At 41.1% G+C, this 114,309-nt stretch overlaps 4 protein-coding genes and 1 pseudogene across 5 annotated transcripts in view; 2 read left to right on the top strand and 3 right to left on the bottom strand.

Moving 5' to 3' along the window:
• Positions 1-3,262: 3,262 nt before the first annotated feature.
• On the bottom strand, positions 3,263-82,936 carry RECK (reversion inducing cysteine rich protein with kazal motifs). 2 transcript variants are annotated; one of them, XM_042913544.1, is made up of 21 exons: positions 82,816-82,936; positions 70,095-70,153; positions 67,220-67,294; positions 66,273-66,309; positions 63,656-63,741; positions 62,196-62,243; positions 49,156-49,189; positions 46,556-46,753; positions 44,390-44,657; positions 42,000-42,179; positions 36,047-36,259; positions 34,255-34,391; positions 32,167-32,307; positions 30,560-30,748; positions 27,458-27,580; positions 24,999-25,170; positions 9,760-9,952; positions 8,361-8,571; positions 6,723-6,796; positions 5,752-5,907; positions 3,263-4,863 (listed from the first exon to the last, which is right to left on the bottom strand). In XM_042913544.1, exons 1-21 carry the CDS (start codon positions 82,913-82,915, stop codon positions 4,642-4,644), a joined length of 2,916 nt encoding a protein of 971 aa, XP_042769478.1. In that variant the 5' UTR covers positions 82,916-82,936; the 3' UTR covers positions 3,263-4,641. The 2 variants fall into 2 exon arrangements, with proteins under 2 accessions (XP_042769478.1, XP_042769479.1); XM_042913545.1 differs by lacking the exons at positions 62,196-62,243; positions 63,656-63,741; positions 66,273-66,309; ... (1 more) ...; positions 70,095-70,153; positions 82,816-82,936 and adding an exon at positions 60,869-60,966.
• LOC122205752 lies at positions 66,084-66,219 on the bottom strand (annotated as a pseudogene).
• Positions 82,937-96,276: 13,340 nt separating the features above from the next.
• LOC122204930 (olfactory receptor 13C7-like) lies at positions 96,277-97,221 on the bottom strand. The gene has a single exon (XM_042912784.1). It carries the CDS (start codon positions 97,219-97,221, stop codon positions 96,277-96,279), a length of 945 nt encoding a protein of 314 aa, XP_042768718.1.
• A 10,758-nt stretch (positions 97,222-107,979) lies between these two features.
• Positions 107,980-108,936, top strand: LOC122204903 (olfactory receptor 13C7-like). The gene has a single exon (XM_042912724.1). It carries the CDS (start codon positions 107,980-107,982, stop codon positions 108,934-108,936), a length of 957 nt encoding a protein of 318 aa, XP_042768658.1.
• A 5,352-nt stretch (positions 108,937-114,288) lies between these two features.
• LOC122204907 (olfactory receptor 13C7-like) overlaps positions 114,289-114,309 on the top strand; it is a 954-nt gene continuing 933 nt past the window's right edge. Inside the window, exon 1 of the mRNA XM_042912740.1 lies at positions 114,289-114,309. This exon is cut by the window's right edge and continues 933 nt beyond it. Coding sequence (XP_042768674.1) covers positions 114,289-114,309 — 21 coding nt within the window.

Here is a 114,309-nt window from a genome sequence, read left to right as displayed (position 1 = left end):
TTATTTATTTATTTTGAGAGAGAGAGAGATGCAGGAGGGGCAGAGAGAGAGAGAGAGAGAGAGAGAGAATCTCAAGCAGGCTCTGCACTGTCAGCACACAGCCTGATGCAGGGCTCAGACTCATGAACCATGAGATCATGACCTGAGCTGAAAGCAAGAGTCAGACGCTTCACCGACTGAGCCACCCAGGCGTCTTGAGAAGGCACTTGTGACTCTTGTCTTTCTTCTTGCTCAGAACGCTGTGCTTGAAGCTTAGCTTGGAGCTGAGACAAGCACCAGGAGACCATAACGGGGCTGCGATCTCTTCACCATGGACCTAAAACAAGGATGTGGTGCCATGAGTGACATATTTATCTGCTGTCCATGCTCTGTAGAAAAACGGTAACTTTGGAGAGATCAACCATTTAGAGTCATCCAGTGACTGGCCTTACGCCCGGCTCGTCTGTCCTAGAACCGTTGGAAGCTCCCTGATAGAGCTGGTTCGGAAGCGAGGCATCCAGGAAGCAAGCAGGATCTTCCCCTGGTTGGCCTGCTTCTATTTGCTTCTGTTGGATTTAAATTTTCTGCACTCGTCACAGGGTCTCCTCTTTGTTCCCATTTTTGCTCTTGGTATAACAACTATTTTATTATTAGTCGCTTTGGATAACTCCCTCTTCCAATAGGTCAGCCTCCAAAGCACTCCCCTGTTACTGGGCTCTGCTGGTTGACGGTACAAAACCGGTGGGCGTGTGCCTGGCCGGAGCGCCAGGCCCTGCCGAGTGCTCACGGGTTGAACGGGTGTCGGGGTTAACGGCCTGCTAGAGAGATGCACACTCCACAGAGGACACATCCAGCAGAAGGCTTCTTCTAGGAAAAGAGTCATTTCCTGAGAGAAATCCATTCCATCAGGTTTAGGTGGGGCTGAACTCCCCTACCTTCCCTCCTCTGCCACAGTGGTGGGCATGTGACCCAGGCTGGGCCTATGACTCTCTTGGGATCCATTCCTGTTCAATCACTTTCTGTAGACTGGGTGGGAAGCGATTTAATTTGCTTTTCTAGCATCTCAGTTTCATTACCTATGGCCATAGGAGCTTCTGAATCTTTCTCTGGAAGCTACTTTTCATGTGGGTATCTCACCTTTTAAATTGTCCTCCTCCTGCAGAACTGCTTCCTCCTGAACTTCCAGGTCCTCCCTGCTGATATTGTTGGGGCACAAGAACCTCGTCTCTCTCCCCCCCACAGCCCAGCTGTCTCCTACAGAATCTTGATTCAAGGCCTCTACCAGCCCGACACACTTGACCTTGGGCAGAACGCTGGAGAGCCAACAGCAGGGCTACAGCCCGCACTGGTGTTGGAAAGTCACCGACGATCAGTCCGCGTGGCCGTCTGGAAGTGTCCGGCATAGCAGCTTTCAGGGGAGAAGCGTTATCTCCCCAGAATGACCTGACGTGGGCTCGTTTTGCCCCTGTCTTCGGGGTTCTCATGACTGTGTCCTCAGAGCAGGACCAACCTTTCTCTCCCTTAATACTCCCCTTCCCCCAAACCCAAGCACCTCTCTCATTTCTCTACTTCCTTCCCTGACCACAAAACATCTACTGATTTTCTAATAAAAATTTTTAGTCAGCCCTGGCTAGCCTGATGAGAAATGACCTGTGTGGTGGACCATATTGTCATTCCAAATGCTTCTGGTTCCTGCCCCAGCTCCTTCCCTGCAGCCCCTCCCCACCCAACACACACACACACACACACCCCAGAAGATTATACTATCCCTACCTTTTGAAGTTAGGAGTGGCCACGTGACTTGCTTGGGCCAGTAAGGTATAAGCAGAAATGACAGTGTCACTTCTAAGCAGAGACCTAAGGGATAGTTGTGGTTCTCTCTACCTCTTCACACACCGCCCCCCGCTCTCCTTTTTGTTGTTGTTGTTGTTGTTGTTGTATTTTTTGACTTAAACAACAGATATTTATTTTCTCAAAGATCTGAAGGCTGGAAGTCCAAGATCAAGATGTCAGCAAGGCTGGTTTCTTCTGAGGCCTCTCGTTAACTTGCAGATGGCTGCCATCTTGCTTTGTCCTCACATGGTCTCTCCTCTGTGCAGGCACATATCTTGGGCACCATGTTCCTGGTGCCACCAAGCCAGGCTCAGGGCATGCCCTTCACCTGATTTTGTATACACGGCTGACCGAAGATGACCATTTCAACTAAATCTCTGGAGTTAACTATGTCCACTGTCAGCAGGACCTGGCTCATCCACTCCATTTCCAGAATTATGACTTGATCTGGGCTGAAGATCGACTCAGCCAGCCATGCCTCCAGGTAAAACACCAATGGGTCTTCCAGTTCCTGCAGAAGAGACCACCACGGCCGGGTGTAAATCCATGGTGGCAGAAGCGGTGACCTCAGCAGCCGGTCCAGGGACTGGGCGGGTGTCCATCTTCCCCCTGGGCCTCAGCAGCACCTCTGCCGTTGACTATGCTAGGACCAGCAGCCCACGGGCAAGGTCTGAGTAGCTCCCACAGAACTCCAGCCTCTTTCCTCCCCCTTTGTGAGAACGCTGGAAGGGTCCCGGAGCAAAGACGGTGTAGAGCAAAGTGCAGCTGACCCGCGGTGAACACGTGATGGAAGTAAGGGGGTGAGCCTCTGTTGTCAGCCATGGAGGTTTGGGGGCCTTAGCGTCAGTGATTGATAGAAGCTCTCCGGCTCTAATCAAGGATAGGCCCTCTGTCTCCACAGCTCAGGGTTCTCTCTGCCTCACACTGAACCCTAGAGCAGCAACATCGGGCCCGAGGCAGTGGGAGGAGGACGGCCTACTCTGTTCCTGGGTCTTGGAGGGCCTAAAGCTGGGGTCTTTGTTTTTGTTTTTTACGTTTATTTGTTTATTCTGAAAGGGGGGGGGAGGGGCAGAGAGAGAGAGAGAGAAGGAGGGAGAGAGAGGATCCCAACCAGTCTTCATGCTGTCAGCACAGAGCCCGACTTGGGGCTCGATCTCACCAACTGTGAGATCATGAGTCAAAATCAAGAGTCAAACGCTTAACCGACTGCACCACCCAGGAGCTCCTAAAGCTGGGGTTTTTGTACTTGACTTCCTGCCACAGTATGCCCTCTGGTCCTGCCTGGGTCTGATCTGACCAGCTCTGTTCCAGCTGCCTCGTTTTCCCAGGGCCCTTGGCTTGGAGTAATAAAACTCCTATAACTTCTTCTTTCAGAGCAAAGGGCATAGCTCACCCAAGAGTGATCGGCGGTTTCGCTTTAAATGTTCACACTGCTTGGAAGCACACATAATCATATAAAATTATTTTTATTAAAATAGAAAAGCTTTCCAGTATATTGCATTGAAGACATTTATATAGAAAAAGCAATTGCAACAAACACGCTACATCAGCACTGAGATATTCTGAAAGCTTTAAGTGCCCACTTTTAAACAATATTTTGGTATAATGAGCATAGCCCTATATATTTCAAAGGGTACATATAACACTGAAAAAAATACTTCATGTAAAATCTAAGTTTAGGTGCATACAAACAAGAAGTATTACACTGAATAGCTTATTTCAAACTGTGAAACACATTCAAAGTATTCAACTTCTCAGACAACATGCAGACATTTTAATACTTAGATTGACATTTTTAAATATTTAAACCACAACTCTTTATAATTCTATATCAAAAAAAGAAAGTCAGACAGAACACTTATCCACACTGTGCATATCACAAAAAGCAATGTGTCTTCATGAACGGAAAGTACTGGGTTAACACACATGATTGTCACTTTACAAATATGGCTATTTACCTTCTTCATAATAAAATAAAAATATCACGTATTATTTACACGAACTACTAATTATTTCACTTTTTGGCAAGTATATAAGTAGCAGCAATCGGTTTAAAGATTGATGTTTAAAAACTCTAAGTTTAACTCGGATGAATACCGAAGAATATACATCTGGTTAATATAAAAATGCATAATGCAATATGCTTTGATGTGATATCACTTCTCCCTTTCACAAAAGTCACACGCACGTTAGTAACCACTGAGCCTATTGCTTACAATGTGCCACGTGAATGCCATTTCCATAGCTTGCTCTGCTTAACACAATAGATGGGTTCCTGAAGTAAACTTCTGTAAATTAAATTTGCCTGATGATGTATATGATAATTCCAAAGATGCTTTCTCTTTGTTTCATACTCTAATAGTCTCTTCACTGCGACCCCTGGCTTCTAGACAGAGCAGGTAATTATCTGTAAACAAGCACACATACCCTAGGGGCACCTTAATACTTAAAGGACCTCTGAAATGAAGTTTCCAGACACGAAGCTTATAGTAAAGTGAGTTACCTTTCTAAAAAGTGATCACGTCACTTACCAGTGATATCAGATTTGTTCGAGAGTGGGGGGGACCCATCTAAGGAGCAAACTGTAAGGCAGGAATCCACCAAAAGAAGACATCCTCTTCTCATTAGTATTTGGAAGGACATATTTTAACATTTGTAAGAACAAAACAAAAACCCTAATATTGGCAGATTCAAAAAAATACTGTGTGGTGAATAGAGGTGAGAAGTGCTTTTACTTGGCCACTATTCAACTAGAAACCAGCAGTCCTGCATGTCCCTCACAATGTAGAAAAACTCGAGGGAGGAACATTTTGCACTTTTCACGGGCAGTCAGTTACGTGTCCAGACCATGTGCAAGGCAGGGCCCAGGCTGAGGAGGAGGAGGAAGGGGGGACAGGGGGCTCTGGCCTCGATGCCAGCTGATGGCACACTGTTCGAGACCTGTACCTGGGAAATGATGAGGGCAGAGAGAGGGACGTGGGATGCCAGAGTGGGGCTGTCGGAGTTGATGAGGGATTCGATCTTCTCTGCTTCTTTATTGCAGGCCTCAATCTGGGAGAGGATAATCAGATTTTTAAAAATCTAAAACCACAGAACCTAGGAAAAGGTCAAGTCAGACAAAATCCAAATAGATCCCAACATAGAGAATATGTTCTTTCTCTGTCCTTCTTTTCTTGGCCAAAGTCACATTTTAATATAGTCTTACTTTATTACACAAATAGTAACAGCGTCAATGGAAATTAGCAGAAATGATCCACAATGCCACTGCCCTTACTCTTCCCACAATCCTGTTCACCACTTGTCCACATTTAGATACCATCTTTACATGGTTAGACACCGTCATAGGGAAGGGACGTTCAGTGCTTCCTTACCCAGCCCGGAGGAAAGCAATCAGGCTTTACTAAACTTCCTGACTGTGGCAGTTTACAAACTGCTTGTATTCACCCCCTTCACTTGAGCTCCCACTGTTCTGATGCCAACACTTGGCCCCAGTGGGTGAGGCTCACCTCTAGAGTCTGAGGAAGAAAAATGGGGTCCATTAGACTAGTCCTGGTGGGTCCTCCTCCCCAGTAGGAGCACAGCCCTGAGGAGACAGGTGTCTACTCTGGCGGTGTCACTGCGTGACCCGTGTCAGCCCCTTCCCTCCCTGGGCCTCGGCTGCCTGCTCTGTGTGTAAGCAGACGCCTTCCACGTCTGCACGCTCTGGGCCACGGCCTCTCGGCCTCTCCACTCTCCCACTCCTTCACGTTCAGCCGTCGAATGTGTGCTCGGCCTCAGCCACCGGGAAAACGCTCACCGGTACGGTTCTGTCCTTCAGAGGCTGCCTTGCTTTTCTCCTTCCTGCCCTGCCTAACTTTCCAAATGCCTCCATTCCCTACCCCACAAAGCCCTCCAAATGTGAAAGTGACAAGGAGGCTGCACAAAGCATGCTGAACACACCTGCAAAGCTTTCGGATAATGATCAACAGGAATGATCAGGATCACAATTTCTGATTCAATGCTGAAGTATCCAAATACGTCACACTGTGGGACAGACACGTGCATACGGATTTTCTGTAGTATTTCCAGAACCGTTATTGGCTTTTTGTTTGTTACCTGCAAAGAGAAAAAATTTCTATTACCTGAATAAAAGAGGAATTCCTTATTGCTGCCTAGGTTACCTTGCTACCTTGCCTACTGGAACCCCTAAGTGTGGGGCCTCAACTCAGTAGGGGCCCTGCTGGCTGAATTCTAAATCTCCAGGGTCCATTCCAAAGGGCTTCTGTCTGACTGCTGAGCTTTGTAGCTAAGATTAACACTCTCACCAGAAGCCCCCCACCACCCCCTTTTAAGCGACTGTTCTGAATTAGGGGCCACAGGAAAATGATTAAAGTCTTCCTGTAAAAACACAAGTGTTTGAATCCAAGTGGGGATTAATTTCCAGGGAGTGGCAGGTGGGAGCCCTGTGTCCACAAAAGTGGATCAGCAGCAATGGTGCAGGAAAGGGAAAAGGGCAAAACCACCACGGGAAGGTGGCACACTCCGGAAGCACCCTCAGGAGGAATGGGGACTGAGCGGGCAGGCGGCCTTCAAACCACCGGGCCTCTGCCAGTCTCTGGCTGCTTGGTTCTGCCTCCAGCCCTATCTCTGCATACGGTGCAAGCAGGGGAAGGCTTTTCTAAGGAAGGCTCAGGCCAACTGTGACATGTAGAGCAAGGTCACCAAACAGCCAGGGTGCAGATGAAAGGAGCACGGGATCGGGTGCCAGACAGCCTAGTTCTACTGGTGATGAGCTGCACAGCCCTGAGCAAGTTGCTTTTCCGTGAATCACTTTCTTTTTCTATAAACGGGACGACACATTCTCCTCTATGGCATTACTGAGAGGCTTATCAATACGGTTTCAACAGTATCTGGCACAGAAAGCAATTTACCTTAGCAATAGTATCCAGTTTTTCTTTGTCAAATAAAACTCTTAACATTCCAGCACATAATGGGCAACAAGCACCTGTATAACAAAAACCATTTTATGTGTGTTCAGAATTAGAAAATGAGAATTCAAAGTAGTTGGTGAAATTACCCACCCTTCATTTTGTGCTAGGAGAGCTGTAGCTGTCCTTCCTGGTGACTGTACGTTTAGATATGTTCCCTGACCAACCCGGTCTTACTATCTATACGTTTACCCGAATCCTTCCTCCACCCTGCTTTCATCCTTTACCACTTCTCAGGGTGAGGCAGTTATGATACAAGACAGCAGAGAGAGCTGGCCCTTCAAGAGATGTGGGGCCTGGACCCTGCTCTGCCTCAAAACTCAGTGTGATCCTGGGAAAGGGCTCTCCTGGGCCTTTGATTTCCTGTCTACAAAACAAGGGAGCAGGTGTTTTAGGGATTCCATGAGTTTTTGATTCAAATTTAATTTTAAAAATTATTTGAAGCAGTTAAAAATTATAACAAGATATCAGAACATGGTTTCCAAGAGGGAAGAGGCTTTGTTTTGCTCACGGCTGTGTCCCAGTGCCTAGACGAGTCTCTGGCACACAGTGGAAGCTCAAGAAATATTTGATGAATCCAAGGATGGAGGAATGAACTTGTTAGACTCCAGATTAACCTGTTCCATGCAGACATGGTATAAAGTCTTTCCTGCTACCTCTGTTTAAGTGGAAAGTATGACACTGTAAGGTAAGTAGTTTAAGAAAACTGTTACCACTTGTAACGGTCTGTATGAAACAGACTTTCTCGATTATATGCAACTAAAACAATTAAATTATGATGCCAAGGCCAATCTAAGACCACAATCTTATATTTCTCCCAGTTTCAAATGTTTGTGTTCATTGAAACTACTTCAATTACTCATTCATTCATTATTTATTCTATATTCATTAATTACTAATTCTTTATTAACTTTATGAGTAAATTTATGCATTTGAATACATAATCATAATTTTAGTAATTAAATATTGCCTTTTCTATTTATATATTGGTGTTTGGTAGGATTTTGCCTGAAAAAGTTTGCCATATTGCTTTATTTATTTATTTATAAAAGTTTACTTATTAAAAAAAATTTTAATGCTTATCTATTTTTAAGAGAGAAAGAGAGACAGAGTGTGAGCGGGAGAGGGACAGAGAGAGGGAAACACAGAATCCGAAGCAGGCTCCAGGCTCTGAGCTGTCAGCACAGAGCCCAACATGGGGCCTGAACTCACAGACCATGAGATCATGACCTGAGCCAAAATTGGAGGCTTAAGTGAATGAGCCACCCCGATGCCCCAAGTTTATTTACTTTTTATTTAAGTAATCTCTGAGATCAAGAGTCACATGTTCTGACTGAGCCAGCCAGGCACTCCTACCATGTTGTTTTCAATCCAATGGACAAGACGACATCTAAGGTAATCTACAGCTTTTTATTAAGGTGGACTCAGAGTAATGCATCTATTCAGCATCAGGTAGAGCCAAGACTTTTTGAAAAATTTAAATAAACGAGTCAACTCTCTTCTGAGTGACTCACTCTCTAGAGGTGCTAAGTAAGCCTTCCCAATCCCACCCCTGCCCCACCCCAAGCACTGCCAGCCTACCGGGTGGGATGATGGGTTTGCACTCAGTTGCAGAGAGTGAGGGACACTTCACAGCAGCACACTCAGCGACAGAACTGTACTCTGAGAGGACCCCGACGGCCTGGCAGGGCCCATAGTAATCAACAGCCACACGGTCCGAGTAGGCAGCACACACGCTACTATAGGTCTCGCCATTGTGCCCGCAGACGGGCTCTGTGGCTCTGCAGAAGGGCTGACGACAAACAAAGCGCATTTAGCCTAGAAACCTGTATGGTGCATTTTTTCTAACCAAGAGCACAGAATAGGAAGGGGAAGAGACACAGGTATAAATTCCTGGACCCTCTTAATTAAGCTCCTAAAGTTGGCTAAACTTTGGGTTGGGGGAGGGGTCAATAGGGCTGTCCCAAGATCAACTGAAATGATTACTTTTCTCAGCCTTTCTGGGACTTGGGTGCTCATTCCATGTGACCTGATATAAGATGCCGCCCCCCTCCATTCCAGACTTCTGTGATTCCAGAAGTGCCTGTTTGAAGAAAACAAGATCAATCTTCATGCACATTCAGAAGCCTTATCATTTCCTGCCGGGTATGGGATAAGTAGAGGGAAGAGTGGAGAGATCAGTGGGGCAGAGGCCCAGGATCCATCAGGTAGGTTAGGAATAAGTAAGACAAAACTTGTAGCCAGGAAGAGGGAACAAGTAGGAAGAGAAGACTGGGAATTCAGAATAGAAGGCATCAGTGCCCTTGGAACACAAGCTCTGAGGGAAAACGGGCCTAGGGGGACAAGGCAAAGGCATTTTCCTGCCAGCGAAGACCAGGAAATGAGAAGCAAGAGAAGCAACCCTGTCGTCAGGTGCCAGCCAGCTGTGGGTGGGGGATGTGGGGCGTGTGGGATGCTTCAGTGGAGTTGTCCTTGGGGGTGTTTTTTTTTTACATGAACCCTACAAGGCTGAAAGATAAACCGATGTAAAAAGACATTAAGTTCTTCAAGAAATTTTCACTCACTCTTCAGTAGTGCGAGTGGGACTCTGGCGGAAAGAGTGGGAAAGGACTCTATTCTTGGAGGTCTTAACTCACAAACTTCCCGGCCGTCCTCTAACGAGGGCCCGCGGAACTGTGGGAAGTGACAGTGGTGCTACCGCTCGCCAGGGGTGTGTAACGTCACATTCTTTTCCTAATGGCGGTGGCAGGAAGCCGCTCTATCCTTGCCTGGGCACTAGATGCACAAAGGTCGGTACACTAGCAAGGGAGACGCCAGAGTTAGCAGAAACAACCCAACTTGGGATGGTTCATCTTAATTCTCTGGATTTGACAGGATTCACAGTAGACCCCCAAGTGATCTTACTGCTGCTTCATCTGTAAAAGATCATAAACCGGTTTTAAGCTCAGTGTACTTGGGTTTGTCAGCCAAACAACTGTACCTGGCACGGGCCTTTGTATAAGAGGCTTTGCCCCCTCTGGTACAAGGCGCAGAGACTGCTGTGTTCCATGTGGTGTGTGTCACAAACAGGATCGCGAACCTGGTCACAGGTAAGCTGTCTCGGCAAACACTCGTGTTGGCTACATCCAAATTTATCAAACGTTGTCAGGCAGACTTGTGGTTTGGGTATGCATCTGAAAAACACCAGTGCGGCACCGTGGGCCAAGGCTGGTAGGGGAGATGGTGAGGCCACTACGGCATTGACAAGGCACAAGAGGGTGGGGAGAAAGCAGGAGAGGAATCAGAAACAGCCTCTGCCCCCAAGAGCGTATGTAGAGCGGGAGGGTCAAGCAGGCATATGAAGTAAGCTAGTAAATGACACACAAAATGCTCGTGGGAATGAGTCATTCTGATTCAGGAGCCAAGAGAAAGCACGGGGAGGAGGGGGTGTCCTGGCCGCCACGTGGAGGATAAGGAGGGTCACACAGGCGTGCCAGGCCAAGGGGGCCATACAAGCAAAGGTGTGGTGCTAGAGATTACAGTGCTGGGGGACAGGGGAGGTGACTCTGAGGGCGAGAGTCAAGGTCGCAGGCGTTGAAGTGTCACGATAGGAGGCCATCAGGTGGGGTGGCATCCGATGCTAGAGGCCTTTTAGTCAATACTAAATGAAGCATTTTCTGGGGTTTAATCTTCAGCTCGCTAATACATAGGAGTCTGTCTTAAGAGAAGGCTTCACAGTGTGTATTGAAAAAGTCAGGCTTCTGTGCTTACAGGCTGAGGACCTGCCGCTCGCTGGTTGCAGATCACAGACAGATTGCTACCCCACGAAGCTGGGTTTTCCTGGTAACCTCAGGACCCTGCTTCATTCTCAATTCCTGAACTTCTTCAGAGGGGTTGGGGATGGTGGCTCTTCTTTAGACTTTTCTGCTATTTCGTTTCTACACAGGTCATTTATAGCTTTCTATAAGAAGGCCTATTAAAATGTTCACCTTTCACTGGGCATTTGAAATAACAGGATATACAAATGTTAGTCTGCAAAATAAAAGGAGAAGAGAATAGCGGCTAGCATCATTTTATTTCCAAGGAAACTGCCTCTGCTCTTTTCAACGAGAAGCCTACTGCTCTGAAATGACCACCACCATCATCACTACTACTGCCTGTGGTCACCTTTTCCGATGGGATTTAAAGTCGGAAGGCACAGCATGATATGGCTCTTTGGAAATTTAAGACATTTGAAAAGAAATAATGGAAAAGCATACTTAGAACTTCATTATCTATTAACATGGAAGGGATGAGAACCAAGACTATGAGGAGACATTTGGTAGTTTTGGAAGGAAGGATTTTGAGTACTGAAAAATAGGATCAGCGGAAAAGCTGAAAATCCAGGGGCTAAATTACACATGACCAGGGCAGGTACTTTGTCTTGCTTAGTGTTGTGCCCTAGTGTTTAGAAAGATGCCTGGTACATCAGTAGACATTTGATGAATGAATACAACTTTGTGTTCTTTAACAATTATTTTTTGAATAGATAATTCGAGCCCATGGTGAAACTGAAAAGATACAAAATTGTACGCAGTGAAAAAATTAGTCTGCCTCCTACTCTTATATCCCAGCCACCTGAACCCTTCCCCAGAGACAAATGATATTATCAATTTCTTGTTTATTAATTGCAGAGATCCTTTAGGTAAGTAGAAGCATTTATATATGCTGATTCAAGAGTATCTGCATTTAAGATTTTGATAGGCTTGGTCAAATTGCCCTCCACAGAGGATGTACCAACCCTCCCTTCAACCCCCTTCTTGTATGGGAGTGCCTGTTTCCTTATATTATGTTATCAAACTTTTTATCTTTGCCAATCTGATAGATGGAAAATGGTGCATAATTGTACCTTTAATTTACATTTCCCTTAATATGAGAAAGGTTAAGCATCATGGTAGATTGATTGGATGCTCATCAAATTCATTTAATTTTCTTCTTGGGCACACATCTAGATTATATTTCCCAGTCTCCCTGGCAGTAATTGTGGCCAAGTGATTGAGTTCTAGACAGTGGAACGTGTCTGGAAGTAGAGATGAATGTTCCTTCTAAACCTGGTCTAGAAAAGCTTCTCAAGAGCAACCTTCACCATCTTCCTTCTCTTAATTGCTGGCCAGATAGAGAAGATATGGAGGAGGACTATGAGTCTGCAGGAGCTGGGCATCACTAGATGGAAGGAACTTAAATTTCTGAATCACTATGTGGAAAGGCACCTGTTGAACATCCAAATGGATTGTATTTGAATTTCTACTATGTTAAAGTACTGATATTTTTGGGTTTGTATACACTAGCTAGAATTACTCCAATAAAAGCCTCTTTTCAAGTGTTTAATAACTATTTGTATTTTTCTGTTTATATCCTTGGTCCATTTTTCTATTAGGTTTTTGATTTTTGCCCATTTTTATATTAGGTTGTTGTTCTTTTACATGATGATTTGTAGGAACTCTTTATATAATAAGGAAATCAGCCCTTTTCTCTGTGATATTCTGTGGGTTCGGCTTATCACATTGGGGTCACCAATTGTGGGTTTGGCTTTTGGCTTTGTCCAGCAAAGCTGAGGACAGCAGAAAGGATTATTCAAGACTCCACCAGTCAAGAGAGGTGAGAGGGAGGCTAAGGGAAGTTGCCCCCAGCTGCTCTCAAGTTCCTGTATTTATTAGGCATACATTATAGGGAAAACATTGCACAATGTGTCAGTGGCTACGTGCCAGTAAGAAAGTATAGAAAGCATGCAAAAAAGCAAAACAAGGCATTCCCAAGACTACAAAAGAGCAGATGGGAAAAAAAAAAAAGCAGAGCGGAAAACAAGATAAGATATTCAATAGATAACATGGTCTAAGGAATTCATGAGAATAGGCAGGGCCCAATCCCTATATACACATTAACTGGATACTGGTCCACTGTTTTCAGCAGGGCCAGAAAGCATGTAATGTGTTCCCTATAGTCTCCTTAACCAGGACAGAGCTATTTGATTTCCCACAATATTCCTTCCAATTTGTAATTTGTTACTATGCAGAAAATTTTCATTTTCATGTAGCTGCATTTTTCAATCTATTCTTTTTACATTGGTTTTGTATTATACCCAGCAAGACCTTTCCATTTTGAGATTTTGTTTCATTATAAAAGCAAAACAGCCCTATTCAAAGGGGTTAACAAATAGAGGAAAATGAACAAACACCAAAACAACCCTCAAGTCACCTCCCAATACAACTATCTTATCCTATCTGCTTATTTCTTATTCCTTACGCCCAGTACCCTGTCTTCTTTCCGTAGGAACTTTTTGGGCTTAGTTTTCATGGTATAAACTTTGCCAGATGGGTGACCAATTCTCTTTGCCATTTCTTTTAACATATGTGAGAATTTTCCCCTCCCTCTATACTGCATCAGGGTTTTTAGGATGGAGAAGAAATTGCTTATCCTCCATAAAATCCTTCACAAGGAAAATGTGTGTTCTGTTCTGGTCTCCAAGGCAGCCAGTGAAAACTCCTTTTCTAGAGGCTTAAACCTAAGAGAGTCAGCAGGACCCTTGCCCTATGGCCACCACATACAGAAATCCATCATCAAGGCTAGGTCAACTATACTCTGAGCTCATGAGGAACCTGCACAGAAAGGAGCCCCTACAAAAATAACTTCACACAATACTGAAGTTGCATTTCCAGAGATTTCTCATGTCCAATCCCTAAAATGGAGGTAGATAAGTGGGAGGAAATTTCCATTACTATCAGGCACAAACAGCTAATAATAAAAATACATTCATTTCTCTCGTCTTGTCTGCTACCATTCCGTGCCTCGCACTTTCCATTTTAGTCTTACAGAACTGCTATAGCTCCCAGGAGATACCACGCTATTTCCTCATTTCTAGCAGCCAAGATCTTTGCTCCTGTTGTTCTCTCTGCCTTCACCAACACCACCTTTCTTCCACTGTCAACCCTGCTGGCAATCTCCCCATCTTTATGTATGTATGTATGTATGTATGTATGTATGTATGTATGTATGTATATATGTATGTATGTATCTTTAAATTTACATTCAAGTTAGTTAGCATAGAGTGCAATAATGATTTCAGGAGTAGAATCCAGTGATTCATCCCCTACATATAACATCCAGTGCTCATCCCAAGTGTCTTTCTTAACACCCCTTGCCCATTTAGCACATCTTCCCACCCATAACCCCTTCAGCAACCCTCAGTTTGTTCTCCATATTTAAGAGTCTCTTAGGTTTTGTCCCCCTCCCTGTTTTCATACTATTTTTGATTCTCTTCCCTTAGATTCATCTGTTTTGTATCTTAAATTCCACATATGAATGAAATCATATGATATTTGTCTTTCTCTGATTGACTAATTTTGCTTAGCATAACACCCTCCAGTTTCATCCATTGTTGCAAATGGCAAGATTTCATTCTTTTTGATGGCTGAGTAATACTCCGCTGTATGTACATACCACATCTTTTTTTAAAATTTTTTTTAAAATTTATTTTTGAGAGAGAGAGAGACAGAGACAGAGTACAAGTGGGGGAGGGGCAGAGAGCGAGGGAGACACAGAATCTGAGGCAGGCTCCAGGCTCCGAGCAGTTAGCACAGAGCCTGACGTGGGGCTCAAACTCGCAAACCATAAAATCATTACCTGAGCTGAAGTTGGACGCTCAACCGAGTCACCCAGGTGCCCCACATACCACATATTTTTTATCCATTCATCTGTTGAGGAACGTTTGGGCTCTTTCCATACTTTGGCTATTGTTGATAGAGCTGCTATAAACACTGGGGTACACATGCCCCTTTAAAACAGCATACCTGTATCCTTTGGATAAATACCTAGTAGTGCAATTGCTGGATCATAGGGTCGTTCTATTTGTAACTTCTTGAGGAACCTCCATACTGTTTTCCAGAGTGGATGCACCAGTTTGCATTCCCACCAGCAGTACAAAAGGGTTCCTCTTTCTCTGCATCCTCACCAACATCTGTTGCCTGAGTTGTTAATTTTAGCCATTCTGACTGGTGTGAGGTGGTATCTCATTGTGGTTTTGATTTGTATCTCCCTGATAATGAGTGATGTTGAGCATTTTTTCATGTGTCTGTTAGTCATCTGGATGTCTTCTTTGGAAAAGTGTCTATTCATGTCTTTTGCCCGTTTTGTCACTGGATTATTTGTTTTTTGGCTGTTGAGTTTGGTAAGTTCTTTATAGATTTTGGATATTTACCCCTTTATCTGATATGTCATTTGCAAATATCTTCTCCCATTCCATCAGTTGCCTCTTAGTTTTGCTGATTGTTTCCTTTGCCTTGCAGAAGCTTTTTATCTTGATGAGGCTCCAATAGCTCATTTTTGCTTTTGTTTCCCTTGCCTCTGGAGACATGTTGAGTAAGAAGTTGCTGCAGCTGAGGTCAAAGAGGTTTTTGCCTGCTTTCTCCTTGAGGATTTTGATGGATTCGTGTCTTACATTTAGGTCTTTCATCCATTTTGAGTTTATTTTTGTGTATGGTGTAAGAAAGTGGTCCAGGTTCATTCTTCTGCATGTCGCTCTCCAGTTTTCCCAACACCATTTGCTGAAGAGACTGTCTTTATTCCATTGGATATTCTTTCCTGCTTTGTCAAAGATTAGATGGCCATATGTTTGTGGGTCAATTTCTCAATTCTCTATTCTGTTCCATTGATCTGAGTGTCTGTTTTTGTGCCAGTATCATACTGTTTTGATGATTACAGCTTTGTAATACATATTGAAGTCTGGAATTGTGATGCCTCCAGCTTTGGTTTTCTTTTTCAGGATTGCTTAGGCTATTCGGGGTATTTTCTGGTTCCATACAAATTTTAGGATTGTTTGTTCTAGCTCTGTGAAGATTGCGGGTGTTATTTTGATAGGGATTGCATTGAATATGTAGATTGCTTTGTGTAGTATCGACATTCTAACAATATTTGTTCTAATCCATGAGCATAGAATATTTTTCCATTTTTTGTGTGTCTTCTTTAATTTCTTTCATAAGCTTTCTATAGTTTTCAGTGTATAGATTTTTCACCCCTTTGGTTAGTTTTATTCCTAGGCTTTTTTTGGTTTTTGGTGCAATTGTAAATGGGATCGATTCTTCGATTTCTCTCTGCTGCTTCATTATTGGTGAATAGAAATGCAACTGATTTCTGTGCATTGATTTTATATCCTGCAACTTTGCTGAATTCATGGATCAGTTCTCGCAGTTTTTTGGTGGAAACATTTGGGTTTTCCATATAGACTATCATGTCATCTGTGCCGATTTGGATGTGTTTTATTTCTTTGTGTTGTCTGATTGCTGAGGCTAAGACTTCCAATACTATATTGAATAACAGTGGTAGAGTGGACATCCCTGTCATGTTTCTGACCTTAGGGGGAAGCTCTCTGTTTTTCCCCATTGAGGATGATATTAGTTGTGGGTCTTTCATAGATGGTTTTTATGATCTTGAGGTATGATCCTTCTATCCCTACTTTCTTGAGGGTTTTTATTAAGAAAAGATGCTGTATTTTGTCAAATGCTTTCTCTGCACCTATTGAGAGGATCATGTGGTTCTTGTCCTTCCTTTTATTGATGTGATGTATCACATTGATTGTTTTTGCACTGACTGCCCTGCATCCCAGGTATAAATCCCACTTGGTCGTGGTGAATAATTTCTTTAATGTATTGTTGGATCCAGTTGGCTAGTATCTTGAGAATTTTTGCATCCATGTTCATCATGGAAATTGGTCTATAGTTATCCTTTTTAGTGGGATATTTGTCTGGTTTTGGAATCAAGGTAATGCTGGCCTCATAGAATGAATTTGGAAGTTTTCCTTCCTTTTTTTTTTTTTTTTTTTTTTTTTTTGGAACAGCTTAAAAAGAATAGGTGCTAACTCTTCTTTAAATGTTTGGTAGAATTCCCCTGGAAAGACTTTCAGCCCTGGACTCTTGTTTTTGGGGAGGTTTTTAAAATTATTAATTCAATTTCTTTACTGGTTATGGGTCTGTTCAAATTTTCTATTTCTTCCTGTTTAAGTTTTCGTAGTTTATATGTTTCTAGAAATTTGTCCGTTTCTTCCAGATTGCCCAATTTATTGGCATATAATTGCTTATAATATTCTCTCATTATTGTTTGTATTTCTGCAGTGTTGGTTGTGATCTCTCCTCTTTCATTCTTGATTTTATTTATTTGGGTCCTTTCCTTTTTCTTTTTGATCAAACTGGCTAGGGGTTTATCAATTTTGTTAATCTTTTTAAAGAAACAACTCCCGGTTTCATTGATCTGTTCTACTGTTTTTTTATTTTGACGGCATTGATTTCTGCTCTAATCTTTATTCTTCTGCTGGTTTTGGGATTTATTTGCTGTTCTTTTCCCAGCTCTTTAAGGTGTAAGGTTAGGTTGTGTATCTGAGACCTTTCTTCCTTCTTTAGGAAGGCCTGGGTTGCTATATACTTCCCTCTTATGACCATCTTTGTTGCATCCCAGAGGTTTTGGGCTGTGGTGTTATCATTTTCACTGGCTTCCATGTACTTCTTAACTTCCTCTTCAACTTCTTGGTTAACCCATTCATTCTTTAGTAGGATGTTCTTTAATTTCCAAGTGTTCATTGTCTTTCCAAATTTTTTCTTGGGGTTGATTTAGAGTTTCATAGTGTTGTGGTCTGAAAATATGCACAGTATGATCTCGATCTTTTTATACTTGTTGAGGGCTGATTTGCATCCTAGTATGTGATCTACTCGGGAGAATGTTCTATGTGCACTCTAGAAGAATATGTATTCTGCTGCTCTAGGATGAAATGTTCTGAATATATCTGTTAAGTCCATCTGGTCCAGTGTGTCATTCAAAGCCATTGTTTCCTTGTTGACTTTCTGTTTAGATGATCTGTCCATTGCTATAAGTGGGGTGTTGAAGTCCCCTACTATTATGGCATTAGTATCAATGAGTTTCTTTATGTTTGTGATTAATTGATTTATATATTTGGGTGCCTCTATATTTGGAACACAAATGTTTATAATTGTTAGATCTTCTTGGTGGATAGACCCCTTAATTATGATATAATGCTCTTTTTCATCTCTTGCTACAGTCTATTTTAAAATCTAGATTGTCTGATATAAGTATGGCTACTCCGGCTTTCTTTTGGTATCCATTAACATGGTATATGGTTCTCCATCCCCTTACTTTCAATCTGAAGGTATCTTTAGGTCTAAAATAGGTCTCTTGTAAACAGCAAATAGATGGATCTTGTTTTCTTATCCATTCTGTTACCCTATATCTTTTTTTTTAATTTTTTTTTTAACATTTATTTATTTTTGAGACAGAGAGAGACAGCATGAACGGGGGAGGGGCAGAGAGAGAGGGAGACACAGAATCGGAAGTAGGCTCCAGGCTCTGAGCCATCAGCCCAGAGCCCGACGCGGGTCTCGAACTCACGGACTGCGAGATCATGACCTGAGCTGAAGTCGGACGCTCAACCGACTGAGCCACCCAGGCGCCCCTTTATATCTTTTAATTGGGGCATTTAGTCCATTGACATTTAGAGTGAGTACTGAAAGATATGAATTTATTGCCATTGTGCTGCCTGTAGAGTTGGAATTTCTGGTGGTGTTCTCTGGTCCTTTCTAGTCTTTGCTGCTTTTCGTCTTTTTTTGTTTTGTTTCATCTTTTCTCCTCTCAGAGAGTCCCCCCTTAAAATTTCTTGCAGGGCTGGTTTAGTGGTCATGAACCCCTTTAATTTTTGTTTGTCTGGGAAACTCTTTATCTCCACTTCTATTTTGAATGACAGCCTTCCTGAATAAAGACTTTTTGGCTGCATATTTTTTCCAGTTCAGCATGTTGAATATATCCTACCACTCAGACACAGCTTGGGAGAGAAATAGATTGTGGACCTGTGGCAGCCATGGTCACAGAGAAAGGTGAGAAACAAACTAGCACACAGGGGAGTGCTTGGGGAAGACAAATCCCTGCAGCAATTGGCTTGGAAAATGAGAGGGCTCAAATTTCATGAGGTCTTGCAACCAGTGTGGCTTAAAGCCTGGAGTTTTAAAGGTTAGTGTGGTTGGTTCTGGGAGAGTTCAGAGGACATTGGGGCTGTTCTGGAAGAAAAGGAGGGCAAAAAGCCTATGGACAGACAGCATGGAAACAGCAAACCGAAGAGCACCCGGAGCACACAGTAGGGAGGTTATTCACTCATCTCAGAGTATGTCCCAGAGAGACAGCATTTCATGGAGGAATCTCCATGAAAAAAGGAATTCACAGGTGCCATTTTCCTCCCCCACCCCTCAACATAAGCACAGGACCACCTTTGGGAACCAATGCAGCACCAACACCTGCAACTTAACTTGCTTACACCAAGCCCTGCCCCATCATGCTCTGGTGGAATCATCCTTCCCAGTCACACTTGCCTGAGTCCCAGTGTGGTGGGCCCCCTCCTGCAGAAGACTGGCCCAAAGCCCTGCTCACGATGCATCTTCCCATGTGGGAATTTTGCAGAGACTTGGTTCCAGTAGCAGTGGCAATATGTCTCATTTCACAAACAGACGAGAGCACAGCTAGTTAAAATGCCCCACTTTCAGACCAGGACCAAACAGTGCCCACAACAGGCAAAGAGCCTCTGCATACAACTGGCCTGAAGGATAAAGTAGCCAGGATAAAACAGCAGAGCACATGCAGCACACATTGGAGACACTCCCAGAAGCAGGTCCTGGAGAATAGGGGACATTATACTGCAGGGCACTACAGGACCTCTCCATAAAGCCACCATCCTTAAGAACAGGAGACATAGCTGACTTTCCTAACACCCAGAAACAGGCATAGAGACTTAGACAACATGAGAAGACAGATGAATTTATCCCAAATGAAAGAACAGGACACGGGCATGGCCAGAGATTGAAGTACAACAGATAGAAGTAACATGCTGATGGAGAATTTACAGCATGATCATGTGGATACTCATTAGAATTGAGAAAAGAGTGGAAGACATCAGTGAGACCCTTAACACAGAGATAAGGAATAACATAGTAGAGATAAAGGGCTCAATAAATGAAACAAAAAACATGCCTGGTGGAATGAACAGCAGGTTGGAAGAAGCAGAGGAATGAATTAATGATCTAGAAGACAGAGTAATGGAAAGTAATCAAGCTAAACAAAAGAGAGAAAAAAGAATTATGCAAAATGAAAATAGACCTAGGGAATTCAGTGATTCCATCAAATGTAATAGTATTTGTATTATAGGAATCCCAAAGAAGAAGAGAGAAAAAGTGGGCAGAGAATTTATTTGAAGAAACAATAGCTGAAAATTTCTCTAATCTGGGGAAGGAAACAGATATCCAGATCCAGGAGGCACAGAGAACCCCCAACAAAATCAACAGAAAGATCCACACCAAGATATATTGTAATTAAAATGGCAAGATATGGTGATAAAGAAAAAAATATTGGAGCACCTGGGTGGCTCAGCTGGTTGAGCATACGACTCTTGGTTGGCTCAGGTCATGATCCCAAGGTTGTGGGATTGAGCCCTATGTCAGGTTCTGTGCTGACAGTGCAGAGCCTGCTTGGGATTCTCTTTCTCCCTCTCTCTCTGCTTCTCTCTCTCTCTCTCTCTCTCTCTCAAAATAAATAAATTAAGTTTTAAAAAAGCCACAAGACAAAAGAAGACAGTTACATACAAAGGAAACTCCATAAGGCTATCAGATGATTTTTCAGCAGAAATTTTCCCAGCCAGAAAGGATATATTCAAAGTGCTGAATGGGAAAGACCTGCAGCCTAGAATACTCTACCCAGCAAGGTTATCATTCAGAATAGAAGGAGAGATAAAGAGCTTCCCAGACAAACAAAACTAAAGAAATTCATGACAACTAAACCAGCCCTGAAATAATTATTTAAGGGTAGTGTTTGAGTGAAAAGGAAAGACCAAAATGGCTTATAAAGATAGGAAACACAAGAGCAATAAAAATGAGTATTTCTGTAAAAACTCAGTCAAGGAACTCATAAAATAAAATGATATAAATATGATACCATACACCTAAAATGTGGGGAGGAGAGGAATAAAGAATTTGTTCAAATTTAAACAAACATCAACTTCATATAGACTGCTATATGCAGAAGGGGTTATATACAAACCTAATGGTAACCACAAATCAAAACCACTAATAAATATGCAAAGAATAAAAAGAAAAAAATTAAAATACATCACTAAAGAAAATCAGCAAACCATGAAAGAGAGAAAAACAAGAAAGGATCAGAGAAAATTTCCAGAAAGCACCACTACACAGGCAATAAAATGGCAATAAATACATATCTATCAATAATTACTTTGACTGTAAATGGACTAAATGGCCCAATCAAAAGACACAGGGTGACAGAATGGATAAGAAAACAAGACCTATCTATATGCTGCCTACAAGAGACTCATTTTAGACCTAACGACACCTGCAGATTGAAAGTGGGGGGATGGAGAAACATTTATCATCCAATGCATGTCAAAAGAAAGCTAGAGTAGCAATACTTGTATCAGCAAAGACTGTAACAAGAGACAAAGAAGAACACTATATAATAACAAAGGGGACAATCCAACAAGAAGTTATAACAATTGTAAATATTTATGCACCCGACTTGGAAGCACCCAGATACAAGCACCCAGATACACAAAATGGTTAATATAAATGTACAAGTAATAATGGATAATGATACAATAATAGTAGGGGACTTTAACACCCCACTTACATTAATGGACAGATCATCTAAACAGAAAATCAACAAGGAAACAACGGCTCTGAATGACACACTGGAGCAGATGAATTTAACAGATATATTGAGAACATTCCGTCCTAAATAAAACAGCAGAATATACAATCTTTTCAAGTGCAGATGGAACATTCTCCAGAATAGATCACATATTAAGGCACAAAAGAAGCCTCAAAAAATTTAAAAAGATCAAAGTCATACCATGCATCTTTTCTGAGCCCAACACTATGAAACTAGATGTCAACCATAAGAAAAATCTGGAAAGACCACAAATACATGGAGGTTAAATAACATACTACTAAACAGTAAATGGGTCAACCAGGAAATAAAAGAAATAAAGTACATGGAAACAAATGAAAACGAAAACACAACAGTTCACAACCTTTGGGATACAGCAGAAGTGGTTCTAGGAGGAAAGTTTATAGCAATACAGGCCTATCTCAAGAAGCAAGAAAAATCTCAAATAAACAACCTAACCTTATACCTAAAAGAGCTAGAAAAAGAACATACAAAATCTAAAACCAGCAGAAGGAAGGAAATAATAAGGATTAGAACACAAATAAATGATATATAAACAAAACAAAACAAAAACAATAAAGCATATTAATGCCACTAGGAGCTGGTTCTTAGAAAAAAAATCAATAAAATTGATAAAACTCCAGCCAGACTTATCAAGAAAAAAAAAGGGAAAGGATCCAAATAAATAAAATCACAAATGAAAGAGGAGAAATAACAACAAACACCACAGAAATACAATTATAAGAGAATTTTAGAAAACTATATGCCAACAAATTAGACAACCTAGAAAGACATACCTACCAAAACTAAAATAGGAAGAAATAGAAGATTTGAACAGACTGATCATCAGCAAAGAAACTGAATCAATAATCAAAAAACTTCCAACAAACAAAAGTTCAGGACCAGGCGAATTCTACTAAACATTTAAAAAGGAGTTAATATCTCTTCTTCTCAAACTATTCAAAAAAATTGAAAAGGAAGGAAAACTAAATTCATTCTTTGAGGCCAGCATTACCCTGATATCAAAACCAGATAAAGACACCACAAAAAGAGAACTGCAGGCCAATATGTGTGATCAACACAGATGCAAAAATCCTCAATAAAATGCTAGCAAATTGAATCCAATAATACATTTAAAAAAACAATCATATACCATGATTAAGTGGGATTTATTCCTGGGCTGCAATACTTGCAAATCAATCAATGTGACATATCACATCAGTAAGAGAATGGGTAAGAACCATGTGATCATTCCAACAGATGCAGGAAAAAAAATTTGACAACGTACAACATTCATTGATGATAAAAACCCTCAACAAGGTAGGTTTAGAGGGAACATAACTCAAAATAATAAAGATCGTATATGCAAAACTGACAGCTAACATCCTCCTCAATGGGGATCAACTGAGAGCCTTTTCCCTAAGGTCAGGAACAAGACAAGGATGTTTACTCTCACTACTTTTATTCAACATAGTACTAGAAGTCCTAGCCACAGCAATCACACAACAAAAAGAAATAAAAGGCATTCAAATCAGTAAGTAAGAAGTTAAGACTTTCACTATTTGCAGAAGACATGACACTATATATAGAAGACCCAAAGGACTCCACCAACAAACTGCTAGAACTGATAAATGAATTCAGTAAAGTCACAAGACATAAAATCAATCTACAGATATCTTTTGCAATTCTATACACCAATAATGAAGCAGCACAAAGAGCAATTAAGGAAACAATTCCATTTACAACTGCACCAAAAATAATAAGATACCTATGAATAAACCTAACCAAAGGGGTGAAAGACCTGTACTCTAAAAACCATAAAACACTGATGCATGAAATTAAAGATGACACAAAGAAATGGAAAGACATTCCATGCTCATGGATTGGAAGAACAAATATTGTTTAAATGTCTGTATCACAAGGCAACCTACACATTTAATGTAGTCTCTGTCAAAATATCAATAGCATTTTTCACAGAACTAGAACAAATAATCTTAAAATTTGTTTGGAACCACAAAGGACCCCGAATAGCCAAAACAATCTTGAAAAAGCCAAGCCAAGCCACAGGCATTATAATTCTAGACTTCACATTATTTTACAAAGCTGTAGTAATCAAAACCGTATAGTACTGGCACAACAATAAACACATAGATCAACTGAACAGAATAGAAAATCTAGAAATGAACCCACAATTATATGGTCAATTAATCTTTGACAATGCAGGAAAGAATATCCAGTGGGAAAAAGACAGTCTCTTCAACAAATGGTTTTGGGGAAACTAGACAGCATGCCAGAGGAAGAAACTGGGCCATTTCTTACACCATACACAAAACTAAATTCAAAATGGATTAGAGACTTAAATATGAAACCTGAAACCATAAAAATCCTAGAAGAGAGCACAGGCTGTAATTTCTCTGATGTTGGCCATAGCAACTTTTTTCTAGATGGGTCCCCTGAGGCAAGGGAAATAAAAACAAAAATAAACTAGTGGGACTACATCAAAATAAAAAGCTTCAGCACAGCAAAGGAAACAATCAACAAAATTAAAAGGGAATCTACATGGTGGGAGAAGGTTTTTTGCAAATGACATATCTGATTAAAGGGTTAGTATCTAAAATACATAAAGAAATTATAAAAGTCAACACCCCCAAAAAAGCAAATAATCCAATTAAAAAATGAGCAAAAGACATGAACAGACATTTCTCTAAATAAGACGTACAGATGGCCAATCTATATGAAAAGATCCTCATTACTTATCATCAGGGAAATGCAAATCAAAGCTACACTGAGATATCATCTCACACCTATCAGAATGGCTAAAACCACAACACAGGAAACAACAGGTGTTGGTGAGCATGCAGAGAAAAAGGAACCCTCTTGCACTGCTGGTGGGAATGCAAACTGGTGCAGTTACTCTGGAAAACAATATGGAAGTTCTTCAAAAATAGAACTACCCTATGATCCAGCAATTGCACTCCTGGGTATTTACCCAAAAAATATGAAAACACTAATTCAAAGGGATACATGTACCTCTATGTTTATAGCAGCATTATTTACGATAGGCAAACTATGGAAGCAGTCCAATGTCCGTCAAGTGATGAATGGATAAAGAGGTGGTATATATATACAATGGAATATTACTCAGCCATAAAAGAGAATAAAATCTTGCCATTTGCAACAACATGGATGGAGACGGAGAGTACAATGCTAAATAAGTGAAATAAGTCAGTTGGAGAGAAACAAATACTATATGATTTCACTCAGATGTGGAATTTAAGAAACAAAACAAACAAGGAAGGGAAAAGAGAGAGAGACACACACACAAACCAAGAAACAGACTCTTAATTATAGAGAACAAACTGATGGTTATCAGAGGGGAGGTGGGTGGGTGGGGATGGGTAAAATACGTGATGAACACTGCGGGATTAAAATAAAAACTTACAAAAAAAAAAAAAGAAAAAGATAAGGAGCCATTTAGTTTACCTTTGGTTTTTGGGGCAGGGATTAGGATTACATGGATCCTTTGAGATGCACGATCCAAACTCAAACTGATGGTCTTGGAGGCCCACACAGCGAGCAATGCAGGCGCTGGGGTAAGTGCGTCCATTCTGCCCACACACGGGGACAAACTGATCTGCACAGTTACAGGGCAGACCTGTGGAGAGGATACAGACTCACTGATGGGCACTTGTACATTCCCTTGCCCCTCATATTTCCTAATTAACATGGAGGTCTCAAGTTAAAACAGAATTGTGAATTGAGTCAGGAAAAAGCATCACTCCAATCCCTGACAGTGTTTTTACAGGTGGTGAGGCTCTGAAAAGCCATTTGTCTGCATAATGGCTTTCCTTTGTTCCATTTATTACCACCTAATTGAGGGTTTCCTGGCCTTGATCCCAGGGGTAGAAACCCACATAAAAAAAGCTACAGGTAGGAGAAGTAAAGAATGCTCCTCTCAATTTAGTATGTATAAAGTATGTATAAAGTATGGCTTGCGGGATCTCTGAAATGTTAAAGGGTAATACCAAAAGAACAGGAAGGTAACTTGGGAAATTACTTAAATTTTGAGACTTAAAAATTTTTATGAGTAATCAATCAAGAATAGTACTTTCTTAACATTCCTATGCTTTATGCTGCTGGGATTATGCTCCAGTAAGTAAAAAGGCTACTGAGAAGCGATGTTTTTTTCTTGAGAGACAGCTATAGTTGTTAACAGCAACAGCACAGTCTCTGGGTATCTATTGGTATCTGCTTTTCTCCAGATCTGGAATACCTTTGATTCCAGGTAAAGAGAAACCAGGTAACCTCCTTTACCCCATTTCATGCCATTGCAGCAGCAAGTTGATTCTTCTTTCCCTGAACTTAAGTTACACATGGAGTGGGGTGGGAGGAGGATAGATTAGGGATTTGCCAACCTTGTACCTCCAGCCCACTGGAAATAAAAAGGAAATCAGAAATAAGAAGTGAACAGCAGACTGCTGGGGAAGTAAAGGCAGGACTAACTCCACCCCACCCTCTCTCCACCTTGAGTGTCAATCTTGATGCTTTATTGTCATCATTGTTATTCTTATTATTATCCTCTATCTGCTCTGCTTTGATGAGAGCAGTTCATTCTGCTTAGAGAGACCATAAAACCATGTGGGAATGCAGAGTGAACTAAAGACTTACACAGAAGACTACTTACTTATTTACATCTAAATGTTTTTGGAAGATGAACTTTACAACTAGCAGGACCCTTTTCCCTGTAGTGCACAGTCCCTCATGTTCTGGAGTAAATTAAGTTAGTGACTGTTTAGCTAGCAGATTCTAAGGAGATTTTACTGGCCACAAAGTGTACCACATTTCTTGGGACTCAGATATTGTCCCAGCCCAACAAGACGTTCATAAAAATGCTTAAGTCTCAAAATTACAATAATTTGCAAGTTACTTTCTTGTTCTTCCCCTTCCCTAATGAGATGAGAGTGGAAGGAGCCTACATGAAGAGTTTACAATCTTTCTTTGTCTTGTTTTCGGTATTAATTACCCTTTGACATTCCAGAAATCCCCTAAGCCAGACTTCAAACATCTAAGTCTAGATTAAAAAAAAATTTTTTTTTAATGTTTTTATTTATTTTTGAGACAGAGAGACAGAGCATGAACAGGGGAGGGGCAGAGAGAAAGGGAGACACAGAATCTGAAGCAGGCTCCAGGCTCTGAGCTGTCAGCACAGAGCCCGACATGGGGCTCCAACTCACAGAGCGTGAGATCATGACCTGAGCTGAAGTCAGACGCTCAACCGACTAGCCACCCAGGCATGCCATAATTCTAGATTTTATACACTAGATTGGAAGGAGGATTCTTCTTTTTCTACCTATAGCTTTATAGGGGTCTCTACCTAATGAACCAGTAAGCTAAGGCAGTTCAGGGAAGAAGGTGATGAGAAAAACATTAGAACAGAAATAAACTTAGAAAATACATGGACATTTTATAACATAATGGCAGGCATTACTCCTGAAATCATTGTTGCATTATGTGCCAACTAACTTGAATGTAAATTAAACAATAAACAAATAAACTAATTTTAAAAAATTAGCAGTAAAACACACACACACACACACACACACACACACACACACAAAATGGTAGGGGGAGATGAGGTATTTTGGCAGATAGAAAAGTCCCATTTAACCAAAACCATCCCAATCACGGGCCCTGTTCATTCTGACTCACGGAATTCAAGAATATTAGAGCTGGAAGGGTCCTAAGAAAACATTTAGTTTAATGCCTTCAGTTCATAGAGGAGGAAACAGATCCAGAGAGAAAAAGTACCTTGCTCTCGGATTATGTATTTATCTTACTAGGTACATCTGTGGTTATGGCAAGACCATCAAAGCTGCCTTGAAGGGAAATGGGTACAAAGAGATGATGGCTGCTGGGGATAGGTTCTGGGTGACCATGTTTACCTGTGAAGGTGCGACGGTCATCTTCTGAACTGTGCTCACTGAGGCACAGGCGGGTAGAACACACCAAATTGCCAGCAAAACAAGAACAGATATTGCAGTCAATGTTAAAGGATGTCCCATGACCTGAGAAAAAGAGACATAAAATGTTGATCTATTTCATGCATTTATAAATAAATCATAAATTAAAAATGTAATAGTTAAAATTTTTTTTTTTAACATTTATTTTTGAGACAGAGAGAGACAGAGCATGAACCGGTGAGGGTCAGAGAGAGGGAGACACAGAATATCAAACAGGCTCCAGGCTCTGAGCTGTCAGCACAGAGCCCGACGCGGGGCTCGAACTCACGGACCATGAGATCATGACCTGAGCCGAAGTCGGCTGCTTAACTGACTGAGCCACCCAGGCGCCCCTAAATAAAAATTTAAAACAAATTCTTGAAAGATCACTTCTTTTTTTTTTTAATGTTTTTATTTATTTTTGAGACAGAGACAGAACATGAGCAGGGGAGGGGCAGAGAGAGAGGGAGACAGAATCCAAAGCAGGCTCCAGGCTCCGAGCTGTCAGCACAGAGCCTGACGCGGGGCTCGAACTCACGGGCTGTGAGATCATGACCTGAGCTGAAGTCGGACGCTTAATCAACTGAGCCACCCAGGCGCCCGAAAGATCACTTCTGAATATACAAACAGGGGAGTTAAACCTGTAATATTTATATTTTAATATTTAACTCCCACCATATCCCTCCAAACCCCTAATGTGCTAGTCTAACTAGACGGCTCCCTATTCTCTGAGAATCCTTTTGGGTGTCCCTTCTGCCTCAAATGGTCCTCTCCTCCTTCTGGAACTTTGCTCAACTTTCCTGAACCAGCCCTGATGCCATCTTTGAATCAAAGACTCTCCTGATGCCCTGGCAGGAGTGACTAGGTCCTTGAAGAGCACCACTTGGTTTGCTCCCTTCTGTGGATCACATTCTCCCTCATCTGATCATGTACGGTATGACCTCAGTCCCTCATGCGATTTTAGCCCCAAAAGGCACTAGTATGTTCTTCTGTAAAAAATATGCATTTAATCAGTGGAAATCTATGGAAGGAATGTTTACCCTCAGAAATATTCTGTGATACAAGGTACCTACCCTACACTTTGGCTAAGTAGAATATGGATTAAAAAATGAATACCTGGGGGTGCCTGGGTCGATTTGTGAGATGGTTTGTGAGATCGAGTCCGAGTCAGGCTCTGCGCTGACAACGTAGAGTCTGCTTGGGATTCTCATTCTCCCTTTCTTTCTGCCCCTACCCCACTCACTCTCTCTCTCTCTCTCACTCAAAAAAATAAAGTTAAAAAAAAAGGAATACCTGACTTGTTCTAGGGCAGACACTTGCAGTCCCTTTTTAGCCAAAAGCACCCTTCTTTCTAATAAGATTTCACACAGAAGAGTAAAACCAGGAGTTATATAAAAGCTGAACTACTCTGATTGATGGGGGTGGGGGTGGAGATAGGGATGAGGGTAGCAGAGTGAACAGCTGTGGGGGAGTACATTCTCAAAAGTAGCATTTTTTTCCCCACAATTTTTAAAGTCATATATCAGTTAGGGCTATAAGCAAAAGATGATTAAAGTAGCAGTGAGAAAGCAAGACCCTTAGACTTTTAGAGAGGGCATCAAAGGGTGTTTTTTTTTTTTTCTTCCAAGACTTTATTTATTTATTTGGAGCAAGCATTAGGGAGGGGCAGATGAGGAGGGAGACAGAGGAGAGAGAGAATCTTAAGCAGTCTCCATGCCCAGTGTGGAGCCCAATGCGGGCTGGATCTCATGACTGCGAGGTCAGGACCTGAGCCGAAATCGAGAGTTGGACACTTAAGGGGCGCCTGGGTGGCTCAGGCGGTTAAGCATCCAACTTCGGCTCGGGTTATGATCTCCTCGTTCCCGAGTTCTAGCCCTGCATTGGGCTCTGTGTTGACAGCTCAGAGCCTGGAACCTGTTTCGGATTCTGTGTTTCCCTCTCTGTCTCTGCCCCTCCCCGACTTGTGCTCTGTCTCTCTCTCTCTCAAAAATAAATAAACATAAAAAAAAAAAAGAGTTGGACACTTATGGCTGAGCTACCCAGGTGCCCCCAAGATTTTACTTAAATTCAAGTTAGTTAGCATATAGTGTAGTGTTTGTTTCAGGAATAGAATTTAGTGACTCATCACTTAACATACAACACCCAGTGTTTGCCACAACAAGTGCCCTCCTTAATGCCCATCACCCATTTAGCCCACCTCCCACCCATCTCCCTCCAGCAACCCTCAGTTTGTTCTCTATTGTTAAGAGTCTCTTATGGTTTGTCTCTCTCTGTTTTTATTTTATTTTTCCTTCCCCTATGTTCATCTCTTTGGTTTCTAAAATTCCACATATGAATGACCTCATGGTATTTCTTTCTCTGATTGGCTTATTTCACAGCATAATATGCTCTAGTTCCATCCCCATCATTGTAAATGGAAAGACTCCAATCTTTTTGATGGCTGAGTAATATTTCATTGTATGTATATAAAAGGGTGGCACTTCATAATGTGCTCTCTCCCGATGCTTAGTCAACAGTGTAGTTTCCATCCTCCAGTTCACTTTCCATGACGTCAAACTCTGACTTTTACTTCCGTTAAAGACACACACTTGAGGAGAAGGAGCACACCTGTGTCCTTGCCTGTGGAGTACACGGGCTCTGGAGTCAGATAGGCCTGGGGCTGAATTCTGTTTTGGTCACTGACTAGCTGGGTGATCTCTCTGAGCAGCAGCTTCTTCATAAGAGTACTGAAATCAAAGAGCAATTGGGAGGCTCACATGAGATAACACAGGCCAAGACTTAGCATAGTGCTTGGCACACAACTAAAAGCTCAGTAAGTACTAATTAATTATTATTAGTCATTAGTCTCTTCGTGAGGAGGCTCCTAAGAGGGTTCCTTAGAAGTCCTAGTGTCCTATAGAGTACAGTTTGAAAAATACTGCCCTGGAGATCTGATGTGTAGACCTTACTCTTTGGTGGGAATCTATCCAATGTCCATCCTACAAAATTAAGATAAATAATCTCATATTAAAAACAAAAAGCAAATAAATACAGTCCAAGACTCACTTTTTCTTTTTCCTCCAACAATACATGACTTCTGGAGATCTATACAGTGCATCTCCATACAGTTTTCCAAGAGTCCACTTTGTCCACATGAGCAAATTTTGTAACAACCAACTTCCCCTGCAGATGATGGCACCTGGATTAGTGTCCCTTGACGGACGATGAAATCAGAGGCTTCTCCCAATTTGCAACCTATACAAACAAAAATTAGCTGAGAGAGATGGCATTGTTCAATGTCATTGTTTTATGATATTACATATACTTTACACAAGTCTTATAGGTACTGTGTGGCTATTAAAGATTATGTAATAGAAATTCCACTAAGTTAAAGAATTGGTTTGGTTTACTGACCAAAACATATTCTCTCAAATGAAAAATTCCATGTTCCATGAGAAGCTGCTGATTAAGGACCTATACTCCAAAGGTAGCTATAGTTCAGTACAAAAATGCCATAAGATATGTACTTTTTTATTGCTTTGGGCTTATCAAAGATATTTAAAAATCACAGATACTTTAAAAATGGACTATGGAAATGTACATTATTTTTAGAATATTCTTCTTGGTCAGGAAAACTTTTAGCGATGGAATACCAGCATACCTTAAAGTCAATGAAAAGTTGAATACTTGATTGGGCTTAAGGAAACCCATACATTTCCAATTTTAACAGGATTTATCATGACTGTATTACTGATATATTCTGGTATTACACAAATATTATAGATGATCCTTTGAGACATCAGGCTTATTTAATTCAATATTCTATTCCTTTTAACTTCACAGAAATTTTTAAATGGTGATTTTAACATGATAAACATTTTCAATTGGGAAATAGATAAAGGGCAGCAAAATATTGCCACGACTGTACTCTAAAGGGATGCCCAAAGAGATAAAGACTATCAAAATTATTCTATAGGATAAACACTTTTTTATTCAAGAGGCCTCCTGCATTTCAAAAAAAAAATCAGTCTTAAAATCATATGCATCTTGGGGCACCTGGGTGGCTCAGTTGGTTAAGTGTCCCACTCTTGATCTCGGCTCAGGTCATGATCTCACGGGTTTGTAAGATTGAACCCTACATCAGGCTCTGTGCTGACAGTGCAGAGCCTGCTTGGGGTTTCTCTCTCCCTCTCTCTGCCTCTCCCCCCTTCAAAATAAATAAATAAACTTAAAAAAAATCATATGCATCTCAATAAAACATTAAGCTTTATAGAGATAACTGTACATCCCAATGAGTATGCCATTTCTCCTTATAACTAAAGCAGAGCAAAGACAAAATCACAACGTGCAGTACATTTTCTCAAATGTTACAACATGGCAGAGAATTTATAAAAACTGGCTCAAGGTTTTTTATTCGTTTGTTTCCAAGAACCCTATAACTCATTATGAGAGTCAGTTCACAATCTAAATGATAATTGAAAATTACATTTGTACTTGTCTTCTCCTGCCTATGTAACTAACATGTGTTTATTGGGAAAACCTCAAATGTTATAGAAAAACCTAATTTTGAAGATAAAGTCAATTGCAACCTCACTCCAAAGATAATGCCTATACAGAAACACCAGCAGCACAAATCCGTACCCACCCTACACTCACACCCATCTACCTCTTACCTTGAACACAAGAGTATGGAAGGCAGGGATCTCCAGATGGACACCCCTTCCGGTTTACCTCACAGAGCTCATTAGCAGGGCAAGGATTTGGGTTACAGGGATGAGTGACCTCTTCTATAATGTTACCCAAAGTACTAGGCCCTGAAAAACCAAACACAGATCAGTTTAACCAACCCTAAAAGGCAACAGAGGTGTGTAAATTATCTGAATTAATTATGACTTTAATAAGTGGAGAGCTCATGAGCATAAAGTGAGGCCTGATTCTAATAAACTATTAAAACACACAGATTCTCTGATAATTTGTGAATTTAGCATAAACATACATACATTCATTCACTTGTTTATTTATTGGGTACCTACAATATGCTGGACAAGATTCTAAACACTTGGGCACATGTGTTTTAGTGCGTATAAATAAAAAAGGCACCTACTGATAGGTAATAAGTTGTATAAAGGGATGGAAAATGACTGCTATACTTTGGGTAAGGTGTTCAAACAGGTGCTTATGCCTAAGAGGAATAACTTGGCACATTTTACCATAAACTATAATAACTCACCATGGTAAGCTAGATGCTGTACCATGATTATATTTGTTAACTTGTGAAATAATGACTAAGGAAGAGTCTCATATAATATTTAAAGAGAGTACTAAAATTAAAAAAAAAAAAATCTCTTTAACCTTTTTCCTTCTGCACATATATTTCACTGCTCTAATAAGGTCTAGGCTTGTGGAGGTATTAGTTTTGCTTACTTGATTTTAGGCCAGACTCAGACTGTTAGCTAATGAAGGTATCAGGGTTCTTGGAGTTCATCACATCCAGCCCAATCCTTTTATAAACAGCAAAGCTGAGGCTGAAAGAAGTGATCTGTTCGAAGTCACAGAGGTCTAGATTCTGGCCAAGGCTCTCTTTTTCGCTATACTGGTCACAAAGGCTGAGGGACATAGTTTATTGGCTTTAGGAAAGTGTGGCTGATATCATTAGCTGCAAATCTAACAGATTTGGATACTCTTTTCTTCCTGCTCACTAATAATAGAATTCCAGTTTTGCTTAGCATGACAACGGGCCCACAGCTAAAAAGATCATCTTTCTCAGTTTCCCTTACAGCGAGGGTGGTTTTCCCTTACACTAGGATATGGTGGTTAGAGTTCCGGGAGTCATGTTGTGACGATAAAGTACCTGAAGTAACCTTGATGATGGAAACCAAGCGCTAACGAAGGCACGGAAAGCAAAAGAGCCTGGACTCTGGATGATGGAGCCACTATAACAGCCTTGGACAAATTATTTCTGGGTTTTCTTTTACTTCTTTCTACCTGTTTTTCTGTTATTTGCGGTAGAACTTAGTCCTATCTGACACAGGAAAACAAAAAAATTAGGAGCTGGATCCAAGTCTGCCTTCCAGCCAGCTCGGGACACTAATGCCCCCTGGCGGCAGCACAGACACTTTCCTTACCCTGACTATCGCATTTGGTGTGTTTATGGGTTCTACTCACCATCCCTCTGGTTTCCACGACACATGGTCACCTCCTGCCAAGAAGCTCAGCTCCAGGACCCCTCAATGAGATACCAACTTATTCTTCTAGCTCTTGGCTTGGCTCTTGGCAGGAGTATTTCATCATAGACAAAGTTCCACCTTTTTGTACTAACCCAGACCATCATTTCTTACTCCCTATTTGGTGGATCAGTCTCAGCCAATGCCTGGCTCTGGTCCACTAATATTCTGATGACAAAAAGCTGAAGATTCCCTGGGGAAATTTCACTTCCTGGACAAATCATGGCAAGGAGACAGCAATGATATGGAGCTGGCCCCATATCTAAGAATGCTGGCCCCAAATTCACTACTTAGAATTCCTGATTGATAGTAGTTTATGACTTCCTCAGTCTGATAAGATAATCACTTGTGCCTATATATTTTAAGATGACAATTCTTTTCAGGCCAAAAAGGCCAAGCAAATAAGATAAGAGTCTGCCATTGAGATAGTATCATTAAACCACATATTCTCAACAGACAGATGTTCATCCAAAGCAAACATGAAGGGCAGAGATGGAAGGGAGAAGTATTTGAAATCTAAGAAAACAAAGTACTTACTGAGGTATGTATCCAAAGGTATACAATTCTCTAGGTCATCTGTAGGTGACAGAAGCTCACAAATACTTTCAGCTGTGTGGTCCTCGGGGAATTTGTTCTGGTCCCCACATTTCTTGAGAATCTCCACACAATCTGATCTTAAAAAGAAAAATATACACAAATTTGGGGTTCAAGAACCTCCTCATGTTGTCTAATCAATATCAATCCTGTTTCTGAAGGTTTCCAGAAGGTGAGTTTTCATAACAATGTTTCACAATTGGTTAGATCAAAGTAACGGCAAAAGAAAACAGGAGTCATAGAAGACCTGAGGTTGCATAGTAGTAAGCAATGTATTATAGTATCAAAGCATCTGTAGCTTTCTCTTATCTGAGATCAAAGGCCTTGCTCAAATTTTACACTCATACAGTTACTAGTATTGATGTGACTTGTCCCTTCTTTGAAAGGAAATTAAACTAGGCTTTTTGCAAAATCACCCATCCTTTCTTTTAGGACCTTAGGCTTCCTTGCTTTTTCCTCCCTCCCTTCCTCCTTCTCTCCCTTTCTCTTTTTAAATATATTTTTAGTTATCAACATTAAGGTGTTTGGCCTGTAACAACTGGAAGTACACTATTTAAAATTCTCTCAGTCCTCCAAAGGGATTTGATTCCTTTTCTATAAATTTTCCATACTAAGAGTCTATAAATTTCCCACTGGTTGCCTCTCGCTTGTTGCCTAAGTTACCCCTCACTTTCCCCCTTACTCAGGTGATCCCCAAGTCATGCCAGAGAATTGATCTGGATTCTGTTTAAGGTTGAAATAATCTTCAATCAGTCATCAAGTTCCAAGGAGCACCAAGACGCACACCAACATCTTAGGGGGTGGACATTAACCTGGCCTTTAGGAAAGTTTTTTGGAAAAACAGATGATTGAAGATCAGCTGGCATAGATTACTATGTGGCCAATACTTTTGGTTTCACTTACTATAGCAGCTTTCCTCTTTACTTCATCCTAGATCTCCTAAGCAAACCATTCACAAAATGTTTACTAGAAACAGGCCTCGATGACTACATTCACTAATTCCTTCACTCATCAAACATTTATGGAGCACCTATTGTGTGTCAGGATTATGTTAATCACTGAAGAGGAGAAAAAGAGGAAAGAGGAGACAAGAAAAAGCAGGCACAAAGAAGAATAAACTCAAGGAGAGCAAAGTCTAACTAAATATAAGACAAGTATAGGGGCGGCTGGGTAGCTCAGTTGGTTAAGCGTCTGACTGGCTCAGGTCATGATCTTGCAGTAGGTAAGTTCAAACCCTATGTCCGGCTCTTTGCTGACAGCTCAGAGCCTTGGAGCGTGCTTCAGATTCTGTGTCTCCCTCTCTCTCTGCACCTCCCCTACTCTCATTCTATCTCTCTCTCTTAAAAAATAAACATTAAAAAAAAGACAAGTATACAAAATAAAATATAAAAATAGAATTGTGTATTGAAGGTATTCACTAAAGTTTCTGGAACTAAATTGCATAAGTTCAGATAAAGGTCTATAAAAATTTGTAGTAAGGATAAATTACTATTAGCTGGTGAAATATGGGAAGGTTCCACGGGAATGATGGGCATCTGAGAGGAGCTAAGAAACACAGGCAGTGGGCAAGTGGAGATGGAAGAGTAATTCAAGCAGAGGAGGAAAAAGTAGGAAAGCACTTGACATGTGGGGTGATGGGCAAACGAAGTGGTAGGAGGGAAAACTCTAAAGATAGGCTGTGGTTCAGATCATGGTCTGAACCAGGACTGGAGAGTCATTATTATGAGAAACTTACTTGCAGATAATACTTCCCCGGGATTTCCTATGACAAGGTTTAATCTGCAGTGAACAAGCTACTGCTTTCCACATTTCTGGCTGGCACTTCTTAATGTCAAGAACAGGTATGTTGATAAACGGCATCTTTATGCTTCCTTTCTCCCACAGCTTCATGTCATTCATGGCTCCTTGATCTGACTGAGCATTACAACTCCTAAAAAGTTCTGTTGGCCTGAAAAAGCAAAAAGGCCAGAATCGAGAGGCAATTATTTTCTAGAGAGAAGATATGGGTAAAATCCTGACATACTAATGCATCAGGAAAACCTGATTTTTTTAAAGAAAGTACCTATGACGTATCAAAGGATATCAGCTTTGCATGTATGGAGAGTCAATGTAGACACATTAAGATTTTGACTGCATCTTTCCTTTTTAACAAGAGTTAAAAACTTAAACACTCTGTATGGGACTATCATCTCTAGACTGTATCATTTCTTTCATATTACAAAATAATGAGTCCAGGTTTTAAAAACTGAGGTATAATTTATAAAAAGACAAAAAAAAAAGCATTTCCATCATGTCAGAAAGCTCCCTTGTGTCCCTGTCTAGTCAATGCCCTCCCCACTGACTATACCCCAGAGGCCACCTCCATTCATACTTATCTAGAACTTTATATATAAATGAAACATATTGTATATGCTCTTTTGGGTCTGGTGTCTTTGGCTGAACAATTTTTTTAGATTTACCTTTGTTATGTATATCATAAGTTGTTGTTTCCTTTTACTGTTGAGTAGCATTCCGTTAATAAATGTACCACAATTTGTTTATCCTAGTAGTTCTCAAACTTTTGATCTCAGGACCCATTTACACTCTTAACATTACTGCATTCTCAAAAAGCTTTTGTTTATGTGGGTTACAATCACCAATATCTATGACATTATAAATCAAAACAGATCTTTTGATTCGTAGTTCTTAATTCATTTAAAAGGATAAGCCCATTACATGTAAGAAATAATGTTTTTGTGAAACATAACTATATTTTTCAAAGAAAAACTAAAATTAGTGAGAAGAATAGGACTATTTCACAGCTTTGAAAATCTCTTTAATATATGGCTTAATAGAACACTGCTGGATTTTCGTATCTTTTCTTGACTTCGATCTGTTGTTACATCACATGTCTTTTTTTTTTTTTAAGTTTATTTATTTATTTTTGGGAGGGAGAGAGAGAATATGGGAGGGACAGAGAGAAGGAGAGAGAGAATCCCAAGCAGGCTCCACGCCGTCAGTGCAGAGCCTGATGTGGGGCTTGAACTCATGAACTGTGAGATCACGTCCTGTGCCGAAATTAGGAGTTGGTCACTTAACTGACTGAGCCATCCAGGCACCCCAATTACATCACGTGTCTTACAGCACTGGGGAAACTCCACTGTCCACTCTTGTGAGAACAAGAGTGAAAAAAGCAGATCACAGCTTAGTGTTATTATAAAAATAGTTTTGATCCCATGGGGCTTGGGGACCATGGACCACACTTTGAGAAATCCTCGTTTATTCATTCACCTGTTTATAGACAAAAAGTTTTGTTTCCAGGTTTCATGTCTCTTCATGCCTACAAAGAGCATTTGGGGTCATAACTTTCTAAGAAACTGCCAAACTATTTTCCAAAGTGGTCACACCATTTTAGACTTTAAGCCACAACATATGAAAGTTCCAGCCGCTTTACATGCTTGTCAGTCTTTTTAGTTGTAGATGCAGTTTTAAAAATTGCATTTTGCTGATTACCAGTCACGTTAAACACCTTTTCATGCACTTCCTGGCCATTCAGGTATCTTCTTCTGTGAAGTGTCTTTCCAGCTACTTGCCCTTTTTAGAAAAAGTTGTCTTTTCACTATTGAGTTATAAGAGTTCTTAATATATTCTGGATATAAGTCCTGCTTCAAATATATGTATTACAAATACTTTCTTCCAGTTTGTGGTTGGCCTTTCCATTTTCTTTTTGTAAAATTTTTTTAAAGTTTATTTATTTATTTTGAAAGAGAGCGAGAGAGACCATGCAAGTGGGGAAGGGGCAGAGAGAGAGAAAGAGAGAGGATCCCAAGCAGGGTCTGCACCACCAGCACAGAGCCCGATGCAGGGCTTGACCTCACAAACCACAGTATCATGACATGAGCCAAAGTCAGATGCTTAACCAACTGAGCAACTGTGGCACCCCTGCCTTTTCATCTTATTGGTGTCTTTTGATGAGCAAAATTTTAAAAATTTAAATATTTATTTTATTTAGCTAAAATATTTTATTGGGATGTAAGTTACAAAGAATATGATGCACAGATCTTGAGAGTTCAGTAAGTTTTAAAAATTGTATTCACCCCTGTAATCAAAGCCCCAAACAAGATATAGAATATTTCTATCACCTCATAGAGTTCCCTTATGCCTACCTCCAGCCAATTTCCTCTTCCAAAGGCAATAACTTTCTGATCTTTATCCTCATAGATTATTTTTACCTATTCTTGGATTTCATATATATGGAATTATAAAGCCTTTATTTTGTATTGGGCTTTTTTTATTCAACATAAGACTCATCCATATTTTGGGGTTTATCAGTAGTTTGGCCTTTTCCCTTGCTGTATACTATTCCATTGCTCGGCTACACCATGTGTTTTCATTCCCTTCCTGATGTACATTTTATTTATTTTTCCCCAAATTCTGGGTTCTTATGAATAAGGTTGCTATATAAGTCTTTTTTGGAATTAGATTTTCATGTCTCTTGGGTAAATGCTTTAGAATGGGATTGCTGGGTCATGGACTTGACACTGCAAGGAAACTCTTCAAAGGTCTTAAACCATCTTATACTCCAAGCAGGGAAGTATGAGAGCTCCACCTGCTTCACATATTGTCACTCAAAAAACCCCCTTTTTTTTAATGTTTATTTTTGAGAGAGAGAGCGAGAGAACGAGAGAGCAGGGTAGGGGCAAAGAGAAAGGGAGACACAATCCAAAGCAGGCTTCAGGCTCCAAGCTGACAGGGCAGAGCCCGACCCAGGGCTCAAACTCACAAACTGTGAGATCATGACCTGAGCTGAAGTCAGACACTTAACCAACTGAGCCAACCAGGTGCCCCGACTGTTAATCTTTTAATTTTAGCTATTCTAGTGGGTATGAGGAGGGATCTCACTGAGGTTTTAATTTGCATTTTGCATAAATAGTGACAAAGAACTTTTTCATATACTTAAATGGCTATTTTGATGTCTTGTTTGCTGAAAGACCCTTGATATTTTTTTGCCCATTTTTCAAATTGGGCTATTTGATTTTTTATTATGAGGTTGTAGGAGTTATTTATATATTTTGGTTGCAAGTCCTTTGTCAAATGTGTGTGAGTGTGTACATGTGATACACTGAATATTTTCTCTCAGATTGTGGCTTGCCTTTTCAAATTTTAAATGGTGTGTTTTGGTGAACAAGTGTTTACAGTTGAACCTTAACTCATTAATTTTTTTCTATTATAATTGGTATATTTTGTCTCCTGTCTATAAAATCTTTGCCTGCAGCCAGATTAAGATAATCTCCTATGTTTTCTTTTAGAAACTTTGTATTTTCAGCTTTTATATTGTGTTCTATGACCCCATCTTAAATTAATTTTTGTGTACAGTGTGAGATAGAGGTTGAGGTTCTTTTTTTTTCCATAAACATATTCAACTGTTCCAGCATTGTTTGTTGAAGAGATGTTTCTCTTTGCATTGAATTGCCTGGCTGCCTTTGTTGAAAATCAATTTACTGTGTGTGAGTCTATTCTTGATTCTCTGTTTTGTCCTACTGATCTATTTGCCCAAACTTATGCCAATTTACATTGCTTTAATTTTTGTTGCTTTATAATAAGTCTTGAAGTCACGTACTATAAGTTCTCCAAATCTGTTATTTTTTTGAAATTTCTTTTAGCTATTCTAGGTCCTTCGTATTTTCATTTGAATTTCAGAATTAGCCCGGAAATTTCTATTTTAAAAAGCCTCTTGGGGGGCACGTGGGTGGCTCAGTCGGTTAAGCATCTGACATCGGCTCAGGTCATGATCTTTCGGTTCACGAGTATGAGCCCCATGTCAGGCTCTGTGCTAACAGCTCAGAGCCTGGAGCCTGCCTCAGATTCTGTGTCTCTCTCTCTTTCTGCTTCTCCCCTGCTAGCACTCTGTCTCTCTCTCAAACATAAACATTAAAAAAAATATTTAAAAAATTAAAAAAAAAAGCCTGTTGGAATTTTGATTGGGATTGCACTGAATCTAGAGGTCAGTTTCAGGAGAATTAACAACAATATTGAGTCTTCTAATCCATGAACATGGTAGCTCTCTCCATTTATTTACTGTCTTTAATTTCTTTCTGCAAAGTTTTCTGGTTTTCAATGTATAGTTCCTACATATTTTTTTGTCAAATTTATCCTAAGTATTTTATGTTTTTTGATGCAATTGTATAAATTTGTATTTTTAAAATAAATTTCATTTTCCAGTTGTTTGTTGTTAACATACAGGAATACAATTGGCTTTTTTTTTCTTAAATGTTTATTTTTGAGAGAGAGCGAGTAGGGGAGGGGCAGGGAGAGAGGGGGACAGAGGATCTGCAGCAGGCTCCAGGCTCCGTGCTGTCAGCACAGAGCCCAATGCAGGGCTGGAACCCACAAATTGCGAGATCATGACCTGAGCTGAAGTCAGACACTTAACCAACCGACTGAGCCACCAAGCGCCCCTATAATTGGCTTTTGTATGTTAACCTTGTATCCTGTGACTTTGTTAAATTCAAGGATTTAAGGAGAGTTTGTTTGGAGATTTTGGGGCATCTCCTTTTGTGGTTCCCACTTTTCTGGGGTTTTCTACTCCCAGCAGTCCCAAGCTCTGATCTCCAACTCCTCTGCCCAAGACTGCTGCTTTTTGCATGAACTCTTTATGCCAGGCAAGGAGACAGAGAGTGCCCATGAAGGGAAAACTGGATATGTGGCTCTCATGCAGTGTGGTTTCTACCCCTCCTGCTTTTGGTCCTTCTCTAATGACTTCAAAACAATAGTTTTTTAATATTTTGTACAGAGCTCACAATTGGTTCTTGTAGAAGTATTAGTCTGATACAAACTACTCCACCATCCCCACAAGCTAGAACCATGTGTCTAAGTTTAAATTTAAACATTTCATAGATTTCAAATTTCCTCAATCTCTAAGCCAAGTCCTTATTGGCTAACACTCTATTACCAGCTGTAAAGATATCTCAATTTTCTTATTCAAAATAATATTCTGAATACTTTTAAAAGAATGGGATTTGTGTTAGTTTGAACCTTCTTCTGGCCCAAATGATTGACTTTTTTCCTCTTTGCCCTCCTGATCTCCAGGCTGCAGCTCACAGAACCAGCCCCCTCTTGTTTAGAAACTCTCTCTGGCTTCTCTGATATGGTGTTCTCTAGGCTTTTGGATGCCTTTTTGTTTTCTTCACTGCTTGTTCAGCCATTCAGTTTTGGGCCCTTGTTTTTCTGACCATACTTGATACCCAAGAAAATACAAGTAGGTAAGAAAACATTTTTGCATGAAAGAGGGAATTCACTGAGTGAGACCTTCAACCACCCTGGAGGTCCTTCAAAGTAAACTGTTCACAAGAGGGCATTTGGATGGCCAAATTGTTCATAGTGATTTATTCTGCAATAAATTGCTTCTATTGGTTTTGTAGTAGAAGGGAGTGGGTAAGATTGGTAGACTGAAGGCAGAGAAGATTCTTTGAACTCTAGATGCTTTAAGTATCTCTAGTCTAGTCTAGTCTAGTCTTGAAGTGCTTCCTTTCTCAGAGGTGATGTATCAGATGAGTTATATAGCATTTAAAGATGAAATAAAGCAATGCTACTTCCTTTTAACTTAGCATCCAAGTAAAAATGAGAGTAAAGTGGTCTTTTCAATTACTTAAAAACAAGATAATTAATGATAAAATACTTCTATTCCATGTATAATAATTTGCTCCTACCTGTTGTTAAAATTAGTACAGTAAGTAAGATTTCTACAGCCCAACTGGCAAGGTTCCCGAACATCTGCTAAACAGGTCAACATGGACACTTCCACTGGATTGTATTCACAAAAGCGATCAAACTCTTGCCAACTCTGTGTATTGCCCCAGCTCATGCTATAAAGTTTAGTGCACAGTTCCCTAAAACAAAGGCACAAATATAGAAACACAGGTGAGCCAAGTGAATACATAGTTTAGAATATGAACAAGAAAAAAGTACAAAAACCAAAAGACTAAAATTTATCCCCTAGAATTTAGAGCCATAAGCAGAACTTTTCCATGAAAATGTTAGCCTTCTTTTATTACCCATCTCTTTCCTTTATGCCATGGTTGCTACAAAGCTCAGTGCTAAAGGTAATGTTTAATTATATTTGTACATCTTTATTCTTGGCACAATTATCTTCCATTTCTGATCCCTCTTTTACCTTTCACGTAAGAGAAGGCATACAGTTTTTCCTTCACAAAGATAGATTCCCCTATATTTATATTTATTTACTTCCTATAAATAAAGTAAAACTGTGTAGTAAAACTGTGACAAGGTCCTCAGACCTAAGAAGCTTTACAGACTTAGGGTTCACTAGTTTCTCCCTGAAAAATTATCCCAAAGTCATTTATCTTCCTTAAGATACACCCAGATAGTCTACATGTAAAGGCTTATGAATTCCAAAGCTTCTATATACTATTGTAGTTAATACATGACAATCTTATTTGTAGTACTTGATGATTACAAAGCAACTTGACTACATGCATATAACTAAAATAATATCAGTACCATTTCTCAAGTGCCTTCAAATTAGTTTAATTTTTAAAATTTATAAATTTAATAAAAATGTAAAAAAACATAAAATTTAATACTACCAAAATACACAAAGTCATAAGTAAAAATTCTCCACTCCTGCCACATTTTATTTGACTCTCATTATTAAACCTTTGAGGAGGATGTCTTTACTTTTATAAGTTTGCTCATTCATTCTACTGATTTTTACTGAGTGCCTATTTTGTGTTAGACCCTGTTCAAGGCACTGGATATTCAGTGGTAAATAAGAGAGACGGGTCCCTGCTCTCAATGGAGCTTATACATCATAGAGATAAAGAAGGTGGGATCAAGTTATATTAGGTACTTTGAGCTGGGAACCAGTCCTTTCTCTAGCCCTTAACTTTCTCTATGACCTTGGACAGACTGTTTAACAACATCGCAGAATTAGTTTTCTATATATAAGCAAGAATTACACAAACTGACACCATAAGATGTCATAAACTGACATCATAAGGTGATACAATCATAATGTTTCACGAAGAGAAAATAAGATGAAAATAAACCACAAAGCCTTACATCAAGGTAAGGCAGGGCAAAGTGTTTTTCAGTGAAGTTCTTCTAGGATAACACAGAGATTCCAATCTCCAATGGCTTTAGGGCATAAACTCTTTTAAAGACATTCAAGGAATTACTCAGCATCCCTCTCATAAATATATTTATTAATGCAATCCAATTTCCTTAATTACAGGACCAAATTAACTTCTCTTTAAGATCTTCTGTTAATTTTCTTTGGATATTTTCCAGTTTTTTAAAATATCTTTGGTAAAGTTTGATGAGCTACTCTAGGCACAATTTTTGCTAAAGGTCCATTCCATTTAGAAACCACAGAAAAGACTGTTTCATTCCTGGTAGATGATATTAATTTCAGGATGTCCTAGTAATATATACTTTTTTTTCACCTAAAATCTCCCTAATAAAGCAAACTTCTATTTCACCGGTGTTCTACCACGACCTTAGTAATCTCCATTTATTCTTGTCTCTAGATTGTTTCTTCCATCTTATATTTGTGTTAATTTTTTATCCCTAAGTGTAACATCCAAATGAACGCTAATACACTGCTATCTACCTTTGTGTATGAGTGCCAATCCAGATCATTCACCAATATATGCAAAAGGTTGGTTAATGTTCAAAGTTTCATAATTTAACAAAGAGAAATATGCCTTAGACGTCAGATCAAAACATCTTCTAAACTGTAAGCTTACTTAATGATAGCCTTGAGGGTAGAATCCAAATTGCACCATCTTTAAATATTTATTATCCTGCCAATGCTAATCGTCTATACCCCCAAACACAGTTCTTTTAGCACTTGATGTTCAAAAACAATGTTTTCTATAAACAACACTCAATAAATATTTGCTAGATGAAAGAGTTTGTATCTTCTCAACTCCTGAGTTTATATCTTCTCAATTCCTGATGAAAGAGTTTATATCTTCTCAACTCCTGTGAGAATATAACATACATTTGCTAGCACTTAAAATCACGAATTAAAATGCTATTTTCTACTGGTTTTAATAAAGGAAAATGAGATACTGACCTACATGTTGAAGTGTTTGCTTTAGAACAACAATGCAATTTAGCCCCATCAAGGCCCGTAGAGGGAGGAGGATGTAGAGTGACTCCAGGGTGAACAGATTGTGAGCTTTCAAGAAAACACTGCCAAAGAGGATCCTGAGGCAAAGGCTGAGTTTTACAACCCTCGATGAGGCCATCAACAATCTCCATTTCTGTTTTCTTAGACATCAGAATTCTCTTGCAGGCATTTTGGCAAGCATGGTCTTCAGCTCTGTCACAGCAATATAAACCTACGTTTTCAGGATACATGTGGCTTAATTAGCTGATTTTATGTCACACACTGCTCAGAACAGACGAACATGGTGGTGTACTGGAAACAATACCACTCAATCACATGTCAATATCTGCAGTACACAGGGCCTACCAAATTTTCTCTCCATTACTTTGCAGCATAGCAAATAGATACCTACGTGGACTAGGTATCTATTTCCAGAATTCACCACTGTCCCAGTCATGGGATCTTTGGCATCAATTCTACATAAATGAAAGGTCATCTCGTCTTCCACCTGAGAAGCCCTTACATGTAAAGTATCTTAAGTTCCTGGGAAAGGTACTATACATTAAACTGGAATTATTTCATCCTAGAAACAACTGCCTACAAGGGATTACGTTCTTGGCAGAGTGAGAGAGGAATAATTTCAATAGCAAAAACCACAAACACCGTATTTCATGACATTCTGGGATATAAAGCTCTTATATATCTATACAAGTTAATCAATCTAAGTTGTAATTTAAATAATACAATAGCAAACTGACAAAATGTCAGTTTCCTTCTGCTTTTAATTTTCTACAAAGAATCAGAAAATAAAAGCACTTCCAATCAGATTACAGATTTCAGAAGGGGTTCTTTGAAGTAGTTTTCTCAGGTGTCTTTGACTTTTTAAGAAACGTATTCAGGCATACCTTCTTACAGCTTTCTTTTCCAGATTTCCTATGTATCAGTATAGACATTTGAGATGGTTGTTCTTCTACCCTTAAAACATCTTGCTGGTTTTTGTTTTTGTTTGTTTGTTTGTTTATACTTTGAGCTGCTACCACCTTAGCTCCAGCAGCACCTCTGTATAGCCTAAATGTCAATTTCTATAACTCTGCCTTTAAAATGAATGAAGATCATTTGTGGCAAATGCTTCATCCTCTGATATTCACCATACAGCCACACCACAGTACGTCGTAAGCTTTAGAGCTCTCCTTTAGATGCTGCACTCACAGGGCACATAGTACTGCTTCTGAGTTTACAAAAACAAGTCTTTCAGTATCCCAGTATAAATCAAAACACTGGCATCCAGCTTATAAATCTTGTCTTTTGTCAGTTTGGTTAATTAGTCAATTGTTTAAAGTTTGTTCATCTCTAAATAAAGAAGATGGATTATAGGATGTACAAAGCTGAGACTTTGAAGACCCGTAAGGTGCAGGTTCATTAGGAGGCCCTGATTTTCAAAAGTATCAGGATTTCTTCTCATTTTTATGATGCTTTTATTATAAAAGTAATAACTGCTCACCATAAAAATTCAAGCATCACAAAAACACATAATGTAGAATAGGTATATAACTAACCATATTATACAGTTAGTTCTACAACTTGCTTTTTTTTATTATGCCTTGGACTTTCTATATAAACATACTTTTTTATTTGGATTACATAGTATTTTTATTATACAGATATATAATTTATTTCATCAATTTTAATCAATACCCTATAGATGGGTATTTGAGTTATTTCTAATTTTTCTCCATTACCATCAGTGTTGTAGCAAACATCTTTGACGTGCGTAGATATATTTTTGCAAATTTATGAGTTTTCTTGAAGGAGAAATTCTAAGAAATGGGATTCCTAGATTAAAAGGTATGGTCATTTGAAATTCTCAATTTCCCATCAAAATATCCATACCAATGAATTCTCCCATCCTCAGAAACAAAGAGTGCTTGCTTCCTCATACCATTGACAGCTCTATCTTCCTTGGTACCTTTCAGCTGTGACCATAATATCCAATCTGCCAAATCTAAACACCAAAGGAAGTCCGGTGTTTCCCAAATGACCGAGACTACAGATACCTACAAGAATTTTCTTCCTTTTTATAAATTATTTTACCAAAGATTGAAACAAGAGAAATATATCAATTTTACTTACTATCTGTTGGGTTCCTCATTGGATAAGATTGGGTGTAATTGTTCACACAGTGTATTAATTGTGGACTAACAGAGGCACAATAGTTTTCCACTGCTTTGATCTGAGATGGGCCAGGAGAAGAGTCTGTTCGAAAGATGGCTTGACAGTATTCTCGGCAGTTTGTGTGATGGCCTGCATAACTGCAACAAACTGAGCCCACTGAGGGGGAAAAAAGGAGAGGTTGTTGGAATGGAAACAGCTATTTGGTAACAATAAAGCATCATAATATTGATAGAACAATTCGCAACTTTTTGAATTGGAGAATAAAACCATGCCACAGAAGACAATTACTTTAAATCAGCACTACTTTCAGGATAGTATACTCCAAATAAGACATTTCGGAATAGGACATTCAGGTGCTCACTGGTACAAGGAAGTCCTATTTGTCAACTTAGAATCTGTACAGTCCAGTGAGTCTCGGCAGGAGCAGCACACCCCTTGGGAGACTACGGAGACACGTGGAAGTATTTTTGGCTTTCATGATGACTTGGGGAGCTATTGCTAATATTTAGTGCATGGGGACCAGGGCTGTTTACTCTGCAATGTACAGGGCATTCTCACAGCACCAAAACTGTCTCCAAAAATGCTAATACTGCCCATGCTGAGAACCGCGGGCACAATTTCTTTCCATGTTAGACTTGTGGAGATTTATAAACAAAGCAAGGCAAACAAAGCCAAAATAAAACAAGACCCCTCCGGGGGGTTTTATAAAATAGGACCAGTAAAAACTAAGAGATATCAGGCTCATTTCATAAATTTGACAGTTATATAACTGTGTATCTTGAAAGAAATCTCAAAAGTTCTGTTCCATTTGAACATCTCCAAGAACATGCCTAAGTTGAAACAGTCTTTACCTCACAACTGACGTGAGCTGCTTTAATACTGAAAAGTAAACCCCGCATTTGAAATACATTTATGGATTTATGTATTTTTAGAAATCAAGGAGGAACCATCTCAGGTATCTGGGGAGAGCTGGATGTGTGGCTAGGGGTACAGATGTGGGATTTAAACTGGAGAAGAAAAAGAGACCCTCACAGGAGAGGTTAGGGGGTCTGTGGAGGGCTTAAGGGAACCAAGATGGACATATGGCAGGAAAACAGGTAAGAGAAAGGCAGGTAGGAAATCTCTGATAATTATTAGAGGTCGTGGAGGAAAGAGAATCAGGTTTCTGGTGAATTCCACAGACCAGGGAATGAGCAGGGAATCCAAGCAACTTCCAGAAATAATGACAATGATAGAACTATACGCAAATTAAACTAGGGCTGAACTGATGCAGGATAGGCCTTGGTTTCCTGTACCAGGAAACAATTTCATAATTACTGTGCCACCTGTTTTTAACTTGTAATTACTACTTACTGTGCTCACTGCTGAACTGTTCAATTTCAACACAAAGAATAATTAATGGCTACATTTATCACTGTTAACCTTAGTGAGGATAAACTGAGGGATGGGGGAATACTGAGGACAGAAGAGATAAGTGAGAATAAGCCAAGGATGCCCATCTTCTGATTCCTCCATGAGGCTGGCTTCCTCACTAGTGTGGGAGGACAAAGATTATGTGCGACACTATCTGGGAAACTGTGAATTAAGCCCTAGTTTGCAAGGGTTAGAAGATAAAGTGCAGCCAGCTAACGTTTCTTATTATACTTTGATAAACCAAACTGCCAAACTAATCCAAACAACTCTTCTGTTCCTCAGCTGTGTTTTCCCAGCTGTAACTGCTCTCACTACTCCCTTTACCTGTGATGCCCTTCTTCCCATCTGCACTGTTCATATCTTGTCCATCCTTCAAGGCCCAGCTCAGCTACCAACTCCATGAAGCCACCTCTAAAACCCTGGCAGGGGGTGCCTGGGTGGCTCAGTCGGTTGGGCGGCTGATTTCGGCTCGGGTCATGATCTCATGGCTCGGCTCGTTTGAGCCCCGCGTTGGGCTCTGTGCTGACAGCTCAGAGCCTGGAGCCTGCTCTGGGGGATTGTGTCCCCCTCTCTCTCTACCCCACCCCCGCTGGCACTCTGTCTCAAAGGTAAATAAACATAAAAAAATTTTTTTTTTAAACCCGGGCAGGATGTGATCCCTCCTTCCTCTGAACTCTTGCAGCAATTTTATCAGTGCCACTATCCCATATCTTCCATGTTCTAGAGTTTTTTTGTGCACAGATTGTGTCCTCACGTGCATGTATGTCTGCACAGAGCAAGCAGTCAGTAAACATTTGCTGAGTGAACTGAGAGGAAGCCTTCAGCAAGTGCTACATTGTATGACCTGGGAATGCTTAATTTCTGTAAGTAATCCTATTTATTCAAGGGGAGCATGATATTTCCATCTAACAGCAGTATCTGCTTTGCAAATCTGCATTTAAGACATGGCAATTGTCATAATTCATGAATGGCCTGGACACCCTAGAGGAAAGAGCCTATGAGAACACTGATGGGCTTTTAGGCAGCTTACTAACAGCCCACATCATAATACCAGGTCTTGGCAATATTTATAACAGCTAAATCGTATTCTGTAAACTGTGTTTTGCTCCTTGGACTGCTCATATAACCATTGACAAAATACTTACTTTCATTTCTGCTAATGCAACTGAAAAGAGCATTCTGCAAATTAAAGAAAAACAAACAAATTAACCACCACGCAGAATTTCTAATTTTATTCCACTTTATGGTTACATGGAAATCAGAATATCAAACTATTTAATTCTTCTCCAAATCCAAAGCTGAAGATGAAGAAACTGAGATGGCATCCTGGTGAAAAAAGAAACCACCATCTAACACATACTGGGGGTCAAGATCCTCATCCTGAGCCATAAGCTGATCATGTTATAGCAAACCATGTTTATGTAAAGCTGTACCTGTGTATGTGGGGGTAACCTACAATGTATTAATCTCAATTATCTCTTGCAGTATATAAAAGGGCTCCCAGAAGATAATATAATAAAAGGTATTTAGGGAAACAGAGATTTCATGTAACTGCTGCATTTTAGAGTTGAAACGTGCTCAGAGAGCATCCCTAATTGTTCTCAAACATGGCCATGCACTAGAATCACCTGGGCTTCCTAGGCCTTACTCTACACTTACAGAATCAGAATCTGGGAATGAACCACAGAAATCTACATATTAAGGCTTCCAAGATTATTCTTATGTAATTATTGAATCACTATATGGTACTCCTGAAACTAATATTAACACTGTTTGTTAATTTTACTAGAATTAAAATAAAAAATAAAAAGATGATTCTTACGTAGTCACCCTGGGATGTTGGGGTATCTCTCTACCATTTTAAAGATGAACAAACCGTTTCCTCATCAGAGGGGAAACTGCCCCAGGTTACAGAGCAAGTCAAAAGCAGATAATGAGAATAGAATTAGTATTTCTAGAGTTCTTAGATCACTGTTCAGAAAATATCACACTATGTTAAAGTCACCGTAAGGAAAATAAGAGGTAAAACAAGACGAAAACAAAAAACTCTTTGTTCAAAGCCATTTGGATATTTAGAGCTTACGGGCTATGATTAATATCTCTTACAAGTAAAAGAATGAATTCCTAAAAGAAATAATATAGGCATAAATAAAAGGTAGATGGAAATCAAGTGTTCTTACAGTTGAATAGAGATGACTTTGGCTTTTAGTTGTAGCTAAATCATAAGCCGGCTATGTGATCTGGACTTTTAAAAGGACCAGCTTTACTGACATTTAAAATCTACCTTCAAGGATCCATCTATGTAGTTGTGTGAAGCTGTACTACACTCATTTTCTCCACTAAATAATATTCTACTGTAGAAATAAACCATACTCTATCCATTTAAAACAAAAACAAAACAAAAACCCAGGCCTCACAGATAAGGGCTAATGAATTGGATCAGTATGACTTCTTTCTGCTAGGGCTCTCATGAAGCAATATGAGGAGTGAAAATAAACATTCTTGGTGTTCTTTAATACTCATTTCTAGATCTCTCTTCATCTATTTTTCTTTGTTTGACTTTTCAACTACCTGTTACAGATAGCCATCTATTTTGGTCGTGGTTTTAGGAACACTTTCCATAAAATGATCTAAATCAATATTAAAAAGCAATCTGCTACTGACTTTCCAGCCCCCTTTGATTCTCATTGTCTTTCTTTTTCTAATAAACTGGTTGTTCTTTTGGGCTTGGCTGTTTTGACCTTGTACTTGAAGGAGTACATTTATTATCTTGGTGGCCATCCTGAGTCGCATGGCCTGATCTCCAGTTTTGATATTCTTCCAATTACTCACACAAGTCTCCAGAGCAGTGGTTCTCAACTAAGGGTGATTTGCTTCCCAGGGGACATTTGGCAATATCTGGAGACATTTTTCGTTGTCATAACTGGAGGAGCAGCGTGTGCTATTGGGATCTAATGGGTAGAGGAGTCCAGAGATGCTGTAAACATCCTACAGTGCGCATGGCAGCTCCCTGACAACAATAACAAACAACAGCCCAAAATATCAATAGTGCCAAGGTTCGGACACCCTGTTCTAAAGACTTCCAAATTTGTTCAAGCTGGAATTTTGGAAATTTGACCTTCCAAATAAAAGAAATATCACTGAGTTGACGTGTAGATCACTTCACTTTAGAGAGATACTAAAGGAAGGACACAAAACCTGAAAAATGTCAGCGATCACCTAATTCAACCCCTTATTTGACCAAAGCCAGTGATGGAGGCCTGAAAAGGAGAACTCTAGCTTTTACCCACAAATGGGTTGGCAGACTATGGCACACAGGCCAAATCTTGCCTGCTGCCTACTTTTGTAAATGAAGTTTTATTGGAACAGTCACACCCATTTGTTTACATACTGTATATGGCTACTTGATACTACAATGGTAGAGTTGAACAGACAGAGGCCATACAAACTGCAAGCCTGAAATATTTGAGATCTGACCCTTTACAGAAAAAGTTTGCCAACCCCTGATGTAGGAGGGCACAACTGTCTCCCTCCATGGCACAACCAGTCTTCAGAAATGTTCCCTAATCACCTCTCATTTCTCTTAATGTTCATTGATAGACCTTTCAAGGATAGATTTACCTTAATTTATCAAACTAAAAACATTCATATTTCAACACGGCAGTACCTTTGGTATTGATGCCATTTTTACATCTCTATTTTTATCTTTATTAATTTTAAGGTTTTAAAGAATGGTCCTTCATTTAAATATACCAGTTTTTGAAGAATTCATCAATTCTCTGTTGCTTACTTCATACTCATGATTTCAAACTCTGATCATATCCCTCTCTTTAATAAAGGATTCTTAACCTTAGGATACCTTAGCTAACTATATCTATTATATGAACTATAAGCAACTCTACCTTTTCACTGCTTAAACTATTGCTGATTAGTTTGAAAGGTCTTAAGACACACATAATGAGTTACACCATTAACTTATAATTTCTTCATCTCTTAAGACATTTCTTAACTCCTGGAAATGTCTGGTCGCCATCTGGTGGCAAAGGAGGTAACTGAGGCTTTATACTAAAGTATGGAGCCTCTTCTGACCTTTTGCCACCAATACTATACCCACTGTGCCTCCATAGATCAGCTCCCCCGCTCCGTTCATCTTACTCTAGAATAGATAAAAATTACAGTGTTACCAAGATGAAGATCTACCACAACCTCAGAGACCCAAGAACACAGGCGGATCCCAAGAGATCTGCAAATCCAAAAGCCTTCACTATCCAGCTGGAGACAGATGTACACAGCAAACAAAGGGCAGAGCCAGGGCTACAACCCAGACTGCTCTCTCATGACACTATACCGTAAGAAGACTGGATTCTTCTTTTGAATGAGGCCAGTGCAAGGTTGCATTTACGTCCACAGAATAATATCTTTTCAACAGTCTCCTTTTTTAGAATCAGCACATTAAACTGTGGGGAAAACAATCATTTCTTGAGGGTAATATTATTTCCCTTAAAGATACTTGATCATGAAATCTTTCCTCGGGTAGCTACTTCCAGTTCTCTGCCCTACTCTTGCTGGTTTTGAGAGAACTGCAGCAAGCCCTTCCACCCAGCATTGGGTTGCCCAGAGGGCAAACCCGGCAGAAAAACTAAAATACAAAGTAAAATCAAAGTAAAGCGAACCATATGTGATCCTTCAAGCCACACTGACCCTCCTTTAGGTGAAGAGCCATTGGGGTGCATCTGGGAGGTAGACTTTCCTGGTCAAATCACTTGTTCAGAAGTTGGGTCCGTGGATCTATTTTCTGTCCCGGCCACACACACTTTTCCATTTCTGGGACTCCTTTCTAACATTTCTCCATTTGCCCACTCATCTCAATCCTTTCCCTGGCCACCACCCTTCTGCTTCTGGTTCTCCCAGCTCCCTCCCCATCCTCACCAATGATGAGGTGATGAAAACAAAACAAACACTGACCACATGAATCTTGTAAAGAAAGAAAGAAAGAAAGAAAGAAAGAAAGAAAGAAAGAAAGAAAGAAAGAAAGTTTGACTTTAGAAGTTTTAGTTACTTCTGGACAAAGACCCAAAAGAGAACATTTTATAAACTGTTACTTAAGAGTCTCTGGGAGGGAGGGGAAAGTGGGTGATGGGCATTGAGGAGGGCACCTGTTGGGATGAGCACTGGATGTTGTATGGAAACCAATTTGACAGCAAATTTCATATATAAAATAAAGAAAGAAAGAAAAAAAGAAAGATTAAAAAAAAACCATAACCTGTTATTTAATGTTCCCTATTCCCAAGGCTACTAGTTAAAAGTAAAGGAGCTGCTTTATTCCTAAGGCCTCAAAAATAAAATGTTTCTTTTTCATAAATGGACTGAAATTTCTCCCACTTTGAAGTTTTGCATTTCGTATGAAGAATCTAGCTCATCAAATGCTAAGTTGGAGATATTAAATAAGTGACCTTTATTTTATTTTAAGTAAGCTCTATGCCCAATGTGGGACTTGAACTCACAACCCAAAGACCAAGGGTTGCATGCTCTACACACTGAGCTAGGCAGGCACCCCTCCATAATTGCCCTTTAAAAACAAACATGTTTTTAAACCTCTACAAGATGTTTTTTCCTTGTTGTGGACACTATGGCTTTTTAGTCAAAAAGTTTAAGCGACTAGATTATGTAAAGGATTTAATAGCATGATATGAATATCGCTAAACAAGTGATTCTTCAATTTCTTCAGCCTCCCAAATAGTAAATATCATTTTAAGAGTTGGATAAAAACAAACACCCACAACTAAAATAAGATTAATAGGTCTAGACTGCTCAAAGAAATTTGCTCATTATCACCAGAGCATCCAACCAACTGGAAGCAAATTCAAGGGCAAGTAATATCTGCAGTGTAACACAAGATCTAGAACAGAACTCAGCACAGAGTGTTTGTGGTAGAGTGACTGTAATGATAGCCCCAGTTCTTCACATTTCCCCCTATCTCTCTCTCTCACATTAACTTTGGACTTAGCCATGTGGTTTTTTTGGTCAAGTGGATAGTAGCAAGCTTGAAGCAAGCAGAGGCCTGCACAGACACTTGCATCTTTCCACTCCCTCTCTTGGGCCCCTGTCATCACCACGGGAAACATGACTGAGAGGGCTAGAAGACACACATGGAGGAGAGCTGAGCTGACTTAGCTAAGAGCATCCTAAGTCAGCTAGGCTCACGCTGACCTGCAAGCTGATTGTAGATGTATGAGTGAGCCCAGCCCAAATCAGCTAAGCTTGCTTGGCCAGGTCAGAACTGCCTACCTGGACTGTAGAGTCATAAGAAATGATAAACTGTTATTGTTTCAGGCTATGGAGTTTTTGGATGGTCTGATTCACATTATTGCGATAACAGACAGAGTATTCAGTGTTTTCTGGACTCATTCAGAGATTGCCTAACTCACTGACATTTATACAAAGTTTCCACATAAAATTGCTATTTACTCTGAGACAAAGAACCTTGTGTAACTCAGCTGTCCAGAATGGCAAAATTTCTGTTAAAAAATTCTATCTATAAAAATACTAACTGTATAGCACCTATCTGCAGGCAACAAATTTCTGTTCACCCTTTAAATCTTACCTGCTCTGTGAAGACTTTCCCATTACACTGGGCATTGTCTGTTTGTTTTCTTCAGGCTCCAATGTGTCTTGTACAGACTTTTGGCAATGTACTTGTCTCACTGTATTGTAATGACCTATTTGTCTCTTCCCACGGACTAGGCTATGAGCTTCTTGCAGACAGTGGCTAAATCCTTTCACCTTGTGCCCTGAGAACAGTGCCTGAGACACATTAAGTGTCCCAGTGCAGTGAAGGTTGAGTGAATGAATGACAGACGCAAAGACAACTGAAAGGTGGATTCTGCCCCAGGAACTCAAGGGTTGAGTATTAAAAAGTGACCTGTAAACAAAGAATTATACTATAAGGTGACAAATGCTATAATCAAGCATGTAAAGTAAAGGGGAAGTAGCAGTCAATTTTATGTGTGTAGAGGTAACAAGGCTGGGCAGGGAAGGTTTTTCAAGAACCGTCTAAGCCAGAATTTAAGGCAAAGGTTGTTGCCAGTTGGACAGGGAGTACTGGTGTGCTAGGACCAACTTTTGCAGGGCTTGGGGTGGAGGGAAAGTCCTGATTTGTAGTATTTACTGATGTTTGTGGTGAAAATACGCCCCATCATGGCTGATTTCGGGTTAAAAACTGGCTGGCAAAATTCCTGAATATTTAACAAGCAGTTTTCTCTAGCTAGTAGGAGCTGGCTCCCGCATACCACTGGAGGGGGTAATAGGATGGATTCAGGGAGAGGGAATTCTAGGTAGCACAAACAGGTTGTCCAACTACAAGTAACAATCTGGGAAATCACAAGTAGCATACTACTGAAGTGTAAAGGAGAAGAGTCAGCAGTTAGATGGAGAAAAGCTTAGTTTACCAGGCTGAGGAACATGAACTATATCCCATAGGTGAGCCATTGAAGGGTTTTAAGTAAGGGAGTGACATGACCATATCTGGTCTTTAAAGAGATCATCTTAGGAGAAGTGGAGAGAGTAAATAAGAGGAGAAATTAGATAGGAAAGCTAGTTTGGCAGCTACTGTAGTCCAGAAAAGTGGTATAGGGGCCTGAGCTGAGGCAGTAACCGAGGATCTGGAAAGGAGACCGACTTAAGATGTATTTTGGAGGTAAATCTTCAGGGCTTGATAACCAATTATTTGTGGGAGGTGGTGAGAAAGAGGAAAGAGTAGACAATACCTCTTAGGCTTTTAGTTTATGTGTCTGGGAGCACTATACTGGAATAACCAAACAGGAAATGTAAGAAAAAAATGGTAAGTTTTTGTTCTGGATGCGTGTGTGTGTGTGTGTGTGTGTGTGTGTGTACGCACGCGCACGTGCACGTATGTGCTATGTAGCAGTGGGGTGGAGGGAAGGATGGAAAGTAACAATCAGTTCGGCTGATTTGAAATGCGAGTTGAACATCAAAAGTATCCATATCCAATAGTGATTCAAGAACTCAGAGAAAGAGGTTAGCAAAGAAGATTCTAGAATTGTCATCATATTGGGGCAATTAAAACTATGGAAGTAGATGAGATTGCCTAGGGAGAAAAACCTGGCCATTTAGATTAGACCAGGTCACAATCTAATCAAACTCCAATTTCCCTTTGGGATGATCTCATTCATGTGACTTCTGAGAAGAAAGGATAAGAGAGGAAATATTCTAGCACAGAGACTGAATAAGAGTTATTCCCTTCTAATACAAAATATGACCAAAAAAAACCCCACATACAAATGGAACATAATGAAGGTTTTATATATCTTAAGCCAGTACTGCAGGACCTAATAGGTTTCGCTCTTTTTGGAGCTCATCAGCTGCAGGTAACGGCTCATGTTGACTCTGATACAGGGTATCAGTACAGCATTCTGTCATTTACAAGCCTCCCATTCACAGTCTTCTATTACTATATTCTGCCAATTCTTGGGGTTTCCTTAGAACTAACTAAAAGAAGCTTTACATTTAGGTCCTGAAGGCTTTGATGGGGCAAAGTACCACATTCTTTTTGCTAAATCCCCCAAAGCTGACTATCAACAGCCTAGACTGTCGTCCGCCATGTAAGATGGTCTACTCTACTCTTAAAGCACTGTAGAACAGATCCAATCACATAAGGCGTGGCAGGCCTCAAGCTGTCCAGAGAATCCTGCTGGCCCTGACATCCCTGCCTTATCTCTAAATTTTTAGGGCTATTTCTTCATCCCTTTCCTTTATGCTTCTGGTAGTAAATCTAGAATCAAGGTTAATTTGAGAGAAAAAGGAACAAAGTAAAATTAATACATAGAAATCTTTAAAGCAGAATATTTTATTGTGACATTTCCTGAGAATACACTGTACAGCCTGTGTAGGCATACATAAATATGTACTAAACACTGGCATCCAGGGATGTGACAAACTATCATTTGTGCTACGGAGATGGAGGAAAACTATATATATTTACTTTTATAAGCACAAATATTTCTAGTGACTTTAGGAACTGAGTGGCTGCAGTACAGGAAGTTACAATGAGACTTTTTATTGTACACCATTTTTAGTTTTGAACATGTGAATATTCAAAAAATAAAAATTAACACATATCTGCACCTTTCTCTTACACACTGAGCTGTGTGTTGACAGGATGGTGCTGACAGAAATGGCTCTGAAACTCACAAGGCTGGCCATCTTTGTTTTTGTGATTCTTAGAGCCTCTTTTTAATATCTCCTCAGAGTCTTAATTTTATCTTCGCATTCTCACAGAACCAGAGCCCCAGGACAGAACGTTAATTTTGTTTAGCAACTGTTTAGTTTAAAACTTAAATGCCTTAAGGTTAAAAAAAAAAGTGAGTCCTCACAAAAATACCTCCTACTTTCTTTCATAGTTTCTCACCTTCTTAATGAAGTAACATCAAATAATGGACAAAAAAAAAAAAAAATCTAGAAAGAAAGGAGAGAATTGAAAATGATATTTCTAAAAAGAATATAAAGAAAAGTACAGAGAAGGATCTGTGAAAGGAAGAAACAAGTAAAAATGTGAAAGTCTGATGACAAATTTGTATCACTGTATTTCAGTGGCTCATGCAGCAAATGGAAAGGTATTTATATTTATGACCATTATGTTAAAAGAATGGCAGTAAAGCCTGACATAAAGGTATGAAATAGATTTATGAACCCAAAACTAAAGTTTGTCTCATCACTCTACAGCCATTGCCAACTCTCTGGAAATTCATCACCCACACATCGCCTTAATGTTTATCTTAGTCAAGAAAGAAACTATGAACAACAAAAAAATTTTAATCACCATTTTGGTGGCTAGAAGAAAATATTTTCAGCCAACTTGCAGACAGAGACTATGTAAAAAAAATATACCAGATGTCTCACATCTCGCAGAAAGCATGAATTAGTCTGCAATTTGGTTCTAATGAGGCAGTGTGCACTAGTGCGGCTGTACCGATGGGTTACAGCCAGCATCTGTTCTGTTGGTGCCTCGGTCATTCCAGTTGTTGAATATTTTGAATGCCAGCCCTGGTTCTAGTATCACACATCTATGAATCCACGTGGCCTAATACTTCTAGGTGAGCCAAAGGCCCAGGCCTGTGAAAATGCATGGAAAACCTAGAACTAAGCATGCCCATGACACTTGAACATGTCTTTGTCAGAGTTATCAAGCCACTGGTTGATACTGGTGGCTCTAATAAAATGTGTGATTCTGAAAATAGTACTCTTAATTACTGAAAGAAGTACTCTTTCTTAGGTTTGGGTCAGAAAGAGAACTGCAGAGTTGGGAGATTAGCCAAGTCTCCCATCCATTGCAGAAATCCCTTCCATGATATGTGTGTGAATCCAGTAAGCCTTTGCTTGAACATTTCCATTGACAGGAAATTAGTTCTCTTTTTCTTGGAACATCTCATTCCAATACTCTTACTTAACACAGGTAGGGTCCTCCTAATCGATTTCTGGATCCTTCTCTTGCAGTTCCCTAAAAAAATAATTTTCAAAAAGCAGCTCTCTACTTTTTTGAACACTTTCTCTTTTATTGAGGTTTTTTTCACTCTCAAGATTCAAGGGTTACGTCATGGTTGATTTGGGCATGATCATTCTTGCTCTCTTTAGTCCTGTATTCACTACCTCTGAGATACGGGTTTTTACATTTAAAAACACCTAACACTCAATATCCCTCCATTTCTTTAAACTCCTTTCCCAACATAATAGGCTCTTGTTACTGTTACTTGTTACTTATTTAAAAACTGAATACATCATTTATTATTGTTTTTTATAATCTGTATTTTAATTTAGCCACTTTGTATTTTCATCATTCTCCCATTATCTTTTGCATCTCAAAAAAGACATTTTACAACTTCCTTTAGAGAAGGACTTCTAGAAAGGATCCAGTAATAGCAATTCTTTGTTTTGCTGTCTGAAAAGACCTTCATTTTGCCCTCTTTCTTGAAAAATATTTTTACTGGATATGGAATTCTAGGTTGATTAATTACTTTCTTTCAGAACAGTTTAGGTGTCATTCCACTGCATCTGGCTTCCTCTGTTGCTATTGAGAAATCAGCTGTTAGTCTCCTTTGAAGGCAGTCTTTTTTTTTTCTGACTGCTTTTAAGATCTTTGGCTATGAGGTATGTCTGTAATATATGCATTTTTTTTTCCCTTTTAATCCTGCTGGGGATTTGTTGGGCTTCATTAAATATTGCCTCTGTCCCATATTCTCTTTTCTTCTAGTATTCCAATTAGGACATTTTATCTCCCACAACCCTTAAACTCTCTTTCAGTCTGTCCTTCTATGCTGCCTGTCCATACAATTTCTTTGGGTCTACCTCCCAATTCACAAATAATTGTTTTTTTTTTTACTATTTCCCTGAATATTATCTCCTCTATTCAACCCACCATAACAAATGCTGTTGATGGATTCTGCCTTCAAATCTCTGAGTTATTCCTGAATACTTGGTTCTACTGTTATCATCCTAGTTTTGTGCCTTATCTACTTTTAGCTAAGTTAGAGGGGTCTGGGGGATCTAAAACTTAGCATGCACACAACTAAGGCTTTAGCTTTCTAAAATATGGACTTGTTACTTTGGCCTATTACAGAATCTTCATCATCCCCCTCTACTTCATGATGACCTGAGCCCTAAAATATCATCTTTCCAGGATCTGGTCTGATTTTTGCCTATCCAAGGACAGATTCACAGCCCTAAATAGGCCCGTTTTCTTTCTGTCCCCTGCACAAGCCATGTACATTTTTGCTACCGTGCTTTTGATCCACAGTCTTTTTACCAAAATATACCAAACATGCTCACTCTGCTTTCTGATTTGTGTGGACAGTATATATTTTAATTTTTCACTCAGTTAGATATAATTCTTTAGTAAGAAGTAAGTAGCTTAACTAGAATTCAGAATTAGGTATAACTCCAAAGTTTATGCTCTTTCTAATATATAGCACTACCCCTCGGTATTCAATAAATGTTGTTTCGCATAAGAAGCTAGATGCTATAAAATCAGACATAACAATGCTTTACATTTAACTGGTTTATCTTAGCTTGGTTGGAACAAAACAGAATTTTAAATGGCATTAAAGTTTTTTTAACTTTATGCATATAAGTAAATTTCTCAGGAAATCTGCTCAAATAAAATTACTCATTCTCTGAATCTCTCTAATCAAACTATACAACCTACTTCAGGGTAAATGCTAACTCCTAAAATTGTTAGCCTAAAGGAATAGCTCACATATCCGAAGTTCACTCCAAGGACCACTCCAGTGTCAAGGAAAAAATATTAAAAGCCTAATTTTATAAATTATTCTTATGGTGATAAACAACCAATCCCGTTAAAACAGGCTGCACTACACCAAACTTACCCAATTCACTTTATAACAAATAGTCATTATCTTTAGGCTAGATTTTAATACTCACGAGAGTGACTGTTATTTGGGGTTTATAATACAGAACCCTCCTTCTGCATTAAAGTGCTCTTGTCTCTCTTTGATTTCTAAGTAATACATAAGAAATCAAATTGTCTTGAATTATCTTTAATAATTTATAGGGTCAGTTTTTAATGGATTTATATTACATATGTATATTTCTTACATATATTATAGTACATATATGTATTTTACATATATATTTTACACGTGTATATATATATATATATATATATATATATATATATATATATACATACACACATGTGTAAAAGAACCCTCTCGGCATAGATTTTTTGAAAATAGTTGCTTAATTCTAGGCCAGTAAGGGAGGATACACTGGAAAAGTAAACTATCCTTAGTATTTCTCTCATAGGACAGAACTTATCTCTCTTACCTTTCCTGTCCCGTCCTTCATCAACACATACTGGCAGACTTCCTAGGGCAATGCAGAAATCCAGACAAGAGAAGGAAGCACACTAAAATAATGGAGGACAGGCTACAGAGGATGGACAGTGTCAGACATCATGTGGGAGAAAAGAAGGAATTATCACAGTTAGCCACTTTGTTCAAGAGAAACTAATACTAGTTATTTTAAAGGTAGAGAGATAAGAAAAAAAAAAAGAAAGCTCTTTTATTTCTTTGCAGCAAGGCTCCTTTTCATAAGAACAGAGGAGAGTTGCAATTAATTTGGAAATTTGTCTTCAGAGAAAGATATAACTTAGCAAACAGTACAAAGGGACAAATGGTAAGATTTTTCCAATTTAAAAATATTAATCAAGAGATATAATTATAGGCATTGAGAAAAGAAAAAAAAGAACTATAATCTAGAAGCTGTCAAGAGACCTGTTCTATCTTTCTTCTCCAAGAGAATACAGCTATTAAAAGCAATAGGAATCCCAATGTTTATAGGTAAAATGATGAATGAGGAATATGCATGTAAGTATCCTTAACTGTATGGTCTTACGCTATGTAAAACAATAATGTCGCATTTAACAATGGACTTCTAGAAACTGAAGGAAGTAGTCCAATGAGGAGCTTTTTCACATCAGGGACAATCTTCTGTACATATTTGCATGACATGAAATACCTCCTCTACCTCCTCCCTAGGAACTGACCCATCTACATACCACAGTGCTTGAAATACCACCATTGGGAGACAAGAATCCTTCAGATTTAATACAGCCTTTGTAATTTACTACTTTTTTCCACCAAATGCGAGAGCTGCAAAAGTTTGAAGCTACTCACACTGGCAGTGTGATTTTATTTCTTCCAATTAGAGACAGTTAATAAAGACGGATACCTGCATGGATCAAGGCATAGGAAAGGGGGCAAAAGAGGATATGGAACTTTAGAAAAACTATTTTACACTTGGGTATAACCAGTTGCTGTTATGAATACAATATAGGTTAAAGCCTCTGTATATGTGATTTAGACATTTCTCGAAAAATATTTTTTTAACTTTAAGATTTTATTTTTAACTCATGTATAGTTAACAGGGCATTTCTTTAAAATTAATGTTCAATTTTGACAAGTCAATTAAAGTCATGACATTTCTAGACAAGGTAAATGATAAGGCTACATTTTGTCAATAAGGCTATATTTTCTGTAAAGTAAAAGGTAATTTATGTAAGAATAAATTCATTTTGAAAATTTAAGTGATTTTTATCAATTCTGATACTATCTGAATTGGTCTATCCAAAGTTGTTAAATCAAATGCATACCTCATATTCTTTTCTGCAAACTTTGGAAATATCATTTTTTGAAGATGCCTAAAAGATAACAAATTTCTCCATTAATTTATTACATATGCTATTCAACACAGGACAAAAAGAACACAAATTAATACATGTTACTTGGTTTGCTATTCTTTACTTCATCAAGAAAAACCTTATGCTCTAATATTTAAAAGTTCCTAAAATACAACAAACAAATTTCATCCAAGTTCTTTAAAATAAACATCAGCCCCAGAACCTACCCGATATGTTAAAGCTTTGCTCTTTTATGGCTTTAATCTCACATAATAACAGGGTCCTTTTGTTATTTCAGAAACTAGATGACTTTGAAGAAAATGTAAATCAGAGAATTTTTTTTCTTAGTTGAAATCCACTCTGTAGCAAATTTTCTTGTGAAGCTCTGCCAGGGCATTTATATTTTGCTTTTTCTTTAACCCTTCATATTCTAAATTCTCCTACTGACTTACGAGCCAATTTCCTCAGCAAAGATCCATATGCAATGGAGGGGGCAACTAAAGAGGAAAAGGCTTTGTCAGGCAATTAACAAAAGTCATTTTTATGTAATTCTCTTTATGCACCCTCCCACCCCCCATCCATTACAGTTCAAGCCTCTGCAACTCAGCTTCACCTCAATGGCTGGAGGACAGCAGCAGATCACTAGACTGTACACTGCTCAAAGAGTGTTGCTCAGGCTAAACAGCACAGTGGTCTGTATGAAAGTAAAGGTGACACCATGTCTCATGTACTCTGGTCCAGAAACCAGTCACTAGAAGAAGAAAGTAAGAGAAGGCTCTCCAGCTGTGATTTCAGGTCCATCTAAATTTCCCACTTAAATCTACTCTCACCGCTTGGGAGTATGAGGAGCTAGGAGACCAGTTCTCCCACAGCACTCTGAGGAGCCACTATGAAAATATACACAGTGAGGAAGAACTCAACTTGAATTGGACCAGAGATCTATCAGATCAAAGAGAAGTCACAGTTCACCGTAGGAGTCATGCTCACCTCAGGAGCAGAGAAGGGATAAAAGAACATGCCCAGGGTAAACCCATGATGAAAGAGAGAACGGAAGATGAAAGCGAAATAAGCCAGCTGTGTCATCTGCTCTCATCCAAGCATACTCTAAATTTACACAACCATTCGGAGTCACTCAGCACTGACTAAGCATGACCACAGGAAAGTACAAAAGGCCTCGGCTCCTGTAATGTTCTTTCTTTGCAGGGCAGAGAAAAGTTAAGGAAGAATAAGAGAAGGTTGAGTGTCTTACATGCAGCAGCCACAAATGAGAAAGCAGCAAGTCTAAAAGGAAGTGGTCTATGTAAGAAATGCTAAATTTGTAGTTTTTATGGGTCACCCCTCCAAAGGTATGAGGTAGGCAAGGTCCAAGACATAGACGCAGCTAATACTCAAACTGTATCCCATGCTGCTCACGAGCCTGATTGCCATGTTACCTGCTTGCATGCCTGTCGACACTCCAAGGTAATAGCCAGTTCACAGCAGCCTAAGCCAACCCAGCCATCAGACTTCTTAAACACACCTTAAAAACAAAAAGTTCAAATGTTTCGGTCATAAGGAGTAAGAAACACAAATGGCATGCCCAATTGGTTCGTGGATACCAGTAAAAGTCAAAGCAGGTGTCTACAGGAAAACTAGCTCAGATAACAAGGCCTCGAAATTATTAAGGCCCTCCTCCCCTGCTTACTCCCAATGCTGCCAGTCTTCTCAGAGGCCCTTACAGCATAATTACCAGGTGCTCTGTTTTTTTTCTCTCTTCCCTCTGCCCACCCTAAACTCTCTTTAGACCACTCTCCCTCTTGGGTAAACAGCATCTCTACAGGACACACAGGTTAAGGAAAATAAGGAGAGTGAATCAGAGGCAAAGACTGTGAATCAGAGGCAAAGATTCCAATTTAACTTAACATGCAAACAAACAAAAAGGGCATAAGGATTATTGTACTCAAAATATTAAGTAACTAGAATGGTGTAAAACCTATGATGCTGTTTAGAAATTGATACTTATTGAACAGAAAAATACATCTTCTGTGGGTAAGAATGGACTTTGGTGGGTACACTTAATTATGGGGCAAAATGACTACTCTGTTGCAGTTTATACTCAGCAGCTGTTCTCCAACCAAATTACTGTGATATTGAAAGGTGATGCAATTATAAAAAGTGTTCTAATGAATTTTTTACATCCACTTTTGCAAGTATAAATGTCAACGAATGACTCCTAGGATAAAATTAGGAGACACAAGTAGTAATTATGAAAAGAGAAAAGACATATGCTCATAGGCATGTGGCAAATTTCACCTTATCTATTTTCAGAAATATTTTACACTGCTTCCATGTAATACATATGTCTGCAAATTCACATCTAAGTTATATTATTATTTAATATAATAATATACTAAATTGAAGGTATAAAGAATTCAATGCAATAGCTAACATAGTTCTCCAAATGAAATTAGGACTTAACACAACAAATAGAAACATTCTGCTAAAAAACAAAAGTAAACAAATGGCCTGCAGATGGACAAAGCTCTCAAAATTATAAACCACCCCAATTTTTAAAATTGGCTAGAAATACTGAGTATCATAAGCTTCTGTATCCCTACATGTTTTAATGGTACAAAGGGCAAGAGACTTGCATCTAGCCCCATTGCTTAGTACAGTTTCCTCTAAATCTCTGGTGCTTACTTTCAGAATCACTCACATTTTCATTATTTTGAATGGAACCAATGTAGGTCATAAATTCTGTGAACTTTTATACCCTACTGCAGTATACTGCTGCTTCCATACACCTAGTAGCCTCTTAGAAACTATTAAATTGTCCAATAAGCATTTATAATATTATGTACAAAGGACTCCATTAGGTATTGTATGGGCTATGAAATAGATAAAATATATGATTTACCCAATTATGGAGATTACACATGGAGGTATACTATCTTAGATATATATTATATACGAATAATTCCAGAACATTAGGTAGAGGGATAATTGAGAGAACAAGCAAGGATATGGCCGATTCCAAGAAGGCAAATAGTCCAACTTGTTTGAAATACAAACTTCAAACAGTGTGAAAGCCTTTAGAGTTCAGAGATACATAAAATACACTTCCTTTTTTCCTTTTAAGGCACTGGCTTTAATCAGAACTGTAAGACTGTGAATGCCAGGCTAGGGAGTCTGAGCTTTATTTTGATGGAAGTGGATATCCCCAGAGAGATTTTCTTCTTTTTGAAGGAGCCGGGGAGGACAGCTATGATACGTTGAAATACCACCTACAAGGTTGTTACAACAGTCTACCCCAAGAGCATAACAATACTGGTAGGAGTAGAAAGGACAGATGCAAGATTTTCCAAGGGGAGAGTCAATAGAACTAAAAAGAAAAAGCAATCAAAGGTAACTTGAGGGATTCCAGTCTAGTGTCATTCACAAGACAGGCCGTTATGAGTCTGGTTTTAGGTTTGCACTTCAGTTGTCACCAGGATGCAGAGATCCAGGTAGACATGTCTAGAAGTCATGAGCTATAACTTGGATTTGAAGGTTGTCTTCCCAGGGCTGATTAGTTAACAGTTCTGGGAAGGAAAGCAATTATCAGGGTAAGTGTGGACAGAAAAGGGAAGGAATGACCCAAGTCCTTATGGGGGGAGAGGGGAGGTAAGAGAGGATAAGGGCATGAGGCCAAGGTGGAGTCATAAGGAGGTAATGGTCAACAGTGCTGCAAGGCAGTCAAAGGTGGTAAGTACTGAGAAAAGGCCAAAAGATTTAGGTACCATGAGATCCCGGTGAACTTGCAAAGACCAGTTTCACTAGAATGGTAGAAGTAGAGACAAGAGCACAATTAATTACTGAGTGAATGAGAATAAATTATACATTTGAAAATTTGAGTGCCTACCAAAAAGAGAAGATAGGAACTCAAGGGGATACATTAGGTTACAGGACTAAGACACAGATTTTACAATCACAAAATAAGTTTTTACACTTGATCTTAGCCAAAAGGCCGAGAAGCGATACAAAATAAGTTTTTAAAGATAAAATGCCAAATGTTATTTAGCTATTGCTTACCTGGCAAAGATGAATTCATACAACTCCAAATTTCAACCTAAAATTGTAATCACCAAAAGGCTTTTATATAACCAGTTCCTAAATATGACAATTCATACAGAAATTATGTACAGCTAATTTGATTATGTTTGTCTCTATTTAATCAATGTTCTAAGACTACATGAGTATCAAGCAGCTATTCAGGGGGAAAAAATAAAACTGAGATGCAAAAATATTGCTTGCTCTTTTCCCATCTTCCCATCTAAGAGCACTAATGAGGAGTCTGGGTTCTCAGGATGCTTACTGGAATCACTGTTTCTAAGCAAAAGACAAAGTGTCTGTAGAGCGAGTAAAGGCAAATGTGTCAGTCAGAATTGTTTGATCAACATTTCCCGCCTCACATAATGCAAGCTACCGTATCTAAAAAGGCTGTCTCATGTAAGCTCAGACTTCCTGAGCCTAGCCCATGAATATCCCGAACACTGAGAATGGCCCCAGCACTGGAGACATGTTAAGTTACATGATTCAGACAGGCAAGCCAATATATCTATAGTACACCAAAAAATGGGAAGATAGGAATAATGAGAAGTCACACATTTCCCCTTACCCCAAATTTAACTTTTGAAAATCAAAATAAGATTTAGTTACTATGGTTTTCATAAAATTGTCAAAATAATGAGTAAAATTCCAAATTCCAGATAAACTTTATAATGAAATTTAAAGACTGCAATACATGTACATTTAATATTATTTTTATAACTACATCATAGGATAAATGATAAAAGATGAAAGATAGTATCTACCGAGCAATCTGTGTGATGATCTTTTTAAAGTACCTTGCTAAATCGAACATTTTAATCTGATCACAACCTCAAACCATTTTGAAAAATTTCCTGAATCAAGGAGTTAACTCATTAGATGGCTTCATTTAGACAAAAGCTTCCATAGTTAAGTTAAACAAGACCTACCATTGTTTCAGGGCAATAATCTGGGGCTCGCTGTAACAGATGCTTTAGTCGGGATTCACTTTTTGAGGAGAATATCTATTTGACAAAACAAAACAAAACAGAAGGTTTTTGTGGCATTTTTTTTGGTAAGAAATAAGAATGGGCAAAATTTATTGTCCTCTATACTTATCAGTTGTCTAGAATATTTTCCAACTTCCTTTTATAAATGGAAAACCTTTTGAAAGATCTAAATTAAGCTGAGCTAACATCTCTTAAAAGGTTGGTTAGTTTGGCAAATAATCAAGAAAGTCCATATATGCAAGTCTAGACCCTTTTGTAATGACCAAAAATGGAGAAAACCGGGCTACCAAATCTGTTGGAGAACAAAGGAGAAAAAGAAAGAAGAAAACAGAAAAGAAAAAAAAAGTTCATTCTAAACTGTTCTATAAACTGCTTTTAGTTAACTGATGACAATGTAAAACAGATTACGTCATATCCTTGATATCAGTGACGAACAAATTTGTGAATAGCATTATGGCACAAACTTCCATAAAATGGCATTAAATAGAGACAAAGTCATGGTGGGGGGGGGGTAGGGGCTTTTATTTTATTTTTCATTTTTATTTAATTTATTTTTTTAATTTACATCCAAGTTAGTTATCATATAGTGCAGCAGTGATTTCAGGAGGCACAAAGTCATTTTTAATAAAGATGCTGAGGAGCTGACAAGTTTGTTTACCAGGCTAACTGGCTCTCTTCCAAAATAGAACTTTAATTAATGTGATTACAATTTGATGTCTCAGTAAATTATAAACCATTACATGTATCAGACAGAACTTCATGGTTACCTGCAAATAGTCAAGACTGTGAAATCCATGAATGCTAAGGACAATGAAAAAGGATTTATCTCCAGTTAGTTTTAATAGCCATTTTTCTCCCAAACTATCAACTATAATTAATAAGTGACAAGAGCTAGAATATCACCATTTTGCAACCCCTAGTGAATTAATGCATTTAGGCAATTATCAAGAATGGCTGTAATGTTAATTACAAAAAGAGACAACCAGACACAAACATTATAAGTAAGATCTGCTGAACAAACAAAACAAAATAAAAACCTAACCTGAATCTTATCAAGCCTCTGGACTTGTCTCATTAGGTAACTGCTAGCCATGTGTGACCATCTAAATTCAAACTCAAATCAGTTAAAATCAAATAAAATTTAAACTCAGTTCCTCAAACTTCTCTTTCTCTTCAATCTCTTTTTTTTTTAAGTTTATTTATTTATTTTGAGAGACAGAGAGAGGGAGTAAGTGCAAACAAGTGGGGAAGGGCAGAGAGAGAGGGAGGGAGAGAGAGAATCTCAAGCAGGCCCCACACTGTCAGTGAGGAGCCTGACTCAGAGCTTGAACCCACGATGAGATCATGATCTGAGCCCAAACCAAAAGTGATGCTTAACTGGCTGAGCCACCTAGGCACACCTTTCCTCAACTTCTTTAAACACATTTCAAATGTTTACCTGGCACATATAGCTGTGGCTACTATATTGGATCACACAGATACAGAATATTTTCATCACTGCAGAAAGCTCTCTGGATAGCCCTGCTTTAAATCTACCTACCACTTACTAAGACATACAGAGGAAAGAGGAACACATTAAATGATATCATGGGTTACAAACAGCATAATTCAGATTGTGAGAAACTCTACAGGATAAATGACCAGAATTATTCATTAAATAAGCAAAGTTAGGAAAGCAGTGTTTCCAAAAGCAGCAGAACTCTTTTAAAAGCTCCCTTATGGTGACACTATCTAGGGACCATTTCTGCTTTTAAAAGCTACTGTTCTGGCAGTAAATTTGCAGAAAACTTAATTTGCTATGTTGTTTTGACATGAAGTCTCTAGCAGTTACCTAGATGAGCTGAGTCACTGTCTTGTTTTATAATTAGAGAGTATCTTGCAAAATCTTTCTAAATTCACAATATTGTTTGAGAGAAGTTTTAATCCCAGTTAGGTAGCTCTCTAAATTTTAGGCAGTGACAAAATCTACATTATTGAAAACTCTTTAAAAGGCAATTGAGGCCATTCATTCTCAAGTGCCAAGGCCAGCACTACACAACCAAGGGGATGAAAGAAAGGCAGACTTTATGACCAGGTATTGTCTCAGTGGAATTTTACTTAAAAGGTTCAACCAGAAAAATTCAAATTCACAGTAAAGTTTGAAGAGCAGTACAACACCCACATAGTCTTCATGTAGATTACTCATTATTAACATTTTGCAACATTTGCTTTAACTCTCTCTACATACACAGATATTATTGCTATTTTGGAACATTTTATAATTCATTACAGACATGATCATTTATTCCTAAATCCCAGCATGTTATCTCCCAAGACCAAGGACACTGTCCTATGTCACTGCAATACAATCACCAAATTTAGGATCACAGCATTGATACATTATTACTAGAGCCCATATTCAAATTTCACCAATTTATCCCAATAACGTTATTTATAGCATTTTTTTTTAAATTCCAGGATCACATATTGCATTTAGTGTCATATCTCTGTAGTTCCCTTTAATCTTGAAGTTTCTTAACACTGATAACTTTGAAGACTTCAGGCTGTTGTTTTGAGGAATATCCCTCAATCTTGGTTTGCCCTATTGTTTCCTCAATGATTCAGGTTATGCATTTTTGGCAGGAATCCTACTAAAGATGCTGCGCTCCTTTTCAGTGCATCATGTCAGCAGACACACATTAATTTGTTCCATTACTGGTGATGTGAACTGTGATCACTTGGTTAAGGTGCTGTCCAACAGATTTCTCCGAAACAATTATACTTCACATAAACAGTTACATAACCAATAGCCTTAACAATTATTACATAAGCTTACCTGTTCACATACGTCATGGCACATTTGGTTATCCTTTGAATGATTACAACACAGTGCACCTAGGAGAAAAAATAAACACCAGATGTTGCCCACTGTTAATTTAAAAAGATGATTAAACTAAATCAGATGGCTACACAAAACACTTATTCAACAGATTATTATTCATTTTAACTCAACAAACTTTTACCACATACCTATCACAAGCCAAGGCCAGTGCTGGGTTTGAGGACATCGTCCCTGCCCTAAAGAAGCTTGCAGACTAACAGGGGAGATGGTCATACATACTTTCTGTGTGCCAGAATTTTACTAAATTTGCTTTATGCATTACACCTCATTCAATCCTTATAATTACTCTATAGGCTAGATTCTATTATTGTGCCTATAATGTAAGACTAAGCGATAAAAAGGAAGTGAATTTTGTTTTGGACATGTTAAATATAAGGTTCCTATTGGACACCCAGATGGAAATTCCAGTAAAATCAGAAAATTCAAGCCTGGATTGCAGGTAAAGTCAAGCCTAAAGATCCAATTTGGAAGTCATCAGTATAAAGGAGGTATAGTACATGGAAACGAGTGACATTGTCTAGGGAGAGTTCTAGTGAGAAGTGACCACAGCACCAAATTCAAAAAACACAAAATCTGAGACATGGGAAGGAACAAGGAAAGAGACAGAGATGCAACAGTCAGAGGGGTAGGTCAGCCTCGAGAGAGTAGCATTAAGAAGAGGGAGGAGTGTCATGCACTCAAACATACAAGTTAGATTGAAGAAACAAAAAAGGAAAGAATCAAAAAAGGAAATGGCCACTTAGTAATCCTCAAAAGGTATTCTGTGGAGTAGAAGTGAATGATACTAAGGAGTAAACTAGAGGTGTGGAAGTATAGACAACAAATATAGGCTCTCAAGAAGTCTGGCAGAAATGGGAGGGAAAAAGAGAGTAGCAGTTACAGGAGGAAGCAGGATCAAGTTAAGAAAACTCTCCCTCCCCCTTTTTAGTTGGCCTTTGTCCCTGATTCCTTGGAGAAAGACTCTAAATCCTGGGAATTTCTAGAGTAATAGCTGTATCTTTGTTATGCCAGTGAGGTGGACTCCCCCCTCAGATAGCTTCAGGATGGGGACTGGCCTAGCCAGAAAGACTAGCCTTATGTTTAGAAGGCTGGGGCTTTGAGCCACAGGACATCAGCCCAACCTCCAGCAGGACAGGGAAATGGACATCAAGTTCAACCATATGGCCAATAATCCAATCAACCATGTCTATCTATATGATGGAATTCTAATGAATACTAGATATCAAAGCTCAGGGGACCTTTTCTAGTTGGTGAAGATGCTAGTGTGCCAGGAGGGTGATTCTATGAGGAGAAGGCACAGAAGCTCTGCATTTCCTCCCAGACCTCATTCTGTGTATGTCTCTTCATTTGGCTGGTCTTCCTGATTTGTATCCTTGATAATAAAACTGTGATCATAACTATCACGCTTCCCTGAGCTCTATGCATCATTCTAGTGAATTACTGATTCTGGGGTGGTTGCGGGAAGCCCGGATTTATAGCCAGTTGTTCAGAAGTGTGGGTGGCCTGGGGACTCCTAAGTGTGGCTCGTATCTGGGGTAAGTGTTGTGTTGTTCGGCATCATGCCCTTTAACCTGTAGAGTCTGTTCTAACTCTGGGTGGTTAGTGTCAGAACTGAACTGTCATACACACAGTTGTGGAAGAAATAGGAGATTCGAGAAATGAGGTGATTGCTGGAAAGGGATGTGGGTTAAAGAAAAGGCACTGAGTTTGGGGCTAGGGATACAACAGTGAATAAATGTTATGTTCTCTGACTTTATCCGGTCTGATGGTAGAACAAAGTCTAGACAAGAGGATAGGATATAAGGTCACTCACTAATAAATTAAGAGGAAAGCTGACAGCCTCCATTTTTCTTTAGTGAAACACAGATTAGGTTTGAAAACAAAAAGGGTTGAGATGGGGTTGGGGGCTTGAGGTGAAATTGTAGAAGTGTGGAACAGTCACTTCAGAGAATAGAGAAAGGCAACTATAAATAGGTCCCTCAAACTTGTATTCTACTCATGACTTTTAGTATCTATCCCTCAGGAGAAAAATTTCATGTTCAAATAAACTGGGAAATAAGGACTAAAAAAAGTTACAGAGAATTCCTTACTGCAGGACCAAAGCCTTTAATATGTTTATATATTATTAATCTCCCAAAAAGGGATCCAAGTAGACAGACTTCTCAGAGCACAGAACATTTTTTTCATGCCACTTACTAAATTTCAGAATACCAATTTGAGAAACATGAAATTAGAGGAAAGGAGAAATGTTGCCAAGCAGCATTACAAGCCTAAGGAAATGCATAAATTGGCTATAAAGATAATCAGCAGGGACATGTTATTATTCTAGAGTGGACCTGACTGGAAAAAAGATACAGCTAGCTGGATTGATCAGGAGCTGTCAAAAGAGACAAGAAGATGAAAATATTTCAGACAGCTGGATCTGATACAATAGTTTAAAACAGAAATTTGCAACATAATCTCTTCAAATGCAATCTATACAATTTCATTACACAAAATAGATGAAAGAAGAGCTTTTTTAGTGAAGGTAGGATTTGTATGGGGGGGGAAGGAAAGAATAAATAGATGAATAAAATAAGTCCTCTTTAGATCTTACAAGGAAAGCCTTCTACATTCAAAACTGGAAATTGTTCTCTATAAAACAGTGTCAGAGTATATGATACTACTGGCATATTACTATAGTTTTGTTCCATAGAAGACGATTGTGGGGCTGGCTTTCCAATATTATTTCTATGAAAAAAAAAGTGGCTTCAAGTTCTAAACGCTTGACTTACAAATTCTGAAGAATATAAAAACGTCACTAAATCAGAAGAAGAAAAAGTCCCTTGTTTGTAAAGCTATAGTTACTTTCTTAGAAACTTTAATTCGAGGGGAGAGGGGGGCAATCACTCATGAGGCTTTCTCAAAACACCCTTTCTTCCCTGCCATGTCATGCTAAGCTTCCCCCCACCCCCATCTTCTAAGATTTAGTTATGTCCCCAGCCTCATTACTCATTAGAATGGGGAGGGCAGGTAGGAAAAAGAAAAACAAAACACAAAAGAGGCTCTCCTGTGTGATAATGATGTACTCTTTTGAAGTCCTGTAGAAATTGCCACTTTCTACTAGCCTCTAACACAAAGGTCATTTGAGGGCAAAAAATCCAGCTGATCGTGAGCAAAGATAACTCAGGATAACATATGGTCCCAATAAGCACAAGCTTAGCAAAAAGTAAACAATCAGGCAGACAAGAGTCTGATTTGGGCCTGGGGATTTTTGAAAAACAGTTTCTTGGAGCAAAGGTCTATTTCAGAACAGAACAAAATGTGTTATAATTAAAAGTCCAATAACAATGGAAAGTTTTATTAAAAACATAAATATAAAAGCCTATTTTTTTCCTATTTAATAGTTAAGGTCCAATTTACAATGTAGTCACCCCCAAAGTTAAATTTTTAAAATAGTTCTTTTTTTTCACTAAGAAACTCCAAGCTTTGGAAAATAAAAAGAACAATGATCTATAGTCCCACTGTCTTGCCAGAACCTATGTTGACATTTTGACATATTTCTTTCTAGTCTTTTCAAAAGCCTTCTGATAATTCTGACAATATGGGATTACAGAGGGCAGCCCAAAGTCTTCTGGTAATAACTCCCTTCCCCCTCCCAATGGAGCATTCCTCTGTAATAGTGCATTTCCTCCCTTGAGAGGGCTGCCACCCTCCATGAACAGGCTCAGGGGACCTAAACTCCATCACATTTTCCGTACCCTCTTCTTAACCTTAGCCATTATTACATTGGCGCACATTTTCCTTCCTTTGAAACTTGTTAGAATCTTTAACACTGCATATTTTTCAAGAAATAAATGTCTTCAAATAGACATCAATTCATATGCCTTCATTAAGAATGGGGAGAAGGGATTCAAATGCAATTAACGTGGTAATTAAAGGTCTTTGTCTTTTTTAGAGCTATTAAAATGGGTTAATTGGGTCATTTAACAATTAGAATCCAAAAAAAACTCTCCAAAGCCTTATGTTTTTATATGGCAATGGATTCTAAAAATACTTTGTATTTATAATTTGTTTTTAAACTAATTTCTTATTCTTCAAGAAAAATAGTTTAAAACCTGCTTATTTGCATGAAATGGAATGGAACAGATAAAGGTAAATTAGTTCAAAATAAAATTTGATATTCACATTATGAAAATACAAAGCTCAGGTGTTATCCTCATTAACGACACATAAGGACAAGTGTCATATTTTGCACTCTTATTCCAAGAGTCTGTAATTATAAAATTAATAAAACAAAAACCCAAACAGATTGCTAAAAGACATGTATATTGGCTTTAAGGAGGTACAATCTAGAAATATGCAAGCAGAATTACCTAATAATTAGAAACATCAAGGTTTGGCTAATAGTTTGGGTCACATGTGTACTAAAGATAGGCAAGTAAGCAGGAAGCACATGCTCCAGCCACAAGGGAAAAATGCAACTTCTAAGACCAACCAGCACTTAAAACAACAAATACACACCCTAATCTAAAACTAAAATATTCATAGAATTATAGGATTTTTGAAGTTAAAAGGAATTTTGCCACAAAAACCTCCTAAAAGCTATAATTCAATTTAGTTAATTAAAAGCTATTCTTGTTTTCTTTTCTAAAGAAAATAAAGATTCCTCCTAATTAATGTCTTCCTAAAGAATTACTAAAACAGAATACACACACACACACACACACACACACACATATATATCCCGCACTGTTGAGAAAAAAACTAAATCTGAGCTGATACTAGAAAAGGTCATTCTAAATAAAAAAAGACATGTTAACAAAAAACTGATCTTGGGGCGCCTGGGTGGCTGAGTTGTTTGAGCAACCAACTTTTGATTTAGGCTCAGGTCATGATCTCATGGTTGGGTTGGTGGGACAGAGCCCCACCTTGGGCTCAGTGCTGACAGCCTGAAGCCTGCTTGGGATTCTCTCTCTGCCCCTCCCCTGCTCGCACTCACTCGCCTGCATGTGCACTCTTTCATTCTCTCTCTCAAAATAAATAAATAAACATTTAAAGCAATAAATAAATAAAACATTTAAAAGCTGATCTTACTTTCTTTTTTAACATTTTTTTAAAAAACTTGAGACAGAGAGAGTGCATATGTGCGTAAGCTGGGGCAAGGGGCAGAGGGAGAGAGAGAATCTCAAGTAGGCTCCAAGCTCAGGCCAGAGCCTGATGTAAGGCTCATTCTTACAACCCTGGAATCTTGACCTGAGCAGAAATCGAGTTGGACACTCCACCGACTGAGCCACCCAGGTGCCTCTGATCTTACTTTTAATCATATTTTTATTTTCAAAACAGCCTGGAAATTGACACTTTTAAAGCATTTAAATGACAACTACATCTTCAACTTATAAGTACATTCTTGCAATCATTATACTTATTCCTTTAAAGATATGTGTATGTTTGGGTTTATATACAAAATATATTATCACCTAAGGAAGAGCCAAACAGTAAAGTGATTACCCATATACGCACTATCTGCATTCAACATTGCTAACATTTTGTCATACTGCTTTATTTATCTAGAAAGATATATGTATTTTTTTCTGAATTATTGGCAAGTTACAGATATCCTTCTCCATTGCCTGCCAAACAGCCAATTATATTCATTTAAATTTTTAAAATAATTCTTTTTTTTTCACTAAGAAACTCCAAGCTTTGGAAAATAAAAAGAACAATGATCTATAGTCCCACTGTCTTGCCAGAACCTATGTTGACATTTTGACATTATTTCTTTCTAGTCTTTTCAAAAAGCCTTCTGATAATTCTGACAATATGGGATTACAGAGGGCAGCCCAAAGTCTTCTGGTAATAACTCCCTTCCCCCTCCCAATTACCAATATGACTGCCACATAGACCTTTCATAATGTCACTCTTCTAATAAAGGGCCCACAATGGCCTCTTGCGATTCCAATTCTAAACTTTGCAAATCTTCCTTTAACCTTACCTTCCCTGTCCTTCTATTATTTTTCAACAAGGAAAGCCTATAGTTACCTTGAACACTGCCTTCTGACTGAAATGCTTAGTGCCCTTTCCCTGCTGACCTAAATCCCAAATACTTTCAACTTTTAAATCCTACCTCAACTCTTAGTACCAATAACTCCAAGCTCTGTTTGATTTTTTGGCCCTGATATTCTAGTCAGAACTGGCAACCTTAACATTGCAATCTTCTCTAACCATATCATGTGTGTACTTAAGGTATCCCCAGTTTGACTGTAAACTTCTTGTATCCATTTAGCATAATGTTCAGCTCAAAAAATGTTATTCATTGGTTAATAAGTAACAATTTCCTAGTTATACAAAGGCTTTTATCAGCAAAAGGTACAAAAAGTTTTTTTTCTCCCACCATAACACTTTAGTACCACATTTCATATGGTGACTAACCCATAATTTAGCAATATCATAAGAGGTTTTGGCCTAAAACAGAAGATAAATTGGACAATCACATATGCAGGCACAGAAGTATGCAGCCAGCTGGGGATGGGCCCTGCAGCCATAGGTCAAGAAGAGTTGGGGCAGGGGAAGCTGAAATTTTATGGTAGTACAGAAACGATGAGTAAAAAGAAGAAGCTGGTTGGTGGAGAGTGAGTGGGAAATGCAAGAGATGCACAGAGAAGCTATGAAAGGTAGAGAGAGGCTGTCCCTAACAGCAGTCTTAGCTCCTGGCAGCTTTCCAGTTCCCACAGCAGCCCTCAGGGCTGCTCTGCTGAATTTCCTACCTTTGGATTTCCATGTGTCTCCCTGTTAGATGCTACACAACTAGCCCCCAATCCTGAGCTACCTTGGTTTCTGTTCCCTTAGGGGGTCAAAAAAACCTTAACCTAGACATTCATCATTAAGAAACAACTAAAGCGGGGGCGCCTGGGTGGCTCGGTCAGTTAAGCGTCCGACTTCGGCTCAGGTCATGATCTCACGGTCCGTGAGTTTGAGCCCCGCGTCGGGCTCTGTGCTGACAGCTCAGAGCCTGGAGCCTGTTTCAGATCCTGTGTCTCCCTATCTCTGCTCCTCCCCTGTTCATGCTCTGTCTCTCCCTCTGTCTCAAAAATAAACGTTAAAAAAAAATTAAAAAAAAAAAAAAAAAAAAGAAAGAAACAACTAAAGCAAATGACTCTCCTAAGGTCCTCCTCACGGATGCTAAAGCCAGTATTCTTGGATAACTCCTTTGCTCATTCTATGCTGCAGGCCTCCCATCTATAAAACAAAGAACCTAAAAGTATAAAGTCTGGCTCCCAGTGGTATATTCCATAATGAGAAAGTTTCTCTTAATACTATACTTTTCTTGATGTCTTCATGTTATCTGTGTGTTTTACAGCACCCATCACATTATGTGCTATATACTTGACTAAATCACATTTTTCCTCAGAAATACTCTCCAGATTTAGAATATAAACTGATACATACTACTATAATCACACAATGTTAGCAGTGTAGATATACATATATTGGTGATATTTAATGTCTGAATTTCCTACTAAACAATAAACCCCATGAAAGCAGAGACTATGTTTTTGCATATCACTTTGTATCTGGTGCCTATCACGGTGTCTGGCACTATTAACAGCTTAACAAATATTTGCTTAATGGATTACTGACAAGTATGAAATTTAGCTTAATGAGCAATAGACCTAGGGCAGTTATTCCTAATATCTATCTTAAACATATACAAAAACAGAACTTTTGATGCTCTTGGCTCACCTGCCAACTCTCCTCTAATCCGCTCCTCCCCATCTTCCCAACTTCAGTAAATGGCATCATGTTTTACAAAATTGCTCAAGGTAAAAAATCTACAAATAATCTTTAATTTTTCCTTCCCTCACTTCCCACATCCAATCCATCAGCAATATATCTTGAACCTCTCCTCTTCTATCTCCACCATCACTTCACTCTAAGTCACCATTATCTCCTGCTTCAACTACTACAGAGGTCTTCTAGTCAACCTGCTTTTACTCCTACCCTACCATAATCACATTTTTTTTCATTCAGCAGCTAGAGTGATCTAAAATATAAATCAAAGCTTATATCTCTTACATAGTAGTCTACCAGTTTCTTTCTGCACAATAAAATAATGCACAATAATCCTTTTGTGGCTTTTTGCAAGGCTCAGCATCATTAGCTCTAGCCTACTCTCCTGCGCCCTATGCTGCAACCAAACAGTTCCTTCTTGCCTTAGGGCCTCTGCACTTTCTGGTCTCTATCTCTGTCTTTCTTAACACCTTTAGTCTTCAGATTTTGCTGCTGAACTTTACCTTTTCGAAGAGGCCTCTCTTCTCATCACTATGTAAAGAACTCCCCCCTCTACTCACACAATTCTGTTATCAGCTGGTTTCCTTCATAGCACACTTACCACTATCAAAAATCATTTTATTTATCTGTTGATTGTCTATCTCTCTTCTGGTAGAATGGAAACTCCTTGAGAGCAGCAAACCTGTATCTAGAACAGCACCTGACATGTAGCAAACACTCAATAAGTATTTTTCAAATGGACAAACTCGTGCAGTATGCTTTGTTCTTTTAAAAACTACATTTCAAGTATATAATAACCACCTCCTTGACATTGTCCCACTTTTTGTCTAGAAGAGGCACACTTTTGGTGAAAAGTATGATTATTGAAACTGCTTAAATCTAGGGATATGAGACAGGAACTTTTTTCAGCACACCAGAATAAACTGTTATATCTGGTCTATCACCAAGCCTAGCTCTTTCCACAATGTGGGCCAAGATATGTCTTTGTGAAGAGAATCTGTTTTTTATTACTTTCCTCTAGATAGTGTTTGCTTTTTTCTAACTTAAAATTCATTACATTCTTTTTCAGGATTCTAGGCTATTACATAATTCCTTAAATGTCAACTTACTGAAATTTAGCCCTTAATGGTACATCTTTCCTTCTTTCATACCATTACAAAACATCTTAAATAGAAACAGAGCTACTATTAGGTGCCATGACACACAAAGCCTGAGATCTGAGCATAGGGTCCCATCCCATCCTTCAAAGAGAACATTAGAAATGGGCAGGGGTAGGGGGGGCAGCGTGTGGGGCTGAGATTGGAAAGTACACTGGGATAGGAAGAGTGGCACTACTCCAATGTAGAGGTGTGGCCAAACTTCACAAGACAAAATAATCACTGAGTAAGTAATATCATTCCTTCACCCCCACCCCCAGGAATAGCAATAAATATCTCTAAGAACAAATAAGACTTGTAAAGCCTTATACCAGAGGATACACGAGTACACCCAGTCTTGGAGAGGAAAAAGAAGACTGATCAGGAATAAAAGCCAGGCAGGCCTTCAGTGAAATACAATTTAATATTTTGTTCTCAGTTTTTATTTAGGATTGAAATCCACAGTGGAAGCTTTTGTCCATTGTATTATTCAGTATCTTTTATGTAAGGACCAGGCAATACATGCTTCCTAGAATTTAGTACAAGGGACAAATCTCACTTTTAGCTCAAAGTTGAAAAAAATTTTTTTTTTTTTTTTTATCAAACAATGCAAACTCTATGCTGTCATGGACTTTTAGAGCTGGAAGGGTCTTTAGAAATTATCTAGCCCAGCATTTTCTAAAGCATCCTTTAGGTGTCATGAACAAAAAAAAGAGCTCTATAAGCAAACGAATCTCTTTTTTTTCTATAATTGTTGAGATACAAATCAGGTTACATTAATTAAACAAGAAGGCCATTAGACTGAGGTGGTTTTAATGCCTCAGTAGCCTATTTATACAGGCCAAAACCTAAGTTTATAATACCTCAAGATTAAGAAATTGAAACCTAAGGTCAACCAATCACAAACAGCCACCTGGGCTTTCTGGATAAGGCAACTTCTTAACCTATAGCCAATCAAATAATTTCCTTGCTTTGCTTCCACATCTTCTCTATGAAAATCTTTCCTCCAGCTCCTGTCACTTCCCATTCAGTGCTATTGGATTCAAATCAATTTTTGCTCAAATAAACTCTTAAAAATTTTAATATGCCTTAGTTTATACATTAACAATCATGACCACTAAATTCACCTTTTGACTTTTATTTATTTTTTAAAGATATCCTTTTAAGTAATCTCTACACCCAACCTGGGTCTTGAACTTACAACTGGAGATCGAGAGTCACATGCTCTACTAGCTGAGCCAGCCAGGCTCCCCCTAAACTCACCCTTTTATTTTTTTTTAATTTTTTTATTTAAAAAAAAATTTTTTAACGTTTATTTATTTTTGAGACAGAGAGAGACAGAGCATGAATGGGGGAGGGTCAGAGAGAGGGAGACACAGAATCTGAAACAGGCTCCAGGCTCTGAGCTGTCAGCACAGAGCCCGACGCAGGACTTGAACTCACGGACCGCGAGATCATGACCTGAGCCGAAGTTGGCCGCTTAACCGACTGAGCCACCCAGGCGCCCCTAAACTCACCCTTTTAAAGCGTACAATTCAGGGCGCCTGAGCGGCTCAATCGGTTAAGTCTCTTGGTTTCCACTCAGGTCATAATCTCATGGTTCGTGGGTTCGAGCCCCACATCAGGTTCCACAGCTGGCAGCTCGGAGCCTGCTTTGGATTCTCTCTCTCCCTCTCTCTCTCTGCCACTCTTGGCTTACTCTATCTCTGTCTTTCTCAAAATAAATAAACAAACTAGGGGCGCCTGGGTGGCTCAGTCGGTTGAGCGTCCGACTTCAGCTCAGGTCATGATCTCGTGGTCTGTGAGTTCGAGCCCTGGGTCGGGCTGTGTGCTGACAGCTCAGAGCCTAGAGCCTGCTTCAGATGCTGTGTCTCCCTCTCTCCCTGCCCTTCCCGCACTCATGCTCTGTCTCTCTATCTCTGTCAAAAATAAATAAACATTTAAAAAATTTAAATAAATAAGCAAACTTAAAAAAGTAAAGTGTACAATTCAGTTGTTTTTAGTATATTCATGGAGTTGTGCAACCATCACTACTACTTAATTTCAGAACATTTTCATTTTTGTTAAAAGAAACTTCATACCTATTAGCAGTCTTTTTCCCATTCCCTCAGCAAACAAGTTTCTTTACTATAGCATCCTTGGACCCTTTATCGTGACTCTAACATGTTTTGTGAATTTATAAGAGAAGGGTACAATGTGCAGTGTTTCCCAAACATATGTAATAGGTAACATTTCAGTGCTTACTATACGCTATTCTAAATTCTATACATGTATTACTTCAATTAATTCTCACAATAAAATCCAAAAGGTACCGTATATAGTAACTGTGGATATTAACACACAGAAAGATTAAGGCTAAGTAACTTGTTCAGATATTCTTAATTACTCCACTCTAATATTTCCCACAGAATCAACTGGTTGTGGGATGAGAATGGACAACTAGTATTCTATGGGCCATAACTTTGAAATGCTTTAGATCAACTTAATGAGAAAAAATGGGGCCCAGAAAGGTAAGCTGACTTAGCCAAGAATACACAGCATATTCCTATTTTCTCTCTTCCTCTCCTTTGATTTCTAACTGACAGCTAAATTTGGAACACCATTACAATTAACTATCTAATCCCAAGTTCCTGACACAATTCTCGCCCACCTTTAAATACTTTATTTTCTTAAAACAAAAACAAAAAAAAACTTTTAACATTGTAAACTGCCTTAAAACCTTGTTGGGATTGATTTTGCTCTTTCTACGTGTCTCTGCCTGTAGGCAATGCACATCCCCACCACTCTGCATGTATAAATCCCAGCCATCTTTCAATGTGTGCGCAGTTGGAGGATCTCTCAATTTTCCTCCTACCCTCGATGGATGTCATCTCTCTCCCTCTGTGCACCCACAGCCTTCCATCTCCTCTGGACACTCTGGCCTTGAATTCCAGCAGCTTGTGTCCGGCGGTACCCCACCTCCTGGCCAGAGAGCTCGCAGAGGGCAGGAGTTGGCATCAACTCCTAAAGCCCGGCACGTGGGAGATACTCTACCAGCACTGAACAATTTCTTATCCATTCTTGGTTTAATTCCTCAAGAGCAAGAACACAGCTCTCCTTAAGCCTGCTAGCCGCACCCCCCCCCCCCCCCCAAAAGCAGAGTTTACTGATTTTTAGTCTGTCTCCCGCCAGAGCCCAGCGCTGCCTTGGACACACAGTGCACCACCGCGGGTGGCAGCAGAAGTGGATTTAGCAGGCTCGGGCCGATTCTCTTCAGAGACTTGAACCTGGCAGGCTGTGGGCCCCATCAACGCTCGCCGCCCGAGGTCTGCCCTACTGAACCGAGGGTCAAGTTACAACTGGCCAGGGCGGCGGTAAGGCGCCTGCACCTCGGAAATCCCATCCAACCCTCGCCACCGTTCCGGGCGAAGGCATTTCACCCTCTTCTGACAGAGACCTGAGCCCGGTGTGGGGTTGAGGGCCGAGACGGGGGCCCCCTGCCCTGTGGGTGACAGAGCAAGGCCTCGAACCCGGGTCACTGTTCCCAGCGCAGCAGATGACCGCGGCGGACAGAGCGGTAGTGGGGAGGGCTCCTCGCTCGTCCCGTCTCGACGCCCCCTCCCGCCCACTGGGACCTCCGGACCCTGGGTCACCGCACTAGGTCCAGGTCTGGGGGTCGCGCGCACCCCCGCCCCCTGCTCCGCGCCATCTTGGGAGAGCTGGGCGGCCGCCCCGGACCGCCCCGAACCGTTGCTCCAGCAGTTACTCACCCGCACTGCCCGGGGCCAGGCCCCCTGCCACCTCCGCGACCTCCGCCACGGCCAGGAGAAGCAGCAGCGCGCCTCGCCGGGAGGCCGGGACGACCGCCATGTCCGGGCCAGGGGGTCCGGAGCCACGGGATGCTCGGACCCAGCCTGGCCGCCGCGGCTGCTCGCGGAGGCCCCGCCCCGGCGCCCTGGACCTTTAGTGATTGGCTGCGGCTCGCTCAGGCCCCGCCCCTCGGCCTCTGGGAGGTTCCAAAACCTGCTGGGGGCGGGAACATTCCCGAGACCCCAGCTCTTTGTTAGGACACAGCTGTGTGACGGCTTGTGTAGCGGAGTCCCGCAGCCAGCGTTCCCCAATCAGACGATGTCAGAGCTGGAAGGGCTCTTACAACGCCTCTAACACCACCCGAACTTTGCGGCTGGGGGTCACTGAGGCTCAGAAAGGAGACAGACCTTTCCAAGACTTGCAAGTCCAAGCCTGAACCAAAGGGACCTCTCCCTTTCACTTCTCTTTACCCTGAATGAGCTTCTTAATATCCTTTCTGCCTCACATCCAAAGAAGGCACCCGGGTCAACCCGACCTCCCTTAAAATCTGAGGGGCACTGACCAAGACATGGTCCCCTAACAGGGGACCGAGGGACAGATTCGCCACCAAAGCTCATGTAGCACATGTAGCCCCTATATGTCTTTGATGTGCAGTTTAAGTACCAATTCCTATTAGGAAAAGGTGAGGGTTGGAATGCTTGTGTATCTAGATACGGAGAGCCTTGAATCTCAGGTTGAGTTTAGATTTCGTTTGAGATATAATTTGGAGGTGGGTCCCCACTCCACCCCTTACCCCCACAGCTATTTTGGGGAATGTTTGAGAGGGTCCACTGGTTTTCAAAGTGCCTCTCTTTCTCTTTCTTTCCCTCACCTTTTCCCCTGTCTCTGTTACTGAAATAATACCTTCTGTTCTCCCTCCCCCCCCTTTTTTTAAAAAAAAGCATAACCACAGGTATGAATGTAAAATTCCTTAATATTATCAAATATCCAGTAAGTATTTAGATTCCCCTGTTGTCTTATCATTTCCTTTTACAGTTTTTCAAGCTCCAAACAAAACCTATATATTGAAATTAGTTTATACGTGTTTTAAGTCCCTTTATATCTACTCTAAGTTTGCAAAGGGAAAATATAAATAAATCATGATAATCTTTCTAAAACATTTGTTCTGATGACAACTCCCTGGCTTCAAACCCTGAGAGGCCATGTCTTTCTTACAGGATAGAATGATGTACAGTTATTTAACATGGTGTCAGAGGGTCTTAGTAATTGGACCCAATCACCTTTTCCAGCTGCATCTCCACACCTTCCCTGCACTTCTGCCACCATGCTTTCAGAACCTCTTACCTTTAGTTCAAGACCTTTGAGGTGCTTTCACGGCTCTGTCACAACACCTACCTCCTCTGCACACAATTCCCCAGTTCCTGTGGTAACCCTCTCAGCTGAGGGAACTAAGATGGTTGCTCTAGGCCCAGCTGTGCCCTGGAAGGACCTGAGCAGGTAGTGGGCTCTGTATAAGGTGAGCAACACATCTTGCTTTGCTTGGGACTGTCCTGATTTTAAAACTGAAAGTCTCATATCCCAGGAACCTCCTTAGTCCCAGGCAAAACGGGAAAATTGATCTCCGTAGTTCTGTGCACCTCAGAAAATGTAATAGAAAGACCTGTAAGGAGGTTTCCATATGGGAAGATGGAGTCATTTAGGTAATAGACACCACTCCCAAGATAATTCAATAGGTAGACTGTCATAAGCCATGCAGATGGGTCATTAGACCCCTGGGTCCCTGTATTAGAGTCCTAGGCTGCCATAACAGAGTACTATGAACTGGGTGGCTTAAGCAACAGAAATTTATTGTCTCAGAGTTCTTGAGGCTAGAAGTCTGAGATCAAAGTGTTGGCAGAGTTGGTTCCTTTTGGGAGCTGTGAGGGAGAATCTGACTCATGCTTCTCTCCTAGCTTCTGCTATGTTACTGGCAGTCTTTGGCACTCCTAGGCTAACAGACGCATCACCTTCATCTCTGCCTTCATCTTCACATGGAATTTTCCTTGGGTGTGTGTCCAAATTTATCCTTTTTATAAGGAAAGCAGTCGTATTGATTTAGGGGCCCACCCCACTCCAGTATGACCTCATCTTAGCTAATAACATCTGCAATAATCCCTATTTCTAAATAAGATCACATTTTGAGGTACTAGGGGTTAGGACTTCAACATACAAATTTGAGGGGAGGCAGGGACACACAGTTCAACCCATAGCACTTCCTAAAGGAAAGACCATCTACTCGTCCTATCAGAAATCATTGACTCTGAAGGAGAGGCTGAAGAAGGGGGAAAAGGATAAAGAACTAGTCAGTTGCCGTTCAAAGATCCTAAGTCTCCCAAGAATAGGAGTGGTTGGGCGCACCTCTGTTGACTCACAGAGGTGATACCTGGAGTCTATGCACAAAAAGAAGGCTTGAATACTTGGAGATCTCTTAGCTATAGAATCAGAAATGACTTTATTTCCAGGTAGTACCTATGAGATATGGCAGCAAAGCTGAGGTCCTCCCACACCAAAAGATAGCTGACTGGCCACTATATCCTATACAGAGCACAAGCGTGGGAGGGGCAGAGAGAGAGGGAGACACAGAATCATAAGCAGGTTCCAGGCTCTGAGCTGTCAGCACAGAGCTGGATGCAGGGCTTGAACTCACGAACCACGAGATCATGACCTAAGCCAAAGTCAAACACTTAAATGACTGAGCTGCCCAGACGCCCTTATTACAGTCTATCTTCAAATAATAATGTCACTTCACGTAAAATGTATGAACATGACAGCAATATGATTCCATTTTCCCCTTATCTTTTGTGCTAAAGTTGTCATACATTTTGCTTCCACACGCTGTTATTATTTTGCCTTTTTAAAAAGTTTTATTTATTTATTTATTTTGAGAGAGAGAGAGAGAGAGAGAGAACAGTTAGGGAAGCGGCAGAGAGGAGAGAGAGAGAATTCCAAACAGGCTCTACACTGTCAGCATGAAGCCCAATGCAGGGCTTGAACCCACGAACTGAACCTCGAGATCAGGACCTGAGCCGAAATCAAGAGTCAGATGCTCAACCGACTGAGCCATCCAGACACCCCTATTTTGCTTTAAATAGCCGGTTACATAAACATGAGATTTTAAAATAAGAAACAATGTCTTTTATATTTACTTACATATTAAGCATTTCTGATGCTCTTCTTTCAAATTTTAGATCCACATTTTTCTCTGGTATCTGGAGGAAAGAAACTTTTTAATTAAGAACACAACAGGTTTAAAAAAACAGACAAAAAACAAAGAACAGGGCAGGTTCTGTTGGTTTTAATTAGCTAGGATCCCATACTTTGTTTTTAGGAATTTATGCCCAGTAAATTTCTGAAGTTACTCCTTAATGAAAATAATTTTTCTGGGTTTGTTTAACCTAAATACATTTTACAATCATGAACTGATCTATCTTGATAAGGAAGAGGTCTGTTTTGAATTCTTTAAGACTTGATGATATCTGGCTTTATACATATATAGTGCACCAATTTAAAAAATATTAACATATTTTTATTTCTGGTAATGCCTTCTCTAGAACTAAAACATGCGGGTAAGGCATTCACCTCGTCAGAGATGATTATTAGAGTAGAAAAGTAGACAGGACAATTCCTAACTTTTTGGTTTTAAAAATAGACCTTTGAAATTCCAGGCAGAGACAGTGGTCATTAGAGTAAAAGCTTTTGAGATGTTAGAACCTGGCCCCAAAGGCTGAGGGCATAAAATATTTATATGAACACAGACTTGGAAGAATATTCTGATAGACACAGTCCCGACTCCCCCCACCCCTGTCAGCCCCCAACAACTCACTCTGAGGGGGTGGGGAGGGATGCACTGGGGTGGGACCTAAAGCCCCAGAAAGGCTTGAGAATATGGGATAAGAGAGGATCCGAGCCTCAGTCCTCACTTCCCATGGAGCTCAGGGAAATGGCACACTTCACTGAATTCCCCTGCATGCTGCATGATGGGAATGTGGACGGGAAATGGAGGCAAGTATGTCTTGTTCCCTGCTCTCCAGTTAGAGTGCCACAGAAGAGTGGCTGAATGTTTTCTGTGCCCTCCGAGAGGAGCAAGCAGGAGCGGAGAGCACACCGAGAGCCTGAAGAGGCCTCAAGATCGGAGCCGAAAGGCTGTGGCTGTTGTTTTGAGTGATCTATATAATTGGATGCCAGATGGGAGTGCAGGTGTCAGCAGGAACTGATGATGACAACTGAGGACCAGATGTCCTGCCTTCTTTCCCAGTCCCAGCTGGTGGGTTCGGCTCTATATATGCTTCTGAAAACTAGGAAGGGTGTTGAGAAGCCTTGACTGAGCCGAGATCCCACCGAATTGACTAAGATTAAGTTTTAGTCACTTAGCAGAAAGGGGACTTGGAGAGACAGCTACCTGTCCATCAGCCCTTTTAGAAGTTGTTGCTTACAAGCAACTTTCCAGTCAGAGAAAACATTTTCTGTTGCCATGTTCACTGCTAATTTAGTAACTGGGAATATGGCTTTAGAGATCAAAGGAGACGCCTGTGCCTTAAAGGAGAATCTGTGTATCTGACATCTCCATTGGTCCCTATCTTGAGATGTCACAGGAGGAAGAGAAGCCCTACCCCAGGGCATCCAACACCAACACTATAAAATTCAGCATTGTGACCCTCAATCTGTGTCTCATAAAATACGTGCCAGGCTCCGATACATCCTCTAAAGATAGGAGACTGTGAGCATGAAATTGTCCCCATTCCCCACTCACCTTGTCTGTTTATTTCAGTAATTTCCAAACTTAGAAATATTATTTTTATTTTCTAGCTTATTTCAGTAATTTCCAAAGTTAAGAAATATTATTTTTATTTTTCAGCACTGGAATCTTTTTTCCAACAAAATCTTATAGAGTCCCGCTATGTAAAATAGAAAAAAAAAAAAAAGTGCTGTTTTATTGTTACATTTCTTTTATCAGTTTAAATTTGTAACAATTGCTTGGTTCAAAGATAATGTACGAAAATTCAAAGATAATGAGATTATGATGAACACAAAAAACCTGAAATCTGGAATTATGGACGATAAGTGCCTTCGTACCAGTTTCAGCCTCCAATTTATGTTTTGTTTTGGTTGTTTGCTGTGGAGAAAATTCTCATTCATGCAGATGAGTAGTTTGCAAAGGATCATGGTTTTTGAAATAGCTCGCCTTGCAATCTCAAAGTACTCTGTATTTACATTAGGTTGGTTCCTTGAAAATTTTTTTGTTTCAGTATTGATTCGTGAAAATTTATGTGCACACTTAAATCTGCACATGGCTGTTTAGAGCCACTTTATTCATAGTTGTCAAAAACGTGGAAGCAACCAAGATACCCTTCAGTAAAAGAATAGATAAATAAACTGTGGTCCATCCAGACTGTGGAATACTATTCAGCACTACAAAGAAATGAGCTATCAAGCTATGAAAAGACATGGAGGAAATTTAAAAGCATATTATTAAGTGAAATAAGCCAATCTGAAAAAGTTATATACTGCATGGTTCCAACTATATAACATTCTGGAAAAGGCAAAATTATGGAGACGGTAAAAAGATTCAGGCGTCTGGGTGGCTCAGTCTGTTAAGCCTTCGACTTTGGCTATGGTCATGACCTCACATGGTCTCGCCCCACATTGGGCTCTCTGCTGTCACCACAGAGCTTGTTTCAGAACCACTGTCTCCCTCTCTCTCTGACCCTCCCCCACTCTCTCTTTCTATCAAAGATAAACATTAAAAAACAAAAGATTAGGGATTTCTAGGGATTAGAGGGGAGGGAGAGAGATGAAGAGGCAGAGCACAGAGGATTTGCAGGGCAGTGAAGCTATTTTGTACAAAACTATAGTGCTGAACACATGCCATTATACATTTGTCCAACCCCACAGACTGTACAACACCAAGAATGAATCCTAATGTAAATTATAACTCTGGGTGCTGATTGTCCATGTAGGTTCATCGGTTGTAACAAAGATAATCGCTCTGGTGGGAGATGTTGCTAATGGGGGGGGGGGGCCGATGGGGGATATGGGAACTCTGTACTTTCTGTTCAGTTTTGCTGTGAACCTGAAACTGCTCTAAAAGACAAAGTTTATTAATTTTAAAAATGCTAGACATTAAAATTCAGAAAAAAATAGTGGTTCACCAATAAGGTTGGATATCTGTTCAATTCCTTATCAGAAATGTGGCCAGACATGGGGGAAGGGAAGGGTAAAAAATAGTTTCAAACAGAGAGGGAGGCAAACCCTAAGAGAATCTTAAATACAGAGAACAAACTGAGGGTTGATGGGGCGGGGGTTATGGGAAAGAGGGGAAAATGGGTGATGGACATTGAGGAGGGCACTTGTTGGGATGAGCACTGGGTGTTGTATGTAAGCGATGAATCACGGGAATCTACTCCTTCAAGCCAAGAGTGCAGTGTATACACTGTATGTTAGTTAACTTGACAATAAATTATATTAAAAATGAAAAGAAATGTGGTCAGAAAAACAGCACCTCACATTTATGGTTCATCCCCAAACTATTTATGATGTGATGTTATTACTGTGTAACAAGTTGCGTGTTCATTTGTTATTGTGCGTTCAGCTAGGACACCATGATGAGAACACGCAAGGAGCAGATGATTCTGAGCCTTGCCCGGCACTTAATTGAGAACAGTTCTTAATGTGTACTCTCTGGTACAATTATATATACACGAGCGGATGTGCATCAACCCAGATTAAAGAAAAGATCAGTGCAGAACTACACTTTTTCTAATCAAGGACACATTTAAAGAAGATACAATAAACACACAGAGAAGACAGGAAAAGACATATTCTGTCTATACAAAAGGAAATCAACTCAATGGCACCCATGCTAACATGATAGGGGGGCCCAGTGTGTAAAAAAAGTCAAAACGTCTCAAGTTTGCATGTGTCCACTGTCTTACTACCTATTAAAAGTTATTTGGAATATAAATATTTTAAAGAAATACTTGTAGAGTCTGACAAACTTCCATTTGGTTGTAGTTTGATACTTGCTTGATCAGTCTATATTATTCAGGAGTTTTGCACGATGTATGTTTGAACTTGTCTATTTTCATTCTGATACCTTCTCTCTTCCAAAATAATGAATCACAGTCCTTTCCACAGCTGGAATAAATATGCTATTCTGTTCTTTTTTAGATTTTTGTAATCACAATGGTATTTGATGTTTAATTCGAATGCATCAGAATCCAACAAATGGTGTGATGTGTGGATCGGAGGCAAACCTTCATCCAGTTGAATGTTGTTGCTGCCCACTACTAAAGAGTGATTTTTTTTTTCTTCACGCTGTGAATTTTGATCTGAAATATATGTATTTAATTCTTTTTTTTAATTTTATTTTTTAAAATTTACGTCGAAATTAGCGTATAGTGCAACAATGATTTCAAGAGTAGATTCCTTAATGCCCCTTACCCATTTAGCCCATCCCTCCTCCCCAAACCCCTCCAGTAACCCTCAGTTTGTTCTCCATATTTAAGAGTCTCTTCTGTTTTGTCCCCCTCCCTGTTTTTATATTATTTTTGTTTCCTTTCCCTTATGTTCCTCTGTTTTGTCTCTTAAAGTTCTCATATGAGTGAAGTCATATGATTTTTGTCTGTCTCTGACTAATTTTGCTTAGCATAATACCCTCCAGTTCCATCCACATAGTTGCCAATGGCAAGACGTCATTCTTTTTGATTGCTGAGTAATACTCACTGTGTGTGTGTATATATATATATATATATATATATATATATATACCACTTCTTTATCCATTCATCCATCAATGGACATTTGGGCTCTTTCCATACTTTGGCTATTGTTGATAGTGCTGCTATAAACATGGGGGTGCATGTGTCCCTTCGAAACAGCACACCTGTATCCCTTGGATAAATGCCTAGTAGTGCAACTGCTGGGTCGTAGGGTAGTTCTATTTTTAGTTTTTTGAGGAACCTCCATACTGTTTTCCAGAGTGGCTGCACCAGCTTGCATTCCCAGTATTTAGTTCTTATAGTTGGAACTTTCTGGTGTCTCAGACACCACTGGTTTTATAAACCTTTAAAAAGCAATGGTATTGGGGTGCCTGGGAAGTTCAACCGGTTAGGTGTTCAACTCTTGATACCGGCTCAGGTCATGATCCCAGGGTAGTGGGATGGAGCCCCGTGTGGGGCGCCATGCTGAGCGTGAAGCCTGCTTGAGATTCTCTCTCTCCCTCTCTTGCTACTCCCCCCACTCAATCTCGCATGTGCACACTGGTACACGTGCACACACTCTCTCTCAAAATAAATAAATAATAAATAAATAAATAAATAAATAAACTTTAAAAAAGCACAATGGTATATAGTTCAGTAATTGTTACTTTGTAAGAAGTTCAAATCTGGTAGGAAGAATCTAACATTGTTTCCTTCAAAACATCTTTGTATTGTTCAGTTCTTCGCTAACAATTTATGTAGCTCAGTGGAGTCTTTGAGGGACTTAAAAACACTAAATAACTACATTTCTGAGCCCAGCTTTCCGATTGGCCTTACCCACATGTAGAGAAATGGAAATATTTGGAGGTAGAGCCCAGGGTATACATATTAAAGAGAGTCTCCTGTTGATACAATTTGAGAGCTTCCACCCTCAAAATTGAGGTCATTTTTAATGTATTTCTTCTCTCTTGCTTCTCCCTAGAGTTATTCCTGGTCAATCACCTTGTCTTCCTCTGTACTCCCAAAACACTCATAATTTTTTTTTTCTTAACTCTGTCATGTTTGGAATTATGTTTGTTTCCAATCATTTGATATTTGTTACTATTGCAAATAGCACATTCTTGTTTTTTTTCCCTTTTGTATATTGATGGTATGTAGGAATACAATTGATTTTTGAGAAGCTATTTTTATCTCCTTACCTTTTCTGAACTCATATTACTGCTAATAGCTTTCTGGTTAATTTTTAGAAATATAATAACTGTGTCTTCTGCAAAAGTTGGTATGTATTTCTTCCTCTGCTGTATTTATGCCTCTTGTTCTGCCCTTGACCACGTTGTATATCTGTTTGCACTTGACTGCACTTTGGAGCTATTTGAAATGGGGAATGGCTAATTTCTGGTCTCACGTGTAAGAAGCTTGGCCGTCAACACTCTGTTGACAAGTAAAAAGCTGAACAAACTGATATATCACCAATTCTTAGATCCATAAGAGAAGTGAGGTCACAGGGCAACTGCTGCTCTTGGCACTGGAAAGACCAGAGTCGGTGGCTGAGGCCAAAGGACTTGGCGCATGTCAGGAGACCTCTACGAGGGAGCTGCTTCCCTGCCTCTTCCTTCACTCCCTTGGTCCCGGTCCCACGTCTCTGAGGGCCGCTACGCAAAGTGTGGCCCGCAGAGCAGCAGCATAGGCACCCAGGAACGTTTCAGAGATGTAGAGTCTTGGGTCCCACCTCAGACTCAATCCAAATCTGCATCTTCACAACAGCCCTAGGTGACTCTTGAGCACGTTAAGATTCCAGAAGCACTGATCCCCGAGGCTTGCAGGAATGTCCACCAGATGGCAGGTTTGCAGCAGGCACAGGTAGCCAGGGCCACACATCAGCCACCCAAGCCTCCTTCAAACAGTGCCCGAAGTGGCCTTGGGAATTGGGAGCCATAGCCCATGAACTGTGGAGGGGGGAACCCAGAGGGGACCCCTAATCCATGAGTGACAGGTTGTGAGCCCTCTGGGCTCTCCCTAGGTGTTTTCTCATGCATTGTCTAGTGAGAGGGATGGGAGGATACACTCGCATTTAACAGGCAAAGAAACTGAGGCCCAGAGAGGGAAAGAAACTCACCAGTGGCGAATGGAAGCAGAATTGGAAGGCAGGTCTCAGGCTCCCTGGCCTGGGCTCACAGCACCTCTGGAGGGGCCTGGCAGGATGGCTCAGCCCCAGGGTGTGCTGACCTGAACAGCCTCCATGCCCACCTCTCCATCCTTCCTACCCGGTTGCTCTTTCAACTGCTCTCTCATTTTCTTTGGGAGTGCTAGCAGCAGCTGTTGTAATGATTCCATTTGGGATACTAATGGACTTTCCACAATACTCAGGTTCCTGGAGTTAAGCCCCAGGGGAACAAAGCATCAGCCTTAATTGGGAGCAAACAGAACCAGCCCTGGGCCTCAGAGGGTCCCTTGGGAATCTTAATGGTTCCTGAGTCTACAGCCAGTACCAGCTGTGAGCCACTGACTCTTCAGTGAACTTTCATCTCCATCTGTTTAGTTTTGCTCTTTTAGTTATACGAACAAATATTCACTTGCGTAGGCTCCAGTAAATTTTTTCTCATTTTTCCCCCTAAGAATGTATTTGAGTTGATTAGGGAAATCACCTAGAATTCATGAGCAGAAGTTTTTATAGAGTTGGGGCTGACTGAGCCAGAACATTGTGTTCCCAGACTATAAGGAAAATGTTTTAAATGGGGTGGGGGAACAAAGGGTTATAATAATGCTCAATTCCATCCCTCTTATTAACTGTTAGTAAGACTTGCTCTAACCACATTGTTAACGCAGTGAGTCAGATGAAGTAGAGATCACGAAACAAAGGAAAATGCAGAGGCGGACAGCATGGAGAATGAGAGATCAACAGAGACACCAACACAGGGCCCCGGACTCTCCCTGCGTCCCCTTGCCCATCCTCTCCTGGGGTGCAACCACTTTCCTCTACTTGCTGGCATCCCTGCTCACCTCTGGTGGTGAGGAGGGTAGGACTGTGGTCCATTCAATGAGAGTAGGATCCTCATTTTACAGATTTCCAAGGAGAGAGGTTCCACAGTATCCCCTCTCACTGTCCCCAACCCCAAAGAGAAGTTCAGTAGAGACTGCTGTTCTCTTTCCTCTCTCCTGTGAGAAAGCCCACCAGAAGTCCTAATCTCTGCAGGCAGTGTTGGTATTTTATATGCAATACTCCATGAAAGGAACCTCTGCCACCACCCAGAATCTGGGAAAGAGCAGACTCTTTCAAGTGCAATTGCAAATAGCACAGATGTACCTTTGGGAGTGTCCATGACAAAGGACCTGAGATCTGATCACAGGGGCTTATGTTCAGGGAAATCTAAGTACATATGTGGAAATACTGATAATCACCATCTCCTGTATGTGTCGTGTGCCACATATAATAAACACAGGGGACTAGGGGTTGAGGAAGCAGCACAGGGCAAGTATGCCCTAGGGGCCATGATACTGGAAGGTGACTTTCACAAAATGGCATTTCACCATCCCTAGTCTAATGCTTGTAGCCTGGGGTTAAAATCACTACCTTGGAAGGTCAGCTTTGGAAGGACCTCAAGGCCATCCAGTCCCAAATTAACGCACAGCTGGGGAGAGAGACAGCAAGGCCCAGAGAAAAGAGCTGGGAGGGGCTGCTTCTCCAACAGCCAGACCACTGTCCCTCCCACTGTCATGTTTTGTCATTAGTTCATCTGGGTTTTGTTTGTTTACTTGTTTGCTTGCCTATTTGTTGTTTTGTTTGCTTGTTGGTCTTTCAATATATGCCTGGCATCATCCCACAAAGGACTGAGATAGCCCCAAACTACACCCAAGGCCAAACAGGTGAGAAAATGGGGCAAAGGAAAACTAAAAGTAGAAAAATTATAAGATTGCAAAGCCAAGGAGGAGTAAGATTCACCTCAAAGGGCAGACCATCAGGAGGACTTCTCAGGTGCAGAGTTAAGACATGACACAAACATATCAGGGACAGATGTGAATCTAGGACAAAAACTCAGATGTACAGGAATATTCTTGTATTCATTTTCTTTAATCAGATTTAGTCTGACATTGAGCATACACTTGGCCAGGCTGGGAATATTCTGCTTCAACATTCAATAAGAGGCATTCTACCCTCCTAGGGGTTTCCCAGAATAAGCCTCACGTAGGGCCCAGAAAATGGTGGACATTTGTCAGCTGCTCTTCCAGGGTCCATGGCCCCTCTACCACTTTCTTAACAACTCCAGATTTTCCTTTGTGTAGCAGCCATAGACTTAGGTTAGACTGACCCCACCTTCTGTTTCAGAGCAGGGGCTGCTGGTCTAAGATAATCTGCATAATCTTATCTCACCTGCCACTGTGATTGGTTTGCAGTTTGCATCCATTGGTTGGGTCAGAGCAAACTTCAGGACACTCGTTCTCGGGTTGTAGGCACCAGTGGTTTCTATCCCATAAATGAATGTGGAAAATGCAGGTCCAGGACTACAGCAGCCATCTTGTGACCATGAGAAGAGTCAGCCTGAGAACAAAGCTGACACATGGAAGAGTGAAGAGTCAAGAGAATCTCAGAGCAAAGGAGCTAGAGCCTGATTAACTTTGCCTGAGGTTGGCCCTACTTTTGGATAAATCCACAGTAGTCTTAAACCAGGGTGAGTAGAATTCTGTCTTCTGTACAGTTGAAGATCTCCCACCTAAAATGACCTCCAACCTCCATGCTGTTAGGGCTGCAACCCAAAGAGTCCAAACCTGTAGCTCCACAGCCCGTCATACCTGTGCCATAACCAATGTAGAGCAACTCTTACTAATGGCTGATGATAGCCATGCAACTGAGGATTATTATAACCCTTTGCTTTCCCCAAAACATTTTTTGGACCTCTTTATTGTCTGGGCACCCCCATGGTGTTTGATGCTGTGAGTCATATAGTTTGTGTGGGCAACAAGAGATTGAGACCTGCTGACTCCCAGCCATGTAGGACTGTACCAGTGTGTGATTAGACCTGGGGTATGGGTAGCGGAGTGCAGACATCTCTCTGTGCTTCCTCAGAGTGTTCCATACTGAAGGTAAGAGCCCTTTTTTACTGGGACCAAGACTTATGGTGAATTCTTGCCAATGGTGCTATCAGCCAATGGTACAAATTTTATTTTTCATGTTATTCTTACTGAACACAGGCCTCTAGGATAATATCAAAACATGTACAGTGATGAACAATTCTACATAGGGCCTCACAGCATATTCCAAGAGCCCAGTTCTACTAAAACCAGATTCTGTGTCTATCTCTTAATTTTGCACACACCAATGAGGCTTCACAGATATGCACCAGCTTCTGGTGGCAGAGAATCTAAGATTTCACTAGCATAAAACAGCTCTGACATGTCACTGTGGTTGTGCACAAAGCCAAAAACTAGACAACATTTCTAGAACTGTGAAGGTTCTTTCCTTCTAGGTTCATAGATAGAAGCTTCCATTAGTCAATGGAACAATGGGTGGGTGGGTGAGTAGATAGAGAACCAGTTTACTTTTTAGCCTTAGTCGCATGGTCTACAACATGGACCTTACAAAACTCCCTTCTCTACTTTGGGTTACCATTTTCCCATGAACACAATGAGGAGTTTGGAGGTCTTGCATTCTGGCAGTCTGGAATTCTTTGATAGTCACTCAATCAGGTATTATTGATGTACCAGGTTCTTCACGGCAGCCTTCACATCCTTGTTCCTTAGGCTGTAGATGATGGGGTTGAGCATGGGGGTCACCACCCCATAGAAAAGGGAAGTGAGCTTATCTGAAAGGTCTTGCTTATCTTCCCCCAGGGGGTCCCTGGATTTGGGCTTCCCATACATGAAGAGGATGGTTCCATAGAAGACGACCACAACTGTGAGGTGGGCAGAGCAGGTGGAGAAGGCCTTTTTCTTCCCCTCAGCTGAGGGGATCCTCAGGATGGTAGCAATGATGAATACATAGGAGACAAAAATGAACAGAACTGGGACCCCCAGGAAGATCACATTAGCCACAACCATGCTGATCACATTCATAGAAATGTCAGCACAGGCCAACTTCAGGACAGCCAGGATCTCACAGGTGAAGTGATTGATGACTTTGTCCCCACAGAAGGGCAGCCTCATAGCCTGGGATGTCTGAACTACAGAGTTGGTGATACCAGCTGCCCAGGAGCCAGCAGCCATGGGTATGTATATAGCCTTGTTCATGACCATAGAGTATCTCAGGGGGTTACAGATGGCCACATAGCGATCAAATGCCATCATGCCCAGAAGGACACACTCTGTAGCTCCCATGGCAAAAGAGAGAAACATCTGCCCAAAACAGGCTGAGAAAGAGATGGTTTTCCTGGGGGTCAGGAAGCTGTCGAGAATGAGGGGGACAGAGGAGGTTGTGTAGCAGATGTCCAGGAAGGAGAGGTTCCCCAGGAAGAAGTACATGGGCGTGTGCAGGCGGGAGTCATGGATGGTCACCAGGATGAGGACCCCATTGCCCAGCAGGATCACCAGGTACATCAGTAGAATGAGCACAAAGAATGTTTTCTCCAGCCTTGGATGGGCTGAGAGTCCCAGGAGAATGAACCCCACCACAGGGGAGGTCTGATTGAACCTGTCCATCATACATCTCCTCTGTCACCTGCAGGAACTCTCTGAAGTCAATTTCAGCTCTGACTCCAAAAGCATCTGGGCAGCAGGGCAAAAATCCCAACCCCACTGATCAACTGGAAAATAGCTCTGACAATTTGGTCATCTTTATAGAATTCTAGGAAAAACGTAGTAGAGAAGAGTATTTAACTTCTGCTTCTAGTAAGAATGAAGAGATAATTTGGACTAACTCTCCTGCATATGACAATTAAAAAAAAAAAAAAAGCTAAGGGCACCTGGTGACTCAGTCAGTTAAGCATCCAACTCTTGATTTTGGCTCAGGTCGTGATCTCAAATTTAATTCATGGGATCAAGCCCTTCATCGGGCTCTGCACTGACAGTGCCGAGCCTGCTTGGGATTCTCTCTCTGCCCCTCTCCAGCTCACACACACGTGGTCTCTCTCAAAATAAATAAATAAACTTAAAAAAAAAACCTAGACAACTATATAAAACACTGTGTTAAGCATGAGCGAGGTTATAAAACAACAAAGAGCCACAGGGTCATGATTCTGGGAAAGAACAGGGATTCAGAGAAGTCCAGCATTTGAGGCTATGTTTCAGCCGAGGCATGTGCAGCGTCTGGAGGTGGCTACTGAGAGGCTAAGAAGCACTACCTCCAGCCTCCTGAAGGAGGGGACCGGGTTTTGAAGTCCACGGCTCACCATGAAGGGCCTCTACCGAAACCTCCTCCCTTTGGCAGGGGATCCCAAAGGGCAGGACCACAGGAGTAAATCAGAGGGAAGCATTTGTTTACAGGTGCTGTAGCTCAGCTTCAAATCTTCCCCCAAAATTGGATCTTCCCTGAAATTGGATCGAGGTGGTCCCAGATTTTTGGTGCTTCCAAATATCAGAAGAAAATATAAATGCAGGCTGAAGGGAAGTAACGTCACCCCAGTCTTCTGAATCACTCCCACAAAGAATTTTGCAAATACAACATCTGGCACACATTAAAAGAAGAAGAAGAAGAAGAAGGCATGCAGGAGACAAGACAACATAAATTAAAACCAACAGGAAAAAAACAGGAAATCGAGCATCCCTCTTCCTGGGGCAAATGAGAGCCACCGGCTCCTCTGCCCTGCTGTCACCTTTTGAGAGAATTAGCTCAGACCACAGTGCCACGGTCTTAACATCTTGTCGATCCTTTTGTACATTTGGGGCAGCAAATGGGCCCCTTGCACGCAGTGGCCACACTGACGGAGAGTTCAGACTGCATATCCCTTCTTTTCTTCATTCTCCAGCTGCCTGCACCAGAGGCACTGGCTTCTCCCCGAGACTGTTCACAAAGCCCCACATCCCACTCTGTCAGCTCTTCTTTCTGGAAAGCTTGACTCTCTCCTCAGACTTCTGAGAGCTCCCCAAGCTGGGATTTATTCTGAACCAATTAAAAAAAAACCCACTTGTAGGCAACACTGAGGGTGTTGGGCATTCAGTTCTATGTGCCCCATATCTAAAATATTCATGAACTTCCCAGGCATCCATCTTGCCAAGTTCTCTCAGCAATCGAGGCCCTTCCTTGATTATGCAGGGGCACATCTACCTGGGGAGCTCAGAGACACTCCTCCAGTGGTTCTTAACATTGTAGCTGTGACCGAATAAGTGCCATCAAAATTCAGTTCAGGCTGACACATTTACTGAGCACCTGCTTTGGGGGCAGGCATAATCCTAGGTGGTGGGAACACAGCAATGAAAGGCAGAGCCCATGACCTCAAAGAAAGAGCTCAAAATCTAGCGGGGGAAGTAGATATGCAAATAGTCATGCAAACAAGTAATTACAGCAGCAGCAACCACAATAATCATGCCAACGCTACTGACGATGGGCTTTAGGATCTATTTAGCAATGTGCTCCCTTTCCAGTGCAGATAGCCCTACCACCTTCTTCCTGGTCCTCCAGCCTGTGCTTGATGGCCTGAGTGATGTGGGACTCTGTGCTTCCTGATGAGGATTGTTCCCTTTGAAGTTTCTCCTTGGATACTGAGCTGAAATCTGCTCCTTTGCAACCTTAATCCCTCTTCCATGTGCCAGCCCTCCAAATATCTACAAATCCCTTAGCTTTAGCATGAAGATAAACAACAATCTCCCTTTTTCTGCCAGCATCTTAAAAACACTGATATATCTCTTTGAAGCAAAGGTACCATCCAGGAATTGACTACAAGGCCACTCAGTACTGAGAATGGCTCCCAGCATGGGGATGGCTCGGATGCCCAGGACACACTACTACTTGTGACATATGTGCTGGGGCAGTAAATCAGTCCCAGCCTGAGTTGACCAGTCCTCTCCCAAGAACCCGGATTGTGTGAAGAAAATATTCCCTTCATGCCATCATCACCAGATCCAGAAACATGGCTCGTGATTATTACTGTCCTTTGAATCATTAACTACAGAAGAAGAGTCCTCCCCCACCCTGGTTTTAATCAAGAAGGGACACCTGAATGTGGACACAAGACTATGAGCTGTGAGGTCCTGGGCAAGCCCTATTCCCTCCACACAAAGTGGGGTGAGAACAGATGATCTCTCTTACAAAATTTTGCAACTTGTGGGGTCTATTTGACTTCATGGGAATAACACCATACCAACGAAGGGGCTTCTCTCCCTCTTGAGCCTCTATTCTGTTACAATCAAGTCTGAGGGCAGAAATGAAGCTTGCTAATGAAAATTTTGGTATGATCAAAACCTGCACTTACCTGGATCAGAAACATGGTGAACACAAATGATCCGTTTGTTTCCTGAGGGTTGGGAAGAGGCCACATGTCAGAAATAGCAACACTGGGTCTGAAGTACCAGGGTGAGTTCAGAACATGTGACAAGGCAGGTGAAATGTCCAGTCAGTCCTTTCCCCTCCACCTGCCTCGTGCACTCAGGGCACAATTTCCAAAGGACTGGCCATCGCCTTTAGAAGATAATTTAAATTACAGTCTGTTCTTTGGGATCATTTTAGTCCCTGAAGTCATTTAAAGTTTGGAAAGTGAGTTATACTCAGTCTAGAAACTTTGTATTCTTCTGGGATAACATCCCCAAGATCCAATTATGCTGAAGGCACAGAAGGAAGTTTGCTGCCTGCTTCCTTTTTCCTTCCCACCCCTCCTCCCTTCTTTCCTGTCTCCCTTCTTTCCCCTGAACATCATAACTCCATTAATAGGGTCCAACAGCCTACTGGGCAGTGATTCCAGGACTCATTCAGATCCCCAAGTCTCTTCTGCTGTGCGGTGGCCAAGCACCATCACCCTAAGTCTGTGCTTTGGCAGTGGTTTTTAGGAGCCTGACTGGAAGACTTATACTTTCCCTCTAAATTTTCAACTCATAGGATTAAGCAACCTGCTGTGTTCTTCCTCAGTCCTCACCCAGCATCCATTTAAATCACCGTCCTTTCAGCTTTCTTTCATTTGTGCATGTGCTCTAAAATCTCTTGAAAGTCACTGACAGAATGTGGCCAACAACAGGGATGGGTCCAGAGAATGGGTACATTCCTTTACTCAGCCAACAATCGTTGAGTGTGCCCTGCCTGGAAGCAGAAATGTAGAGTAACCGCGGTCTCTGCCTTCTGGAATCCGCCCTCTAGTGGCAAGAGAGGAACATGAAAAGAAAATGACCAAACGAGGTAGGTGGCGCGGGAGAGGGAGAATGCCCAGCTCCTGGTGAGAGTCCAGAGGGAGGCAGGGGCCAGACTTCCTGGAGCAGATGATCCAAAGCCCATCGTGTGCTGGAACTGACTCGCCAAATGTGTGCATCTCCTCCCAACTCCCATTCAGTGACTTTGTTGGTTGCCTGAAATTGGCCATCGTGGGAGTGTTTACAACACAGAAATCAGCAAATGCTCCAGACCAGGGCTTTTTGACCTGGAGATCTGGTTGTTAAACATTTACCAGCAAACCACTGGAATGAGTGAGTGACAGTTGACCTGACAAAAGGGAGTGGGAATCGTCCCAGGCAGAAGAAGCTGCATAAACAAAGACACAGAAACGAGAAAGAGCCCCCAGAGTGGGGAGCGACCAGCCATGCAGTATTGTAGGCACATACGAGGCAGGTGCTGCTGATGGGGAGGAAGGCAGGACTGGACTCTGGTTTGTCTTTGGGGGCATGCTGAGGAAAGTCCTAACTTTCTCCCGTAGGGGCTACTGAGGCACTTAGGGCTCTTTTTTTAAAGTAGATTTCATGCCCAGTGTGGAGCCCAACACGGGGCTTGAACTCACAACCCTGAGATCAAGATCAGAGCAGAGATCAAGAGTCCACCGCTTTACCAACTGAGCTACCCAGGCGTCCTGAGGCACTTAGGGATTTTAAGTGAAGGTCTGGCAGGGTCAGATTTGCATTTGAGGTTGATCCTTCTGAGCACAATGTGGAGGGATACAGGGCGCAGGAGGACAGAATGAAAAAGAGAGGGAAACACTGAAGGCAAGTGAAGATAAGGACATTAACTAGGAAGGGATTGAGGGGCGGTGAACATGGAGATTCAAGGAATGTTTGCAAAATACAATACTAGAGTTTGGTTGCATAGAGCAGGCAGGAAAGAGGGCAGAGTCAATATCTGTCGCTCAGATAATGGGTGGATGATGGCAGCACCACTGAAGTTCACTGACCAAGTTGCTGGTTTTAGGGGAGAAGACGAATTCATTTGGGGGTATAGTGTGTTTGGGAGAGATGAGGGAGATGTGTGTGCAGGACACTCGTGGACTAAATACCTAGAGTGGCTGGCATTGCTCTGCCGTGTCTGGATCCAATTCCAGCCATACTACCGTAAGAGACTGCTGCAGTCTCTGCGACATGAGTTCATGGTATCTCCAGGACCTCCCTGACCTCTGGGCCGCGAGGGTCCCACTCACTCTAGTGCGCAGACGCTCTGAGAAAGTGGATCCTGAGGACAGAAAGATCCCAGAGAAAGTGACCCAGAGGAGGGCAGCAGGGGTGTGAACAGTCAAGGGTCAAGGGTCAGGAGTTAAGGGCCAAGGAGACCGAAAGCACAGCTGACTCCAGGGCAGAGGAATTGCAGCAGCTGCTCTGACCATTCATAAAAAATACCTCCCTCCTGTTCGATTGCTTAAAAGGAATAACCAGAATTCCAATCCTAGGAAAAGTCTAGATAGACCGCAGCTTCTCAGACATTAGTATGCAGGAGAATCCAGAGGACCTGTTAAAACAGAAATCAGAGGGACGCCTGGGTGACTCAGTTGGTTAAGTCTCTGCCCCTCCCCTCTGACCCGCTCACGCTCTCTCTCTCTCTCTCTCTCAAAAATAAATGTTAAAAAGGGGGTGCCTGGGTGACTCAGTCAGTTAAGTTTCTGACTTCTGGCTTCTGGCTCAGGTCATGATCTTGTGGTCCATGAGTTCAAGCCCCACGTCGGGCTCTGCAACCAACAGCTCAGAGCCTGGAGCCTAGTTGGAATTCTGTGTCTCCCTGTTTCTCTGCCCCACCCCTACTTGCACTCTCAGTCTCTCTCTCTCTCTCTCAAAACTAAATAAACATTTTTTAAAAATGTAAAAAAAGAGATTAGAAGGGGCACCTGGGTGGCTCAGCCAGTTGGGCATCTGACTTTTGCTCAGGTCATGGTCTCACTGTTTGTGAGTTCGAGCCCCGCGTCAGGCTCTGTGCTGACAGCCTGGAGCCTGCTTCCAATTCTGTGCCCCCCCCCCCCCCGACGCCACACCCCACACCCCCCCTGCCCCTCCCCCACTCACTCTCTCTCTCTCTCTCTCTCTCTCTCAAAAATAAATGAATATTAAAAAATTAAAAAAAGAGAGATTAGGAAAACACATACACATACACAAACAGAGGCACACATGTGGACCCACCACCAGAGATTGATTCTGTAGGTCCAAGGAGGTGCCCAGGAATCTGCATTATTAACAAGTTCCCAGGTGATGCCAGTGCTGCCTGTAGTCACACTTGAGTAGCACTGGGCTAGATTTCTTACTAACTCAGTGTGTGATTGAGATTTGAAGTGGTTCTGAAAATGTTGCTCTTCATTTCTCCTCACTGCCTAGGGAAGCCCCAGACAGACCAGCCAGGGGATATTTGAGTTTTAGCTGGCCAAGACAAAGCTTTGTGTGTCAGAAATATCCTTATTCCATGCATTTGTGTGTGTGTGTAAACGTGAGCTTGCCAAAAATGAGTGGAGCTGACCGAAGGGGTAGACTGAACCCCAGTAGCCCCAGCATTTCCTAGAGAGGCATCTGTTAATTGTGGCTTCCTGAGGACAAATGTGGACACGACATCCCATGGAATTCACTAGATCTGTGACCAGATCCCCAGCCAAAACTTTTCAACCTTGCCCAAAACACTTTGAGATTGTCAGGAATCATTCTAGCACATTCTCTGTGAAGGCAGAAAAGAACCACCACCGTTTTGAGATAAAAACTGGGATTGGAGTCAAGTGGTATAAGGTCGGAGAAACAGAACTTCTCTGAAGATGGTAAAGGGAGGAGGCGGAGGGAGAACCTGTCTCCATGAGAGGACCAAAGCTTTGCCTCTTCATGGAGAGGAGACCACTCCATGCAGCGAGCACTAAGTGGAGACAGACACAAGTGTGTAATTTCTGAAGTCTGAATGCTGGATTATCCAAACAGCATTTGCCTGATTCGCTGCTTCATTCCAGGAAGCCTCACTTACTGGTTATACCTATGTTCTCTTTCCTCTTATGTTGTTTCCATGCTTTGTACCGTGAAGCACCATGGCCCCAGGACTCACCTGACTAGACCAGGCAGACACCTGTCTTAGGGGCAGTTAACGTGTGAACTCCGTGATGGCCTATACTGCCTGATGACTAACCAAACCCCTTAGATCTGTCTCTCAGGAGCTTGAACTCAAACACCAGGACATAGCAGCTGGTATAAGGAAGGAAAGAGAGGAAGGAGAAACCACAGTAACACAGAGAAGGCTGTGGGAAGCTAGGCTTGTGGTAGCTCAAGTCGAGTCAGAGGGAAGAGAGTAGGGGGTATTTAGTCCCAGCTGGAGTCCATGAGGCACATCGGAGTCCCCAGTGTGGCAGAGCCCTGGAGTTGGGGGACACAGAGCTCTGCCACAGAGGGGCCAGCGGGAGCCACTCAGGTTGACATTCCAACACCTGTCCGACAACGAGGCTTGCCTGCACCGCTGTTCCCCCACAAACTCTGAAACATCCCCTCACCCTGAGGAAGAGTGAAGGAGGAAAGGCTCCTAGCACTTAGAGAGCAGAGGGCAAAGATGTCAGACATCACGAATGCAAGGTGCTCTGGCCCAGAGATGGAGGGTTCCTCTACCTGCTCACATCCAAGTATCCCTCATACCTACCTCAAGGGATCCTGGGGAACCTTAGGTAAGACGAGATTTAGAAAAGTTATAAATTAACGGTAACTCATTAATATCGACATCTCACCATTATCTCAAATATAACAAATCCCACAGGCCATAAACTCCTCAGTCACAGACACAATTTCTTAGTCATATCCTTATTGCTAGTAACCAATGAGCTGGGCACTAAAGATATACCAAAACCGTAGCGTGAAACGTCAGAAACAACCCTGCAGCCACCCTACCCCTACCAGCCCAGACAGCCTCTCCTCCGTAATCATCCGGTATTTTAGCCACTGTTGGTTCTTCTCTCTCCTGCACCTCTCACCCCAGATCTGTCTCTAAATCCCACCATTTCTTCCTTCTAAATGTCTCCTTCTGTCCCTCTCTCCCCCATCCCTGCTATCTTCATCCTGGGCTAGTTCTACGCGCTCCTCCTGTGCACAGCCTCCTGGAAAACTCTGTGGCCCTGTCAGCCATGCCTTGCTCTCTAGATATTCCTGCGGTGCCTGCCATTCTCTGAAGGCAAAGGCCCATTTCTGGTCATCATGTCCCCCGCTCCTGCTCTCTGGTACTTGGCATTTTGGTACTTGACATGGTCATAGCGATTATTCAGAGTGGTGTGCAGGTTAGTGAGAACAAGTGAGAGAGAGAGAGAATGCTGGGTCATGGAATGGAGGGGAGGAGATGGCTGACGGGCAGGGAATCTATCTGGCCCAAAGTTCCCAGGAATATTTGAATCACTGAGGCCCAGTTCTTTTTCCTTCTAGGCTCTCTGGGGACAATGTCAGAACCATCTTGAACTGATTATCATGATCAAAACCCAGGGGAACTCTGATTACCTGGCCAGAGGATGTTCTAAGCTGAGACTTCCTTGTAGTGAGAGGGCAGCATTGGGTAGACTTCACAACATTGCCTAATTGGGTCTATGGGATTGAAGTCTAAATTCTGAGCCTCTCACCAAACTTTAAATTGCTTCTGGGATAGGGCCTGGCCCCAAAGCAACCCAGCATTAATTCCTGAGAGAGTCATCAAGGGGCCCCCTGGAGAAAGTGTGGAGCCCAGAGAAGAGGATGTTGGGTCTAATAGCTGCATGGCTCACCAACTCACCCTGGGGTGCAGCCTTGCCTGGGCTGAGGTTCCTGGCCGATCCTCATCCTCGACAGTTAACCTTTGTCTCGTTGTCTTACTAAGCCCCAAGGTCTGGCAAAGGCACCGTGAGTAGCTGTAGCTTCTATGGGCTTTGACCTGTGGCTGTACTTTGGACCCCTCTATACCTAGGGTCATTTAGAGACACCAGGAAGTCAGACAATAGTTAAAGAGTATGTGCCCATATTACAAATGTGCATCTACCTGTTGCTGGAGCAGCTCTGAGAGATAAGGCCTGTATGGCCTGCTTGGTTATGGCTTGGTAGCATCCAGATGGACAGATGACAACAGAAACAGTCATTTCGCCTTGCTCCTGTAAACTGGCAGCCTCCCCCCTCCAGTGGCTTCCCTTCCTGTGAGCAACAGGCCCAGCCTAGATGTCACCCCACGCTGGGTAAGTTCCAGGTGATGTTTATGGCCAGCTCTTCACCAGTTGGGAGGGAAGAAAAGAGGCTGAAAAGAGAGTGCAGGGTGAGGCAGGGAGGGAAAAACTGGGCTGGGGGACAAGACAATTATTTCTAAAGCTCTGAAGGCTGCTGCTATGACAAGGGAGCAGGTCTGTTTTGCATGAGCCCAGAGGAGTCTTTGGGCCCATGGAGGAAGGAAGAAGTTAGAAAAAAAGCAATCAACAATATATTGATATATATTGACAATAATATGGGAGGATGCGAGCCCCCATGTTGTTCAAATGTTCTGCAGAGGCAGAGAAATTACTTCCTGAGGAGAGGATCACTGTAACAGGTGGGTTAGGGAAGGGGACTGGATTGGTTTAATATCTGAAGGTTCTGCCAAGCTTCAAATTCTGCACTTCCTGGTACTAAAAGAGCTTTTCTCTAAAAATGATTCTCTCTCTCTTCGTTCCACATATCCCGAGATAACTTCTTTTGGGCACTGTATCATTACCAATTAGAAGAAAGTACCCTTTCTTTGGGGCCATGTGCAAGTCACAAACCTCTCTCCAGACCTCAGTTTCCCCACCTTAAAAATTTTTTTTTAATATCTGTTTATTTTTGAGAGAGAGCCAGAGTGTGAGAGGAGGAGGGGCAGAGAGAGAGACACACACAGAATCCGAAGCAGGCTCCAGGCTTTGAACTGTCAGCACAGAGCCTGACGCAAGGCTTGAACTCACAAACTGTGAGTCGGGCGCTTAACTAACTGAGCCCCTCAGGCACCCCTCCCCACCTTTAGAGGTCAGTGATTCCCAAGACTGGTGTGGATCAGAAATATATGAGAAACATTTATTTAAAAACTATGCAAACAAAAAATGGATCTCCAAGATCATCTGCAAATGTAGGACTCAGCAATCTGTATTTTTAACCAGCAGTCAGGTCACTCCATGCTGTTTTAGGCACTCTGCTACAGGGCCTGATCACATCTGGTGTTCCTAATCTCTTTGGCAGAAAAACTGATGATCTACAGTGTGGCACTGAATATTCTGGCAAGCTGAGTAGATTTACATGTGATGATGTCTCCAAAGCATCTCAATGGCACTGGATGGCACATGACTCAAGACCCCACTCAACCTAGGCTGGGGGTGTGTATTATGAATGGGCTCTGACTGTCAGCTATGATTATATTCCTTGGGTCCAAGGTCCAGAGCCACGGAGGTGCAGACAGGTGAGCTGTGGTTACGGGAGATTTTGGTGAGTGCTCCATGTTATAGGTTCCAGAAATTCAATTGGGTCAGATTATTCAGAGAAGAGGGCCAGGATCAGATAAATTGATTCATACCAACTAAACTCAGAAGATACTGAAGTGTAAACCACATACTGTATAAGAAATAAAACGGTTACAAATATAAGTAACTTTATGTTTGCAAGCCAGCACATTCTCTTCCTATAAAACTGTTTGTATGGGGAGTCCAATTATATTAGAAATTTCCTGGGCAAAGAAGAACTAGAGCCAGAGAAATGGGCAACATGACTCAATGGCCTCTGTCGCTGAGCTGGGATAGCTTGTGGTCCCAATTGTATGAGAGAGACAGAATTAGTCAGAGGCTCCTGTTTCCCTGGAAAGTGTGGAAGACACACAGCATATGCAGACACACAATTTTTGCTTTAGGTATGTTAATATCAAAATGTCTTTTTTATTTCATTAAATTTCATTAGATTTCCAAGTTCTGCTCTAGATGCTTTTGACTGCTACACAGACTTACTTGAGATTACTTGGTTTTGTAGTTGAATCCCATATATAGATTAAGTTTGTTTATAATTTTAGGGACATGATGCTGTGATCCCCATGTACTGACTCAAGCAAGCCATCAAAAAACCAACAAGAATTTCTGCCTTCAGTATTTTTAGGGATAAAGGAGAGAGTTTGAAATGGAAGCATCCAACCAGTCTGCTGTGACAAAATTTGTTTTGCTTGGCCTCTCTGCCCATCCAAAACTAGAGAAAACGTTCTTTGTACTCATCCTGTCTATGTATCTGGTGATCCTGCTGGGCAATGGGGTCCTCATCCTGGTGACCATCCTTGACTCCCGCCTGCACACGCCCATGTACTTCTTCCTGGGGAACCTCTCCTTCCTGGACATCTGCTACACAACCTCTTCAGTTCCTCTAGTCCTGGACGGCTTCCTCACTCCCAGGAAAACCATCTCCTTCTCAGGCTGTGCCATGCAGATGTTCCTCTCCTTTGCCATGGGAGCCACAGAGTGTGTGCTTCTGGGCATGATGGCATTTGATCGCTACGTGGCCATCTGTAACCCCCTTAGGTACCCTGTGGTCATGAGCAAGGCTGTCTATGTGCCCATGGCTATCAGCTCCTGGGTGGCTGGTGGAGCCAACTCCTTGGTGCAGATCTCTCTTGCAGTACAATTACCCTTCTGTGGGGACAATGTCATCAACCACTTCATCTGTGAGATCCTGGCTGTCCTGAAGTTGGCCTGTGCTGACATCTCCATCAATGTGATCAGTATGGGGGTGGCCAATGTGATCTTCCTGGGGGTCCCAGTTCTGTTCATCTTTGTCTCCTACATCTTCATCCTCACCACCATCCTGAGGATCCCCTCAGCTGAGGGGAGGAAAAAGGCCTTCTCCACCTGCTCTGCCCACCTCACAGTCGTGGTCGTCTTCTACGGAACCATCCTCTTCATGTATGGGAAGCCCAAATCCAAGGACCCCCTGGGGGCAGACAAGCAGGACCTTTCAGACAAGCTCATCTCCCTCTTCTATGGACTTTTAACTCCTATGCTCAACCCCATCATCTATAGTCTGAGGAACAAGGATGTTAAGACCGCGGTGAGGTACCTGGTGGCTCAGAAACGCTTCACCCAGTGATGCTAGGATATGTCGTGACCCACACACTCTGATTCACTTGAGAAAGTCAATGCAAAGTGATGCTAGGTGAGGGGCAAATTGAATTCAGAGCCATGCTGCTCATAGTGTGGTCCACGGAGCAGCAGTGTTAGCAGCACCTGGGAGCTTATTAGACATGCGGAAGGGGCCCATTCCAGACTTAACTGAATTGGAATCTACATGTTAACAAGATCCCTCAGGAGATTCATGTGCGTGTTAAGCCTTGAGAAGTACTGGTTAAGAGCGTACGGTGGGTGGTGTGGCGAGTGTACTGCCCAGACCCCTCCTCTCTCTCCCTTAGGGGCTTTGGCTCCTGTTACCCTAGCCACGGGGAGTACTGGTGGCAAACAACATTCAGTTAGTTGCTGCACTGGCTTGCCCTTGGCCCATGAGAGTTACGTGGCAGTTCAAGTTCTTCCTCTGCACTGTCCTGCTTCCTTCACCTCCACCTCACAGGTATTGATCTTAAGAGCACTCTCCAGTCAACATCCTGCATGAAAATCTCCCCACCAGAGTCAACTTCCTGGGAAAGCTTACCCACAACAGAAAACAATTATCAAATCTCAGTACTGGTGCATGAGTTGTGTGTGATGGGCCTGTGTTCCCAGGTGTCTCCTGCACCCTGGCTCCTGAGGAAAGTAACTTGGAAATTCCATTTGTTCAATGATTTGCTAAGTTAAATTCCTTACTTTTTACTTCTATAAACAGATCTTAATTTGTACTTACTGTACAAATGTCTTTACTCCTTTTTTTTAAAATTTTATGTTTATTTATTTCCGAGACAGAGAGAGACAGAGCATGAGTGGGGGAGGGGCAGAGAGAGAGAGAGAGGGAGACACAGAATCCAAAGCAGGCTCCAGGCTCTGAGCTGTCAGCACAGAGCCCGACGCGGGGCTTGAACTCCCAAACCGTGAGATCATGACCTCAGCTGAAGTCAGTCACTCAACTGACTGAGCCACCCAGGCGCCCCCAAATGTCTTTACTCCTAAGCAGAGAGTCAGCAGGGCTGTTTTACACCCCCCCCCCCCCCGCCGGGCATGAGGGTGCAGTAGTCGGGCCTATGGGGTGTTTTCTAAGTACAAAGATGTTTGAGGGCTGGAAAACCTGTTGGCTCTTAACTACAAGACAAACAAACAGAAATCCTTTAAAAACTTAATAGTTGTTTATTTGTGTGCCCAAAAAAGGGAATATTATGTTAACCTCAGTAATGGATAAATGAATATACTGTATTCATGAATCTTATTTTAAAACAATGTGTATGCAGTTAGTTACCTTAGTTTTGCAAACACTCCAGAGTTTTTATGCTTACAGTTGAGAAACCATAGAATTGTAAATTGAGTCACTTGTATGCCAAGTAATTCTAATAACAGAAGTAGAAAAATAACTTCAAATTTACCACAAAATTACACATAAAGTGGGATACAGGTGCATTTTGACATGATGTGGGTCGAGACCTCCAAAAGTGAGAGTGCCAAGGTTGGGAGCAGTCTCGAGGTGGACCCTCTAGTTCCCAATGTATTTGTCTGCAGTGCCTAAAAATGTAATCGGCATGCAGGTACTAAAGAAGATACACAGATGTCTCTCCCCACCTACCTTTTAACTTTCTCTTGTCCCCCTGCACTCCTTGGACTCAGAGATGTGCCATGTGGCTGGTAGGCTTCTATAGAGGGTCTCAAGTGAGGGCTCAGAGGGCTGAAACCTTTCCTTAAGAGAAAGTCCCAACATGCTAGTCTCCAGCCAGAAGCCTGCAGTGGTCTGTGGGTCGTAGAGGTCCCCAACCAGGGGGCTCCAGGACTTCTTTTCTTCAGTCTTTATGAAAATGACAAAAGCATTGGTGGAGAGGAGCCGAACCCACACTCTATAATGAGATCTTTGTGCATTTCCCCTGTGATAACGTGGACCGTGATGACTACATGATGCCCACGTGGGTGACAAAAGTATACAACAAACTGATACCAACTTCCATCTTCTTCTCAAGGAAAAATTAGTTCCCAGGGTCTTTTATTAGCAAATCACCCTCCTTCTCTTTTAAGACCAGTCTTTGTCAGTTGCTTTTGATAGAGATTAGGCTTTAATCCAAGGCTCCTTACCTCCTCCCTGCCTTCCCTCTTATCCACTTATATGGGAAAATTCCTGTTCTCAGGCCCTGCCGAGCAGGCATGGCCACGTTCCATACTGCCTGATTCTCACCTCCTGGACTCCAGTTGAGGTGACCTGAAGGGTTCTCTTGTTTCTTGTCACCAAAGATTTCCAACTAAACAGAAGCTCTTAGCAAAATGCTAGTTAGCTGCCTGGCCTGTGACTCCAGAGCTGCTTCTAAGGGTAGACTCTGCTGTTTTCTCACCAACCCTAGAGCTCTCTTCTGCCCTCATGTCCTCTGCTTCAATCCACAATCCTTATTCCCTGCTATACTATAGTATGGCAGGGGGGCAAGAAGAATTGCTTCCTAGTTGGGACCTAAGCTTCTCTGACCTCCTTCTTCTGACGTTTGCCTGTTCTGGGCTCCCATACAGCTTAGGGGCACTTGGCAATCATCTCTCAAACTGTAGCTGTCACTGGGAGTTTCTGGAGATCAGAGGTGCCATCCTTGTCATTTCTAGCGCCTGGTGCTGGCTTGTGGTACATGTTTCCTGTCTTTGAGGGCAAGGGCTAGAGCTGATCAGCCCAGGATGAGTGCTGGGTGACCGCAGCGAAGGTCAGCTACTGGAGCATGTGGATGCCCAGTGTGTCTGCGAGGGTCTAGGCAAGCTTTCATCTCTTGTTTGGACACTTAGTCCTGCAAAGACAAGTGCAGAGCCCCCTCTAACAGATACCATTGTGGTAAAAGCATAGTCAGACCTTAGTTATCTCCTCTACTTCCAGGAAGGTCAGCAAGGACAGGACGGGAATTTCTAATCTAAGGAACATTTCTTTGTAGTGAGAGTTAAGATTTACATAGTGTTGTCTACAATGTATATAATTGAGTTCATGGGACACAGGCTCTAAACTCCTGTGAGGCCTCCACCAAACTTTAAATTGCTTCTGGGATTAAAACTGCCCCCAAACAACCAGAACTCTAAATTCCTCCGTGGTTCTTTGACGGAACCTATAGAGAGAGGGCAAGGGGCAGAGAGCAGAGTGTGTCTGCCCCAATCACGCAGGTTGGGCATGACTGCAGGGCCACTGGGAAGCAGCAACTTGAGGTGTCCTTCCTGCTGTTATCTCACCAGGCATGGAGAAGGCCAGCAAAGAGAGCAGCTAGAGCCCCTTTGGCTATGGCCAACCCCGAATTTTCTTTACCTTCTGTGAAATTTGAAGGGACTGCTTAGCTCCAAGATAGCTAAACAGAATTTGCTGCACATTTCCAGGCACAGCCTCAACAGATAGAGCTAGACAGGGGATGGTCAAGGTGGGCAGTTGAAGCTATCACCTCCAAAGCCAGGAGACTTCCAGCATCCTCCCTGCCATGAAACCTCCTGTCTAGGTAAGCTCCTGACCCCACCATGGCCTCATCCTCATACTGGATGTATACTGAGCTCTCTCTGTAGCCAAAACTTCTCCAAGTAGGTGGGAGAAGAGAAAAGATAGTTGTGAGTAGGGACCAGCTCACAGCTCCCATGTCTCTGAAGGGCTTTTATAGGGGAAGGGAGCAGGCATGTCCTGGGAGTTTAGGCCAGTGGGGGGCAGTAGGAGGTAAGGTATGGGGACAACATTAGAAGAAGGAAGTTCTGTTCAATGTAAGGGAAAACTTTCCAGCAATCAAGGCTGTTTCACAAAGGAATGGGAGCCATGCACTCACATAGCTCAAGGTGTTCAAAGCAGAAATGGGAAAATTGCATTTCATAGACATTCATACAACCGAGGGGAAAGAGGCAAACCAGTTAATTTTTGACATTTCTGCCAAGCTTGAGATTCTGCAGCCAATAGTACTAATATCTCTAAAAACAGATCTCTTTTTTCCAAGTATTTTCAGTGCCCATAGTTAATGTCCTCTGATAACTGCATGAGGACAGCTTCAGACTAGCAGCAACAGGGTAATAGTCACAGATGCAACATGTGAAGCCCAGGGACAGCCCCCTACCCAAGCTCTGTTACAAGGCAGATATCTTAGAGAAAGGTGTGACATCTCTATTTTTCATGAGTGTCCTAGGGAGAGCGAGGATGATCAGGATTTCATAGTGGGTCTTTGGCTCCTCAGTAGACCTGCTCTAGCACAAATGACGGAGCACTTGTGAGCTTCTGTTTCTTCATGTTTAACATGAGAAGCCAAGGTTTGAGGTTTTCTCTAATATATTGGATTAACTGGTCTACATGACTGTAGCACATCCTATGTGCAATGCCTCTTTGGGGTGACCCCTCTGCAACGCTGGGTAGAACTGTCGGCTCTTCTATGGGAGAGAAAGCATTATTGTGGTATTGCAGTGGTTTTAATGGTCAACTCAGAAATAAAAGGGTCTGAGTGAGGAGCTGTGACTTATAAAACAGCTCCAAAAGCATAGAGCTTGCTTATAGAGTCACAAATGCTCACACTGGGAGGCATGAAGGACATTTGTCCTTGGATTCTACCCCTGCTCCCTAGCACTGGGGGCTGGAACAGACTAAGGGAAACTGCAATGCTGTGGACAAAGGCCATGGTTAGAGAGGGGGGATGTAGAAGTGCTTTTGTTAGGGTCTCCATGAACTATTAGCCAGAGAATCCCTATTGACGGTGCAATGAAGGAAGATCAACCAAACTCATGAGAAATGAAGTATAAACTAGGCATCAAGTAACAAATATAAATGCTACGCAGATTCTAATGTTCCTGGCCTCTGCTCATCACATCCTCTCCGTGTAGGACTCCATGTGGCATCAAATTATTGTCAGAAAATTATTGTATAAGCACAGGATTAGAGTAAGTGAAGTGATGTCAGTGATTATCACCACTGAGTATGACAGCCGGAAGCCCCTAAGGACACTGCAGGGACAATTACAGGCAGGCAGGGCTGGCCAGAAGAGCCAATCAGTGGTCTGGACCCATGCATTACAGTACAACTTCAGGGTTCCTCTTTTATGGTTCCCATGTAGACCCTTCCTTCAAGTATGTCAACACTATTCATCTGTCTAAAATTCTATCATATATCATGATTTGATTAAGTTTCCAGGGTCTGCTCTTCCTGCTTTTGATTTGACATATCCTGACTTTTAAGGTAACTTCAGTGGACAATGATTTTTGTAATTTAAATGTTAGTATTATAAGTTGGCATGCCAAAGGATAAATTTAATTATAAGTTGTCATTTAAATCCCCACATATTGATCCCTATAAACATGTGCTTGCTGTCCTCAGTTTTCCTGAGGGTAGAAGAGAGAATTTAAAATGGAAGTGGGCAACCAATCT

The sequence above is a fragment of the Panthera leo genome, chromosome D4 (genome assembly GCF_018350215.1).
Source record: "Panthera leo isolate Ple1 chromosome D4, P.leo_Ple1_pat1.1, whole genome shotgun sequence".
In the NCBI taxonomy this organism is placed as follows: Eukaryota; Metazoa; Chordata; class Mammalia; order Carnivora; family Felidae; genus Panthera; species Panthera leo.
The sequence above is the reverse complement of the archived record's forward strand: the minus strand, read 5'-3'. Positions and strand labels throughout refer to the sequence as shown.

Bases quoted from the DNA above. Each gene is read 5' to 3' on its own strand.
- RECK (XM_042913544.1), bottom strand. From the start codon at position 82,915: ATGGCGGTCGTCCCGGCCTCCCGGCGAGGCGCGCTGCTGCTTCTCCTG. The intron at 44,658-46,555 runs GTAAGTAAAATT...CTGAAAACGTAG, and splicing joins AATGAGGAACCCAACAGATA to GTTTATATTGCTGTGACAGA. The intron at 4,864-5,751 runs GTGTGTTCAGCA...ATCCTCTCCCAG, and splicing joins ATTATCCGAAAGCTTTGCAG to ATTGAGGCCTGCAATAAAGA.
- LOC122204930 (XM_042912784.1), bottom strand. From the start codon at position 97,221: ATGGACAGGTTCAATCAGACCTCCCCTGTGGTGGGGTTCATTCTCCTG.
- LOC122204903 (XM_042912724.1), top strand. From the start codon at position 107,980: ATGGAAGCATCCAACCAGTCTGCTGTGACAAAATTTGTTTTGCTTGGC.